Source organism: Eumetopias jubatus, unplaced genomic scaffold (assembly GCF_037043125.1).
Source record: "Eumetopias jubatus isolate StellerSeaLion01/CBP00866 unplaced genomic scaffold, mEumJub1_p1.0 scaffold_3, whole genome shotgun sequence".
In the NCBI taxonomy this organism is placed as follows: Eukaryota; Metazoa; Chordata; class Mammalia; order Carnivora; family Otariidae; genus Eumetopias; species Eumetopias jubatus.
In genome coordinates, this window is record NW_028274809.1 from 44,264,513 (window position 1) to 44,380,762 (window position 116,250).

The 116,250-nt window shown below is 39.9% G+C and overlaps 2 protein-coding genes and 1 non-coding gene across 7 annotated transcripts; 1 reads left to right on the top strand and 2 right to left on the bottom strand.

Moving 5' to 3' along the window:
- Positions 1-15,756: 15,756 nt before the first annotated feature.
- On the top strand, positions 15,757-63,183 carry NEMP2 (nuclear envelope integral membrane protein 2). 4 transcript variants are annotated; one of them, XM_028122588.1, is made up of 9 exons: positions 15,757-16,157; positions 25,280-25,395; positions 29,931-30,162; positions 30,289-30,361; positions 31,471-31,564; positions 32,379-32,493; positions 34,326-34,551; positions 37,739-37,915; positions 38,586-40,817. In XM_028122588.1, the coding sequence occupies exons 1-9, from the start codon at positions 16,046-16,048 to the stop codon at positions 38,707-38,709; spliced, it is 1,269 nt and encodes a 422-aa protein (XP_027978389.1). In that variant the 5' UTR covers positions 15,757-16,045; the 3' UTR covers positions 38,710-40,817. The 4 variants fall into 4 exon arrangements, with proteins under 4 accessions (XP_027978389.1, XP_027978407.1, XP_027978404.1 ...); XM_028122603.2 differs by lacking the exon at positions 15,757-16,157 and adding an exon at positions 16,411-16,575; XM_028122597.2 differs by lacking the exon at positions 15,757-16,157 and adding an exon at positions 16,986-17,153.
- LOC114226199 (small Cajal body-specific RNA 20) lies at positions 23,544-23,674 on the bottom strand. The gene has a single exon (XR_003612697.1).
- On the bottom strand, positions 45,794-115,471 carry MFSD6 (major facilitator superfamily domain containing 6). Of its 2 annotated transcripts, none has more exons than XM_028122575.2 (7): positions 115,148-115,471; positions 90,218-91,817; positions 64,499-64,596; positions 52,350-52,511; positions 51,348-51,446; positions 49,767-50,047; positions 45,794-47,850 (listed from the first exon to the last, which is right to left on the bottom strand). In XM_028122575.2, the coding sequence occupies exons 2-7, from the start codon at positions 91,762-91,764 to the stop codon at positions 47,647-47,649; spliced, it is 2,391 nt and encodes a 796-aa protein (XP_027978376.1). In that variant the 5' UTR covers positions 91,765-91,817; positions 115,148-115,471; the 3' UTR covers positions 45,794-47,646. The 2 variants fall into 2 exon arrangements, with proteins under 2 accessions (XP_027978376.1, XP_087877743.1); XM_088021617.1 differs by lacking the exon at positions 115,148-115,471 and adding an exon at positions 114,553-114,651.
- Positions 115,472-116,250: the final 779 nt, after the last annotated feature.

The following is a 116,250-nucleotide window of genomic DNA, read 5'->3' on the forward strand; positions in this document are numbered from 1 at the left end:
GCTCAGGTGACCCTCTACTCTCCCGTCTGCTTCGCAGTTTCTGTTGCAGGCTCTTTTTCTGCCCTCCATTTGCTTGTTTGTTTGTTTGTTTAGAGAGCCAGAGAGAGTGTGTGTGTGGGAGCAGGGTGGGAGGGGCAGAGGGAGAGGGAGGGAGAATCTTAAGCAGGCTCCACGCCCAGCACAGAGTCCCACACGGAGCCCAATGTGGGGCTCGATTTCATGACCCTGAGATCATGGACCGGAGCCAAGATCAATCGACTGAGCCTCCCAGGTGCCCCACTGCCCTCCTTTTAAATGAAGGTGCTCTCTTCAGAGTTCTGTCGTTGGCCCTCTTCTCATTTGACTCTTTCCACTCATCCTGGCAATCTTGTCTCCATTCCCCTGCCTTCAGTTAAGACCTCTATGCTCAAGAGTCTCAGATCTTTCTCTCCTGCTCACATCTCCTTCCTGAGTTCCAACTCTCCTACCCAACTACCTACTAGTCTTGCATGTACTTCAGAATCACTTCCAAATGGAATTTATTCTTTTTCTTTCTAAACTTGTATTTTTTGTTTTCCTAGTCTCAGTAAGTAGGATGGATAGTCACTCAAACCAGAAACCCCAAATCACTTTCATGGGCAATTAGTAACCAATTTCTCTGGATTCTAGCTCTATCCCCACAGCCACTGCCTTGCTTTATATCCTGATTATCTTGACCTATTTGCACTTTGAGTGGTTTTGCTGTCTCCCTTCCTCCATATTGCCACCAAATTTTTTTTTTAAATTGTGAGGTGCAATCTACGAGAGGTTGTGCAGCCAATTTAGTGAATTGTTTCATATATATATATATATATATATACCTTCACATAAATATACACATATGTATATGTATTATATATTACACATGTATATACTGTGCATATGAATCACCATGTAAAACGTATTTCTTACTATAGATGATAATCATAAAAGGTCAAAGCCATTCCTCTAAAACACAAAATTGACCAGGTCAGTTTCTTTCTTGCTTCACTGGCTTCTCAGTGTCTAGAGAATAAAGTTCAAATATTTAGCAAAATCTTCAAACTCCCATGATAGAGCTGCAGCCTACTTCTTCCACTTCCTATCAAGCTTTTGAACTGGGGAACTTTAGGAGGACGTGGTTATATGCCAGGAGGTACTAAGAGAGCCAATGGAGAAATAGTCTATGTCCTCCCACATAGCAATACTTTTACTTGCTGGCAAATAGTATGGAAAATACTCTCTTTGTATTCAAATAGCACAGATGTATTGCCAAGTAAAATTTAAAAGTTGCATGAATTTTAAGGTAAAATATTAGGATGTAATGAAGACTCCCCAAAGGTTTGGAACAGGGTTCTCCTGTAAATATCGGAGAAGCATCGCCGCAAGCACGAGAAATGCTCTGGCATTGTCCTTTCACGTCTACCACGAACCCAAGTTACTCCTGTCCAACAACACGCAGGTATATACGTGAGGTATATACGTGAGGCCACATGGAGGTACTCAGTGTGCCACAGGTCACACAAAGCACACTGCTGAAACTGATGTTAGCTAGCAGGAAAAAAAGCAAACCAAGGGGTCTAGAGTCCTAGGTTCAGGGGCCACTCTGTCACTTACATGGCTCTTAACCAGATTGTGAGAGAGAACCAGACCGTGAGAGAGAGATCCAGCTGCAGCATCTGTCACTGCATTGGTCCTCAAGAAATATGTGATTGGTATGGGGCTCTTGGGTGGCTCAGTTGGTTAAGCATCGGACTCTTGGTTTTGGCTTAGGTCATGATCTCATGGGTCAAGAGATCGAGCTCTGCACCGGTCTCCCCACTCAGCACGGAGTCTGTTTAAGGATTCTCTCCCTCTACCCCTCCCCCCACTTTCTCTCTCTCTCAAATAAATATATATATATATATATATATTTTATATATATATTTAGGCAGGTTCCATAGCCTGCAGCAAGCTACTCAGGGATCTCTTCAAAGCTGAGCCCCTGGGGGAAGAGTAAACCTTTTACCTAGAGAATCCTGCCTGCTAAAATCTTAAATCAAGTCATGTAAGTCTTCTAAGCTCAATTTCTTCTGAAGAGTAGGACTCATAATAACAATACCTCCCTAAGGTTATTTTGAGGATGAAATGAGATAAAAATGTGAAAACACTGTGTAAACACACCTCCTCTTACACAGCAATAAGAATTTTACTTTTATTATTTTCAGCTTATAACCTGCTTTGCACCAAAGTTTTATATTAAGTTGGTTTTTCCATTAATACCTGGAACACTTAATATTTTAAACTGGTTTGAGGACACAGAAATTTTCTCTCTTTAATTGTGCCGAAAGTATACTGAAAAATACATACCTCTAAAGCTCTCAGAGGATTTTATAACGTTGAGAAAACAATCCCTAAACTTTGCTGAAATTATAATAAAATTATCACAGCTTAGGAAGTTATTAGCAATTTACCATTTCTAATTCTTGTGAAAATGTGGATTCTACTTAAAGAAGAGAGTATTTTATTTTATTTTAAAATATTTATTTATTTATGTGACAGAGAGAGAGATAGAGCAGGAACACAAGCAGGGAAAGTGGGAGAGGGAGAAGCAGGCTTCCCGCTGAGCGGGTAGCCCGATGTGGGACTCGATCCCAGGACCCTGAGATCATGACCTGAGCTGCAGACAGATGCCTAACAACTGAGCCACCCAGGCATCCCAAGAAGAGAGTATTTTAAATCTATCTGGTGGGTTCTAGGAAGATGACTACAGCGGCAATGTAATTTTGAATCCAAATCTCAACATAAAAACATACAGAACTACTCAATAAAATAAAAAAACATGGACAACATTTACACTGACACTAGGTAATGAGGCATCCACAAAGACTTCAAAATGCATGTGAGTAAGGACAAATCACGAACAGCCACAGACCTGAATCATATCAGCATCTGAGCAGGAAATGCAGAGAGAAGCAGTTGAAGCTTAACAGACTTTGACAGACTGGAGAAGGGGAGAAGCCCAAAATAGCAACAACTATTTCCTGGAAAATGTAGGTAGGTTTTGCCCAATCCAGTAGATGGTGAATGCACCAAGTCTATTACAAAGCTTGAAGGTGTTTAAGCAGTGTCGGCCCTATGAACTCTAGACACTGACCTGCCATAGCTCTCTTCAAACAACCGAGTGTCCCACGGAAGAGAAATGCTGAGAGTGGAATCAAAATTGAGCTGGATAGAGACAACAGAATAAAGATAGCAGACCCAAATAAAAGTGTGTTGGGGAGAGGCAACAGGACCAGGAAATCTCATAAAGCAAGCTGACCCTTCTTAACTACATGAAAATAGCAGAAGACGGAATTTATGAAGTTAGAGAAGGTTACTTAAAACCACATCTCCTACTAAAAGTTCTAGAGGACCATCTTCATATAAAAATGAGAAACAAGTACTGAGGCCAAATCCTTTGCAAAGTTATTTCTTTTTTTTTTTTTAAGATTTTATTTATCCGACAGTGAGAGACACAGCGAGAGCGGGAACACAAGCAGGGGGAGTGGGAGAGGGAGAAGCAGGCCTCCCGCGGAGCAGGGAGCCCGATGCAGGGCTCGATCCCAGGACCCCGGGATCATGACCCGAGCTGAAGGCAGACGCCCAACGGCTGAGCCACCCAGGCGCCCCTGCAAAGTTATTTCTAAGAAAAATATTGAGTAGGATAATATCCCTATGCCAGAAAGAGATACACAGAACAAATCAAAAGTATAACTTTCTATCTCAAGAGAAGCTAAAATACATTAAGAAAATGATACAAGACATGAAATGAAAACATTAATCAAAACTGTTAAAACTTGGAAAATTTAAAAACACTGCAACTGAGGTGATAGAACTCAGGAGACAATTAGAAGTTAAAAAAAAAATTCAGAAACGCTAAATTAGAAGGAACACAAGAGCAAATATAATTAAACAGATTATGCCTTAAGAGAAATAAAATATAAAAAGGACCAAAGGTTTAAAAAATAAGTTAAAAAACATTTGAGAGAAAGTGACAAGTAGTGAAGATGGACGAAAAAGATTCAAACACAAGTAACCAGAATCTTTGAAGAAGAGATACAAAACAGGGGAAAAACAAATAATTAAAGAGAACTTTCCTTAAATAAGAAACAATGTGAAATTACGTATTGAAAAAGCACACTATGTAGCTGGGAATATTGACCCAGAACAATCAATACCAAGACTTATTTCTAGTAAAATGAATGAACTTTAAAAAAAGAAAATATTCCATTGAGTATGCAGTCAAAACCACCAAGTAACTTACAGGGTAAAAAATTAGATTATCATCAGTTTTTATCTTGACAGCTATACTTTATGCCAGAAGGAAATGAATAACATATTTAAGAGACACAAGAAATAAAATGTGAGCTGAGGATTTTATATCCTGCAAAACTGACTTTCAACTGTAAAAGGCATGGAACAACAGTTACCAATATGCAAGAACTTGGAGAATATTGTCTTCATTAGTCCTTCCTGAAGAATCTAGTAGAGGATGAGTTTTAGACAAAATGATTAGAGGTATATAGTAAAACACAGTTATCTGAAAAAATAATATTAAATGATAATTAAAAGAGAATAAATATGTAAAAGCTATATTCTTGCATAATGTAGAAATAGTGCAACTATAAAAAACTGAGCGAGAGTGGGGAGAACATATAAAAAATATTTTAAGCTGTTCTTTGTAATTATATTGTGGTAGTAATATGTGTGTTGTTATTCTGAGCCTGTCATATGTACAATGTGGATGAGTAATTATGAGATATTCTAATTCCGTCATCTACTGTATCCTTGGGAACCAGAAATCTTGTTACAGAGGAGAAGAGATACAGATGTAGTAAAAGCATAAAAAAGGCAAATTATTAAAAAAATGTTTTTTTCTTTAAGATTTTATTTATTTATTTGACAGAGAGAGAGAGACAGCGAGAGAGGGAACACAAGCAGGGAGAGGGAGAAGCAGGCCTCCCCCGGAGCAGGGAGCCCGATGCGGGGCTCGATCCCGAGCCGAAGGCAGATGCTTAACCGTCTGAGCCACCCAGGTGCCCCAAGGAAAATTCTATTTCTTAATTTGGGGGTTGGCTACAAGAATGTTTGCCTTATGATAAATAACTCATTAGGGTATACATTCATTTTGTATTGCTTTCTATACTTTGATTTTACAATAGATGTAAGGATTAAAACAATAAAAACCTATTTAACATAAAGGATACCTATCATAACAAAGGGAGAATTTCAACAAGATTCTCTCTGGTATTATTCAAGATTGATAAAGTGTTAAAAAAGAACGTATAATATTTCTGGTGATTATACTATCTGGCAAAGAGTAGAAAGGGGGAAAACTAGGAAAAGGCAATGAAGAACCAGGTGAAATGGGAAAATGGAAAGCAGGAAGTATAACCTCTCAATCCTAAAACAAATCCAAGAAATATTAGTGGGTTTAGCTTTAATTATTGTTGAAACAAGTTAAGAGCCTTAAATATTTAGATGAATGATTTTAAGCATCATTGTTAGGCAAAATATCTTTAAGTGAAAAGAAGAAAGAAAAAGGAATGCCACCCTATATGAACATGCATTTCCAGGGACACACCTGCAATGTGGTTAAGACAGACAAATTCTAACTTGCAGAATGCATGCCTGAAAAAGGAGTTAACTCCCTCCTCCTTTCCTTCTATTTCCTCCAGAGTCTTAAAGGCTTACCCTGCCCATCATTTCAAGTGGCAAGTGACCTAGTTAACTGAACTCTCTCACGTTATACCATCCAGAACAGTCACTGCTCAGTCTACTTTACCTTTCCTTTTTTTCCTTACCTTTTTCTTTTTCTACCATTCCTATTACTCTCTCCTTACTTTCCCTATTATAACCCATTTGTCTAATTTTATTCTCTGTCATTATTAGAAAGGAAATATTTGCTATTTAGGAAATCCAGTGCTTTAGAATAAAGATGTTATGTAAATCTCCTAAACAAGAGCAATAGTAGGAAAAATACTTACTTGATATAGAAGCAACTCCCATTTTGAGTCAATGAATAAATTTCTAAAGGAAAATACATTTATCAAAGTTTAGGATAAGGAATAAAACTCATTTATTAAGTCAGCATAAATTTCAACTCCCATTTTCAGAAGCCTCCAAAGGCTTTTGGGAACTGTCAGAAATATCACCAGAGTGATTTTTTCCCCTGTCTATTGCTATTCCAGTCTTTGTCTTCTATGATACCCTTCCCACCATGGAGGCTGCAAATGCCAGACATTCACTCCACCCCATTTAGCAAGGGCATGGGCTAGTCACTTCTTCTCCTTTTTTCTTTTTTTTTTTAAAGAGTTTATTTATTTGAGAGAGATTGAGCAAGCACAAGTAGGGGACAGAGGGAGAGGGAGAGGCAGGCTCCCCGCTGAGCAGGGAGCTGGATGCAGGACCCTGGGATCATGACCTGAGCTGAAGGCAGACGCTTAACTAACTGAGCCACCCAGGCGCCCTGGGCTAGTCACTTCTCATAGGACCAGCAAGGGAGTCTGTCGAGAGGGTGGAGGGAAGGGCTTCTAAGAATGGCTTCACTTCCCTATTCAAGAGATGAAAGGGGAGTTGGTGCCCCCTGCCTTGGGTCACAGTTGTGTGAGGACCCAGGATCGGAGACAGTGGCAAGCCCTTTTCAGTTATGAGGAGAAAAGTTACAGACAAAGTCCAACAAGCTAAGAGTGGTGAAGTAGAAAGCTGGAAACAGTCTGAGACCTTGATAGCATGCTCAAGCTACTGAATTAACCTGCCTTGGGACTTTCTTCCATGCGACATAATAAATGTCTTCATTGTTTAAGACATAGATGGAGTTTTTGACCCTGTCAGTAAGGACAGGGCCTATAAATCACAGCAAAGAAATAAAAATGAGTGTGGGGGAAGGTTACTGAAATGTACTAAATAATAATTTTTTTCATCTAGCTTTATAGACTTTGATTAATGTAAGCAAAATATATCTAATGTTAGGTAGATAGACTTTACAGGTAAAATAGGATTAATAACATTAGCAAAAATTAGAAGTATATTAATTGAATTATTTCCACTTTCCATAATCTCTATGACACATGACTACTCTAGAAATTATGATTGTGTTATAGAAACCATTCAGAACAGGTAGACTCTCATGTCAATTTTTTAAGATAAATAAAATATTATTTATATTTCATAAATAAAATTTTTTATTATAAATAAAACATTATAAATTTCTTCCCAACAGTTGCTTACACTTTCTTTCCACTCCCATGATCAACAATAACATCCTGGAAAAATAAGGAAAGTCAAAAATCTTTATAACAACTCTATAATATACTTGGATCTAGCCAGATGTATATATTCTAGATATAGAATGCAAAGAGACAGCAATATTGGAAATATAGATAGGCTATTTAGATCTGATTTGGAGAGGGAGAGAGAGACAGAGAGACAACATACAAGCAGAAGAACAAAATCTGAGACTGTTATATTTATCTTCATCTCTCAGCCCCTACATGTCCTTTTTAAAAAATATTTGAGTTCTTTCCAAAAACACATGAAATAGACTGAAGAATTTTCCGTATAGACTGTGACCACCAGGGACGTTCTGAAGTAAGTGCGTGATCAAGAACTGAAAGCAAGAAGAGAAAATCCCTGTTTTAACTGAATTGAAGGGCTCCTGAATCTTTTTCATTGTCAATAAATGATCGATGAAGACAATTAAGGAATTTAAACTAAAAGGATATCTGCAGTTTACAGCTTTCCATGAAAGAAAAATAGATTTTGAAATACAATTATTTCACTATAATCGTTTTAATAGAAATTATTCCAGTGGCGGTGGGGGAAGACCTAGATTAATTGTAGAGAACGGCATGATTAAAATGCTTCCCAAGGAGGGCGCCTGGGTGGCTCAGATGGTTAAGCGTCTGCCTTTGGCTCAGGTCATGGTCCCAGGGTCCTGGGATCGAGCCCCGCATCGGGCTCCCTGCTCCGTGGGAGCCTGCTTCTCCCTCTCCCACTCCCCCTGCTTGTGTTCCCTCTCTCACTATATCTTTCTCTGTCAAATAAATAAATAAAATCTTAAAAAAAAAAATGCTTCCCAAGGGTGTGTTGGCAGCAAAGAAAACTTTGATAGGATTTGTTTAGGAATCAGGTGATGTGGAATGGTAGGACTGGCCGGTGTCCAGGTGAAAGATTGCTCTTGTCTTTGAAAACATAATAACTGGTTACTAGTTTCCTGTATCCTAGTTCTTTAAATTAACTCTTAGAAAGCTGTAACTCTTCAATCTTCTTTTTTTCAGATTAACCAAATATGTCAATTTTTTCACTTTAGATACTATTTTCTAGCCATCATCAACTAACGATCAATCACTTTTGAATATTTTGTCTACCACTAATACAGTATAGTCAAAACTATTTGCCTCAGAATTGCCAGTGTAGATTCCCAGGTCATACGCTGGACCTACTGAATAAGAATGTTTGGACATGGGACTCTTACCCACACCAAAATTTGACAACCACTACTTTAAAGAATTCTGCATCTCTCTATTTGAATTGAAAGATTTGAATTGAATTTGACCAATTATTTTTTACAACAAGCTTTACTAATTTAGTATAGAGGACATACTATCTTTCTTACAAATTATATTTATTCTAATCCTTCCCAACATCATTTATTCATACTGAAAAGCTATCTCTCTTCTAGTTTTGACATGACTTATTACTAAAATTATCGAACTAGTATATGGCAAGTCAATTTCAAAATATTTCCTAAATGAAATATGCTAAGAAAAACATGATCCAATGAGTCAATTTTTATTATTTTTACTTTTTTCCTTTATGGAGAGGTCTTGAACAGCCTGCTGTTGTTTGTTGTTTTTTTCCCCCCCTCTCTTTATGTGAAATTCAAAAATGGGAATTTTTAAAAAGAAGACATTATGACATATAGCCTCTGTAATCTTTATGGCATTGGCGGGTATCATTGCAGTAACAGACTAATTCTTTCTTTATGAAAGAACACAAAGTAGTAGAACTTTATTTTATTCTAATTCATTTAATTAAATGTTCTACCTACCTAGAAACCAAGTGAAAGTTCCTAAATAATTTCTGACATGAGCTAAATTTTACATCTGATTCATAATGACTGATTATAACCCTATGACAGCTATAGAAAATTAATTAGTTATGAAGAACAAGAACTCTAGAAATAAAAATGCAGAGGCTGAAAATTGAATTATAATCTTTTTCACACCATGTGAAAATAGTTGAATGTGGAAATAGTTGAATGGAATTCAACTATTTGTTGGAATAGTTGAATGGAATTAAAAAACTCAGGTCACGAAAATAATATTAAGGAAGCTCTTTATTATACATTTTTTTCAAAAATATATCATATTCTAGCAATATGAATTATGTAAGGTACATACACACAATATTTTAGCTGTGGTTACAAACTTGCTGAAAAAGCTACTTCCTGTCAAGCATGAAACTTGTAAAACTCAAAATTTATTTCTAATGATTTTTGAATCACTTGGGGTACATATTAAGAAGGTGAATTTTGGGCTTTCCCCGGAAGAACTGGAACAATCTCCAGAGGGTTTGTCTTGGGAATCTGCATTCACAATGCTAAACATTTACTTATTACCCACACCAATAGCATTCTGGCAAAAGTGCCAACTTCTTCATTATCTAGGAGATCCAGATCCCACAAGCTACAGTACTTCATTCCTTCTTAGAGGTGGACATGGGCTGTTTACCAGATGTCCACAGCTAAGATCTGTGGCACAATTGGGCAACTGCTTCAAGAGGCAATGAATTTTGTCCTTTTTCAATCACCCATTTTGGTGTAGAAATTTATGTGCTGGTGTTATAATCTAGTGACAATTGTTTTTGCATCCTCTTGGCAAGTTTAATGGCGATTCCAACTACAACTCTCTCACTTCATCGACTCACTGATGGACAAACTTTTTCTCTATTTTCTAATGGAAAGATAGAAAGCAAGCCTGCATAATATCCCAGGAAGCTTTGAACAGAAGATTCTGCTGGTGTCCTGTTTATAGGGGGTTTTGTTTTGGATTGGTTTGGTTTGGTTTGATTAATGAGTATATTTCATCTCCTAGAAGGATGCACACAAATGCTGGTATAACTTAAAAATAATACACTGCAATAATCACAGTTTGTTAAATCCATCTGCTTCTCATGAGAAGGAAGCAATGTTCCATGCTGATGTCAAAGAACCTATGAGTCTGACCACACTCTCAATTCTGTTTTTCTCCTTTTCCTTCTCCTTGGTGTTTTGTTTTGTTTTGTTTTTGTTTTGTTTTTGTTTTTTGTGGTTTTTTGGTTCGTTCCATTATTGCCAGAAAGCTTAGGTGTGGTGCTCACCTCTAAAGCTCTTTACACAGCTAAAGCTTGACTTTGAAATTAGACTTTACAAAAGATTACGTGTAGTGTTTTCTAAACTGTGTATGCATGGGATATTAATGGATTTTATTTGAGAAAAATAATTATCAGGCTTAAATTTTGGTGTAGTATATGTGTAAACCAAATGTTTCACCCAGAATTCCTCAATCCAAAAGAGATCATGATGGAAACAACACAGTATTAGTAGGATAAAAACTTACCTAGCATAATTTACTATATCATAGTTTTTGAGGGTCAGGAATATAGGAACAGCTTAACTAGGTGGTTCTGGTTCAGGGTCTCTCAAGAGCTACAATCAAAGCATTGGCCAGCACTACAAACATCTCAAAGTTCTGTTGGGGGAGATCTGCTCATTCACATCGGTCTCTCTACAGTGTTGCCTCACAACATGGTAACTGACTTCCCTAGTGAGAGTGATCCCAGAGAAAGTGAGAGAGAACACTCAAGATAGAAACTGTAGTCTTTTTATAACCTAATCTTGGAAATGACATACCATGTCTGCCCTATACTCTTCATTAGAAACAATCAGTATTTCTAGCCCACACTTAGGAACAGGAGGTTATACAGGGCATGAATACCAAGAAATAAAGGGGATCATTGGAGGCCATCCTAAAGGCTGTCTACTGCAAATTTCTTTACTACAGGAATTTTTAAGTCTTTTTTTAAAAATTTTTTTATTTATTTTTTTGAAAGATTTTATTCATTTATTTGACACAGAGAGAGTACAAGTAGGCAGAGTGGCAGGCAGAGGGAAAAGGAGAAGCAGGCTCCTCGCTGAGCAGAGAGCCCGATGCAGGGCTCAATCTCAGGACCCTGAGATCATGATCTGAGCCAAAGGCAGATGCTTAACCGACTGAGCCACCCAAGCACCCCAGGAATTTTTAACTCTTTAATATGCTATTTGTCATTGTGAATGTCTATGAGGGATAACACAGTAAGCTGTATTTTCCAAACTATTTGAACTTGGATTCCTTCCATCTGCCCTCATTCTGTCAATTTTCTATGAGCCTAGTGTTCTAAGAACTTGCTGTTTAAGATGTCCTCAGACCACTAGTGAGTTTGTTAGAAATGCAAAATCTCAGGCCCTACCCTAGACCTACTGAATTACTGGTAGTATTACTTATTCTTGAGTCTACTTCATCTGATATTAATATAGCGACTCAACTTTCTTTTGATTGGTGTTTTTTTTTAAGATTTTATTTATTTATTTGACAGAGAGAGAGAGAGATAGCAAGAGCAGGAACACAAGCAGGGGGAGTGGGAGAGGGAGAAACAGGCTTCCAGTGGAGCAGGGAGCCCAATGCGTGGCTCGATCCCAGGACCTTGGGATCATGACCTGAGCTGAAGGCAGATGCTTAACGACTGAGCCACCCAGGTGCCCCTTGATTGGTGTTTTTTTTATGGCATATCATTTCCCATCCTTTTCTTTTTAACCTATTTAAGTATATCTCTAAACTTAAGGTATATTTCTAGTAAATAGCATGTAAATAAGCTTTTGCTTATTTATCCAATCTGACATCTGCCTTTTAATTAGATGTTGAGCCATTTATATTTAATGTTATTATTGATATGGTTGGATTTAGACCTACCATTTTTTAAGTTGTTTTATATTTGTCAATTTGTTCTTTATCCCTTTTCCCCCTATATACTTACCTTCTTTTGGAACACTTTATTGTTCTATTTTATTTCCACTGTTGGATTATTAGCTATACCTCTTTTTAAAAGATTTTAGTGGTTGATCTAAGGTTTACAACACACATCTTTAGTTTATCACAGTCTAATTTCAAGAATTACTATATCACCTTAGGTATACTGAAAGAACTTTATGTAGCATACTTCCATTTCTTTCCTCTCATCCTCTGTTGTACTGTCATTCATTTTAATTCTACATATAAGTCCCACAGTGCATTGGAACTATTTTTGCTTTAGACACATCTTTTAAAGTGATTACAATAATAAAAAGTTTTATATTTACTTTCACTTTTATCATTTCTAGAGCTATTTATTTCTTTGTGTAGATCCAAATTTCCATCTGCTATAATACTCTTCCTGCCTGAAGAACTTCTTTTAACATTTCTTATAGTGAAAGCCTACTGGAAATGAAAAAAAGCTTCATTTGCTTTCAATTTTTTGAAAGATATTATAACTGGGTATAGAATTCTGGATTGATGGGATTCTTTCTTCTACTACTTCAAAAATGTCACTTATGCAGTTTCTAACAAGAAGTCTGCTGTAAGTTTTAGCCCTCTGCAGTGTATCATTTTTCTCTGGCTGTCTTTAAGATTTTCTTATCTTCTGTTTTCATTAATTTTGGAAAATTCTCAGCTTTATATCATAAAATATTTCCCCTGTCTCATTCTTCCTCTCCCCTCCTTTTGGGATTCCAACCTGTGTTTATCAAACCACTTGATATTATTTCACAGATCTTGGATGTTCTGTTCTTTCTTTCTTTTTTTAAAATTCTTTCCTTGTATTTCAGTATGGATAATTTCTATTTACCTATATTCAAGTTCAGTGTTTTATTCTCAGCTATGTCCAGTGTTCTGCTAAGCCCACTGAAGGAATTATTCATCTCTAATAATGTGCTTTTAATTTCGAGCATTTCCATTTCACATTTTTAATAATTTCCATATCTCTGCTGAAATTTTCCATATATTCACACATGTTATCTACCTTTTCCACTAGATCCTTTAACATATTAATCATAGCCCAACATGTGGATCATTTTTGAATCTAGCTTTGTTGATTGCTTTAAGCTCTTTAATAATGGATTTTTTTTCTTTGCTGTTTTGGGTGTATTGTAATTTTTAATTGAATGATATCTTGTAGAGGAACTGAGGTAAAAAATATTTATACCCAGAAACAAGTATGCCTCTTCTGTCAGATTAGAAATGTAGGTGATTAAATCAATCTAGTCAGGAGGTGAGCTGAGTTTGGATTTTATTGTTATTATAACAATAAATCCTTTGGTGTACCACAGGATTTTTTAAAAAAAGATTTTATTTATTTATTTGACAGAGAGAGAGTGTGTGTATGCACAAGCAGTGGGGAGGGGCAGAGGAAGAGGGAGAAGCAGACTCCCAGCTAAGCAGGGAGCTGGGGCTCAATCCCAGGACCCTGGGATCATGACCTGAGCTGAAGGCAAATGCTTAATCAACTGAGCCACCCAGCCGCCCTGTACCATAGGATTTTAATTTTTGTGCTATTACCTTGTTCTTAGTGTGGAAACTGGAGTGCTGAGAGTTTTTCTTAGTGTCCCTTAGCTTTCAGCAGTTCTTGCATGTCTGTGTTGAAGAGGGATCTCTCCCCACATTCTTTTTCCTCCTCAGTACAGTGTAGGGTTGCTTGTTCCTAGTGCTTGGCTTGTGGTGGGGCAAGATGGGTTCTCCTTTCTCCTGTTCAGCTTTGATCTTAGGCAGGTCCTGTGTACCTGAGCCTTAGAGGTGGGGCTTTCTCAGTATTTCTTCCCCCTTTACCCATCGCTGACAAATCCTGCCTTGTTTCTGTGGTATGTCTTCAATAAAAGAGGGTTTCCCAGAAGTTGCCAACCTCTACTCTTGTCATTTCAGTTCAGGACCCTGAACCCCAGTGTTTCCTGCTGCTCCCCCAGGGGCAGAGAGTTTGCACTTCTATCTCTCCGCCAGAAATAAGAGTCTTTGCCATGGCCCTGTGGTAGTAGTATTTTATGCTCCTTCCCCAACAGCTTAAGGTTTTCATATCAGAGAAAGTTTTTGGGAAGTTAGGTGAGGTCTCATGTTTGTCCCCCAGTGACAACTACCACCTTCCAAGATTCTTATTATCTCCGGAAAAATACTGCTATCCTGTAGAGAGGAATGTGGTATTTTGACTTAGCTTCTTTACAGATATTTACTAAAGATATGCTACATGAATAGCAATTTAAATATTAATTTATTATATTGCTCCCTGCTCTTTACCAGACACTGCTGCAGGAAAACACATTTATCTTTCAAGAAGCTACCTGTTTCTTTTAGCTACTTTTCATCATGCCATTCAAAATTAAGCTAAATCAAAATGAATGTGGTTAGGAAAAAAAACTGTTGTGCAAGAGGCAAGTGCACACCCCACACTTGGATCAAGAGCTCTGCTGTTTCTCTGGAGACAGTCTTCAGGGCAGACAAGGTGGAAGTTTAATAGTTTATTTGTAAAACTCATCTCCTTGAAGAGTTCCTTATAAGGAAATTTCTGAACTTCCAAAACCATCTATGGGTGTCCACATGGTGCCAGGGATTTGAGGACAATTGGTTAAACCTTACTTTGAAGCCAAGAAAAATCTAGTTAGTGAGTCCTACTCATACCTTTGGGGAAAATGAAGCTGAGTTATTTTTAGAGGATCATTTCTGTCACAATTGGCTTCTCTGAGGTACCTAAGCAGAAGACCAGAATCAGAAAAGAGGAAATGAACTTTTGTTCTAGTAAATGTTTAGTATGAAATATTGAATCACATTAATGGGTTTTCAGGGCCTGAGGAAGTTCTGTTCTTTAAAAATAAAAAAAAAAAAGCAATATAATTTACTTAAGTCTTCAAGTTCTATACTAATTATCAATATAAAGGCCACCAAGATATTTTTTCCAGTTTTATTGAGATAATAACTGACATATAACATTGTGTTCGTTTTAGATGTACATGATATATGTATATATTGCAAAATAATCCTTACAATAAATTAAGATCCATCACCTCACATAATTACAAAATTTGCATATGAGAACTTTTATGATCTACTCTTAGCAACTTTTCAAATATACATTACAGTATTGTTAACTTTAGTCATCATACTGTACATTACATCACCAGAACTTATTTATAATAGTAAGTTTGTACTTTTTGACCCCCTTTGCCCATTTTGCCCACCTTCCCCCACTCCCTCCCTCTGGCAACCACCAGTTTCCTGTAGTTTTCTTTTCTTTAATGCAAGCTAATTTTAAGACATGTTATATTGGTGATGTAACGCTTTACAGCCTCCTTATACTGAAATGTGTGTTTAGGGGCTTAGATATACAAGTCAGTGTTACTTAAGCAACTAAATTGCTTCGTTTGTTTTTGTTTTTGTTACAACAAAAAGGAAAATGATAAAAAGGAAAAATAAACTTTTATTTGTAAAAAAGGGGGTTCCTGAAAGGTCTTCCCCTTCATAGAACATCACTCAAGAAACCTCCGAGAACTGAGCCCTAAAACCCCGCAGGTCACACACGGGTCAAGGAAGTTTTAGGCAAATTCACGTTAGAGTGGCCCCCACCTCCCACAATTTCCACCCTGGCGCAGAGACTGCCGGGACTGGGCGGCCCAACCGCCTCAGGGAAAGACGAGACCCGGAAGCCCTGAAGCCGGGAGGGGCCGGGAGAGGCCGGGAGAGGCCGCGAGAGGGCTACCGGGAGCCCCGCGGGCCTGGGCCAGCCGTGCCCCACAGCCGACGGCCAACGCAGAAGCTTCGTGCCGACTCTTCCTCTGCGCCGGGAAGGCGGGGCCTCCGCCTTTCCCGCGTACGGGTCTCGCCGCCCCCTCATCCTCCTCGTAGGCCCCGCGCCATTTCTGCTACAAACGGCCGAACCGGCCCCCAGGGGCTCGCGCCGCGGCTGAGCGGCGCGGAGCTGGTCCCGGGGCGGGATGCGGCCGCCCCTTGGGCGGTGGTGGCTGCTGCTGTGGCTGCCGCCATTGTCCACACTGCCCGCAGGCGCTGTGCGCGGAGAGGAGGAGGAGGAGGCGGCGGCGTTATCAGGTAACCGTGGGCTCTGGCGGCGGGCGCGCGCCCGCGCGCACCGGCTCCCGACTCCCGGCTCCCTGCGCTCTCCCGCTTCCCCGGCGCCCCGCCGACGCTCTCCCTGCGCCTCGGCGGCGGCGGGAAGCACAGAACCGGCTGGGCGCTGCCTCTTTCCCTCAGGCTTACCCCGCGGGCGCGGCCGGCACCCGCGGCAGGCCCAGCCTCCCTTTCCGCCTACTTGGGCTTCCTGGTCTCTTTGGTGGCACTTGGACATTTTTGTGATTTTAGTAGAAGCAACCGCCAAGTTCAGAGTCTAGCCCAGTTCCCTCGTTTACAGAAGCAGCAACCAAAGCCCAGACGTGGTTTGATTTGTCTGCGGTCACACAGCTAGTCACTGACCCTAGTCTCCCGACTTTCAACACAGGACTTTTGTATGGTACATCAATTTATGTTGAAAACCTCACTATTTCTCTCTATAGCTATTACTTTGGACTCAGGACAGGAGAGGGTAAGAGCTTTGGCTTTAGAGTTAGACCGAAATTCCCGGGCCCCTGACTAGCTCTGTGTCCTTGAGCAAGTCACGCTACTGGTCACATGTAAAACATAATATCTGCCAGGATTGTTGCAATGTTTAACGTGTGCAGTGTTGAACAGGAAACAAGAAATGGTAGCTGCTCATAGTGTTGTTATGGGCTATACGTGGAGTACTCTCAAGATCCTGGCACAGAAGGAGGAGTCGGGAGCTCTAACTCAGAACTGCTACTAATATGCTAAGAGCTTAACATTTCTGCTACCCGTCCCGCCCCCCCACCATGAAATCCTTTAAAAGATTTCCTGGAATTTTTGTCCACCAACTTCTCTTCATCTCATTGGCCACCTCTGTTTGCAAGGGAGGCAACCAAGTGTGGTCTTTTATGCTGGGCATAGCACCTCCTCCAGTGAAATCAGGGTTCTTTGTCTAAGGATGAAGACAACCAGATTCGGCCAGAGCTGCCAACTCATGGGAATCTTGCAGTGAGTTACACTTTGGAGAACTGTTCTATACCAGTTTTCATTGAACGGAGGTTTGTTGAGTGTTTACTATGTGCTAGGCAGTGTTAAAAGTGCTTTAAATTATTTATTTAATACCTATAATAGCCCTCTGAGGGTAAGTACCATTAACATACCCATTTTATAGACGAGGAAAGGCAAGCTTAGTAGGGAGAAATGTAACCAGTCTATACTGATGAGAAAATAAATCACAGATGGGTCTAAGAAGGAGGGTTTCTGAGCATGGCAGCAGCCAGAAAATTGTAAGTAGCCCTGGACCAACACCCAGAACCTTGACTTCTAGACATTCATTACATGCCCCCACCCACTTGTAGAATTACCTTGGTCTGGGTACATAATCTTTATGGACCATGGTTTTCTGGTCAGTAAAATAAAGTTGTTCTATTGCAGAGTGGTTTCCAGTATTTTCCTCACCTTTTTACTTCCTTCTGTTAACCCAATATTTCTCATGTTTGTGTTACGACATTTGGTGTTAACTGTGACTTCTATTTTGTTAGCCAGAGAGCTACATAAATGCTTATCAGAACTACTGTTCTGCCCAAGACATGCAGGATGTACACTGAGTTGATAAAATTCTAGCCCAGAGCCAAGAAAAATGGCAACTTACGTAGCCTTATAGCAACTCTTGCCATTCCAGATATGCTTTATGGGAAAGGCTGTGGAGATCCTGTGGTGTGCCAGTGACACCACATTGGAACCTCTGGACTAGACTAGGTCTAAGGAACATTGCTGCTCTAAAAGTAGTGTTATGAACAGATCAAACAGCTGGTACTTCCTTTCATAATAGGGCCCATTTATAACATGAGAAGCTTGGATTAGATGATACTTAACTGTTGTAAAATTCTGTCTTGAATGCACACACCCTTCCATAAAATAGAGAACATCCAGAGCCAGGCCAGCTTTCTGTCATCCTATTTGGAGGAAAGTCAGAGGCAAGTGACACAGGAGAGGCAGGTAGTTGGCTGGCTAAAAAGAAGAGTTATTATTCATAGTTTGCAGCCAGGGGAGAGGAGCTTAGAAACCATGTGTTGTCTTAGGATGTAGTTGAGGCCACTGCGTTGAATTCCCAGGCTTGAACTATGTAGCGATAGGCCATTTGAAAACCACAGCTTTCAAATTCATCTATGGAGAAGAAAAATCAGTCCTTGTAGTTAAAATCAGTCCGAATGTGCATCAGCATGTGCTAATTTCAGATTCATTCTCTATGCACATTCTTGGAGAAACAAAAATCAAGATTTATATTCAAGTCTGGCTAAAAAAACTAGTGTTAATAGAATAGTTACCTTCTAACTTTGGTGCTCCATGCTAACTCCTTTGAAAATGTGAATTTACAAATAATACCCAGACAAATCCTTCCTTTGAACTTTCAGGAGCTAAGTTTTGTCAGTTTTTGCTTTTTGTTTTTGTTTTTTTCCCTTTCCTTGTCCCAAAAGAAAAGCAGTAATAGGCCAAATGGAGAAAATGGCAGTCTAATTAAATAAGTGATTTTATTATTCTATTATAGTTTCATCTGAAGATATTTTCTTCTCATATGAGGGCCATGTAAAGGTTAAATTTTTAGAAGGAACATTGCTGAAATATTTTTGTTAGAGGTTGTTTAAGATCTGCTAAGATTTGAGGAGTGTTTGTGCTTTTTATTTTTGGCATATTCTATAAGTAGGTTTAAGTATTACCTGCCCTTTTCTGAAGTTTTGACTGAATATTTTTACCTTATGTATGACTAAATTCTTTAACTTAAATATATCCTTTCCATTTAGGAAAACTAATAAATGACAAAAGCGGTACAAAGGAGTAAAAATGTAATTTATTAGTTAAAGCAGGTGATAACCCATGTGTCCCTTTTTTATATAAGCTATGTAGTCTTAAAATTCGATTTATTGAATTTATAAATTGAGTGCTATTTAAAATGAACTAAGGAATCTCATCGGGTAAGGTAACCCTGACTCAAATCCTTTGGTAATGTAAATAATTGTGCTATGTCTTAGCAGTTTGGGCACAATTGTCCAGAAAGTCAGAAGTCAGGTTTATTGCAGAATCAAGAGAACCTTCTGAGTACTGCAGGGAGTTACAGAAGGTGATGATCCTTTCATGGCTTAGAGATGTAGCCTTGTCAGGACTGGTCCTGCAGATACACCTAGGTGCTTAGGAGATGAGGCAGAGCTGGGATAGCCTACACTTCAGATCTTTCTGGGATCAGGTTTGAGGAAGTGAATACCTAGGTTATGGGGCACCTGCTAGGGTAGAAACATATCCGATGTCAAGTGGAACTAGTAGCTGTCCCTAGGCAGGTATTGTTTTCTTCTGATCAAATGAATGATTATTAGTACATTTTTCTGAATCCCTAGAAATTCCCTTCTGTTTTCTAGATTGCGCTGTAAGGGGATTTTGCTGATATCATGGTGATATCTTTGGGTTTGCCTTCATGTACCTCCAGGAAGTTCCATCTTAGCAGAATGAACCAGCAGAAGACTGAGGTCATGTGAGAAAATGACACCTGCAGACATGCAGGCAGCTTCCCAGACTTCAGGGCTTGAACAGCTGATAGAATTCAGATAAGCAGTCCAGCTGGCTACATCTTCTATTCCCCACCCTTAGGCTGAGGTGGAGGGAGTAGAAACTGAATGAGAAAATGTCTCTAGAAGAAGCCTAGATAACAATCTTGATTGTCACAGTCACTGTCTTGTGCTTAGCCCAACTAGCTCATGGCTTAAGGTTTATATGAACTCACATGAAGCTAGATCTGTAGTTTCTTGTGGCTGTGAATTTCTAGTTCCCTTGGATATTTAGAAGTTCTTGTGTGGATTGAATGAAATTCATCTCTGAAGAAAGTTAATAACAATGAGGGTAGCCAGACACCATGAAATGCTAACACCTTGTCTGTTATGTCTCATGTATTGTGTAAATCTGACAACAACTTCACCTCAAAAGCCAGAGGCCACTCTGGGGAATTCCAGGGGGAACACTTTACAACATGCCTTTAGTAGTGTTTCCACAGGTATCAATATCAGAGGAACCTACCTCCATCTGTACTTTACTTAATCCTGTAGAGGACCGAGGAGAAATTCAGAGCAAGTTCCTTTCTTCTAACTGGGAGGTCCCTTATGCAGAATATACTGATGTACCATATATGAGTAAAACGAAAACAAGCTTCTTGTCTCCTCTTTCTCTCTGCCCTTCTCTATCCGGGGAGGATAAAGAAGAAGGTCCCTAACCCAAGGGATCTTCAGGATTACAGCTTTCAACCCTGTAGTTAAGGTATATTGATGATGGAGTAGGGTGAGGGGGAGATGTAGCCTATGGGTTCTGTAGGTGGGATGTGACACAGGCTGGATAGGGTATCTGATTACATCAGGTTGCTTCAAAGGGGGGGGCCAGAGTGCACCTCCTTTTATGATGCTGACTGGTACTGGGCAGCCTTTTACAAAGATTCGCTAGGCTTTCATTGTCTTGGCTGTGCATGCCCAAATAACCCACCAACCCTCTCAAATTATAACACACATACAAAAGACAGATATTTAAAGGCTGGGGATACGTTAATGAACATGCTCTCCCTAATTTTATGGAGAGACAGAGTATAAACTAATAATATGAGGAAAAAATAAAGCAGAGTGAGAAGAAAGTGGGTGAAAGGGGTTGGAGTGTGCCATTTTAGACAGTGGGGTCAGAGAAGGCCTTCCTGAGAAGGTGACGTTTGGGCAAACCCAAACTGTCAGAAGGAGCAAACTCTGCCAAAATCTGGGGATAGCAGATTGCAGGTCAAGGAATCAGCAAGTAGGAAAACTTGAGGCAGGAGTGTCTCAGCATCTTGAGGATGGGAGGGCTGGTGTGGCCTGAGGAGCTGAGAGAAGGAAGAGTAGAGGAGAGAATGTCAGAGGTACTAGGTCCTTGGAAGGGAGGAAGGATTTTATTATGGGTGCAGGGTGAAGTCATCCGTTTTGAGCAGGTAAATTGTGTGCTCTGATGTTTTTAAAAGATCTATATGCTGATTGGAGAATGGGTTGCAGGGGAACATTATAGGGGCAATTCTGGAAGCAGGGAAACCAGCTAAAAGACTATTACAGTAATCCAAGTGCAAGGAGACTGGCTTGGATCACAGAGAAGCATTTACTTCTAAATTAAAATTATTGCACTCTACTTAAATTACACCATCTTGCTCTTAAGAGTTACAGATATTAAGTGACTTAGGAGATAGCCTTAGGACCAAGTGGAAAAAAAACTCATTGGAAGGCAGCATTTGTTTGCAAAGTTCAGGTCCCAGAAAGAGGATATTCCCTCACACCACTAACAAGAGGAGTAGTTCACTGTTCTTATGGGGACTGATTTCTCGAAGTAGAGGAGCCCACTAGGAGAGGCAATGCCGGGAGTAGCCCTGTGGCCACCCTTAAAAAAAGTGCCCGGCATTGAGCACCAGTGTGGTATTAGGAGTAAACCTGAAGAGAGAACTGGCTGGAAGTTAATGTTCTTACAGTGGCCTGAGGCTGCTGGGGTCTGTGGACGTGAGGCCTCCCCCCTTTACCTGTCCTGTTGGAATGAATTCCCTTTCCAACAATAGGTAGGAATTCTTCTCTTTTATTGAGGACCCCCAGTGTAAAGTTGTCAACTCTCGCCACCTGGTGTAGCCCTGTTCCTGCTCGGAGACACCACAGGAGACTCTGCAGAGGCAGAGCATGGGATACCAGAAGGCCGGTCCACAGCCCTCCTTCCAATCCTACCTCTGCTCTCACTAGCTGAAGGCTTTTAATGTGCTTTAGTTGCTCAGATGCTCCCAGGTTCTACACTGCCTTTGACATTGTCTTTATCTACAACTAGCTGCCAGCCCTTAGATGTCCAGGAGTGCCCTCTCCCCTGTGTAGCCTGTGGCCAGGAGTCATTTGTATCTCAGATATACCCAAGAATTCGCCTCAGCGTTGGTTGCTTTGTGTGGGTCACACTGGTTCTGCATTCTCCTTTTGGTATTGTATGTAAACAGGCCATGCAGGGGATGCATTTTTAATTTTTAGTATCCTGTATCTAGCAGAGCGCCTCTAGACCTTCCTTCACATGCCTTTTTGAGACCTGTCTCTTAGAATCTTGTATTTGCATCTCAGACTCTCAGACTCAGCAAACTTGTTGGTATATTAAAAAATATATGCATTTCCTCACAATTTAAGAGTAAAGATTAAGTGATCTGACAGTGTCACAATGGAAATTACTGGATTCTCCTGTGACTTTCCTGCTTTGTGTAGCTTTGTGACTTTATTGCAGTTACATCAGTGGGTATTCTCTGCGTCTTCTCCCCAAGTCTGTCTTCACTTTCTCCAGTTGAATGCTTAGGATGCTTCTAGCTAGGACACGGACCTATGTGGGCTTATTCAGTATTATTCCCTAAATGGATGTAATTGTTGACTAGTTACTAGTTACTCAGTCTTTCCCCAACTTTGGTGTACCAGGTTGTTCTAGCTTCATTGTGGGTTTTTCTGGAGCAGCTGACCACACTTTCCTCGGAGGAGATGCGGGATGGGCATAAGGCCCATTTCTCTGTGTGCCTGTAGCATTCTCTGTGCCTGTTTCCTATGGACAGATGTAGTGGTGACACCGGATCCTGGATCCAGAAGAATTTATGACTTTCATCTCAGTTCACTTTATTTTTTTTCCTCACAGAAAGTGATTTATTGCTTTTAGAACAAAATAAGATGCTTTCAGAACTTTTGTTAGTGAAGAAAAACAGAACTTGAAAACTTTTCTAGAACATTATTCTGTGAGCTGATGGAAGTAAGCACTTCAACGTAGAACACTTCCCCCTTGCAACTGTGTGGAGCCGGAGCTGTCGGGTTCGATAAAGCTAACCCCTCAGGAGCGGGGCTTGTGCTTGTGGCGGCTGTACCGAGTGTCAGGTCTGACCTCCTTGCCCTGACGCCTGTGGAGCTCTGCCTCCTCCAGCACCCACCCACGGCTCTTCCTCACCACCCTGCACCTCACAGTCCTGTAGGGGATCCTATGTGGGAGACATGGCTCTGAGTAGATGGATGGAGCAGCCTGGCTGGTACCCGCACGAATCCAGGCAGGGAGAAATGAGTTAGGTGGCCTCGGATGCCCCTTCCGCCACAGAAATCCCCACTTTTGGACACCCTCTCCTCCCCCAATGATATGCCCAGGGGCCAAAGCCATTGTTTAGTAGGAGGGCAGGAGGTGAGAGGCCACACTCCCTCACAGGCCTCTTTGTGGTAAATGACTACGTGTTTAGGTGTGTTTGTTAGGCATTGCCTGTGGGGCAGGCTGGGGGCCAAGCTACTTGTGGGGCAACGCAGGCCAGGATCAGCTCCTGAGAGCTTGGCACTATCCAAGGAGAGCTAGAGGCAGGAAACTTGCAACTACAGATGTCTGAGGCAGGAAAACAAGCCTGCCAGCATGTGGCAGCCCTGACAGCGATCCTCAAGGGCGGATCTTGGTCTCCAGCCCTGACTGAGGAGAAAAGGGCATCTCACTTCATTTAAAATTCAGATACAGAGGCAGCCACAGAATAAAATCAATCCCATTACTTTACAATTTTCTTACGCTATTTACCCTCTAATGAAGCACCTGTCTCTCCTCCTCTGTATATTATATGTATGTATATGTATATTATACATATATATAATATATATGTGTCATGTGTTATCTATTACTTTTATGTTACATATAGCACACAAATGCACATATATTTATACACACAGACACACATGTATCTACTTCTGTCTCCAAATTTCACCTGTGCTGCAGACCTATCCATCTTCACTTAGTCCCACAACCAAAACTCAGTTATGTCCCAGATTGAGCTCATCCCCCTTTCCCTGCATAAGCTTGCATCTTCTCCAGTGTTCCTTATCTGGGTGAAGGGCCTCACCATCTCTCCACTTAACCAGAACTTTCATGTCATCTTCTTGCTCTCCCTCATCTAATGATTCTCCAAAGTCTGTTGATCCCGTCGTAAGTGGTCTTTAATCCCTCCTACCTCGTTCATTTCTTGCTAAGATTGCTTCAGTAGCCTCCTTAGAGGTTCTTCTACTTTCAGTCTTCTTCACCTCTAAAATTGCACGTTGCTTATAGAATGCTTTTTCTAAAACACAACTGTGTACCTGTTGTTTCCCTGTTAAACTGCTTATTCTCTGTTTGTCCCCACAGATCCATTCTCTGTCCTTCCTTCCCCTGCTTGGTGCCTGGAAGCTGGCATCTGTGGACTCTATCACCTGGGCTTGTTTGCCCTTTGGTTCCCATTGGGTTTGGCCAGTGAGAGGCCCTGATGGGAGGGCAGGAGAGAGAGGTTGAAGTAGTCATACCTTCATCCCACCATCCCACATTTTGGCAAGGATTGCATCCCATTAGACTGTCCGCCAGCCTTCAGTAGCTCCAATAAGATCGAGTCCTGCCTTTACCATTTCAGACCTAGGGATGTTAAAGGCTTCCAGCTGTTGTTGATGTCTAGGAAGTTCACGGTGCCTTAGTTCACAGTGTTAATGCCTTAACTCTGTCCACATCTTCACTGAACTCTTCAGTGAAACCCTTTGGAGTGTCAGCAGTTTCCCACTGAGACTTTGATACTTACCTAAAATGCTTCAGTGCTCTGCTTTCAGCATGAAGTCCATACTCCTTAAAGTGGTGACCACTGCTTACCTCTCTACTGCAGATGTTGAAAGGCCCTCATGTATCCCCCACACTCCAGCCTCAGTGAATGACTGAGCCCCTTCGGTGATTTCCCTCAGCTCTGTGGTTTTGTATGTACTTGCCGCCCTCTAACTCGTCTTCTCTGCCTCATTGCCTCCGACTTATCCTTCAATACTCCACTCACATTTCCTCTTTTCCAGGAAGCTGCCCCCAATTCTTGCCCTCTACTTTAAGACTGTTCTCTGTGTGCTTACAGTGCCTTCCATATATCATAAGAGTATTGACACTAGACTGTAATTTTTTGTCTGTCTCCTGTGGGTTGGAAAGACTGAAGGACTGTAGTTACCATGTAGAAGAATTCATTCGTTAGAGAATGTAAAAATAGCATTATTTTTGTGAATAAAAAAAAAAGATAAGATTCTGGGAACTTAACTATTTTTAGGAAATATATTCTCTTTTCCATCTCTCAGTTCCAAGGTGTAAAGCTCTGAAGGAAATGGATTTTATTGAAACTTCTGACTCAGACTGTTATTGCTACAATCAAAATTCCCAAGTGGAGTGGAAATACATGTGGTCGACTGTGCAGGTAAGAGCCTACATTTAAATCATGTCTTAGGAACTGAGAATTAAAATGTACTATTTCAAGAATAAAAAATAGCTTTTATATGACACAGAGCAGTGTATCAGTATGAAAGCTGATTCGGGAATCACATAGAGTGGCCCAAGGGAAAGGGACATGTGGAAGGGAACATTGACTCTTCATACTTTCTGTCAGCCCTTCTCCAAGCCACTCCAAATAAATATGGTATCTAAGTGAGCACAGTGTGCTTGCTGTTCAGACACAACTCAAGACAACACCCTCTCTCCTACTTTCTAAAATAATTGCTGTCCCAACTGCTCTCCGATCCGGTATGGCCAAGATAATAGTTAATCTCAGTAGCCTAGTACTTTCCTTCATTCAGCACTTAATGTATTTATTAAGCACTTGCTAAGTGCCAGGAACTACTATCATAGGCTCTTAGGATACATCCGTATCTTAGGATCCTAAAACAGATCCCAGCTCCTGTGGTGTTTATACTCCTAGGGGTAGGGGATAGGCCATAAATGTAATAGAGAAGAAAATTATAAAACAATAAGTGCTATGAAAAAAGAAACTGTAAAATAGGTGGAATGAGGGAGGTGGGGAGCAAGTTCTTGTTGAGAAGGTGATAGTTGAGAAAGATTTTAATGAAGTTAGTGAGTTACCAGGATAATATACCAAGAGAGTGTATTCTAGGCTGAAAGAGATAGGACAGCATATCAGAAGGCACATGATGTTGGTATGTACTATTACTGGTAATATACACCGCTTTGATACCCGCTGCAGGTATCTGGCAATGTACAATTTTACCACTGTAAAGTGACCATTTTGCCCTTTGTAATAAGTATTTTGAGGAGGTAGATATCCTTTTCCTCATCAAACTTCCACTTCCTAGTTTTATCATACATTGATGATGCTTGCATGAATCAATTATCATCATGATGTTTATCAAATGGTCATTTTCTAATTCCATTATTCTTTCTACATTCATCAGCATTCTTCAATAAGGAAGAGTTTTTCCTCCTCCAGTTTATTTATATCCACATAGTATTACAGATTGCAAATTGATTCAGTGGGTTATAATCCATTACTTCATTATTTATTTTGACATTCAGATTGTCCTAGATTTGGCCAGTAGGAGCACCTTCAGAGTAGCTCATGTGTCCTTTTAATTTGTACCTATCATTTGAGCATCTTCTGGCAAACAAGATGTTCCAGGCTTATCTTATAATTTCTTAAACCCAGCTCTGGAATCATACATTTTTTCAAGGAGCATTCAGAGTTAGGTGTGTTTATTAGTGCTGGGATACCATTGTCATATGTGTAGACACAGAAACATATACACCCATACACCTGTGCACATATCTATTTCTGTCTCTCCATCTGTTGAGAAACAGGAGTTCTGATATCTTCCATACTATTGGGTTCATTCTAATCTCTCTCCTTGCCATATTTGTAACTTTTTTCTCTGATGGGGGAAACTGGTTTTCAATATTCTCAATATATTGATTTATTTGCCTAATGCTAGAATAATAATTTATTATTTATTTGTCAATATTTGTTTAGAGTGTGTTTTACCTCTAGTTTAAGAGTATATAGTCTAAGTACTGTGCTCCAGAATTACTTAGGTTAATTTATTCCCATACACCCTCCTTTAATATGGTTGTATTATTCATTTGAAATATATTGGGTTTTATTTGTTTTCAGGGTTTTTCCCTATCTTAGTTGATCTTATTATCATTTATTAGTAGGTACGGTATTAATATGGTTTTAAATCACAACTTTGTGCAGAAGTATTCTCAGAGAAGTGTCACTCCCCCTCATTCCTCTACCCATTCCTACCAAGCCCTTGTGGGTAGTCAGTCTTACTAGATTCTATGTCTTTCCTGTGTTTCTTTCTGCAAAATGAAGCAGCGATGCATGTTTATAGACAGTGCTAAGGAGTGAGTTTAGATGGAGGACCAATAGCTGAGCCTTGGGTCAGTCATATATATAGGGAGGAGGAAGGAGCCAGCAGAGGAGAGAGAGAAGGAGCACAAGTGAAGATGTCCATGAAGCTGCAGGAAGAATGTGTTACAAGGAGAAGGGAATGATCAGCAGTGCTAAATGCTGTTGATGGATCAAATATGATGACTGAGAATGAATTGGCCATTTGATTTAGCAACATGGAGGCCACTGGTGACCTTGTCAGGGACAGCCTGTTGGGAATGAAACACTCCATGATTGAAGCGGGTTAAAGAGAGAATGGGAGGAAAAGAACTGAAGATTGCAGGTATGGGCAACTTTTTAAAAGAATTTGTTTGCAATGGGAAGCGAGGGGAAAGTGGAGTCAAAAGAAGGCTCCCCCTCCCCCATGGGAAAAGTATCAACATGTTTGTATGCTGATAGTGATGTAGGAAAGATGTTAAGGTTTGAAGTTAACAGCCAAGAAAGAATTCTTGAGACATCTTTGGTGCAAAAGGTGAGTTCATTAAAGTACCGGGACAGGACCATGGGCAGAAAGAGCTGCACTGAGATCATGAGCAGTGGCTCATTATATACTCTCAAGTTGGGAGGGGGTTAGGGATAGCATAAGTCTCTTAAGGAATTTTGGAAGCAAGGTGTCCAGGACCTTGAGAGGGCTAGCTATTGTTGGGAAAAGGTCATTTATTACTGACTAATAAAACCTGAGTCATGAGACCCTTCAGATGTATATTGGTGGGTCATATGCTTGGGGGATGATTGCAGACATGTATCTTGGGTGGTGGAGATAAAGGAAGTTTCCAAAGGAATTTTTATATGTTAAAACAGACTTACGGGATCCTGGGGGTTGGGCTAAGATTGCCTTTTGCCCTTAGCAAAGTATTAACATTGAGGCAGCTGAGTTTCTAGAGGAATGTCACTCTCCCTGTTTCAAGGACTTATCAGTGGGCTGTAGGTAGTAAGGAAATTTAATTTTTCTTTTGCCTTTGTTTCCCACATCAGTAGGATGGTCCAATAGAGAGGGAAGAAGTATTGTTAGGATGTCCTTGAGTAGACAAAGGTGGATCTGATTCAGTGCCTGTAGAATCTCCTTTAAATCTCCTGTGTGGCAGAAAATTCCTCCCCACAGGCAGGAAGCAGAGCACGTGCCTGCAGGTGCCCACCGGTGGTTGGGTAATGGGATAGGAGCCTGTTGACATTGTCTTCTTCCCTTTTCAGCCAAGAGTGAGGATGAGGAGGAGGTGTTGGTATTAAGGAAGGAAAAGCTGTGAAATCTTTGTTGAAGAAAGTGGAGAGTAGATAGGAATGTGTGGTATGATCGCCTGTAGCTTCAGGTCCCATTTCACACTCAGGGGCTTGAAGTCAGACAGCTGTGTGTCTGGCACCATTTGGTGGTGAAAATGCAAGAGCGGAATGGGTGGAGAGTTGGATTTTGCAGGTGGGTGTGACAAAGCAAGAATGGCGCAAAGGAGTCAGGGGTACATGCAAGGGAATGATTTATAATCATTGATCATGGAATTTAGCTGGATAAGAAGGGGCTAAGGACATCAAAAGGGTGAGGAGCAGGGGAAAAATGCTTGATCCATGGTGGGGTCAAAGGCTTCCTGGGTTCGGAGTCCTATAAAGGGCATGCTGGAAAGGTAGGAGTTGGTGGTCAGCCAGTGGGATGCATGAAACAATCTGTAGAGGGCCTGTAGTTTGGTAATGACAAGGTCCAGAGTGTGGCCATGGGAGTGATTAGCTGAGGTCAGGCAGGGGACAAGACTACAAGAGGAGAGGAGTTCAAGATGCTGAGAGTCAGAGTATAGGAAGGAGTTTGGTGTATATATTGTGCATATTGAATCCCTGAGAAGTATGACAGGAAATAGAGCAATAGTGAGCCAGGAGCTAACGTCCAAGAGAAATGAGGATAGGTAGTGGGTTATATCACCTGATGCCCGAGATTCAGAGCTGGTGATCTCACTCCCCTTTTCTGGCTCACCTTACTCTTGAACAAAGAAGAGTATGAATAGAGAGGGACAGACAAAGGCAGCAGCACAATTGTCATTTAATGATCACTGACTGGATTGTCACTGTCTGCTTGGTACTGTAGCCAGTACTTTGTTAGTGAGACTTGAATAGGACCTGTGGTTAGATTCTTCTTCAGGGGGCATGGGGAGAGAAGCCTGAATGAATTACATATGCACAGCTGATCCAGAGGAAGTGCTTTTTCTCAAACACAGTAGACAATGGTAGAGATAATAAACCCCATTATAAACCAAGTAGTTTGCCACCTATTACTTTCTGCCATCCTTTTTCCCATGTCCCTTGGCCACAACAACTTGCTAGAAGAGGGAGTTAAATCACCTACAACTCAGGGGAAGAAACATTCACTTTGCAAAGTCTCTGTGCTGCTCCAGTATGTTCAAACTAAACACAGATCTGTAGGTCCATCTCTGGGATCCCTGGAATTGTGTACATCTGACTGTCCGTTCTTTACTCCATTATCTTGGGCTTTCTTCACTCCTCTGCTCATGATTTTAAGGAGCTTATGAGAAGGAGTTTACGTGTTTATAGATTTGTTTGTTCTTATTTTATAGGTGAAAATTACCAGTTCAGGCCTGCTCAATATTGTATATATCACAGAAAGACATAATTGTCAGTATCCAGAAACCATTCTATCTTTTATCAAATGTGTGATTCATAATTTTTGGGCACCAAAGGAGTCTAATGAAATAACCATAATCATCAATCCATATGGAGAGACCATGTGCTTTTCTGTGAAGCCTGTCAGGAAGATATTTGTCTACACAATTAGTGTGAATCGAAACAGTAAGTCTTTTTCTGATTTTCTCGATTTAGTTTTTCTGGAGTGACATGTCAATAAATTGACTTTTCTCTTTTTTCACTAACTACATTGACGCGAAATCTTTGTTGTGTGTGTCTTTTTTACTCCAGTTGTAGATTTCAAACTCTTCCTTGTGTTTGTGGCAGGCATTTTCCTCTTCTTTTATGCAAAGACGTTGAGTCAGTAAGTATCCATTTTTACTTTCTTGATTTTGTGAATTATCATTTATCCTTTTAAAAAGAGGACAGGACAGTTTTGACCCTATGCTAAATAATTCCACACTAGCTTGTAGTTCTTGCTTTAGGTTTTACAAACAATAGGTCTGAAGATAGTGCTTGAAAGGCCTTTAAAAACTAGTAACAGTACACATGATATGTATGTATATATTACAGAGTGCTTTTACATGCATTATTTTGTGTTATGTATTAATATGCATTTTTAAAATCTGATCCTCTTAACAATTATGTAAGCTCTGTATTATTGTTCTCATTTTATAGATGAGAAAACCAACATTCATGATCACATGACTAGTTCTTGCTAGGACTGAGATTTATACTCAGGTTTTCTGATGCCAGATGCCTTGCTCTCTCTATTAGATTCAAGCTGCCTCCAAGATTCGTGGCTCTGATACAGAAGGTTGAATTTAACAAGTATCTGACTCTTGGATAAACATATTATCCTGATATTTTGTGTATTACAACTTCTCTCATGAAAAAGGAGTCTTTTTCCAGTAATATTTTACTTCTTAGCTTGCTATTCTTAATATTGTTCATCTTTCTCATAGTATAATTAAGTGTGTTTAATGTAGTCCATGTCCTTTAGAAACCCAATGTTAGTTACATAGCCTAAAGAGTAAAGCTTGGACTCAGAGGAACTAGGCTACATGCCTGAATCCTCCAGTTGGCAGATACTCACTTGGGGATGGTCTTTAACTTCTTGGTGCCTTTGTTTTCTCCTCTGTGAAACTTAGACATGGATAGCCGATTCACAGGGCTGTTGTGAATGCATGCAGACCAGCATTTGCTACATGTTAGGTGCTCAGTAATTCCTCTTGCATCAGATTCTAAACATAGAAGGTAACTCAGACATTTTGTTTTGAGTTAGTGGCAAGCTATTTACCATAAATTTCAAGTACAGGCTTCATTTTTTAAGAGTATAGGATGTAATTAAAGCTACCTTCTGAGTTTTTCTCCTTAGTATTCTTTATGGCTACTGTCATCAGGTCAAACATGGTTTTAATACTGAAAGTGCTGCTTAGCATTTAAATGGCTTTTATCTGCTTGTCTTGACAGAAGTCCTATTTTCTATTACTCTTCTGGGACCGTGCTAGGTGTTCTAATGACCTTAGTCTTTGTCCTGCTGCTGGTGAAAAGGTTTATTCCTAAGGTAGGCATACTGTGTATAAATGAATAAAAGAGGGAAACCATGATCTCATAGACATGAAAAATTGATCAAAGTTAATTCACATTGATTGTGACAGTTCCTAATTCAAACTGTATTTCTGCATTGTATAAACTGACTTTAAAATGTATCTTTTTCTAGGGATTCCATTTTTGTTTATTATTATATATACCCTAAAGTAAGTATTAAGTTTTGATGATAATTTTTTTGAGACCCTTTTACTTTTGGGTATTACATTTTTCTTATGAGTGGCAGGGGACTGACCTGTGCTGAGTAGAAATTTGTCTTGTCTTAGCAGAGCTGAGGAATGTTGTGATGCTGAACCATCAAGGCCTTGAATACCTGCATTGCTACATCTGGGGATTTCTTCATTATTATTAGTTCCCGAAACACCTTTAATGAAAGAGAGCTCTGCACTTAGTTGAGGATAAATATTAGTTCATGATGATAATGTTGCAGATACTCTGATTAAAGCTTGCAGCACTGGCATTATTTTGAGATAAATTTCTTCTTTGAAACGGTGCTTTTCCAACTTTAATGTACTGAGGATCCTATTGAAATGCAGATTCTGACTCAGAGTCTGCCATGGGGCCTGAGAGTCTGCATTCCAGCAAGCTCCCAGGTGATGCTGATGCTGCTGGTTCATGGACCATAACTTTAACAAGACTCTAGAGAGTATCTTGAATTGACTTCAGTGCAATTTGATGTAGAAGTTTCTAATACAAAGGGTTTATTTGCTTACTCCTATTTTTGTGAGTGAATGAACCAAAAACTGTCATTTATTTTCTTCCACACACAGTATAGCACCTTTTGGGCTCTAATGGTTGGTTGTTGGTTTGCTTCAGTTTATGTTGTGTGCCGATTGGTGGAAGATCTAAAGTGGCAATGGCATGAAAACAGAATATATATATTAGGTAGGTAATTTTTTAAAAATTTGTCCTATTATTGGTAAAACTGAAAAGTACAACTGGAGGCCTTCTTTGGAAATGTTTCTCTCTGGCGTCTAAATTTTCCTTTTGAACTAAGGAGAAGTGCTGTTAACAATATTTTATTTTATTCCCACAGTTGATGATTTCAGTTCATTAGATCTCATTTTAGACTCTTTTCCCTATGACATCTTTCTTTTTCTGTACTAATGATCAAAAGAGCACAAAAGTATTTGTCTCTTTTGACTGCTTTTATGCTATTGAATTGTGGTTAAGCTCTAACCAGATCTAACTCGTAATGAAAAAATTCCTCTGAAATGTGGCTCTTTCTTTTTCTTAATGTACTCAGCATGAAAGGTGAGAAGTTCTAAATATAAATGACTAATGAAAACTTGAATTTTCAGAAACAGGCTATTAAGAAACCACTTGTTCTTATTTCATGTAACCAAAAACAAACAACTTTTTTAAATTATTTGTTTTAATTGGGAAATAATGGAGAATGGGAGGATCAGTTTTCTCCTAACCCCTTAGCACCAAATTTTTCACATAAGTCCACCCACCCAAAACAAAAGCAATCAATTTTTTGTTTTCCTTGAAGATTTTGTCTTTAGCTCACTCTTTTTTTTTTTTGATAAAAGTTTTTTTTTAAAGATTTATTTATTTATTTGAGAGAGAGAAAGAGTTGCGTGCACAGGCAGGGGGAGGGGCAGAGGCAGGAGATAAATCCTTAAGCAGACTCTCTTTGAGCACGCAGCTGGACAGGGGACTCAGCTGCGGAGTTCCATCCCAGGACCTCGAGATCATGACCTGAGCTGAAATCAAGAGTTGCCCGCTTAACCAACTGAGCCACCCAGGCGCCCCTATGATAAAGTATTTTTAAAGTAAATTATAGATATCATGGTATGTTCCCTTAACTACTTCAGTAAGCATCTCTAAAAAACAAGAGCATTTTCCTCTATAGTTAAATATCTGTTAAATCTAAAAAAATAATAATTACATAAATTACTCAGGTCATGTTTAGATTTCCTAGGTGTCCTTGATGGTTGGTCTGTATAAGGGGAGATAGAGTCCAGAACCATATTTTGTATCTACTATGTCTTGTAAGTCTTTTATAATCCATAACAATTCCTTTTTTCATCATAGTGATATGCTGAAAAGACCAATCTAGTTGTCTTATAGAGTGTCCCACTTTCTTGATTTCTCTGATTACTCCTTTGCAGTATAATTTAATCTGCTCCTCTCTCCCCTGTATTTTCTGACCTGGAAATTAGATCTTGAGGCTTGCTTATATATGAATGAAACACTTTTGGTGGAATACATAAGAGGAGATGTGCGTTTCGCATTGGATCCCAGCAGGAGGTGCAGAATCTCTCATTATCTCACCGCTGTTAGTGCAGAAACTGAGCACTGTGCTAGTGGGTGCAGCCTGATCCCTCCACCATAAAATTGTATTTTCCTTTTTTAACTAGAAAGTAAAAATAAAAAATAGAGTTTGTAGCCAACTGACATATGCTGAGGCTTAAATCCTGACCAAAGCAACCATGATAACATTCGTCCATCTAGGACTCTGGGCTAAAAAACAGATATATATCATAATAATTTATTATTAAATATCCTCAATTATTACAGAAGGCAGTGTAGTATCTCACATGGAAGGAATAACTATCCCTCTATGTGTTTTTCAGTCTTAACTTCTTCGGAAAAAGAAGTCCTAAATATGAAGGCTTTCTGATACATTCTTAGCTTAAGTCAAGGCTGTGCCAGGATTTTTCATACAACTTTTCAAGTTCAAATTTTCAAGTTCTTTTGCTTTTTTACAGGCTATGTCCTAATGGTGGGATTTCTCAGCTTTGCTGTTTGTTACAAACACGGGCCCCTTGTTGACAAAAGGAATGTAAATCTTCTGACGTGGACACTACAGCTCCTCGCCCTGCTCCTCATCTATTGTGGGGTCACTGTGCCCCAGTACTCATATGCACTTATGATCCTCACCCTGTCCTCCAGGAGTCTGCGCTACCCATTGAAAGCGTTCAGTTATATGAGGTGGTGCGTATCTTTTTTGCCTTGTAAATTGGACATTTTGAGCTCTGATTTTATTTACTGTTTTGGTAAGTTTCTTGCACGTGTCATATTTTGTCTCATAATTAACTACGTTTCATCTGGAGATTTGAGAGAGGAGGAGGAAGGAGAACGTCAGCATTGAATCCCATCTCCATTTCTAGTCTTCGTGAATCTTTCAGAAGACTTCCCCCAATTACTAGGTAATTACAGCTCACCCAGAATTCACTGAAATCAGTGGCACACTCTGGGTTGCCTAAAATTTCTACTTTCATTCTACATTTCCTTTCATTAGGGCCCAAGATTGGTTTAAAGGTATTTGTTGTGCTTGTGAAATAGAGCTAGAAAAATAATTGAAAGGTATTATTTATGTTTAGGACTTTTTTTTAGGTTTTAAGTTAAGGCTTAAGCCCTTTAAAAATACAGAAAGAGAGATGAGGTAACTTCTATTGCCACAGCTTTATTATGTCTCTCCTTAGTCATTGAGTTGAACACCTGTTTTTGTGTCAGGTGCACAAACGAAGGGGCTAGTTTCTTCCCTTGGTGTGTACTTGTTGAGACAGCAGCATACATTTCTGTATCTTTGACGTGTTAAGATGTACCTGTTCAGGGACTATGGCACACAGAGTTCAGGAGAGTTCCTGAAGAAGAAATTACTAGGCTGAATCTTCGTGAATTAAAACAGCCAGGTGAATAAATGTGGAAAGGACTTTCCTGACAGGGAGAAGGCCCAGTCTGATAGCACCATGAGGCCGGTGAGCAGGGTGGGCGTCGGCAAGATTGTGGAGGCATTACAGGCTGTGTTAAGGAATCTAGTCTGATCCTGTACATGGTGGAGGCCAGAAGCCATTATGCATTCCAGTCAGCATTCTCTGCCTGCTGCTTAGACTGGAGTTATAAATCCGGTTGCTTGGGGCTGGTACTGAATGGGTGATGCTGAGCAGGGGTAAGGCAGTGGGGCCGTCGTGAGGACTGTGGGAAATTCTATAGCGCAGCCTCATCAGAAAGGGGGCAGTTACTACTCAGCTTGAGCTGATTGTTGCCATGTAGGAATATGGACCCTGCCTTTGCCAGATCTTCTGTTTTTGTTTTGTTTTGTTTTGTTTTGTTTTGTTTTTTAGAAAAGCTGGGAATATGGGTTTGAATGTGAATTGTTATTATTTTTAAATATTGGTAACTAATCTGAAAATAAAAATACATTCAACAGTCAAGATCAAAGCAGAGACCATGAACCTGTCTGGGTGGCAGGATGTGGCCCAACTGCCTTCTGGCACAGAGGGTGTATATAACCGGGAGGCCCCGAGGCACTGACATCACAGTGGTGCAGGCATGAGGTGATGATGGCCTAGAGTCAGGCAGTGAGACAGTGAGGCAGTGAGGGAGTTAATAAATATTTATGAGGTAAACCTAGCTGTGAGGAAGAAGACTCTGGTAAGTGGTAGTTTATGGATCTGGGACTGCATATGTAACCATGTCACAGTGTTAAAAAAGTACCAGTGACAGGACAGGGTTCTTGTGCAGAGAATGTTGGCAAGGCTGAAAGGCAGCAGGGCTGGGTCAGAGGGGCTGCTGTTAGCAAAGAGCTCTCTGCCCTGAGAGACCAACAGTGACTGGGATTACCAGAGGTCCCTCTGCTGGGAGGAGGCTGGACAGTCCACATCTCCCAGGCCTCTGGCCCTTCGCCACACTTGTGGCTTGAGGAACCCAAGATAGAATTTGGGCCTCTTTGCCTTTAGACATCCAGCTGCCCTGCCAAATGTAAAGTGTGTTCTGTTATCTGCATGATGGTCCTTCTGTGCACTTGCTGTGCATTCCGTTAACATGAATTTAATACAATGTTTTGTAACTTCCTTAGCTTTTCATTTTGCTAGTGAATAATTATGCGAAGAACAACAGGAAAAAACAGGAACATATATGTTAAATAGCAAACCAGAGAAATAAGACTGTGATTTGTATAGTATTTTAGTTTTACAAAGAGCTGTTTGAATATATCCTAGTATATGGTAGCTACTCTCTTAATTGTCCTTGTTGAACTCTCACTATAGGACACTCACTGTGCTAAGCACTTTACATGAAATATCTCATTTAATCCCTGCAATGACCTCATGAGGTAGATGTTATTGCTTTCACTTTGTTCATATGAGCAAAGTGAGGCTCAGAACCATTAAGGAAATGCCTCAGTTGACAACTCAGTGGATAAACCTCAAAGCCAGGACTGTGTCCCAGTCTTCTGTGTAGAGACCAGAGGTTTTCCTCTAGGGAGACCAGGCTAGGTATTCAGAAAAGGAGAAGGAAATAATGTCAGTGGTGCCCCAATCTGACTCCTCACCACCACACAATCTTTAAAAGTTTAAAGGTTTTTCAGGTCCCAACCCTCAAGAGAATATATGTTTAAACCACCTCCTGGTAATTCTTATACTCATGTAGATTTGGGAATCTCTGGTTAAATTAAATTTTAAACCACCCAAGAATATTTTTAAAAACTCATTGATAAATGTAACATATGTGTTAATACCTTATCGTCATTGCCATTTTTATGAGATTCTTCCCTTTAGGACTTTTCCTGATTGGAAAAAAAAAATTCCAGTATGAGCCCCTTAGCATGTAACAAAGGAGGAGTTATTATAAGTTATTGTACATAAACCATCCTTGTACAATAATTACTCCTCCTCTGTAGGATTAGTCAGAATCTCCACCACTAGGTGGAGGCGATATCCCACAAATCCTCCCTTCCTTTTTTTTTTTTTTTTTTTGGGCTAGCGACTAAGTGGTAATTGATTCTGCCAGGTCTCCGCATCTCAAAGAATTGCTTCCATTAGTGCCCAAGATAATGAGCAGACCAAGCATAAAAGAGCCAGACTTTTAATGGTCTGATTGTGCAATTAAAAATCACTGAGAAGAGAAATACAATTAATATGTCTATCAGAAATTGAGCCTCAAATTCCTAGGAACATAATTTAGGATGGTCCAGGAAGAAAGGAAATGTACTGTTCGGCCCAGACTGTGCATGTTCTATATACCTCAGTCGCTCTAAGAACCATGAGAGTACAGTGTGATATCAAGGAAGTTAAGTATTACTGTTCCTTTCTAAGAAATGATTTTCTATAAATCTTAAGGTTTGAATTGAGCAGTCAAATATGACCAGGAATCTAGCAACCCATGCCACATGTTTTAGGAAAATGAAGAAATGGTTTACATCAGAAAAGCTGGTGGTTAAGTATCTTACTGAAGACGAGTACAGGGAACAGGCGGATACGGAAACGAACGGTGCCCTGGAGGGGCTGCGCCACGCCTGCCGCAGGCCTGACTTCCCCGCGTGGTTGGTCGTCTCCAGACTCCAGGCTCCCAACAAGTAAGCCCTGCTCAGCTGCTTGGACCAAACGTGGGTTAGAATGAGTGTGAAAATACTGGGGTAGTTTGTTACCGTACTTCAGACTAGGAACAATGTGGAGGCTGTTGGAGGGTCTGCTTTTTCTTCAGTGCTCTGACTTGCAGAGAACTGCTAATGTCAGGACAGATACTTACCTGACGTGTTTGATAGGGAAGGTCAGAAAGATCACTTACATGTGGGAAGTTACTGCTATGGAAGATCTTTTCAGAGTTTATCAAGAAAGACATCTTTGCCCCAACATCTTTTTCCTTACTGCTTTGCCTTTGTCATAGCTTTATCCAAATAACAGTGCCCTCAAATTAAACATTGAAGGGGGAAAGTATTGACGTACTGAAATGACAAATGAAAAATGAATCAAATAAAAAAGAGAGAAGGAATTAGAAAACAGGAGTGGGTATGTTCGGCAGCACTTGGTGCTTTAAGTCTGCCTGCTTCTCTGTTCTTTCCCTGAATGTCTCTAGAAGGATCACATAAGCCATTGCATTTTTACATCCAGTGTATAAATGCTGTTCTCTATTGCCATAAGTCAAATTTAATTAAAGAGGATAAATAGCAAGAGAACATGTTATCTTCCAAATAAACCTTTCTGTGATAACATTAACTTTATTTAAAACAAAAAAATACTTATTAGATTTGCAGACTTTGTTCTTGGAGGAAGCCACTTGTCACCTGAAGAAATTAGTCTCCATGAAGAACAATATGGCTTTGGGGGTGCCTTCCTGGAAGAGCAGCTGTTTAACCTGAGGACTGCCTGATGACCGCCTGTGCATTGACTTCATTCTGGACAAGGAAATGGGTTAAGGGCAAGGGTCCTATTAACTTTGGCCAGAACTGTTCTAGGGAACAGTGGCAAAAGCATTTACTATGGGAAGGAGTCATACTAGAAAGGAAAACTGAACTATATTGAAGATAACTTTTCATTCTTCGTGAGTTCTGCTACTTATTGTACTATAGGTAGCCATCAAGATTCTGTGAGAGTCATTACCACTTTCCTTGAATGAAGATTTTCATTAGGAACAGGGGAATCATGTTGATCTTCAAGGAGCCAGTTAACACAAACATCTGCCTTGTCAACACCAGGACGTTAAATCTTCTCTTAACCTTCAGAACTTGTGTCAAAAGACTATACTGCTCTTCCTACATGTTATCAGTATAAGTGCTGGAAGAGATCTGAGATATGCTGGATCAGTGTATCCAAATTATAATCCACAGGATGCTAATGAGTGCTAGTCAGTAAAGGGATTCTGAGGTCATCTAAGATTGAGACAAAGTTAAACAAATGTAAGACTTCTCAGAGCCATTAACAATACTAATGCACATTGTGAATCTCCTAAAGAGAAATTGTGTGCAGCAGTTTCTGACTTAATTTGACCACAGAACCCTTTTTCATGAGATTAATACTCCTTAGAACAATTTGGAAAATGCTAATGATGGCAGGATTGAGGTTTGGGGAGGTTAAATAACTTGTCCATACCTGCAAAGCTATTGGAGGTAGCGCTGGGACTAGAACTCCAATCCTAGCGTTTCCTACAACTCAGGGTTGTAGGAAACAACCTTCAGAGGTGAGCCTGGAGACCATCTCCCTACAGCCTTGGGTTTCACCATATTGGTGACTTTTTTATTTTTTAATAACAGACAATTAGCTTTTTGATAACTATGATAGAGAAGCATTTCCTAAGGTTATATTTTAAAGCTTGGTAAGATTTTTATAGACATGTATAAAAATTAGAAATGAGAATTCTGTAGTTTCTGTATGTTGAAATTGAAGACATTTAACTTTTTGTGACATTTTGAGTTGACTAGTCCATTTTTTAAAATTGAGTTATATATATTTGTAACAGTTTCCTACAAAACAGATTTGTGATCTTTCTTCAGAGAACAAATCCTTTTTTTCTTGATTCTCCAGAGTGATATGAGGGACTGACTATGAACTTTGACCCTGGGGAAAGAAGGCCAAAACAAGCGCTGAGAAAAGATGTGAACACAGCAAAACAATCCAAGGGTTAAGATGTGCTAAATTGATTCACTTTAAGAAACATAAACATAAAAAAAATAGTCTTTTTTTGCTGTGGTGGGTTTTTTATGCCTCTATTCTTTAAGAATGAGGACTCTCCTTTTACTAGAAGAAGGGATACGGAGGAAGGACACACAGAATTTAGGAGCTGCTTTCCTGAGCCAAGTTCAGTAGAGTGTTTCTGAATTGTTGAATAAGAGCATGGTTACCATTTGGAACTTTCTATGTTGATTTTCACATGATATTTCCTCTTTGAAACAGTGTGTCAATGTTTTACAAGTTTCTCTTTTGGCCAGGTACCTTTTAATATTAGGAGCTTTGCAATTTTTTGTGAAAGGCACGAAATTCAATCTGGGCTTTCACATAGACTGATTTCAGATACCAAAGAATCTTCCATTCAAATTTATGATGATTGTGATGATGATGTTTTATAAGTATAAAATGGTTCTAATGTCATTTTTTTATAGTTTAATCGGATTTTTTTATAATTTATTGCTGATATAAATGTATCAGATGTATTCATGCTTGTGATCACCACATTCACCTCCCAGGAGGCCGTTTTTGACAGAATGTGTGTGTGAATAACATGTGAACAGTCAGCTGGAGTTCCCAGGGTCTGTCCCAGCCAGACCCCCTAGGGCTTACCTATGCCGGGTTGAAGAGGTGCTGACTACAGAAGGAAGCAGCACCTCATGGGTCAAGCTAACCATCACAATGGAAGGAAAAGAACAAGATTGTTCTGGGATACTGTTTTTCATGTTTATTTTTAGAGGAAATCATGGATTTGTCAGTTTCTGTTATGTGAGAACTGTGAGAAGCTGAACAATTACAAGCATTACTTATAATACATTTGGTGTGTTTCTGTTGTGTTCATTTGATTTGGGGTTTATTATAGTGCTTTATCACAGTTCTAATCCCATGACTCCCATAGGAGACCTTTTTTCTCTTCTTCCCCCCTTCATCTCTCCTTTTCTCCCCCCCCCCACCCCTGTTATTTATTTAAAGGCCTTTAAACTGTGTAAATGATCACTCACTAAAATGGCTCTGCCCTTCACAGGTGGTTGAAAGTTGGCCTCGTGCTTCCTATCGCCATAGGTGTGCAATTACGGAGCATAGCTGAACGCTTTGTGTTATTGCCTATGCAAGATGCTTCATAAAAGCTCACTGTTGTTAGCAACTTGGGACTATTTGACACCAAAATGTGTGGGTGAGATTTAGCGTAGGTGGCTGTGCTTAAACAATTGTATCATTCAAATGTTATTTTTAAAGGTTTTAAAACACATTTTGCATATCACAAAAAATGCTTTGTGAATTGGTTGTACAATTTGCCAGTAATACTAAGGGCTGAATTAGAGGGGAGTGTCCATCTGATGTTTAGGATAATATTTGAATTTATGACCTTTTTTTAATCTAGAAATTTAAGAAATTTCAGATTTTAAGAGGCTTGGAATAGATGATGATCAATATATCTAAACATGTGGGTGAATTAAGACCCCTGCAGTTGTGTCAAGAAAAGAAAAAGGATTATTTTGTATGTGATTATTTCCCAGTTAGAGAAGTAGAACTTTTTAAATCAGCTTTTTTTGTCCAGCTGTTATGCATAGCTAATGGATGTAGAATTTTAAAGAAGCATGCCGTAAGACAGAGGTGTTTGTAGGTGACCCCAGGAGTAAGCTGCCTTTGAGAGACCCCCAGTAGGTGATAGGACATTGATGACTTAACCACGTGGGTGTGAATCTTGACCTTATTGATTCAGAACCCTGATTTTTGTCATTGCAATTAGCCAATTCATATAGTCTATTTAGTGATTCACAGCCAAAAATAAAACCAGCATAAGGATTAAAAACACTTGAATTGCTAAAACCAGCATATTCTCTCCCAAAAGACCCCTATGAGGGGTCAAATGGTGGTCAGAAGGTTGCTTGAGCAGAAAGAGAACAAAGGAAGTTTGTTATATAATTCACATGTTTAATGTCACCAGACCAAAGTCTAATGCAACCCCCTCAGTGGGGCTACCGTTGCTAATGTGATGAGATACTAAATCTGTTGGCAAAGACCACCCTTCCTTTATGCAGGCCCTACCAGCTTTTCCTTTCTGTGATTGTTGTTTTTGTGATTTTTTTATCATTGACCAACCATTCAGATATGTTGTTTAAATCTGCAGTCTTTCTCAGGCCTACGAGTCTAGTTACCTTTTTCAGGTAACTATGCTTATTTTTGCTATGACCCCTGAATGTGATACCTTAATAGGTCACTGGAGATTTGGGTTGAGTGTATATCTACTAGGATAAATCTTGGAAGACACATTCAGTCGGGTAGCTGCTCTTTGTTTCTTGCTTAAGTTGTTTGGGGGAATCTGTTTACTTTTTAGATTTGGTCCATTTTCCAGCAAGGCAGTAATCAAAAGGAGAAAGGGGAGGAGTACCAGGATTTATTAGCCATCTATCAAGTGCTATACTAGGCCCTTTCTGTGCCTCTTCATTTGGACTTCTAATCACTGTTTAGCATTGTTTCCATTTTTCAACTGAGGACAGACAGAGAAGGTTGCTAAAGGACACAGTAGCTAAAGTGGTAGAATCAGAATGTGAGCCTTAGTGTGTCAGGGCCTGGGCCTTTGTGTTGCCTTTACTGCCATCTTTAAAAAACAGAGTTAGTCGGGTAAGTGACTCCATGGCTAATCAGCTGAAGAGATGACTACATCTGATGTTAGGCGCGTGCCAACTCTGGGGCAATGGACCAATTCTCCTGCCTTCCATCAACCACAAACCAGTATTTTGTACACTAAAAATAAATGAGAATCAAGTTGATTAGCACTGGTCTACATGTTATTTTTCAAGACCCCCATTGATCTTTTCAGGGAACAAAAAGTTCCTGACCTTTTCAAAATAAAAGTTTGCAGTTGAAGAGAATAATATCCTCAGCTGACTGTTTTGCAAAGAATAGGGTATGTAACTTGTTAAATGCTTATAAAATTCTTGCTTACATTTTTTGACACCCCTTAGAAGAAAAAGAAATACTGAAACTGTGGAACAAATGTCTTATAACCCCTCCTATCTATGGCTCTTGCACGCTATAGAATTGCCTTGGTTACTTGTTATTTTTCCCAGCTCTTCAATTTATATTTTGCTTAATTTTTCCTCTTAACTAAGATCTGCAAGCAACTTAATGATTATAATCCATGTTGGAACTGAATGCTTGCTGGGTGTAGGCAAACATTTGAACATAGCACTGTAGTTTGGGAGAATGTAGTATTACAGATTTAAATGTTAACAAACTACTAAGAGAGCTAGGGCCTAGTTGGGGAAATGAGACCGCATTCCTCTTGCCATGGGCTGTGTGTCACACAATGATGGCAGTATTTATAGTGTGCGCTGTGTGTCAAGTACCTTATTTAAACGTCAAAACTACCTGTAAGGTAGATATTGTAATCACTGTAATTTTACAGAGGAGGGCTCTGAGGCGCAGAGAAGTTATGTATATAAGTTCTCAATGGCAAAGTGGAGACTCAAATCCAGACTTGGGACTCCAGAACCTGGACTTCACTCCCAGCACTGTAAGGTTCCTGGGTTGCCATCTAACATCTTCCTGGAGCCGCAGTGGGGCAGGTGGTCCTGCATCAGCAACTGGAAGGAGATGCGAGCTGAGTGAGAGTTACGCACCCCCTGGACTGGCTCATTTCTCCCCCAGTCTAGACACCAACGTTTCCAGTTACTCTTGTAAGCCATAGTTTGTCCTGGCGTAAGGCCAATTACTTCCTGATTTGAGAGACCACTCTCCCTTTCTCTCACCCCTTTATTCTGTCCCTGTCTCTCCTCATCTGCTTGGTGGTTTGGAATGCTTGAGCCAGGTATTCTTAGAGCTTTGCTGAAATGGCACAGGAGTGTTCTGGGGCTTCAGAAATAGCTTCATCTTGTCCTCATGTACCAGAGGACAGAAGAGCTTCTGAAAGGAAACTCACCTTTTACTTCCCTACAGTCAGCTCTCTTACAACATACCTCTTCACAGAATAGGACAATGTTAGGGTCCAGTCTCACACCGAGATGAGAAAACTGAGGCCCAGAGATCTCCCCAAACTGATCTCTTCCTTTAACTATACTGTCCAGTCCACGAGCCTCATGTGGCTGTTTAAATTTCAGTATGATGAGAAAACTAATTTCTTCAGATGCACTGGCTACATTACAAGTGCTTAACAGCTGCCTCTGGCTAACGGCTACCATACCCGACAGTGGTCCTGAGTACTGAATAGATCTGTCTGCTTGTCTTTCCTGACTCCTGTGACACTGGCCTTTAGAGACCCTGCCAACCTCCCAAGTTTTCTCAACAAGGGTGCCAAACCATGCAGATCATCTCCAGAGTGTAAGGGGTCTGACACTCAAACTAACAGAACACCAGGAGTTTGAAGGTACTGGATTTCTAGGCATCTGGGAGTATCTAGAAATCCTAATGGAAATACAACCACACACATGTATCAGGTATACCTTCAGGCCAGGGCTGCTTTCACACTTGTTCTACCACAACAGAAACATGGAATGGCCTCCCCACCTCCTGGGGTGGGGGAAGGTGCTGGTGGACCTGAGCTTTGGCATCGGGTAGGTTTGAATTTGTGTCATTTGTATCCTGGCTTTGTGATGTTGGTCCCATGAGGTAAGCTCTGTTAGCTGCAGACTCCACCTATTCTAGGAGCTACTCCTATATTGTAAAATGGGGAAAGTGGGGGCACCTGGGTGGCTCAGTCATTAAGCATCTACCTTCAGCTTAGGTCATGGTCCCAGGGTCCTGGCATAGAGCCCCATATCGGGCTCCCTCCTCGGCGGGAAGCCTGCTTCTCCCTCTCCCACTCCCCCTGCTTGTGTTCCTGCTCTCGCTATCTCTCCATGAAATAATAAATAAATCTTAAAAACAATAAATAAAATGGGGAAAGTGCTCTGTATATACCGCACTGGGTTTATTGTTAAGGACAAAAAGAATCTCCTCAGCACACAACCACCACTCAGTAACTGTGGATGTGGTTCTCCTTTTCCAAGATTGACTGCTTAACTCCAAATTGGCTTAGAGGAATACTGCTTAAGTAATGGTCCCCATGGCACCAGCAGCCCCCCGCCCTGCAGTACTGGATAAATGCAAATCAGGGAGGTGCTTAGCCAACCACTTCTGTAGCCCATGGCAAGATTAATAAGCCAGTAAAGCAGCATGTTCTTTCCTATGAATAACTTAGGCTTTTCGTGAGGTTTACCAGCTAGTGGATCTATGTGTACTCTAATCATCTAATATTCTACTTAAGGTTTTGAGTAATAGTTTAATAATTAGCAACTAACCTCTTTGGATCCATACAAGCTCAGCACTCAGCTAATTCACTTTTTCTACAGTCAGAATATGAAATAAGACATGAAGACAGTGATTACATCAGCCCAGGCTTTGTGACAACTTGGGATTTCCAGGGAGTCTTCAAGTGGGGTTATGAAATTCTCAAAATTTAATTTGAATCCACTTTAATATTTTTTAAAGGGCACCTGGCTGGCTCAGTCAGTAGAGCATGTGACTCGATCTCAGGCTCATGAGTTAAAGCCCCATGTTGGGCGTGGAGCCTTCTTAAAAAGTAAATAATAGAAAATTAAAAAAATAAAATGCCAAATGGTGCTTTGGCAACAGTAAGAAAAAGGAAGTCCACAAACCCATGAAGGTGTCTGCCCTAAAAGTCTAGAAATTACTGCATTACTGAATCAGCTTTCATGGTAAATGTTCCATAACAAAGGCCTGTTGAATTTGGTCACAGTTTTACAGAGTAAAGGGCTTTTATTTGTTTGGTCACATCTTTATCATTTAAGAAATTTTTAAAAATGATATTTATTTTTATTTCAACATGTCAACTGTGCATTTCCAAAACAGCAGGCTTTTCAAAGGAATAAATCAGAACTGTAAACACAAGACACAGTATAAGTTTTTGACTTCCTAGAGTCAGTTCCACAAATCCACATACTGTACATTCATAGGTGAGGTTCAGCCTGTCATCCATTTCTTTATTTCTATAATTACATAAGCATAATAAATACATCTGATTTTAAAGGTCACTTAAAATGAGTCATGATAATTTTTACAGTACAGTACGTTTTCAGTTCAAGTGCAAAAATAACTATTTGCTTAATTCTATTTCTTTCTGTTATTTTATTTTTAAGCTGTGTTTTGTGGCAAAGCTAGACATCCAAGTATAGAATTTCTTCTCCCAGATGCAGTATTGGGCAGAAGTATGGTGTCATGGAGAAGCCCTCAGTTTACAACTCATCCTGTCTAATCAGGGTCAGGAGGTAAGGTGAGTTGTTCATTTTTAACTCTGTTCTCTCCTTTCCTCTCTCTTGTGCTCACTCACAGTTATTACACATACCGTAACTGACCTTCATTCAGCTAAAGCAGCATTCCCTTTTCCACAGCCCTCTCCCAAGGCTTCCTCATATCCTCAGCTTTTCATTTTTAGCAGCAGGCTTTATGCGTGAATCACTCAGCCACGGTTCTGACTGTAGCTATGATATTTACAGTAGCATACCCCATCTGATCTGTCCAGTGTCTGACAGTATCTTCATGGAAAAGAATATACTGAGATTTGTTTTTTTAGTCATTGGAAAATATAGTTCTCATCCTTTCCATTCCTGGCTTCCTATTCACCACCTTTTCCCCTCACCAAAAACAAAACAAAAACTTACCCATTGTGTAATTTTTAAAAATTGTATCCCTCTCCCAGGCACTTAAATCTTACACTGTTATTTGTAAATAGTACTGCTTAATTAAAGAAACCCTTAGGAATTCAGTGATTTTTTTTTTTAAATTCCATCAACTACTTAGAGCCCAAATCACTATAAAATTGTTAAATAGTGATCGAGGCTATTTACAGTATTAATATTTAGTAAACCCTTGTCTGTCAAGCCATAGGATACTGAATTGGTTGGTTTATTTGAAATATTCCCTCCTCTGGTCTTAAAGCCCATTTAAAACAAAAGGCGTTTTAAAGCTCAGGTTAGTTTGCGGTAGTCAATACGGCTTTTGCTGCTCAAAGAATTGACTATTTTCATTATATACCATATACATATAAAAATATATTTGCTAGAGATATGCCAAGTTTCTGAAGAAACTTTTTCCTTTTTTTTTTTTTAACAAAAGCATATAAGCTAGTAACTTTTATCTGGCTACTTTTTTAAATATGTAATTTTTTAAATAGTTCTCTTCAAGAGAAACAAAATTATATATTTAATTTCTTCCCAGTTTGTGTTAAGAACCAAGTAATTAGAATAAATAATCAGAAGAGGGAAATTGTATCAGAATTCACCTTGAAACACTTTCTTTCCCTCCACTTACTTAGTGTAACTGCTGCTTTCAACCCTTACTGCACTGGCAAAGAAGTCCTATAGTCCTTAACCTAACCAACCGAAGAACTGGAAGTCTTCATCAAACTCCCATTCCCCTTCTGTGATTCCAGTGGGATTATGGAAAGTTTATCTGTTTCTGTCAATATGTACTGTAGCTCCTGTGTATGTGTGTGTGTGTTTCCATGTTGATGAGTTCAGGTATTTAGAAGCGTATATAGTGCTATGCTTCTCAAGGTGAGGCATGTCTTAGGTTCGGGGAGCCTCTCCCTCTGTCCTGGCAGAGGAGCCCGGTTCCATGCAGGGTGTGAGATGAGTGGGAGCCCTCAGTGTCCCCCAGTGGCAGGCTGAGCCTGTTGGTCCTTGCTCTCCTCCACACGCTGGTCCACACTAGGGTGAGTGGGGCTGCTCTGCGTCTGAGATGCTTCTGCTTGAGGGGATGGCTGGTTTCTAGATGGGTCAGAGTGAGTCTCACATGGGACAGGCCGGACTCCACCAGCTAGAGAACTTTCCCGATTCTCACTGGTCCCCTGCAAGGAAAAAAAGAGAAGATGTTCTGTAGTCAGGGCTGTTTGCAAATCAACATTTTTTTATATGCCTTCAAGTAAAGATATAAGAAACATGGGGAGATCATCCTGAAGTAACTTCAGGGGACAAATAATAGAGGAATAAAGATAGAATGTCTTACCTTTCATCTCCTTTCCTATATGCAACTGCCAAAGCCGCATGAAAAACACAAACACTTTAAGCAGACGTATCTTGTGGATAAAGGAACATCACTACCAAAATGCCTGGTACTACTAAGAAAACAATTTACATCAGCAAATATTTACTGAGCCTCCACCATTGTGACAAGTCACTGAGCAAGCAGCATGGAATTGAACAGAATTCAAGAGCTGGAAGCACCTGTCTGACAGAAAGTAAGGAAGGCATTCTCAGCCTCAGAGACAAGGCCAACAAAATAATGTCCTGAAATTAAGGGTCCTGATGAATACTTGGGATTTAAAGTATACACTACAAGTTAAGACAGAACATCTGTGTAAAAAAGGGAAACAAGCACTTAGGTCACCAATAGTAAGTAACTGTGAGTCCACACATACCCCAGCATATCACCCCTGCCCCCAGCATGTCTGTAAACTGCTACATCGCCACAGTGCTGATTGATACATATCAGGAAACATGTTTTTTTAAAAACAGATTTTCCTCTGAATTAGTATACATCACTTCAAATAGCTGACCACCAAAGAAAAAGTTTTATTTCTGTGATCAATTCTAAAATGTAAAGAAATCTTAATATGATGCCTTATTTGTAAGAATAAGCCATACCAGCCAGTTTTTATTAATCCTGACATGCCAGGAAAAAAAAAATGCAATGATAATATGTAGGCCTAATAGGCTTCCGTGAAAATGAGGATGAGTACCCAAAGTAATGAAAACACTGCTATTCAAGCAGAAGATCTTATCCTTTCTTCTGCTTCACCTCGCTGCTTCGCATCCTTTATATGCTCCTTCTACCCCAAGACTCTCCTTTTCTGACTGAGCAGGACATTCATGTGAGTTTATAATCCTGATAAATGAGTAAGATCATGCATAGACCAGGATGCATTATGAGTATGAGAAGACTCAGATTTGGTTTAAATTATAGAAATGTTACATGTTAGTTTACAAAGTCATGATAAATTTAATTAAGGTAGTTCAAATTTTCTAAAAAGGAAATTATCCGAATTACTCTTTATTTTTGTCTTACGTGTTCTCTGAAGCTACTCTAGATATAGAGCTGACATGACTCATCAAGTGAAAGGATATGATTAATATAAACAGGGAAGTAGATTCATTACTTTAGCTGAACTATTCATAGAAGTCACACTTGATCGTTTCCAAAGGCAGTAGATAGCTTTAGTTAACCATTACCCATACTGTTTTATCAATATGATCTGACTTTACTCAGGAGAGACTATATCTCTAGGGATGAGAAAAAAACACAATTTTTCATGTGAGGCCACCAGCAAAACAACACTCCCACTAATCTGAGTATTCCATTAGACTCATACAGTGGCTCAGGGTATTAATTCATCAGATATTTATTGAAGTCCTATTATAATGTCCTCACTAGAATTTCAGAATTACAGAGATTAATAAATAATGATCTTCCGGGGCAAGAACCATATATTCTCACTGGAACTGGTATCTGTCAACACTGAAATTTTAAAGAAAAGTACAATTCTTGGATTTGTTTTTTCTTTCAAGAAATACCTTCTCTGTGAAGCCTTATTGAGCTCCATAAGGCAGAATTTTCTCTCTGCAGAACCTTGTATATACCTCTATAATGCACTTGTCACAGAATACTGAAATTATTTGTCTGCATGGTTTTGCCCAGCAGACCTTCCATAAATCTTGTTGAGTGAATAATTAACACAGCTGAGCCCACTTCAGGGAGTACCTTTACCTGCAAAGGCTGTATCTCAGGAGCACGGTTGTCTCTTGTTAGCTGCATCATCTCTTTAATTTGGTAGAGTGCATAGACAAAAGTCACCCAGGGAGAGGAGCTGACCCCCCAAGCTGGCTTGTTCACATCCTCCTGTTCTTCCTGGTGCTTGGTTTTTTTGGGCGGAAGTCTGGGCTCAATGCGTGGCATGACATCCTCTGTCTGTTGCTGTACCAAGTCAATGGTTGCTATGGGAACAGGACTAGAGGGAACAGGAATCCTTTCTGCCAGCATTGTCTTGTCTGGAGAGAAAATCATGTTTAAATCATTTTTCAGAGTTTTCTACATATTTAAACAAATAAAAATAAATAAGCAGACAATCCCGTAAGCCCATTCTAGTGTACGTGGCCACATTAGTAAATTACTGTGTATCGAGGGCCTCTTGGTGCAAGTACTGAACAACAGATGTGATGTTTATCTTCCAGGATCTCTTTCTAGGTATTAATAGATATTAACTTATATTTATTTATGAAATGTACTCTTCATTACACTTAGATATAATTTAATCTGTGGGCATGGGTTATCGTGAATGTTGTCTTAGGCCCACTTATAGGACTGAGTTTTGAAAGATAAGCATCAAAACAGTAATAGCTGTTTTTATGGGCCTTTTACTGAAGGCATGGAAAAGAAGTGAGAAAAGTCAGCATTGGTCTTTCTGTATAACTTGTTAGCATTAAATCTGCCCCTGGGGTTTTCTGTAACAAGCTAGTTTTTCCCTTAACAGAAAAAGGTGCTTGAGGCAAATGCTCCTTAAAGACTAGGACACCAGGGGCACCTGGGTGGCTCAGTCGATTAAGGTTGTGTCTGCCTTCGGTTCAGGTCATGATCCCAGGGTTCCCGCATCAGGCTCCCTGCTCAGCGGGGAGTTTGCTTCTCCCTCGTCTACCCCTTCCCCCCGCTCATGTGTGCTCTCTCTGTCTCTCTCAAATAAATAAAATCTTTAAAAAGAAAAGAAAAATAGGACACCAAAGAAGATGAACCTTGTTCTGGGACCCAAAGCTAAGCAAGACTGGTTGGTTTTCTTCATTAAAAAGAAAAAAGTTGATTCAACTTGTATACTTGTATATTATATTTGATATAACCTCCTTTCTATATGACAATTTTAATGAGGGTCATGCCTGGTTAAGGGAAAACTTCAAATTTAAGTTTTTAGATACTTTTTTCCAAATGAATGTAAAAGTGTAACAATTAATACCACTCCCTATCCCTAGGAGTAAAATTACTGTATAGGTTAAATGTATGTGATTTAAATTTGAAATCCCTTTAGAGTACCAGAGAAATTTAAAACCAGTTCTTCCCATACTACCTTGTACTACAAGACAAAACAAAAACATGAAAACCCCAAGCTACTTAAAATGACCAGCATTCGTTTCAACACAGGAGACAGCTTCTCTCTAGCAGTGGTACACATAAATTCATTGATACACACCACAGAAAATCTAGCCAGGCAGGTCTGTTACCACCTCTGGGTTTCTGAGGGGTACGTATAGAATTCTTCATGGCTTCAACCTTAGGAACCAGTAAGAGAATGGACAGGTTTACCTTCTTCCTCATCTGGCACTGCCAGCCACTGGATCAGGGCAAAAAGCAGGAGGATCACCAGGCAGGCCATGCCGATTCCTCGAAAGGTCGCAGCAGCCCCTGTGGAAACAAACAGAGCACTATACAGAGTAATTCCAGGAAATGCAGATAGCCTTCATCCCAAACTGTCAATGTGCCGAAGTTCAGGGCAAAGGCAACAGGGCTTGGGATGAACCAGGGAACGATGACTAGTCAGTGGCTTCATACACTAGACAACAGGCCTGGTAAGTGCCAGGAGCCCCCAGTGCTGGTATTGAATTGGTCATGCATCAGATTTTAAAACTACATTTACAAAGGATTATCTCTCAGTGCCTCTTACCATAAAACTCAGTGGTGCTCTCTTCTTCCTAAAGACCATTTACCTGTTAAACAGCCCTATTAATCAGTAGTTGGAACAGCAGAACTCAGTTAGTGCTATAAATTCAGATACCCTGGGCCCACCTTCCATAGACGACTGAGCAGTCCAGATTCCTTGAGCAGGATAATCTCATCTCCACCCCACCCCTGTATTTCCTACAAGGGAGATCGGACCAGGCAGACAGATTGTGTCATCAGAGCTGCAGTGACATTACCAGAGGCAGCAAATAGCTAGATTTTTCTGAAATAATGATGAATTTTCTTTCCTCTAGCATTATCATCAGCAGGTTTAGGGTACCTTGCTTCAGACCAAAAGCACAGGTGCTTATTAATTTGTTTGGCTCCTTTGAGGTTATCTGTGTAGCATCCCATTAGGCTGTTTGTCATAGAAGTGTGCACAGTTACAGGCTGGCTCTAATCATCGTAATGACTTAAGCACACTGCTTTACAATTACGACTACCATGAAAGTGAGAAAGATAATACGAATACTGGAGTTTAGCTTCTGGCAATCTTCAGTAATAATTTGAGTGTTTAGTGAGGTGCTGCTGAAAAATTGTATAAGTTCTCAACACAGAAGAAAGGGAAAAGGAGAAAGCCATTCTTACCAAAATAATTGACTAATACGCCTCCGATCATGGCACCACAACCTCTCCCCAGACCCAGGTGAAGGCCCTGCAGGATGCCCTGAGCAGAGGTCCTCAGCTCAGGGGGAACAGCTGCACTGAGGTAAGAAATGCATGCTGCCCAGATGGCTGCGTGCGTCACTCCTGGAGAGGAATAAGAGTGGGAGTGTCTGATGAGCGTTCCTTAGTTTACTCTTTTTTGGAATGCGAAATATTTACTTAATTACACACACATACATGCTAAAGACATACTTGATTTCTAGTAAAATATGCATAACATAAAATTTACCATCTTAACCATTTTTAAGTGCATGGTTCAGTAGCATTAGGTACATTCAAAGTGGTATGCAACCATCCATCTCCAGAATTTTTTTTTTATTGTCCCAAACTGAAACTCTGTACCCATTAAACAATAACTCTGCTTAGGCCCTGGAAGCCGCCATCCCACTTTCTGTCTCTGAATCTGACTACTCTGGGTACCTCCTATAAGTGGAACCATTTATCAGTGGAATTGGTACTTGTCCTTTTGTGTTGGCTTATTCTAATGTCCTCAGAGTTCATCCAAGTGGTAGCATGGGTCAGAATTTCCCTTTTTAATATTCTCTTGCATGGAGATAACACATTTTATTCACTCATCTGTTGATGGACATTCCAGTTGTTTCCTCCTTTTGGCTATTGTGAATCCTGCTGCTACGTATATGGGTGTTCAAGGATCTGCTTGAGTCCCTGCTGTCAGTTGTTTGGTGTGTACACCTAGAAGTGGAATTACTAGGTCATAGGGTGATACTATGTTCCACACTTTGAGGAGCTGCCTGCTTCCCACAGTCACTGTACTGCTTTACATTCCCCTGAGAAATGCACAAGAGGCAGTTCCAATTTCTCCACACCCTTCTCAGCACTTGTCATTTTTCATGTTTTTTTTACAATAGCATTCCTAACGGGTATGAAGTGGTATCTCATTGTGGTTTTGATTTGTGTTCCCTAATGGCTAGTGATGCTGAAAATCTTTTTATATGTTTACTGGCTATTTGTGTAACTTCTTTGGAGAAATGTCTGTTCAAATCCTTTGCCCACTTTTGAACTGGGTTGTTTGGGGGTTTTTGCTGTTGAGTTGTAGGAGTTCTTTATATATTTTGGGTTTTTAACCCCTTACTGGACACCTATTATGACTTAAGATTATTTCCAATTTTTTCCATTATAATTAGCACCATGATTAACATTTCTAGAGATACAGCTTTTTACATATCTGAGATTATTTATTTGGCTATAATTCTACAAATAAAGTTACTGATTCAAAGGATATAATTTTTATGCCTTTTAATATATGGTTCCAATTTGTTTTCCAAAAGAGTGTAGAGACCATTTACAGTGCCTCAATACCCATTTTGTTATATTTTCACCATTTGTTGGGAGGGAGAGAAGGATAAAGGTAACAGATGAAAAATAATTTTGGTATAGTAACTGTGCACTGTCTGAATTTAAATCTTTGTTAGAGTACTGCTTTAAATGTAATAAAAAGATACTGCCACAACAGGTTTTATAGCTAGAAGGGGTTAAGAAATCATCTGGTTCTGCCTAGATTAAGTCATGAGCTTGCTCCCTGAAAAATAATCTCATTTGGAGATAATAGCATCTCATTACCTATGTTTTGAAAAATTAAACTAGAAGATTAATATTCATTTAAGATTTAATCTGACATTAGTTTGCTTCTGACTGAAATGGAATAATGGACTGGATTTGCCCTCCTTCTGAAACAATCAAAAACTGGGCACAATATATGAAACAGTAGTTCCCAAGACACTGGACATCAAAACAAGGACAGTGATCTCTGATTGATGGGGAACAAATGAGGAGCCCTAGCTTACTGCCTGGTTAGAATTTAAAAGCTGCAAGGCATAGCGGGGGAGTCACTGAGTTGAGGAGCAGAAGCCGACAGTCTGGAGAGACCACAGCTGCTAGAGTTCCAGAGAGGGCAGAGTACCAGGGAGGAGAGAGCTTTACAGAGAGATACCATGGGCGTCTGCAGGTGGTCTCCCTCAAGTGCTCAGCAGAGTGCTGCAGCAAAAGCATGGGTACAGACTGTCCACAACCAGGGAAAGAACCATCCAAAAGCATTATAGAAAACAGTACTCAGAACCCACACAGGGCCAGAAAAAGTACCTGTTTCCACCAAACTGGAAAACTCATGATTCTTGGGATTGGGAGAGTACTCAAAAGGGCCTTGTTTTAGTATTATGAAAGAATGAGAATTAGTCTGAACACTGCTTTGGTCCCACCTAAGTAATCTTCACAAGCAAAACCCTAAAGGATCATACTATTTCCAAGTAATTTATCTGTATCCTAGTACAAAGCTCAAGAATATTTATAGAAATACAAAAATATACAGCACCCAACAAAGTAAAATTCACAATGTCTAGCATACAATTAAATTACCAGGAATGATCTTAAGTGAACCCAATAATGGAATAAACACTATTTTTCCTGGATACCTTAGGTTATATGCCCTATAGTTAAATAATAAAAATAATTTTTATGAGGTTTATATGTTTCAGTAATCATTTCAACTAGGTTATTTTTGAACTCGAAAAATGGACTAGATGATTAGAAATAGTATGCATATTTAATTTCCACAGAAGTCAAATAAAGAATTTGCTTTATCTGACTAAACAATTGCAATACCTTAGATAATACCAGCTTTCTCAGAACTGAGAAAGCTGGGTAGTTTTTTTTTTTTTAAAGATTTATTTATTTTAGAGAGAGCAAGCAGGGAGAAAGGGAGAGGGAGAGAGAGAATCTCAAGCAGATTCCCCCTTGAGCGTGGAGCCTGACGCGGGGCTTGATCCCAGGACCCTGAGATCATGACCTGAGCAGAAATCAAGAGTTGGAAGCTCAACCAACTGAGCCACCCAGGCGCCCCCTAGAGTCTTAATTATAAATGTTGACACAGTAGTACATAATGGAAATATTCTTCAGTATTTCCTTTATATTATTAAAGATGCGGCTAATTCCATTTCTTTTCAGATACGCATATTTCTTCATTAACAACACTAAGGAAAAAACTTAAATGTTCTAAGAAATGAGATGAATGTATTCAAAATTAGATTAGTAAAATCCAACATAGATGTGGAAATCATTTCTTAAAGATGAATCATCAAAGATCTGAAACTACATTAAATGATTATAAATTAACTTTAATAGTGAAGCCAAATAGATCCTTCTATCTGTGTGTGAGCAGTCAATTGCTGGATTTACAAGTAGACAAAGATGGGCCTATGTATTCATGTGACCAAAACAATAACATATTTTTGTTGTAATTCCAGGTCAAATATAATTCCAACAGTAAATAGAGTTTCTTTTTCTTCAAAATTCTAAGGATTTTCTAAAACATTGAGTCTTCTAAGATAATTAAAGCATCTTCCAACAGGATGACTTAAGTCAGGATTCTTATTAAAGATTCTAAACTATTAGAATTTTGGGGCTAGTATTATGTGGCAGTTGTAAAAGCTTCTCTGTAGTCAGATTTCTAGAGTTTCCTTACTGCTTTTTGGGACTAATTAGATATTTGGGAACTATATTCCTTAAGGCAATTCAGAGCATTAGCTGAAGGAAAATATAGTAAAGCATACAGTAAAAAATTTTCTTTGGTACCAAAAGCAAAAGAATGGAAGCCACTCTGCCTGTATGCTCCAACATTCTCCAGGGCAGATGAAGAATTAAAAATTGGTTTCTCTGAGATCCCTTATTTCAAAATATGTAAATACAAGAATCCATACTACTTCCTAGAAAAGAAACTAGCAAAACTGAAAAATCCACAAGATGGGATTGGGTTGGTAATACCACCTTTGTATATAAAACACAATTGTGGAGTTGTGGTTCTTATTCTTAAATTAAATATGGAAACTTCTAGTAATACTGGTTACCTGAAACTCTTGCCAGTGTTTTTACTACAGTTCTGGCCCTCTAATTTTAAAACAATAAAAAACCAATCTCCAAACCTAAAAACTCTCCACCATTTTTCATATTTGTAAGGCAAGAAAGAAAGTCTTAACAGTTGTGCTACCTGAAACAACTTTCCTGTAAGATTTCGGAGGTAAAAGGTATAAGCTGAGAAAAGAAAATGCTTCTGTCTACTTTATTTTTTATTAAGAACTGTGAAAAAGTAGATGATTACTCTCTATATGATGAAATACATAAGCAAATTATTCAGTGGCATGGGTAAAAGTGTTTTCACACTAGAGCTACAACTTTTTAAAACCTTTTAGTATGAGATAACTAGGTTGGGTGGAGCAGTCTAAGAATAAAAAGATGCTACCCCTGACTGATAATAGTAACAAAGGTACTTGAACTGACTCTCCTTGCAATATGTGTTAACCCTTCCTTGGCTACTTGTCAGAAAACTATTGATATTTGTGAATGGCAATTCAAACACCAACTCACATAATAGGTGTTTAATGTGTATGTTTGAGTGGCAATTCAAAACCATATGTTAACTGATGATGAATGACTCTCAAAGACCACATAGGTCATAGAAACTTAGCTTCTCAGTCTTTCCTTACCTTTACTGGGGCCCCTCAGGATTACCGAGAAGGCCTAACAGAAACACAGAGATAGCTTCACAGCACCTACAGCCAAGACCTTAACTATTTTATTCTTTTTTTTTTTTCTTAACATATATTGCATTATTTGTTTCAGAGGTACAGATCTGTGATTCAGCAGTCTTGCACAATTCACAGCGCTCACCATAGCACATACCCTCCCCAATGTCTATCACCCAACCACCCCATCCCTCCCACCTACCAAGACCTTAACTATTTGGGAATACACTCCATATGAATAACCAAGAACCACTGAGAAATAATTATGACTAACATTAAATTTTTTTCATTGATATTGTAGCAGTATACTGGGAATTGTGCTAAGTGTTTTATATAGCTTATCTTGTTTATTCCTCCCAGCAGTATTTTTTCTTCCTTTTCCAAAAAAGGAAACTAGGCACAGAGAGATTAAAGTGCCTTGTCCAAAGTCACACAGACAACAGGGTAGTAGAACAGGATTTGAACCTAAGGTATGTAAGTTCAGCATTTCAGTGCTTAAGTACTATACTATACACCCTCATAACAACTATTAATTAAAAGTATTACATAGTAAATATAACAATCTACTTTGAGAGGTTTTTTGATAATATCAAACATGTCCAACAATCTGTCAATTTAAAAGAACGTATATTCAGGGTGCCTGGGTGGCTCAGTCGGTTATGCGTCCAATCTTGACTTCAGCTCAGGTCATGATCTCAGGGTCATGAGGTCAAGCCCTACACTGGGATCTGCACTGAGCATGGAGCCTGCTTGGGATGCCTTCTTTCCTTCCTCTGCCCCTCCCAGCTCCCACTATCTCTACAAAAAAAAAGTATATTCTTACTACCTACTTCTTCTTTAAAGAGCTCACATCATACATATTACCAAATTTTTTATATGCCCCAAATAACTCTTTACCTTAAAATATTCAACACTGGTACTGATCCTGTAACATGAACTTCAAGATTGTTCTGTCTTGGCCCAGAAGAATGCAGGGATGAGCAAGAAAAAATATCCTTTCCTCCCAAACAGACAGCTGCTCTTTGTAAAATGCTGCTTGGCTTGAGGAAATCACATCATAATGGCTGGGAGGGGTAAGAACTGACAAAGTACTGGAGAACGAGGATTTTTTGTTTTGTTTTTCTTGCTCTGCCACTGACTTACGCTCACTAAACAAAACATAAGTGTCTACATAGCACCGGCACACTGAATTAGTTGTGACAAACCTTAGGCATTGACGGACCAAAGCATACATTTCAGTTACTTCTGGGTACCTCTCAAATGCTAGGATAAAAAAAGCTTCTGAAAGATCAACCTAGTGAAGAGACTAGGACTGTTCTTTCTTAAAAAAAAAAAAAAAAACTCCATTGGGCTCACAATAAGCAGAGTCTGTATTGGTTAAGGTAATGATAGCTGTTTTAACAGATCAACCTTGGAATCTCAGTGGTTTCATACATCATATGAAGTCCAGTGGGCATGGGTCATCATTCAGGGATCCAGGCTGCAGAGACTCTGCCATCTTCAGCACCTGGTTACCCTGGGTACCAATATCCAGCTGGCAGAGTGGGGAGGAGAGGATGGCACATGGAAAATTTTACAGTCTGCGTTTAGAAGTGACACACATCATTTCTGCTCACATTCCACTAAAAAGAATTAGCCAAATGGTCATACCTAACTGCAAGGGAGACTGGGAAATAGAGTGCAACTATGTATCCATGAAGAAAAGGAAACCTCAGATAAAACAGCAAGCCCAGTGTCTCTGCCAGAGTCAGGGCCACCAACAGCAATGGACCTTCCAAAATAGCAGAGAACCCCACAGAAAGAACAGTGGACCTAGCAGCCACCTGCATGAAGCATCTGTGTGTTGCATGAAAGAAACTTTATATAAGGCATGCAACAATTATTGTTAAAAACCAAAGCTCTCATATCCACCAACATAGAGCACTGCAAGAATCACCATGCGTTCATTCAGTGGGACTTAATGAGCACCTAAACTGTGCCAGAGCCCCTGCTCTGCTTTGAGGATATGATAATGTACAAAACACATCTTAAACCACCATGGAGTTTACAGTCTAGTGGGTGAAAGGGGCCAGGATTTATCTGAAAGAGAGAGACTGAGCTCCTGGAGAACAAACATATTCAGGGTCCTGACACACATTGGCAGCTGAGCAAAAGAATGTTGAAACAAAGCAGGCAGTGGTCTACATGTTGGGGTATGAGGAAGAAGGCATTTGGAGATAAAAGGTGCTCTGGGAAAGGTTGGAGAAAAGTTCCAAATCCCATGTATGAGGAAAAATTAACAGAGGAAATGAAGCTTCTGTAAGTTTCTAAACTTCACTTTACAAGTTAAAAAAAAAAAAGTGTGTAACTGATACAACAGTGTTTTACAGGCCCTTGTGAATTTTACATGCTGGCATCATGCCCCCAGCATACCTTAAGAGAAGTTTTAGGAGACTACCACTCAAGCTGACTGTTTAATGTCAAGACTTGCTAACAATGTATGCTACGTGCTCAGTGTTTCCCCATATCAAGCCTCATATGAGAACTGCTGTCAAAGCAGACAGTAAAAATTTCACTTCCCAAAGATAACTTTAAGAACAGTGTGCACTGACTAGTCATTTATGGCCAGGTTTTAATGCATAACTGCAATTTAATCTTGTAGAGTCGAATCTTTTAAATTACATTTCCCTTGGTCCTTTTATCATTTTAAATTTTACTTTCATTGTTATATTATCTAACATTTATTGAAGGCTAACTATGTGCCAGCTAATATTCTAAATACTTTGCATGGATTATTTAATACTCATATTAGTCTATTCTGTAGCATAAGAATCTAAGGCTTAGAGCGACTAAATATCTTGCCCCAAAACACCCAGCTTATAGGTGGGGAAGCCGGAACACAGGACAGTATAAATCAAGCCTAAGCACTTAATAGTTTGTAGATTACTGTATATTTTGGTAAGTTGTCTTAAATAATTTATAGAATGAGGTGGGAACATAAGTAAATGATTAAAAACACACTGATGTTTTATAGATGTGCAGTGGAGAAAGGATGATATCCTAGGAAGAAAGTTAATATTGAAGGTTCAGCTTTTAAATTTAGTTTTCAATTTTTCTTTACATATTTATAAATTTTTGAGATAGAACTTTGTTATTCAAGAGCTTTAAAAATTAGAAAATATAATTACAGTACATTTTGCAGGAGACTATAAAATCAAATAAGCAATTACAGTATCTCTTCCTATATGCATATTTCTTTGGAGAATTCAAAAAGCATAAGCATGGTCTTTGCATTTAAGAGTTAAAACTAAGTCGGGAAGTAAAACTAGTATTTGTAAAATATTTGGGTAGCAATTAAGTGCTAAAGTGTGTAACAGTCCATAAATCTGAGAACAGTTCAGAAAAGGAAGAGCTAAGTGTGAGATGCCACTGCCAGAACAGGATTCTTGAAGCAGAGACATTTAAAGTGAATTTTAAATGGACAAAATAATGCCTATTTTGAAGAAAAGTTTATATAAGAATCTTTAGTAACTAACTGTAAAGAAACCAAGGGAGTGACAAAGATTAAAACTGCTCTATTACAATTTGTAACACTATTCTGATTAAAACATGATCTTAACAGTAGCACCAGTAACATTTATACGCCAGTTTATCAACTGAAATGCTAAACCTAGAGCATTTGTCTATCCTCCATATTCATGTGGCAAGCTACTTGTGTTTCAAGGGTTAAGCCAGACGGAAAATTTCCAATATGGATGCTAACAGATTGGAATCATGTCTAAGATTTCCACTGTCAGATGAGGACTGCATAGTAACCCTTTCATGATGTTTTTATGATCTTCCAGAACACAAGGAGAAGGAAAACATGGTTCTTACTTGCTGACTAGGCATACTAAATAAAAAGCAAAGCTTCATAAATACCAGTTCAAGCCCTCCTACTGGTGACACTTAAAAAACCATCTTTCATCAAAATCTTAACCCAGCTCCCACTGATCGAGCTTTCTGCAGAGAAGGACCTGACACAGACCTCATCTTCACCCTTCAGTGCTCGGACCATTCAGCCAAGTACCTTAAAGGACCTCTTTAGTTACAGCAGCCCTGGGCTGGGCCTAATTTCCTTAAATGCATTTTTTTTAATTCTTTTATTGTTATGTTAATCACCATATATTACATTCCTTAAATGCATTTTAATAACAAGAATAATTTTGATCACATTCATCTCAAAGTTTCAAGTATTCACAACCAATACCTGCATAGGAAGGAGCATAACAAATCTGGGTTTGATTTGTTATATATACAGTAAAGTATATATACCTCATCACAATCATGAATGTTTAAATGCTTCTTGTACAAAACCAATAGAGAAAATTCCTATGGGTTTTTAAAAACAGATCTTGAGAAATAAATATAAACTCACACCCCCTCTACTTCACCTAGCAATGCTTTGGGGACTTAGACTCACTGTCTCTTTTTAAAATAAATTGCAGGCTCCTTATGGGCAGGAAATATGTCTTCTGCTTCTGTACATGGTATTGCCAGTTGCCTACAGAACAACGTGTTTGCTGCAGATGGTAGCCAAGACTGCTAAAAGGATAAGCTTGCAAGAATGCCACGAAATATGAGAAAGATCATGGGAAAGAAACATCCTCACAATTCCCAACAGTATCCAGCAGTCTTACCTCGATCCCCAAGTGGATACCTGCAGAGCCTCCTTACTAGGGGCCTAGAGAGGAGGAAATTTACTTCATCCCCATCTCATTTGCTAATTATTACCAACATGACCCAAGGAGACAAATGCTGAGATGATGATCAAAAGCTCCAAGGAATGACGGATAACAAGGAATCCTCCTTTGTTAGTTACATATAACCCAAAAGAGGAAGAGACGGGCAGTGGAAGATAGGGAATAAAGAGCATCCCTTGTCTCCTCCCCTTCAGTTGCCCACCAGGTAGATACTAGTTCTCGTGGTGTTCCGGGGAAGAGCCAAGGGGTAACAGAATGAAGAGACAGACTCACCTCTATTTTTTTAAGAAGACTGGTGTGGCACTGTTTGGGAATCAAAGAATGGAAGTACTGACTATTCAAGTGTCAAGATCATCAATGAAGAGAGCCAAAATCCCACTTCCTAGCCACCACCCCATTGAGACTAGTCTTTTTAATCATCAGTAACAATTCCAGTCAAGGAATTAAGGAGCATCTATATCATGACAATGGGATCGTCCCATAATTAAATCAGTGTTTTGTCATCATTGTTCCTTGTCTTTACCATATCCTAAGTAGAGCTGCCTCAAGCACAAAGACTTTAAAGTCATTTGGACAATATCTGTAAAGGTAGAAAAATCCAGACTGGCAAAACAAACCTCTTCAGTCAGAAGTGTATTTCTGTGATGCAGGATTTATTCGACGTGCGTGATCCACTACTTTCTGTGGGGTGGGTATGGATCTAACAAAGGCAAGGGATTTTGTTTTGTTGTACAACCAAAACATAACAAAACACACTTCTGCCAGGGAATGAGACTGTCTCCTCCAGTCTAGACACAAAGAGCTCTTAGAAGTGTTCACAGAGTCCTCTATGAGACAAGGAGACTCTATGTATTTACAGATACCCTTTCTTACTTGCTTCAGATCAGTAACTAGATTTCTACTGGCACAGGGGAAAATAAAATGAACCACAGAGGTATAAATTGTAGCCTGCCACGGGGAGCAGAACGCCTGTTTGGATTTCAAACATGGCCAGCTCCCTAAATGCTGGGATAATCGCCCTGAGGTATCCATAAATATTTAACTATGGCCACGGCATACACTTTGTTTCCCTGAAGTTGCCACTCTGCTTTCTACTTCTTAGCCTGGGCACATGGCTTTCTGGCATTTTCTGTATGCCATACTGTATTCCTATGCACCCTTCAAAATCCAGCTTATATGTGATTTCCTGGGGGGAATCTTTCAATAATATCTTTATCATTCCATCCCCTGCTCCTTCCAAGGAGCTTCTTCTGTGTTACCTGGCACATTTTTCTGATTCCATCTAACACACTGTGGTAATTATGTGTTTACACATCCAGCTTCCACAACAGATGGTGGGGCCTTCTAAATTAATATATTATTTTTTATTACATTTTATTGCATTTATGACATTCCCAGCATGCTGCCTGACTCTTGTAGCTGTTTATCTTGGATAAATTAACAGGAAAAAAGTTTTTTGATTCATAACAGCATTTATTTTTTCTCCTCTTATAAAATTCCTTTGTTGTTCCTTTAACCATTTCATGTAAAAAGCTTCTCTCTTGCTGTCTTGAGTCATTTATGTCCTTTTCCATCTAATTCATATTAAATTAAAAGGAGAAAAAGATACATATGCATGTATTACAATGTCCTTTCTAATTATTATAAACAACCATTTATTATAAGACCAAATTTCCATTTTCTATTTTAAACAAAATCTCCTTTCACCAATTATACCATTGCATCAGGCCTGAGAAAAGCACCTTTAGAGTATGTATATATTTTAATTTTATAATGTGAATAAAAATTATCTCCTTTCAAGAGGGATGGGTTTTCTTTTTCATTGCCACAATGGGAATTGATGAATGAGCTTGCATTTTGTACATTTTGTTTAGATGTACAATAATGAGTCTTTCATCTTAGATATCATGATGAGAAATTATATTCATTGTGTTGTACTTGTATCCTCAGGTTTAGGGAAAATGATAATGGCAGGCTATAAAGCTAATGAAATTGTATATAATCACAGACTATTCAGTACAATTACTGATTTAGGAGCCTGGGCCATCCCAGAAGACCTCAACTCTGATAATCTTGTCCTAAACCTTTATTTTAATCATCATGCCAACCACCAAATGGTTCAGCCAAGCAGTTAACAAGGGTCTTCAGTATATAGTCTAGATTATATGAGCTAATATGGCAATGAGCTTTGTATAGAAATACAAGTTTGTATTGCTCCTAAGCCACATGGCAAGAGCTTCCTAGAAATTTTTTTTCAAAGTTATCTGTTGTGAAGGGAAACAGTCCAGTGAAGCAAAGAGAACTCTGGTCAGGATATTTGAGCAAAGATTTAAAACGTTCATGGGAAAATAATAGCTTGACTATAAAGCTTTAGTTGTAAATCACTAGATGTGATAAAAGAAACCGAAGAAACAAAATAATTATGACAACCTTTTTTTTCAATATGTACAGTTAACCTACAAACACCAAAACACCAAAGTCTTTAAAAGATAAATCCTTTTATACTTAAAACTACCTTTGGATGTATACACTTAACAACTGTACATAGAGTTTATTCCAGAGTTCCTTTTTTGTTAAATCACAAGGGTGTTAAGACAAATTCAGCTTTGTCTGGCTCAACAAACACAGAAGACTCAGAGTAACTGATGACGAACCAACCCCCCTGATGTCACCTCTTCCCTAACAACCACTTCAAAATCCTATAAAACAGTAGGTCTGGCCTTCCTTTCAGAGTCAGATGCTCGAGGCCACTAAACTTTTACATAGTCATAGCTTAGTCAGGTAGAACAACAATTCATTCCAGCTGTTAACTTACCTTGAAGAACTTCCATGGGGAGAACAGTCCAGGCGTTTTCCAGGTAGGAAATATAAATGTAACGAGCTGTGTTGCAGGCCAGACCGATGTAAAGAACCCTTCAACAAACGAATGAACGAACAAAGGGAAGTAAGTTGAGGCCCTGCAAATATTAAGTACATTTTCCCCTGTCCAAACCATCCATTATCCAGCAGTGTTCAAAATTAGGAGTCGGGAAGCTGAAGGACAACTAAATTTAACCATGAATTCTTAGGAATAAGAAAACTGCTTCTAACATATCTGTCCTCAGTCTTTTCAAAACACTTGTTAATATAAAAGTGAACATCACCCTTCCTGAAACTTAATTAGCACAGCCAATGCTTTTTTAAGACAGTCTGGGCACACTGCCATCTGTAATGACATTATAGGCTTCTTTCCAGGTGGCTGTAGGGCAAATATGCCCGGGATGAGAGCTACTTCACTATGACGGGGGAAGGACAGGGTAGAGATGAGAACATGAGTACGGACGCGCTCTTGCATGCAATTCCCAAGACACCAAGGAGTTTTATAAGGAGGCTCTCAAGGTCATCAAAAACTATCATCCAATGATGAACAATAAACTATTTGGAAATCAAATACTTTTTCATATCAGTTCAACTGATACATCTTCATTATTTAAAAATAAATCCATGATATCATATGCTGACCAAACTAATAAATATATATCAACATCGCTTTCCCCCTCACAAACACCACCACCAAAATTATGACAAAAAAATAAATAAAGACCTTAAGTGGTGCATCCAAGCATAGGGTTACATTCTCTCATTCTGACCTGGATGAGCTGGTTTGGAAGCAAATGGTGGCTGCTTCTTTATACAAAACAACATGATGGTAGCGATTTCTCTTTCTAGTTTGTTTTCCATTTTCTGTTAATCTTCCTAAGTTTAATGCTTTTCTTTTTTTTTTTTTTCTCAATTCAAGTGGATGAAAACTCAAAGGTAAAAGAAATAAGCCAATAGGACAGTCAGTGGTATTTTCCTAATCTTGCTCAACTACATTTTTATATTAAAATCATTCCAGTAAACACTGTTCTCTTTTCCCAACCTTGAATCAAGGAAAGGAAAGCTTTGAGGCATCCAGCTGGTATTAACTGCAAATATGGAAGAGAAGGATGGGAGAAAGACAAAAAAGGCCTGAGGGGCAGAGATGGGATAGGAAATGGGTATTAAAAGGGATTTAGGAGATCTTCAGTATTGAAAAGGTCTGGGTTATCATATTCTGTGGACATTATGTTCTTTGTACTGCTATGACTTGAGGAAAAAAGTATATGTTCCAATCCTGTTTGATTAAAAATTTCCTGAACAAAGTAGCTACAGATCCATCAACCCGGGTCCCTCTGCTAGAAAACAACAGCAACAAAAAAAGCCTATAGGAAATTAAAGTGCAAAATATACTACACAAACATACAAGTTACACAAATCTGTGCTTTCTTTTTAAGTTCTAATCTAGCTCTGTTAATGATCTTGACATAGCCTAACTCAGGGGTCAGTAAACATTTCCTATAAAGGGCCATACCATAAATAGTTTAGGCTTTGTATGTCTCTTGCACCTCCTCAACCTTGCCACTGTAGTGTGAAAGCAACCACAGACAATATGTATATGAATGAGCATGGATGGCTGTGTTCCAATAAAATCTGAATTATGAACAGTGAAATTTAAATTTCATAGATAGTTGACCTCTGAACAATGCAGGGGTTAGGGGTGCTGGCCCCCTGCACAGTAGAAAATCCACATGTAACTTTTGACTCCCCGCAGAACTTAACTACAGGTAGTCTACTACTGACTGGAAGCCTTACCAATAACATAAACAGTCAATTAACACATATTTTATATATGTATTATATACTGTATTATTAAAATAAGATAGAGAAAAAAATGTTATTAAGAAAAACATAAAGGGGGTGCCTGGGTGGCTCAGTTGAGTGGCGGCCTTCGGCTCAGGTCATGATCCCAGGGATCGAGCTGAGCCCCCGCATTGGGGGCTCAGTGGGGAGCCTGTTTCTCCCTCTCCCTCTGCCTGCTGCTCTGCCTACTTGTGCTCTCAAATAAATACATGAAATCTTTAAAAAAAGAAAAAGAAAAACATAAGGAAAATACATTTGCAGTACTGTACTGTATTTACTGAAAAAAAATTTATTAGTGGACCCTCATAGTTCAAACCCATGTTGATCAAGGGTCAACTGTAATTTTTATGCATCACAAAATATTATTATTCTTTGATTTTTTTTCAACCCCCTAAAAGTATAGACACCATTCTTAGTTCTGGGTCATATAAAAACAGGTAGCAGGCCAGATTTGGCCCATGGGCCGTAGGCTGCTAACCCCTGATCTAGCTCCTTAGTTCTTGTTAACTTTGGCTATATGTCAGATTTACTCAGGTAACTATTAAAAACAACAGATGTCCAGACCCATGCTAGTCTTGATAAAGATCTCTATGGTTAGAACCCAGGCATTGTGCTTTAGAAAGTTTCCCAGTTTATTCAGACACTAAGCCAGGGTGAAGAACCACTGGTCTAGCTCACTCTAAGCAGCTCCCACTAATACTTTCCCATAATTCCATTACAAAAAATTTTGGTAATACCTCTTCCTTGTGTTCATATTGCATATCCTGAACCTTTCTTTTGAGACCACCTCTGAAGCAGTTATCCTGACAGCTGTTGTTCAATGCAGACCATAATCCACAGGTCCTAGCCTAAAAGTAACGCAAAGACAATCAGCCCAGTTTAATAGGTCGATTGTGCTGTGCCTTCAAACCTCTACCATGTGGAATTCAGTCATTGGAGTCTATAACTTCTGGGACCCTTAGGTCTCAGATTGCCACCAAGAAGCCAGTGGCTATCAGCTTGATATCTTTCGCTTCTGTCCCACATTTCTCATCTCACAATTGATACGACCAAACAGATGCCTTACAGGAGAAAAGCGAAAAAAGAGGTATCCAGGGCAAGTTACTTCATCTCTCTGAACCTCAGTTTCTTCCTGTATCAAGTGAAGATAATAACGTGTATGGTGCAGGCTTGTTTTGATAAATGCAATACAGCGAATCACCCAAATAGCACTCAGAAAATCGCATCATCATCATCTTAAAGAAAAATATCCGAGTACACTTTTGTTTTCTGACAAAAGAGAAAGGAGCACTAGCATTTCTTCCTCACCAACCATTCTGGGGCAGCCAGTGGCTTCAAGAAGTCAGCAAAGGTAAAATTGTGAGCAGAAAGGAAGGCAACATTTTGATCTATGAAAAGGGAAAGAAGTAGGTACGTATTTATTAAATAGTCACTTAAAAGTATTTCAGCAACCTAAGAATCTCTTTAATACCTGAATGCGATATTTAAACTGAGATATTATTCACCATTATGGGCTGAATTGTGTCCCTGTGAAACTCCTATGTTGAAGTCCTAAGTCCTAACCCCTAGTACCCTGGAGTGTGACTATGTATAGAGATAGGGCCTGTAAAGAGGTAATTAAGGTAAAATGATGTCAGATGGGCGGGTCCTAATCCAGTATGACTGGTGTCCTGGCAAGAAGAAAGGGAACAGGTCAGAGACACACAGAAGACCAGGTAAAGACACTGGAAGAACACAAGCCAAGGAGGAGAGTCCCTCAGAAGAAATACAACCTGCTGACACCTTGATCTTGCACTTTTGGCTTCTAGAACTGTAAGGAAATAAGTTTCTGGTTTTTTAAGCCATCCAGTCTGTGGTGCTTTGTTATTGCAGCCCTAGCAAATGAATTTATGCACACTCATGAAATTAGGGATTTGCTAATAAAAAGAAATTTAAAACGTTTTCCTAATCATCTTCTAGACAATCGAATTGTTTATACTGAATATAGAGCACATGTTCAGAGGCCTAGAGTATTCTTTAGCACTGAGAGGTCTGGAAATACAGAAGAATAGGGTGAAAAATGCTTCTCACTGAGATACAGATACCTAAAACGAACGCCTAAAAATGAAGTTCGGAGACAACATCATCGCTTTCCCATATCACAACAGGAAGTCAGTAAGTATAAAATTAGGCAAGAAATAAAGGCAATTTTAGAATAGGTTGTTGGTGTAAGTGAACTTACCTATAAAGAGAAGGAACACAATTGGTAAGAAACAAATGATTTATCAGAAAACAACTACACCATGGAAAACCCAAATCCCCTGTCAAATACCTTGATTCTGTATTTGAGCAAAATATAAAAGGAGAAGAAAAAGTGCTTACGACATCCTAATTTCTTATGTAACCACAATTCTCAGTATTGGCAGGACAAATTGGTGGTTATCTTATAATAAAACTGGAACTTTTTTTTCAGACACAGTATTCAAGATATAGTTATAACTGTGATCCATTCTGCAGTTCCTTACGAAGTGTAGATTAGTTATGATGCCCTACTTTCCAGTTTCAACCCATCTATAATGTGGCTGAATACCCCCTGAAAGTCTCTCTAAACCACAATGAACATGAATTTTGCTCAGTAAACGTTATTAAGATACCATGTATGTTAACCATAAACCTCAAGTGTTTGTAGACAGGGTGTCTGAAAGATATAAGGAGAATCAAAGTCTAAGGATTTATGAAGAGATGAGTGAACTTCTCCAATCCAGATCCAATCTGGAAATTAGTCTTTATTCCAGAGACAACACAGGCTATGAGCCTCAAAGAAACGACCCACCGCAGGATTATGACAATGCTCAGATCTCAGAGACAAAAGAGCAATACCACACAACGGGATCCCATTCTCAGCCAAATGAATTGGCAGCAAGCATTTACAAAGCCTCTACTGGAGAGACCTAAAACCTCTTCAAAAAGGAAAAACCACTAAATAAAAACAAAATACCCTGGATGAGGATTGCTTTTAGCACTCAGAAGTGGAGTATTTGCAGATAGACTGAAAATTCTATGCTACCTGTGTTACAAGCCCGCACACAAAGATGCACGCCTTCCAGTGCACAGAAAGTGTTGCTCAAGGGCCCAGGGGGAGATGAAGATAGACTAGCAACAAATTTAAGATTCAGAAAACATTTTGAACAGGTTACAAACCACTTGGACAATTTCCTCAGCTACATCTTGTGGGAGTTTTTAGCCGTTCCTAATGAGATAGAATTGGTCATTTATACCAGATACTTGGAGCAGAGTCTATAGTCTGCCTCATGTATGATAAACAGTATATTTTCTGTAGGTAAACAGTATATGGTCTCATCCCTAAGTTGGGTTCCATTATTCCTAGATCATCCTTTTATAGTCTATATAAACTTGTCAGTAAAAAAGACTCCTTCAGATATTGTTACAGATGTCTTTCTAGACCAGGCAGACATCAGCTGCTAGTAAGTCAAGATTTTGGAGCTTAATGTAAGCATTCGAATGTAAGCAGTGCCCTCCTCCCCAAGAATGAAGCTTATTTCAGGCATAACCACCAATTTATACTGATGACCTTAAGAGGATGAGGTTTCCTATAGTCATTAATTTGTAAAAAGGTAGGGTGTTATGCTGAGTGAAATAAGTCAATCAGAGAAAGACATGTATCACATGACCTCACTGATATGAGGAATTCTTAATCTCAGGAAAGAAACTTAGTGTTACTGGAGTGGTTGGGGGTGGGAGGGATGGGGTGGCTGGGTGATAGACATTGGGGAGGGTATGTGCTACGGTGAGCGCTGTGAATTGTGCAAGACTGTTGAATCACAGATCTGTACTTCTGAAACAAATAACGCAACATATTTTAAGAAAAAAGAAAAAGAAGAAGATAACAGGAGAGGAAGAAAAGGGGAGTATGTCGGAGGGGGAGACGAACCATGAGAGATGATGGACTCTGAAAAACAAACTGAGGGTTCTAGAGGGGAGGGGGGTAGGGGGATGGGTTAGCCTGGTGATGGGTATTGAGGAGGGCACGTTCTGCATGGAGCACTGGGTGTTATGAACAAACAATGAATCATGGAACACTGCACCAAAACCTAATGATGTAATATATGGTGATTAACATAACAATAAAAAAAAGACATTATGACAAAATAAAAAAAAAAAAAAAGGTAGGAAAAAATATATCCAAACTCTCTAGAAAATAATTAAAATATAAGGTTTAAGCCTTCAAAGAGTTAAATGTCAGTCTAGAAAATGAATGTTTTCTCATATCCATCTCCCTCTTCCCAACCAACCTCCATTAGCGTTACTGTGGATGTCTTGCCAGGATTTCTCTGCCCCTGTCTAGCAGAGTAGGTTTTTATCATCACTATCTGTAGTCTCCTGTCCTCTCTCCCTCTTCTTGTTCTCTCCCTGTCCTTTCCTGCCATTCTGTGTTCCATTCCCATGGCTCACTGGTTTGAAAGGATCATCACTGGCATTCCTTAGAATTCCCACTCTAAGGAAGTGATCCAAGCCACCATCATGGTATATTCTTCTCATGCCCCAGGGGTAGCAAAAGCAACCAGAGAGAGGGAAGGAGATATGGCCACAGTCAGTGGCCTGAACAACATGTGGCAGGAGCTCCCACACCTCATGCTCAGACCAAGTGCTTACCTAGAAGTGCCAGAGCTGATAACATACCTGTCCTTGACACAACTTTGGGCACTGGCCTCTCTAAGAGTCCATTCTTGAAAGGGATCATCCCTTTCAAGAAATGTCTCCAGATGTCTCCAGGAACAATTGATCCTATCCCCTCCTGTTCTTCTGTTATACTATTAGACTATTTGTTTCCATTAGACTATTTGTCACAGTCTACACCTTACACACAGATGACTGTGAGTTCCTGGGAAACTAGGAAGATGTCTTTATCTCTGTACTCAAAAGGAGCCGGCCTTGCTCAAGTGCTCAATGAATCTATAGTAACACAATTTAATGTAATCTTATGTAAATAAAATAGGACGGCAAAAAGAAGCACGGTTTCTCTTACTGGATTGTAGGGTAGTTCTTTTTTTAACTTTTTGAGGAACCTCCGTACTGTTTTCCACAGTGGCTGCACCAGTTTGCATTCCCACCAACAGCACGCGAGGGTTCCTTTTTCTCCACATCCTTACCAACATTTGTTGTTTCTGGAGCTTTTGATTTTAGCCATTCTGACAAATGTGAGGTGATATCTCACTGTGGTTTTGATTTGCATTACTCTGATGATGAGTGATGTTGAGCATCTTTTCATGTGTCTGTGGCCATCTGTATGTCTTCTTTGGACAAGTGTCTGATCATGTCTTCTGCCCATTTCTTGATTGGATTATGTGATTTTTTTGGTGTTGGGTTGTATAAGTTCTTTATATATTTTGGATACTAACCCTTTATTGGATATGTCATTTACAAATGTCTTCTCCCATTCAGTATGTTGTCTTTTAGTTTTGTTGGTTGCTTCCTTTGCTGAGCAGTTATGTATTTTTTGATAGTCATATGACAATAGAGATATAAAAGGCAAAAAAACTGTCAAATTAGACATAGGAATGACAACCATAAAAAATCCGGGTTAAAACAATGAAAAATTAAAAGAATTCAGCTATGAGGTTGTTTTGAAAGTATCTTTTAGTTCGTGTTCCACATTAAGGAAACGAAAACTAATAGAAATCATAGATTATGTACATTTGGTTTAACACCAATCAGCAAAATTGTTTTTAAAGAAAAAAGTCTGACCCTATATCAGAAGTTTATCAAATGCTTTTATATTTTTGTTTTAAAATATTTAAATTTTGAATATGTTATGTTTTATCATCAATCTACCAACCACTAACTCCTGGATGCTGCCATCTAAAGCAAGCTAAAAATCACTACAGAATAGTGAGTATAGCATACTAATATTTATGTCCGAGAAGGAGAGTTGCTCATATGTGTATGCACTTACATGTGAGCAGAATATCTCTGGAAAGATACACTAAAACCTCATGACACTGACTGTCTCTAGGGAGGACACTGGGAAACTGTGTTTCAGGGGTGGGAGAGAGACTTTACTGGATATCTTTTATGAATTGAATTTTTGAATTTTTTGAATTTTTGAATTTTTTGAGTTTTTGAATTTTTTTCCCATGCATATATCTACTTTCTTAAAGAATGACTAGAGATCAGTCACTATGTTTCATGTAGCTATAAATAAGCACAGCAAATGATGTATGATGTTTGACCAATAGGTCTCCAACCTGAAGGGATCATTATCTGGTTCTCTATTTTGGCTTAAAAATAATATGACATCCTAGCTAGTATTCAATATTACTTCTGTCTTTTGAACTTATTTTGAGAGATCAGATGCGAGTAAACCATACAGACATACAAATAGTTAAGAAAAGCACATGAAATAATCAGCACTGCCATTACTGTATTCTTTCTAAACAAAGGAAATGGCAGTCTGTAGAGACAGTCTTAAGAGAAGTGCTTATTTGCTTCAAGGACCACTTGGTTCATCAGAAAGTATATGTCACACAATGGGAACCTTTGAATCAAAGCTTCTAATAGAAACAAGATTCCATTATAAAACATCTTTCTTGTAGCCTATTTGGCACAGTGCTCTGCCCAGCTCTCTGTCCTCCGTGCAGGGTAAGGTCAATTTCATGTAATATTGGCTGGATTTGATCCCCAGTGCTTGGCACACAGCAGGCACTCAATAAATATTCATCAACTAGAGGGAAAATATGAATACTTTAAAGATTTTATTTATTTATTTGACGGAGAGAGACAGCAAGAGAGGGAACACAAGCAGGGGGAGTGGGAGGGAGAAGCAGGCTTCCCGAGGACCAGGGAGCCCGATGCGGGGCTCGATCCCAGGACCCTGGGACCATGACCTAAGCCGAAGGCAGACGCTTAACGACTGAGCCACCCAGGCGCCCAATATGAATACTTTAAATAGAACATCACTCAATAAATATTTATTGAATACACTTGTGCTAAGTGCCAGGGATATGGTGGTGAACAAGATATGAACTATGCACGTATTATGCTTATAATTTTGTGTGTGTGTATACGTATACACACACTTGGTTCATCAGAATATATATATATATATATGATAGGTACGTGAAAGAATGAATTGGCCTACAGAAAAGACCTAGAACTAGGATGATTAAGAAAATGGATGCCCATACTTGGCACCATTTGTGATTAATGTTAATAGGCTATGGTTGAAGATACATATTTAGTCATTTATATGAACAGCTGTCTGTGTTTTGTTTATTTGCGGCATCCTGAGGCATCAGGCAGTGGATCTCCAACACACGTGCACAAGCAGTAACAGGGTTCTTGGGTGCCCACAGGCCCATCTCACTGGAAGGGTAAGAGGTGGCATCAGTGCCACAAAGCTCAGAGAGTCAGCGGCACCCCCATATCAACCACAGCACAGCCAAGGGGATCACCAATAGAGACACCAGGCTGCTAAGCTTCTACCATTAAAGCAAGTGTAGCTGGTTTACGCTCTGTCCTTGTCCAACAGAGCATAAGAACCGTACTGTATGTCAGAAGAGTGAATGGAGGAAAAAAGACTATTCACGTACCTGTTTGTTTGTTTTTTTTATGTTAGAAAAAGAAAAGGTGAAAGTGAAGTCTGAGCCTCTGCTGGTCTTCAGTCATTCTTTATTTGGTTGCCTTCAAATATTTCCTCTCCCAATGATTATCAAGCTAAGAGTCTAATTATGAAAACCATCAGTCGGGTCACTGTGCTGGTTCCTGGCCATATTTACATCTCTCTATTGTTCCTTTAGTTATTCTGTCTACTTTTTCTTAGGTTGTGTATATCTCCAGGTAGAAAAATAAGGATGTTCAAAACAAAATAGAACCTTCATTAATGGAACCCAGCTACTTGGAAAGCACAATATGCTGTTTTATTATAGTTTCCATTTGAGTAACAGTCAAATGACCAAACAGACACACATGCACACACCCCACATAAATTTCTGTTTAAAAATTTTCCATGAGATGACCTGACGTATATATAAAATACAAATTCTGTCATTTCCAGACAACAGCCACTGACATGTGGTATAGCCATTAATTTGAAAAAGGCCTCAAGAGTTTTAGTTGACCCTAAGCTAAATTTGAGGGAATTAAACAAGTTCATCAAAATTCAGGCTGAAGGAGTATCATGACCAAACCAAAAGGAGATAATAGTCTCACTGATCTTGGCTTTGGCCAGACCACAGCAGGAAGTGGTAACAATTAAGAGATCACTGACAAAAAAGAAAGGAGCCAGAATCAGGAGGGGAAAGAACAACAGGGAGTCTGGGATAAGATGCTCTGTGGAAAATCCATGAGAGAACTGCAGAGGCAAAGCTATAGGAGGGGACATTCAAATGTAGAAAGGCCTTTTCTGTTGAAGAGGGAATGGGCTGTGTTAACCACTTGCAAGCAGTCAGTACGACAAAAATTGTTTTAGCTGCTAAGCAGAAACTAATAGAATGCAGCATTCTCTCCTTTCAGCTGGACTTGATCCTGGACCTGCCTGGGACTTCCAGCTCAGGCCTAGGAAGCCTACCCTACAGGAGACAGAGCTGGGAGATGAAGAAACTCAGGTTCTGATTGCATCACTGGAGCCCTGGTTAAAGCTACACGTACAGCCATTTGCTAGACTTCTCAGTTAGACAATACATTCCCTCTTTAGCTTAAGCCACTCTGAGTTTTCTGCCTCCTCAAGTGAAAGAGTCCTAAGTGACACAAGATCTTGGCTACCCTGGGAGGTAGCAAGTTCCACATCACTAGAAGCGGCCAAAGGCTAAGTAACCATCTGCTAAGATTAGGGGGAAAGAAACCTAAACTGGGATCAAGCTAGGCCTATGTGACAGTATTAGTTTGCTAGTTCTACCATAACAAATACCTCAGACTGGGAAACTTAAATAGCAGGATTGATTTTCTCATAATTCTGGAGTCTAGAAGTCTGAGATCAAAGTATCAGCAGGATTTGTTTCTCCTGAGGCCTCTCTCCTTGTCTTGTAGACGGCCATCTTTTCCCTGTGTCCTCCTCATCTGGTCTTTCCTGTGTGTGTGTCTGTGGCCCAGTCTCCTTGTCTTGTAAGGACCCCAGGCTACCCTAACGACTTCAGCCTAACTTAGCTACTTCTTTAAAGATCCCATCTCCAAATGCAGTCACATTTTGAGGTGCTGGGGGTTAGGACTTCAACATATGCATTCTGGGGGGACACAATTCAGGCCACAATAATGACCTCCAAGGATACCGACAATTCCAACAAAATTCAGTAAAGAATGCCAGTGTTTTACTCAAGAACTCTCTAGTCAGATCAGAATATCTGGATCAGAAATAAAATGTGTGACAGCACTGACAGTTTCCCTGGGCTTCTAAAGTCAGAGTGAGGCTGCACCCTTAGAAAAGAATTGTACGCAGTTTGTGTAACCCAATCTGACTACATTTATTCATTTATGTTATCTAGGGGATTGCTATTTACTTTTCCAGTGGTTGAGGTAAAGTGAAGGGCTTGGCCATACAGTGCTAATTAGCGCGTTTGTACAGCGGGCAGCACGGTGGGGCATAGGCTGCACCCCAGCTGAGGTGGTGGAGTCCGTGGCACAGACATCCTGGAGGCAAACTTTTCTCAGGATGCTCAGAACTGTCCTGCTTATACTATAGGGGTTTTGAAAAGATCAAATAAACATGTATGCACAATACTGTGCAGATGTGTCAACTACCATTGAATAAAATGCGAATATTTCAGCAAGGGCAGCCAAGTATTTTACGGATTCTTTCTGAGCGAGTCCATGAAGAAATGTCCAAGGTTTAGGATTCTAACTTCCATTCAAGTCAACTGGCTTTCCAGAAAGAAAATCCTCTCTACAGTTCCCAGCAAATGCTATCATAAATCATATCGCCTACCTCTGACCAGACGGTCTGTCGGTCTGTCCTCAGGACAAGGCCTGGATGAATTTGCATGAATGGCTTTGTGCACATTTCTGACTTATCAGCAAAAGCCATTCGGATTCGGAGTCTGCAGGGGTGGGGGGTGGGGAGGGAGCACTGAGGTTTGCTCTGTGGTTTTTCACATACTAAAACCAACCACAGTAGAAAGTTAGATCATAGAGTCTGATCTCAAAGAAGCCACGGCATCAAGTCTAACCCTCTTATAGAGACAAGGAAACAGAGGTCCAGAGAGGCAGAACAGGGCCACAAAATCGGTTGGCCAGTGCAAGGCCAAAGTCCCTGCCCCCTTGCCTGATGTCTCTTTTGGTAGATAATAACAATGTGCTGTGCTCCTGCATGAAGTCAGGCCTGGACAAGGGCCTGAGAAGTGCCTCTGGACTGGACGGGCAGCAACAGGGCCTGGTGGTGTCAGCGTGGTTCTGCTTCTGGTAACAGCTGTACACTTGGATCAGGGAAGTTGGATGTATGTTTGAGTTGGCTTTAGAAGACGGTTAACATTTTAAACTTTGATGAATCATTGGGAGGAATGGCATAAGAGGAAAGCAGTAAAGCAAATGCCAGTCAACAGCTGTCCTGTAATATCCTGGATCACAAAAGAAAAGTTTACTGAGAAGCAAAATTTTGTTCTGAGATAAAATGGCCCATTTCTGCCAAGGTAGCCTGAGAAAACTCAAGTGTCAGTGTTGAGGGAGGACACAGGTTGAGCCAGGATTTCTGCCCCCCAAGCAGGCAGACTTTGAAGTCAAATAATCAGAAACCGGCTATCTGGCTTGGGCTGGGTAAGGAACAGAAACTAGGGAGGGGCACCCCCCCAACAAACACACACACCCCTAACAGGTTTGTGAGAGGAGAGCAAAGACAGGGGCTGTCTTAAGAGTCTCCATCTTGGGTCGGTCTGACCACAGACACAAGCTGCGTTCATCAACACTGTGGGTCTCTAGAGGGGCCTGGGAAATCTCTGAGATGGGCTCAGCCCACCAGGGGGTTGAAAGGAGCCCTGATCTTTTCCATTCCTGATCCCTGAAGTAGCTCCACAGAAGCCACTGCGAGGAGTCAACTACCCTAGCAACACTGGTTTTGAGTCATTACCCTCTCTTTCTCTCTTTCTTGAACTTTCACTGGCTTTCAGACTTAATTCAATATAATCCCAACTCACAATGCTAAACTTAACCTTCCCTGAAGGGAAAATTAGGTTATGGGTTTTTTAAGAAAGGAAAAAATGTTGCAAAAACAATTACAGTATACTCCTACCCCAAACTTATTAATACATTTTTATGACTAGAAATTTTGTTCTTTTTTAAAATAGGGAACTCTAACTGAATATTAGATTTTGTTCAAACCCACTCTTTTCCGTGACATTAGGGAAAAATGAGCATCAACCTCAGTGGCCTTGAGACCTCTGCTTGCTGCAGGCCCCTCACCATGCCTAAGCCCTCATACTGATATTTCTATAATGTTGTCCAATTCTTTAGCACTTTCCCCACTTAGTGTCTCATTTATTCCTGCCAATAATCTTCTGAAATAGAAAGGGCAAGAGTTATCATGAGTCCTACTTTAAAGCTGAAGAAATCAAGGCCCTGAAAGGTTAGCCAAGTTGCCAGGATCACAAAGTTAAACAAATCACAGAACCAAGACTCAAACTCGAGGTCTTCTGTCAAATCCCACCCCTTCCCATAGTCAGTAGAGCTCCTCCACCCTGATCATAAGGCTTTGAGGCAAAGTGAGGGAAATTTGAAAGGTGTTCTTTTTCACACACACACAAAAATTAATGACCATTCCACCTGAAAAATCTTGTTTCACAAAAATTTGCTGTGATATTCCCGTATTGGAAACATATTAGATTTCTAACAAAATCTCACTGATAGAACTAAGAATAACTTAATATTAATAACTTAGTAGTAATGAAAGAGTATTAGTAATAGTAACTTAAGAGTAATGAAGTAATAATGAAACCAGTCTTCACCTACTTTGATGGATGCTAACATTATTATCTGATACACTGAAAAGTGTATGGGATCTTTAAGCCAGAGACCCTGGCTATGTCTTACTCTGCCACTCAGCAGGGTAAACCTTGGGCAAATCATAGCAAATCTTTCCCTTCCTAGGCATGCATAGTGGTTCTGCCCACCCAACCAACGTATATGCTACCAGGAATGAGTACCCATGCAAAACTTAAGTTGGTCACTGCCTGACTCACTCCCACAATCATCCCAATGTTAAGCCACAGGGCCCTCCTCCTACTCTAGTCTCCTCTGACTCTTAGACTCTTTGGGAATCCCAGCCCTCTATACTCACCTAAGGCTCTCCTTGCTCTGTTAGGATACATGTCTTAGTCACCATAGGCTACCAAAACAAAATACTGCAAAATGGGTGGCTTAAACAACAGAAATGTATTTTCTAACAGTCCTGGAAGCTGGAAATCTGAGAACAGGGTGCCAGCACTGTCAGATTCTGGTGAGGACTCTTCCTGGCTTGTAGAAGGCCACCTTCTCACTGTGTCTTGCCATGGCTGAGAGAAAAAGCCTGAGCAAGCAAGCTGGTGTCTCTTTTTATAAGGGCACTCACCCTCATGATTTCATATAAGCTTAGTCACTTCCTAAAGGCCCCATCTCCAAATACCATCACACTGGGGGTTAGGGCTCCAACACATGGATTTCAGGGAGACATAATTCAGTCCACAGCAACAGGCTTCTTGTTCTTAATACCCATGCTCTCTGACACAATTAGAAACCTACCCTGGGGCTCCATGAACCCCGGCTGCAGGTTTTCAGGTGTTCCACCCCAGACCCCCAGGGTGTCAACATCGTCTTTCCACCAATGGAGGATATCTGGCTCTCATCAAGCCACTGTAAAATGAATATAACAAAACTTAACTGTTTTGTAAGGTGGATGTGACAATAAAAATATTTATGAAAACTCTTAAGTTGTGAAGCCTATAATATTATTTCCCTTTATTTTTATTGGTGATCTAGAAAATAGAAATGGAAAGAGTGATTTTCTGATTTAACCTAATTAGGAAATAGAATAAACTGGTTCCCTTTAAAAGATACAAGAATCTTCTCTGTGGAATAACATAATATATATTATGTTCCAGCTATCAGCATTCTTGAGGGAAGGCAATAAAAAAAATAATCCTACACTCAGACATGTATATTAAAAAATAATAATTGATTTGTTTGCCAGTGTTGGTTTGCTTCCTTAGTTTACACTGCACTTATCAATCAACTTATCAATTTTCTATGCAACTTATCAATTGCACAGAAAATCACACCGGAGCCATTAGGCTATTTTGGGCATCAAATTCCCTCCAGTAGTGTGTTTCTCCAGTCCCACAGAAATGCAGGGGCCACCATGCCGAAGGGTGAATGGAGGTTTACCCTAGGATGAAGGTCTTGAGTTATAAGTGATTAATATCAAGAGAACATTAGGGATATATTTATCAAGACTTCGTGTTCTGACTTTAGGATATAATTTTCATCCCCATCTTAGAAGCGCTGAACTTGTCTCTTTTCAACAGTCCTGTTCTGTGTCACTGCTTCCAGAGGTAACAACGAGAGTAACATGTTCCATGTTTGGGGTGGATGATTTTCCAAAATGGATTTACTAGCTGGAGGGAAGGGAGGGAAGTAGAGGAGGAAGATGGTTACAGAAAACTTCAAATCATGGGATGGAGCTAGCTTTCCTACATACATGTCAGTGTTTCCCAAAAGACATCTCCAGCCTCATCCTCTCTTCCAAGATCTAGACTTATAAATACAACTTCCCAATGGGCATCTCCACTGTCTCATAAGATTTCTGTAAGTTCCATACTCCAGAATCCTCTTCCCCCTCCCTGAAATCCTTCCCTTGGTAAGTGGCACCACCACCTACCTGGTATCCAGTTCATAAAAGAACTTTTCCCTTGCTGCATCTATACAAAAAAGAACTCTCATTTTTATTTGCTTTACTCTTTTCCCATTTCCAATGTCTTAGGTGCCTAAGTTAACATTTCTGTATCACCCAATATTTTTGTTTGTTTGTTTGTTTTATGGTCTTCCATGCTATGTGAACCCCATGAGAGAGGTGCCTTGTTTATCTTGCTCAACGCTGTATCTTAGAAGAGAACCTGGTCTTTAATAAAGACTTCCTTTAAGAAAACACTGAGTGAACATAATATTTAATTGTGAATTAACTCCATATGATACACAGTCATCATTAGAAACATTAGTTTTTGCCACTTATATTCAGTGTGAGTTTTATATTACTCTCATCCTCACACTACTTGAAGGCAGCTAATCTGGAGAAGTAAGAATTTTATTGGGGGGGATGAAAGGAATAATTTGAGAGAATGGGGCATTTTAGAGGAATGGAGATCTTACCAGGAAGATATAGGAGATTCCTTGAGACAGGCGAAAAAGCTGTACTGGACACTGGTCATTCAGAATAGAAAAAGGGAAGACTAAGAGGTGAGACTGGGTTGCATCAAGGGACAGAATACTTGCCGCCCTACACCTGTGCCCATGAATCTATAAAGTAGCTAAGATCAAAAATAATTAAATAAATAAAGTAGCTGAGATCATGAGCTTTGGAGTCTGAGTGGCTTGGGTTTGTTTTGGAAGCAATCTCTACATCCAATGTGGGGCTCAAACTCACAACCTCGGGATTACGAGATTACGAGTCACACGCTCACTCACCGACTGAGCCTTGAGTGGCTTGGGTTTGAATCTTACCTCTGCTATTTTACTAGCTGTGTACCATGGGCAATTTATGTAACCACTCTGAACCCCTCCTCTCTAAGACAGACATACCAATCGCCTAACTCAGAAGGCTGTTAAAAGGGTTAAATGAGGGCTTGGAGGTAAAGCATTTAGTTCAAGCCTTTATAAGCACTTTCCTGGAGTAAGCCCTCAAATGACAGCATACCAGCTATTATTTTTTTATATCATCCTGTAATTATATTTTTTGTTAAGGTTGGAGATTTTTAAATTTTAAATTTTTATTTTTTGTTTATCCTCTAGACTGTATGGCTATTCTGAAATTTTGAAGTTGCTAAAAGACAAAACAAAACAAAACAAAACAAAACCCGAACCCTCCATCTGGATTGGTGGAAAGCACTAAATCAACAAAGGTAGTGTATAATTAATTACCAGCTTATGACTCAGGAAGAAAATGACTCAATTTCTCTGTAATTCAGAGAATGAAGTAAAAAATGGGACCCTTCTAAACTAGAGCAAGGTAAATAATGATGATAAATTCACCATCCATGTGGGCATTAAAAAAACAAAACAAAACATAAAAGCAGAAATCTGTTCACGTCACCCCTTGCTCAGGCTCTCCAATGGCTCCTACTTCTCTTAGACGGGTAACCTGCTATCTCTTAATGTGGCCCTCAAGGCCCTGCAGTAGCCCTGCCCACCTGGCTGACTTCCTGTTATTCCTCTCGCCCCATGCCCTTCGTACTTGTGGTCTCCTCTGTGCCCCACGTCTTCACTGGGTGGCTTCTATTCAGGACAGTCCCTGCTCAAATGTCCCTTCTTCCGAGAAAGCCTCCCAGCCTACCCAAGCTAAAACAGTCACCTCTCCTCACTCTGTGAATCATCCTGCATTATTTTTGCCATATGTCACTCATCATTATTGGAAATAAAATAATCTGTTTACTGCTTATTGTCTACCCCAACAGTTTATTAGTCCCACGGAGAGCCTCTATTATATCCCCAGGGTCTAGAAAAAGTGCCTGTCACCTAGCGTGTGCTTAATAAACACTTATTGAAGGAGTCAATTAAAATTCTATAAAAATTCTTCAATATGAGGATAATTATATTGAATTCACTATAAGTAGACAAGCTTTCAGCTATTTTCCAATAGAAAATTAAAAAAAAATCTGCAATACATATATCTAGCACCAAGAATGGAAAATTATGAAAATTTTCCGGATTGCCTTAAAAAAATAAAATATTACAGATAAAGTGCAGGTGCTCCTTGTCCTCTTTGTCGCCCTCCCAGTCCTGTCTTTTCTACATCCTGTCCAGAAAATAAGGGCTAATATGGATTTGGAATGTATTTTTTCCTCTCCAAATTTAAACGTCTTTCTATACAGATAGGTGTACCCATAAAAATGTGTTATGACTTTTAATATGTATTGTTAAAACGTGCATAAATGTACCAAGCTATGTCTCATTCTGAAACTTGCTTTTTTGTCCATTCAGCATATTTTTAAGAGCTTTCCATGTTGACATATTGATCTAGTCCATTCCTTTTAACTTCTGCATAATCTTCCATCTCAGGACTATACTATATGGAACATGCTCATTCTCCAACTGATGGGTATTTAGACTGTTTCTCTTTTCCGCTGTTAGAAAGCTGCACAGGCAAGTAAACATCCATGTACATGCCTTTCTGCGTATGTGTAAGTTTTTCCAGATAGGCATATACCTTACAATGCAATTTTGAGGCCACAGGAAGTGTCTAACTTGAGCATATCCTGCACTGCAGCACTGTCCCAGCGTCGGCCAGGTAATGAATTTGTAGGAGCTGTCTTCCCTCCTGCTGGCGCACGCCCTGACAAACATCGCGTCAGCCTGAAGGTGAAGGGGACTGGCTGCAAGCACAAGTTACAGCTTATACGGAGTGAGTTCTGCTCTCCTTCACTCAGTGCCTCAGTCAACCAAAGGTAAAAGAGAAAACAAACCAAATATGATACCAATAAATAAAAGCCCTGGATTCACTGATACTACCTTGCAATAATGGTCTTTTGTTCTGAACTATGAATGGCTCAATTAACAGTAATGCTGTTATTAACAAGTCAGCTTGGTAGCTATAATATGGTCACGTATTTCTTTCCAGTTAGATTCTCAAAAGTGGAAGAATCTATGATCAAGAGTTGAAAGGGAGTAATTTGGTTTTTATAGTCCCTTGAAAAGAACAACTTTGTAAAGAATTACTCCAGATTACTCCCTTTCAACTCTTGATCATAGATTCTTTCACTTTTGAGAATCTACAGCTTACAGTTTTTTTAATAATGAGAATCTATACTTGCTGGAAATAGCTCTAAAAGGCTTTTCCTATAAAAATGGATATTAATGTCTTTGAAGGTAAAGTGGGAAAGGAATAGAAAAAACAGAACTCTATCACATATAAATATGACAGCAGCAATTATAACCATTCTGTATGCCAGCTATTTCCAGCTCTAAAAAATGGCACTCAGGAGTCTATAAATAATCTACAGTCATCATAAAGCAGGGGGCGAAAAACTCAGTTTGACCAAGATGCTTTTGAGAAGAATGTTAGTCTTTGAAAATCACAAACATTTACACTTTGCAACCTTAAGGATACGTACATTTATGATACTGTGTTAAGCTCCTCTGTTTTTATCATCTTCAGTGGCCCCTGTAGCAACATAATATATCCGAAGATTTACAAAGTAGTAATAATTTTTAAAAATCAACTGAACTCCTGCCATACACCATTCACTGTGCTAAGCAGTTGCCATGTTTTAGCTCATTTGTGTTCATTTAAAACCCCCAAAACTAAGAGGTAGGTACTAATAGTATTGCTATTTGCAGATGACAAAACAGAGATACAAAAACTTATATAACTTGTCCAAGGCCACACAGTCCCAAATGGCAAAGCCAGGCTCTGAACCAGGCAATGTGACTCCAAGCCCGTGCTTGTAACCGCTGTGGAGCACTGCCTTTCATGAATAAGGGCAGGAAGAAACCTTCCCCTTGAGAAAGCAGCGTTTCCTTTCTCTACTTTTCTTTCTTTCCCTTTCTGCTCCTTACATTCCTTCTCCCTTTATTTTTCTCTTTCCCCTGTTTATGCCTTAGGTCCACTTTATAAACCCTCATAGAGGGCGTCTGGCTCAGGTGATGGCATTGGAGGGGAGGAGCTCGGGAAGTCATTTCCTCCTGAAGTAAAATGTGGAAAAAGGTTACAGTAAATACCATACCATACACTTCCCCCAACACAAAACATTCTTAAGCATGAGAATACCTACTTTAAGCAATAAAGCATAGACCAACATTTCAATAAGATCACAAATTTGGAATACAATCTTGGAGACAACCATAATTGATTTTCCTCAGCCCATTTCTCTTCTTTGACCACAAAATTTCCTTGTTGATCTTATCCGTGTTCACAGTTTGAACTGTCCCAAATTGGTATCCCTTGGGAATACAGTTTAAGCTTCAAGCCTGTAGTAGCCAACTATCTGTTACACATTCACATCTAGATATTCCAATTTCAAACTAAATAAACCCAATACTGAATTCAGATCACATTCCCCCAAATCTGTATCTCCTTCCTGAATTTCCTGTTGGTTTTAGTGGAACCACCACATCCAAACTGGAAACATGGGGATCTCTACCTTATTTCCCACATCCAAACCATTCTGTCAATTTTACCTCCCAAATCCATCCCTTCCCTCCATTTCTGTTGGTGCTGCTATGGCTCAGACCTATATCACTTCTGCCTGTATTACCTCTTCCTGTATCACCTCTCCCTTGGACTATTTTCAGAACCTTCTCAGTGGGTTCCCTACTTCAAAGTTACCCACTGCCTTGCAAGTAAGTGCAGATCTATGGTCCTCCCCTGCTCTGAACCTTGCAAAGGTTCCCTAATGCCTCCAGGATGAAATTCACATTCCTGGTCCCAGCACCCACCTGGCATTCAACCTGCCAGTCCTCTTAGCACTGGTCCCTGCATCCCATGAACCTGGCATTCTCGAAGCCTAAATCATTGTTCAGCTCAACTGAACAAACATGCAGGGATTTGATCTTTATTGACTGATTTTTAGAGAGAGAGAGCACTAGCGCATGGGGGTAGGGGACGAGCAGAGGGAGAGGGACAGATTGATCTTTAAATAAGAGTAACATTTGCTTCTTTAGAGAATGTATTACCTAATTTCAAATGTACTGTGAAAATTAAGTCTTTAAAAATTTTATTATGGTAAAAGTCATTTTTTAAAAAAAGAAATAAGACCACTTGCAGCGCCTGGGTGGCTCAGTCAGTTAAGCATCTCACCCTTGATTTCGGGTTCGGCTCAGGTCATGATCTCGGGGTTGTATGATCGAGCCCCACGTCGGGCTCTGCGCTGGGTGTGAAGCCTGTTTAGGATTCTCTCTCTCCCTCTGCCCCTCCCGCCTCCCCTGGAAAAAAAAAAAAAGAAAGAAAAAAGAAAGACTACTTTAAGAGTAAAGAGTAAACGAGAAGAGAAAAAACCTGCTTCAGGTCCACGTTCTTTTTGCATTTTCATCACGAGCTACGCAGATGAGCTGAGGAGTCCAGTCTGGTGAGAGAACTGAGGCAGCCTCTGCAGGTCCCGGTTGGGAGGCTGTCAGGAACGGGCCTGTCAGCAGGGCTCAGGGCCACCACAGCGGTGGGCCACAGGGAGGTAGGGCAGCTCTCAGGGATGCTGCCTGACAGGTGTAGAGGTCTCCAGAGCCAAGGAGACAGACTGAGAGGCTGGGGAGCCAGGTGGAGACTGGAGAGGAGAGGGCTGCACAGAGAGAGCCACAGTGGCTGAGCACAGATCTGCCTCTAAGGAAAGTGCCCGTGGCCGGGAAAGATTAAAGGGAAGCCAAAACTCACAGAAGACTGCCTGAGCTAAAAAAAAAAAAAAAAAAAAAAAGAGAGAGAGAGAGAGAGAAATGCCCTGAATTTTTTCCCTTCCTCCCTCCCTCAAGTCCTCCCCTGTGCCTCTCACCAGCTTGGTGGTTATCAACCTTGGTCGCACAGCAGAATCAGCTGGGGAACTTTCAAAAAGGTGAATGCCTCGGTTCACCCCTGGAGAATCTTCACTGATAGGTCTGAGCTCAGCCTGAGCACTAGAAGTCCTAACAGCGGTGCTGCTGAGTCCGCCGGCTGAGAACTACTGCAGGGGCCAGACCCAGGCAGCAGCCCGGAGGAGACCAGGTCTTGGGGAAAGCAGCCTGCAGAAATCAGCACCCTGCCATGCCTGGTGGGTACAGGATCTGAGAGCCAGCAGATCTAAGATCAGCTGATGGCACAAAGCCATGGTAAGAACAAGGGAGAGGAGAAGAAGCAAAACGTTAAGTAAATGAACAAGATTTCTCCAAATCCTTCCTTCAGTGGCAGGCTCAAATTCCCCCTTCTCTGTGAAGCCTTCCCTGAACACCCCAACAGCAGAGTTTCTTCCTTCTTATAATGCTGATTGCTGTTCCTCCAGTGGCAAAATGTCACGGCCCACTTCCCATGTGTCCTCAGCGGGTAGCCCAGTGTCTTGTTCTCGGTTCTTGGTCTTCCCACACCAGGAAAACCTGTTTTCCTCCTCTTGCTATTTGCGTCACATATTTCCTTCTTTCCCAAGCTGACTAGCTAGCTTACTGGGATATTTCCCTACTATTAAGTAGTAATTAATGGCTAAAAATGGTTAATCTATTACCCCTTCCAGATAACATTTGCATGGCAAAACTGACCTTGAGTTCAAGATGGTGATGGGTATTAAAGAGGGCACGTACTGAATGGAGCACTGGGTGTTATACGCAAACAACGAATCATGGAACACTACATCAAAAACTAATGATGTAATGTATGGTGATTAACATAATAAAATTAAAAAAAAGAATTTTAGGGCAAAGTCAAGCTGATTGAGTAGATTTTTGTGTCCCTTAAAATCCCTGTTTAGGATTCTCTCTCTCCCTCTGCCCCTCCCACCTTAAAATATAAATAAATTTCAATCAAATAACATAGGTGATGGCCTAATATTGGACAGTAATGATTTACAAATTTACAAATGATTAACTGTAATGCATTTTGATCACAACCCTACTCATAGCTGTGAAAACATTCAGCAGGATAAATATACCCTTAAGATACATTTACATTTCTAGTTAAAGAGTCTAGTTATCATCTCTACATAAATTAGCCTAGAGATATATTTGCTATAAATTCCAAAGTCTTGTGATTTCACATCAAAAGAAATTTACCTTTTTGAGTGGAAATATTAAGAATTATCCTACTTGCCTGAGAAAGCTACTTTCCAGAGAAGGACAAAATCCAAGATCAAAACCAGAAATCATTTACTCTGTGTGTGTGTGTGTGTGTGTGTGTGTGTGTGTTTAGACTGATAGATTATTTCCCTGAAAAACTGGGCCCCAACTGTCTAACTATTAAAATACTAAGTACTTCAAAATTGGACATGCTATTTTAAAAAACTGTTTTCTGCTATGAATTTTTCTTCATTATGAATCCATATAGAAGTTGTGGCAAACCCACTTCTGACCACATTAGGATATTCACAATTTTTATGGCAGTACTAACTCCTGAAAACAAACTCCCAATAAGACAGTCACAGAATACTGAAAAAACCCCATGCATATGTAAGAGCCACAGACAGATCCCTCCTTATGATCCTATAAGGAAAACATAAAAGACTATCAATCATGGAAAGAAAATTTCTCTTTGTCAGCTATTTAATGTATGATAGTCTTCTAGTGAGAGGTTTAGAGCTGTCATCAGCATGCTCTCAAACCCCCAAATCTCAACCACCACCACCTGACTGGGCTCCCAAATTCTTACCAAAAGAAACATCTGTTTTGCTTGAATAGTGGGCATAATCACAATCCAGCTAATAGAATTTTTTAAAAGTAGTTAAGATAATACATTTAATGGACAGAATTAAAATCAAGAGATAAATGACCACAAATTGATGGAATCCCAGCAGACTCTTGGGACAGCAGTGTGACCACAAGTGCCTTTTTCTTCCATCACATCATTAAATAAGAAAAGGAAGATGTTTTCTGTACATAAAACCAGAAAAAGTAGAGTGAGCTGTAGGGTTTTTTTTTTTTCAGATTTTATTTATTTGAGAGAGAGATCACGAGCAAGGGGAAGAGGTACAGGGAGAGGAAGAAGCAGACTCCCTTGCTGAGCTGGCAGCCCAAAGAGGGACCTTGATCCCAGGACACTGAGCCTCACCAACTGAGCCACCCCGGTACCCCTGAGCTATAGGTTTTTAAGTAATGAGTAACTAATAATGCTCTGGGAAAAAAAGAAACAAAACAACACATATAAGCTTCATGTACTTAACAAAGTTAGTGGTAAAAAGTTATATATTTTCATATATATTTTTTCATATATATATATTTTCATATATATATATGAAAATATGCACCTCAGACAAAAGGCAAAGACAGAAAAGAAACTTCTTGGCACGTGAGAAGAGTCTAACAATTTCTTTGAAAATAGAACGCATACTCATACTCTGTACAGAGTCAATATTCAATTAATGCTAGTGACCGATTAAACTATGACATCTAGGAACTCTGCTCACTTATAAGACCTAACTGAGTACCTTTCTGGGAATAAATGACTGTAATTTTAAGGATGTTTATTTAAGGGGCACCTGGGTAGCTCAGTCGGTTAAGCATCTGCCTTCAGTTCAGGTCATGATCCCATGGTCCTGGGACCAAGTCCCGTTCTCCCTCTGCCTGCCACTCCCCCTGCCTGTGCGCTTTCTCTCTCTCTCTCTCTCTCTCTCTCTGACGAATAAATAAAATATTTTAAAAAAAGATGCTTAGTTGAGGAGAGAAGCCCCTCATACACTCAAGCTTAAGAGAAGTGTCTAAATGCATCATGGTCAATCCACAAAGCTCAGAGAATGTAAACATGACCTGGACAAAGTTAAAGGACATTCCAAGTCCTTAATATTACAAGACTCTTTTCAACCTGGTCCCACTGAATGTGCCTTGGGGACCCCGTGGGTCTGGAAACCATCTACACAATGCTTGACTTTGTTTAGTGACAACAAAGGGGTCAAAGATTTGAGAAACAAAAGCAGCAGGACACAGCCTCCCAAAGCAAAACCAACCAAACAAGAAAAAAATATTCACAATTGTTTGGAGAAAAGAATGATTCTAGGCTGAAGCTTTAAATTAAATCAAATTATTTAAGTAGTTAATTAATTAAAATCTTCAGTTAAGAGGAAAGGAAGAAAGATCACTGTTTCTTAAATTTTATCAGTATCTATTTCTCCTTTTTAATTTCTCAGAGACAGACTTAACAATTACCACACACAAACACGACATGGTTGCTTTCTTTCAGTTACAGCAATTTCAAATTTTAGGGAGAAATATGCCATGCTTTTCTCTGAGGTAAGAATGCTTAAGTATAGCTAGCTCTACATTTTAGAGCCAACAACAGAGCAGGAAGACTTATAAAAAGCAAGGTACTGTTCAGTCAACTTCAGACAAACATTAATGGTGAGAAACATTATATAAGAAACACTAGGCATTTATAGATACTTTTTGACTAAAAAGATTTCATGGGAAATTTAGGTAAAAGGAAGATTTTTAAATGTCTCATGTCTTCATGGCAGACAAAGATGCAGAGATGGATGTAATAATCAGGAAAAAATCATATAAGAATCTCCTTCATGTAATATCATGGATCAGTGATTATGGTGGGTCACAGCCTCACTAAATATAATGGACATCTCCACCAACCATATATTCAAGCTCTATCTGTGTCAACCGAGTTCCTGAGAATAACTGAAGGCTGCAAGAACCTAATCCACTTTATCCACTTAAACCCTCCCTCACAAATGCCTGGGACCAGTGGACCCTTCAAAATCCACAGAATAATCTAGTCACTAAATTTGTGCTCCGGGTACCTGAAAACGTTTACTGCAAGAGCCTCTTAGCATACAGACAGGAAGCAGCATTTTTTGTTTGTTTTAGATAATCCAAGTAGGTTCATTACTTCCTTCCTTTTGTTCCTATTTTAAGGAGGAAGAGCAACAGAAAGCCCCATTCCCATTCCAACCCCATCCCCAATACAAATTACAATTTCCTTATATGTGCTAAAAGGAGCTGTAAATTATAAGAAGATGAGACTCACTTGCTGAGGGGGCAGCAAGAGTAAGCATGTTCTTACCTGATGTGGCCAATCAATTCAATAAGCTTGTGACTAAAAAAATAAGCTGTCAGCTCAGACACATGACTCAGGACTGAACAGACCCCAAAGAGGGTTGTAGTTCCATTCAGGTCTTCCAAATGCCAGTAGAGAAAGGTGAACACAAAGCCATATCCAAAACCCATAAACCATGCCACGAACAACACGGAGCCATACTGCACGCTGCAGAGCAGTCTGATTAAGTCCCAAAAGTTGAAAGCCTGTGAGTGGCTCGTGGTGGTTGGTGTCTCCTCAGAGGACTCTGTGGAGCTGTTCCTCTCCACTTGAGGGATCTCTACCTCTTTTCCTTTATTTTCATTGTTTTTGAAATGGTTGTAGCGGAACCGGAACTGAGTGGCGACAATCAAAGCCATGGTCATGAGAACTCCGAAGACTATGAAGACGATCTGGTAGTTCCGATACTCAGGGGCTTTACACCCCTTTCCATCGATGAGCACTTCTATGTGAGTGTAGTCAATTCCGATGCCCACAGACAGCATCGCCAGGCCCCAGCCCAGGGAGCCCCACATGCGCTGCAATCCATAGCGATCTCTGTGTTTTCCCAGATACTGGAGTGTTACTGTGTCCACAATGGTGACAGAAGAGGCACTGAAAAATTCTCCTATTATGACGACTACCAAGATCACCAAGAATATAGCCTCCACTTCTTGTTGATCGTAAACAAGAGTGACTTGATCAGAAGGTAAAGATTTGGTGGTAGTGACAATAGCGGTGGTTGTCTCTCTGGTTACGTTTCCCGGGAAGGCAGGGGTTGCTGCGCTTGGACTCAAGGTAAAGTCCATAATATGGTCAGTAATTTCGTCTGTCTGCGGTTGCAGAGTGGGCGTACTGGTCTTGTTTGGAGCTGTCGAAAAGATGACAGTTTCTGTGACATTGGGCCCCGTTTCTACAATCACCGGCCAGGTGGAAAGGAGCAGGCTCCTTTTCTCACGCATTCTTGGTGATGTGGTAATGGAAGAGTTGGTTGGCAGGACAGTTAACAGGTGACTTGAATTAGTGGGACGAGATGTTGGGGGAATCTTTGGTACACATCTCAAGGTAGCAGGTTTGACAAATCCGATGCCCAGGTTGAATAAAACCCAACACAAAAGAGAAAAGAGGAGGACGATTTTGCCTTTTTTAAAGCGGTCCGCAACTACACCCCAAAAGGGGGCACTGCAGAATTCAATGAAGTATCGGATACCTACTAGCAATCCACTCTGGCTGGGTGACATTCCCAGCTGTTTATAATACACAGGCAAAAGTGGGTAAAGAGAGCCATACGCAGAGTAGAAGAAAAAATAGAAGACCTTGGATATCAGAAGATCATTGTTTATTTTGACACAATGTTTCTCTATCCAGTCTATTTCCTCCTCAGGAATGGCTGCTGTTTCTGTGGAGGTGGGCGTTTCATTGGAAGGTGGTTCTGGTTCCCTGGAAATACCATTAAAGGGATCAGCAAGCACATACTTTCTCTTCTGTTCCTCTTCATCATCAGTTAAGATGGCGACTTTATCATCTGACGCCATGGCTTACCACCACCATCAGAAAGTTTATGACCTTCAGAATCTTGATTGTTGATCTGTAAAGTAAAATTTAAAAGGTGGCTTAGTATGAAAGTAACATTTAAACCTAGAGTTTCACCTTGCAAAGAAGCTGAGGAGTTTCAAACTATAGCTAAAAATAGTAATGAGAGAATGAGAGAGAATTCTCCCATTTATCACTTGCAGCCATACAATACTAAAAAAGAAAAACAGCTTTCAAAGAATCAAATACTCTTTATGGCCACTGTCTGACTAATTACATGTTCTAATGGCAGGTTTATAGCTCAGGTTCATTCTCAAATCTTTTCATTGATTCCTGGTGAAAATTTACAAATGATAGGGATTATGTCTAAACCAAATATAGAGAATTGAAAATAGTATTTACGCTTTCTTGTTTTTTTTTTTTAAAGATTTTATTTATTTATTTGAGAGAGAATGAGATAGAGAGAGCATGAGAGGGGCGAGGGTCAGAGGGAAAAGCAGACTCCCCGCCGAGCAGGGAGCCTGATGCAGGACTCGATCCCGGGACTCCAGGACCATGACCTGAGCCGAAGGCAGCTGCCCAACCAACTGAGCCACCCAGGCGCCCATACGCTTTCTGGTTTTACTTTTCAAACAAATCCACTGCATGTTTGAAGTGTAGAATTTTTAGAAAATAAAGGTAGCTAAAACTGTTCAGTTTCTATAGAAAAGTAGAAATAAGCTTTTAACCACAACCATGGATGTGATGAGAAGGAGTCAACTGCACATTTGCAACTGGAGTTGGTCACTACAGCCACGGCAAAGATATCCTGGTAAGGAAATAGTCTTTATGTTGTATATATTCCATACATTTCTCTAGGCGTGCTTTTATGGATTAAAGTTTAAGAAAACGTCAGAAAAAAAAAAACAAAAACAGATACCATTTATCGAGTGCTTACTCTGTGCCAGGCAAACAAAGATCTTTAAATGTGTTAATTCATATTTATCACAATATCCCTATTATCTTTTCTGTGTTACAGAAAAGAAAAATGAGGCATGGTGAGCTTCAATAACTCAGAAGTGGCAGAGTAAGGGTCCAAACCCTAATATCATAGCTTTAAGCTGCACACTCTAACTGCCAAATGCTACATTCTGGATAATAAAATGCGATTAAACCTTTTTATAAGACAGGATGTTTCATATGAAAGATAAGTAATATGTCAGTGGCGTAAATTTATAGGAACTGTACCACATTCCATCAGAATTTCCCTTTCTTCCATTATACAGATAATTAAAGAGTCCAAAGGTCTTGCTTGCATCAAGATTTGTCAAGCTGCAATCAATATATTCTGATGTAGGAGGTAGATACATTAAATACACAGTAATTCTTTTCACCTTCTATACCAGAGAGAAATAACTTCACTTGCTATTCCTTGGAATAGATCTTGCTCTCCCATTTTCCCAAAATGAAGACTAAGTTGCTGAAAACCTTCCAGAATCAGGCTTGCAAACATTTAAAAAAGAGCTGCTAGGCAGACAGCGGAAGCACAATGTAATGAGACCCATGTAATAAGTCAGTTGATCTTCTACCCCCAACCCCAAGCCAGGTGTCAATGTAGCTGTAACTTTTAAAAATGTTCATGTATTTCTTATTTTTAGGTTTAAGCAATTTTTTTATTTGAGGTAAAATTCACACAACATAAAATTAACCATTTTAAGTAAACAATTTAGTGCATTCACAATGTTGTGCAACCCCCAACTCTATCTAGTTCCCAAGTCATATTTTCCTTAGCTTGAAAGAAAAATCTGTTTTCCCCATAAAACTTCAAGGAAAAGCAAAATCCTATCTTTTGCTCTCCAGCTGATTTTTCTCAATGTTCCATACTTTTGTTTCTTTCATCATTAGTGCCTTCACCTATCCAAATCAGCAGCTCCAATTCCATCTCATCACCTAAAGAGAACAATAATTCTCCTTTGGACTTATTTTCTAAATTAATTTTATTTCTGAGCTCAAATTTAAAAGAAATATTTGTTGTTTTTAAAGTGTATAAAAGTTGTATGACACTTCTGGGTGAAGATGGCAGATTGAGCACATCTGACTTCCATCCCTGTGCTCTACTAAAATGACCACACGCGCGTGCATGCGCACACACACACACACATTTTTAAAGTCATAATCCAAGCTAGGAGAATTAAGGAGCCCATAAGTGGAACAACAAAATAAGATTCTGGAAGCCAGAATATAATTAGACAATTGGTAAATAACTTAGTAGATCTTAGAAAACTGAAACCTTGGTTGACAGTGGGGAAAGCCAGTAATAGAATTTGTTACTCAGAATCCTTCAAAGAAGTCTCACGGGTTGGCCATGTTAGGTTGAAGTACAAATTGTGTGTGTGTGTGTGTGTGTGTGTGTGTGTGTGTGTGTGTGTGTGTGTGTAGAGATGGGGAGGAGAGGCTGCTACTAAGGGAGTTGACTGAAAGTCTGAACTCCAACGAAGAACACTCAATCCCCTTCTCTACTCCACATAGCTAACCAGACAACTAGAGGTTTTTCCCCTCTGGAGGGAATAAAACAGAGGTTCTGCTGTCGTACAGAAACAGCTGGAGCTGAGAGTAGGGGTACCAGACTGAAAACAGGGCATTAGGTGAACATATACAGACTGATTCCAAGCCTTAGCCCTAACCCCGAACCCCCATCCAACTTCCCTCACAAGGTTTCCAGAGGCTGGCAGGGTTATCATCCTCCAGGCAGGAAACTGGAAGGTTCTTCCCTGAGGATCCTGACACTGAAGCCTCCCCCACTAAACAACCTACCAAATCACTCCACATGGAAGTTCGGAGTCATCAAGCCCTGCCACTAAATACGAGCAGTCATCCAGAATTGTAAGACATTTGAAGAAAGTACTTTACATGAAAGAACCAAAACAAACAGAAAAAAAAAATCAACATGGAGAAAATAGAAGCTATGTGAGGATGAAAATATTTCTTAAATATATTAATTTCAGAAATAGGAAAAGAAATGCAACTATGAAACAAAAATAATACATATTTTTCAGGAAAAAGGAAGATGAAGGGGAATAAAAGGAATGCTTGAATGAAAAAGTTATGGAAATTTTTTGTGGAAAAAAGAGCATAGATGATAAAGGGATGATGTAAAAGAAAAATTTAAGGCAACTACTTAGAAAAAAGAACAACAATAAACAGATCCTCTACTTCACATGATACACAAAAATCAATTCCAGATGGATTGTAAACACAGAAAAAGACCTTGAAGATCTTAGGATAGAAAAAGACTATTAAACAGAATATAAAAGTGCTAAGCATTAAGGAAGAAAAAATAAATTGGACTACATTAAAATTAAGAACTTCTTTTCATAAAAAGGCAACATTAAAGATGGAAATGTCAAGCCAAAGAGTAAAATAAGGTATTCTGGTGAGGATGAATATTATATATATCTCACAAAAGAATGTATCCAGATATATAGAGAATTCTTAAAAATCTATAGAAAGATGTCAGGTAATCTAATAGGAAAAATGAGTAAAAGACTTGAACAGTCACTTCACAAAAGAGCTGAGGCAAGTGGCAAATAAATATATAAAAAGATGCTCAACTTGATTCAAGTGAGCAGTAAAAGCAAATTAAGACAGAATGCAATAATACAACATATTCCCCAAATGGCTAAAATAAATAGGACAGATAATACCAAGTGTTGGTGAGGATGTAGAGCAACTGGACCTCTCACAGGTTGCTGATAGGAACGTAAATTGATACACTACTTTCGTAACTGTTTGGGAATAGCTATCAAACCTGAAGGTTTACCTGATGACAACTCCTCGATATGTATTAAATAGTAATGTTTTCACCAAATGACATCTACAAAAATGTTCACAGCAGAACAATTTTAATAGCTCAAAACTGGGAACAACCTATCTATAGCAGAATACATAAACTATGTTATATTCATGTCATGAAATACTGTACAGCAGTAAAAATGAACAATTAAAATTTCATGCAATGACACGGATGAATCTCACAAACATAATATGGAATGAGAAAAGCAAGAAGCAGAAGAGCACATACCATATGATTCCATTTATATAGAATTACAAAAGCAAGCAAAATTAATTTATGGTATTAAAAGTCATGGTAGATTTTGCTTCCAAAGAGATTAAGTAGGGCGCCTGGGTGGCTCAGATGGTTAAGCGTCTGCCTTCGGCTCAGGTCATGATCCCAGGGTCCTGGGATCGAGTCCCACTTCGGGCTCCCTGCTCCTTGGGGGCCTGCTTCTCCCTCTGCCTCTCTCTCTCTCTCTCTCTCTCTCTCTGTCTCTCATGAATAAATAAATAAAATATTTTAAAAAAGAGAGATTAAGTAGACACAATTTTTCCTACTGCTCCTGCTAAGTACAACTAAAAATCTTGGAGATTATATATAAAGCAAATACAGAAGACTCTGAAAGGTAGACAGAAGAAGGCAGACCAGCTAGGGACCTTGGTACCCAAAGAACAACATAGGGATGAATGGGGCTAAAGAACTTGGAAATACCAATGAGTGCAAACCAAAAAACAAACAAACAACAACAAAAAAAAGCAAAACAAAAAACCCACAAAGCCCTCTCTGGCTAAAGGATGAGGAAAAACGCAGCCTAGAAAAACAGAAAACTTTAGATAATAACAGCTGTACTCCAGTCAGATACCACACAGTGGGATTAGGGGTTGGGGGGTAATGTGTCTTGACTCCCACCCCCACCAGCAAAGGCTACAGGGGAAGCCTAGACTTCCACACTCACCAGGCTATAACAGGGCACCCCACCCCTAAGCTGAGGTGGTATCAGAGAACGCCAAGTAGGGAGCTGGGACTTGCATCACTGCTAGGGGGTAATGAGGCCATGTCACCAAGACATCATTAGTGGGGAACACTGGGGCATCCTGGACTTACATCTCCACCTATTAGTAACAAGACATCCCTACCTTTCCACCCCAGGGTGGTGTCAGAAATAGAGACTCATGACTTTTGCCACCACCCAGCAGTAACAAGATTCCTCTCCTCACCCCTACTGTGGTATCAGTGGAAACCACATAGGGAGCAGTAAATGAGGCACTCCTATTTCTTCCAGCCAGGGAAGTATCAGTGGATAGCTAATGGTGAGCCAGAATACCCATCTCTACTTCGCAGTAACAAGGAGCTCCTTCACCCTCAGGTGTCAAGAGGGGCTGAGTGGGGAACCTGGACTTCAACCTCCATCTAGCTGTAATGAGGCAATATCTCCAATTCCCCTGCTAGAGCATGTCAGAAAAATCCAGCTAGAACAGAAGGCTTAAATACAATCCAGAGTTTCATAACATAATACCCCAAATGTCCAAGTTTCAATAAAAATAATGCATACCAAGAACCAGTGAGACTTCAAAAAATGCTTCAAAAAGCAAAATGAAAAAAAAAAAAGAAAGATGAAAGTTGAAGCACAGAAATAGAATGTCCCAGCAAGAAATATAATATATAAAGAGAAACAAAATGGAAAGTTTAGAACTGGAAAATAGCCAAAATATAAAAAACTCAATGGATGGACTCTACAGCAGAATGGAGGAGAGAGGGAAAAATGAGCAAACAGAAAGACAGAATATGGAAATTACACAATGTGAACAACAGAGAAAATAGACTGGAAAAAAAAATTAACAGAGCCTCAGGGACCTATGGGACTATAACTAAAGATTGAACATTCATGTCATCAGAGTCCTGGAAGGAGGGCAAGCCTGAAGTACTCAAAGAAATAAAAGCTGAAAACTTCTCAAATTGGGAAAAGACCTACAGATTCAAGAAGCTGAATGCACTCCAAACAAGAGAAACTCACACCAAGACACATCATAGTCAAACTTGGAAACCAAAGACAAAAGAAAAAAATCTTGAAAGCAGTGAGACAGGACTCACAACTTACCAATACAGGAAAAACAATTCAAATGATAGCAGATATCTCATCAGAAACCACGTACACCAGAAGAAAGTGGCATAATATAAGAATTGTCAAACCAGGGGTGCCTGGGTGGCTCAGTTGGTTAAGCATCAGCCTTCAGCTTAAGTCATGATCTCAGGGTCCTGGGATCGAGGCTCGTGTTGGGCTCCCTGCTCAGTGCGGAGCCTGCTTGTCTGGCTCTCTCTGCCCCTCCCCCTGCTCATGTTCTCTCTCTAATAAAGAATTGTCAAACCAGAATCTTATATTCATAAGAAAGACAGTCCAAACACCAGAAAGCTACAGAACAATATCCCTTATACACATAGACACAAAAATCCTTAACAAAATAGTAGAAAAGAAAATTTAGTAATATATAAGAATGGTACACTTTAACCAAGTGAGATCTATTCCAAGGACACAAGGCTGGTACAATATTTGAAAACCAGTCAGTGTAAATCCACCGTATTACAAGCTAACGCAAAAAAGTGTCATAATCCTATTAATGCAGAAAAAGATTCTGACAAAATTAAACACTCATTCATGAAAAGTCTCAGAAAAATAGGAATAGAGAGAAACTTCCTCAATTAGATAAAGATCATCTACAAAAACCTACAGGTAACATTACACTTAGTGGTGGAAGACTGAATGCTTTCTCTCTAAGATAGGGAACAAAGCAAGACCATCGGTCTTACCACTCTTATGCAACGTAGTGTTGGAAGCTCTAGCCATTTCAGTAAGGACAAAAAAGAAAACAAAAGGTGTACAGATCAAAAAGAAAGAAAGAAACGGTGTCTATTTGCAGACGACATGATTGTGTAGGAAATCCCAAGAAATCTACAAAATCTCCTGGAAAGAAGAAATATTTAAATATAAACTAATGCAAAGGACTATATGCTGAAAACTACAACATGCTGATGAAAGAAATAAAAATCTAAATAAATGGAGAGGGGCACCTGGTTGGCTCAGTCGGTTAAGCATCCGACTCTTCATCTCAGCTCAGGTCTTGATCTCAGGGTCATGAGTTCAAGCCCTGCACTGGACCCAGCATAGAGCCCACTTAAAAGAAAAAAAAAAGGAGAGACATACTATATTCATGAATTGGAACATTCAACATAGCAAAGATTTCAATTCTCCTCAAATTTATACACAGGTTTAACAAATCCCTACTGAAATCTGAGCAAGTTTTTTTTTTGTAGATATAGAGAACATTATTCCCTATGAATAATCTATGAAAGAAAAGGGAACAGGAATTGCTAAAGCAATTTTGAAAAAGAAGATTTATTTCGGCTACAGGATAATCATGACTATGTGGCACTGGCAGAAGGAAAGACACACTGATCAATGGAACAGAGCACAGAGCCCAGGAATAAAGCTATACAAATATGCCAAACTGATATTTCACAAAGATGCAAAAACAATTTAATGGAGGCAAGATAACATTTTCAACAAATGGTGCTGGAGCAATTAGATATCAATAGGCAAAAAATGAACATCAACCTAAGTTTCACACCTTATATGAATATTAACTCAAAATGTGCGTGGATTTAAATGTAAAATGTAAAACTACATAACTTTTAGGAAAAAAAAAACCTAGGAGAAAATCCTCAGACTCTAGTGCTAGGTAAAGAGTGCTTCGACTTAACACCAAATGCATGATTCATAAAAGGAAAAATTGATAAATCAGACTTCATCAAAATTAAAAAATCTTATTCTGCAAAAGTCTCTACTAAGAGAATGAAAAGACAAATTATAATAGGAGAAAATATTTGCAAGACACATTCAACAAATGACTAGTATCTAGAATATATAAAGAATTCTCAAAACTCAACAGTAAAAAAAAAAAAAAGTCCAAACAATCCAATTAGAAAATGGACCCAAGACATGAAAAGACATTTTATCAAAGAGGAGATACAGGATATATAGATGCAAATAAACATAGGAAAAGATGTTCCTTGTCATTAACCATTAGAGAAACATAAATTTAATTAAAAACATACCCCTACACGTGTGTAACAATGGCTAAAGTAAAAATAGTGACAACACCAAATTCTGATAAGGATAAGAAGAAACTAGATCACTCATACATTGCTGGTGGGGATATAAAATGGTACAGCCACTCTGGAAAGCAGTTTGGCAGTTCCTTAACAATCGAAACACACGACTACCATATAACCCAGCAATCGCACTTCTGGGCATTTATCTCAGAGAAATGAAAAAAATTTCACACAAAAACCGACACAAATATTTATAGCAGCTTTATTTGTAGTACCCCCAAACTGGAAAGAACCAGATGTCCTTCAGGGGACAAATGGTCCTACAAATTGTGGCACATCCATGCCATGGAATATTACACAGCAATAAAAGGGGACAAACTATTGGTACATACAGGAACCTGAATAGATCTCCAGAGAACTGTAAAGAGTGAAAAAGAGGCCAATCTTAAAAGATTATACACATATGATTCCATTCATGTATCATTCTTGGAATGACAAAATTACTGAAATGGAGAACACACAAGGGGGATTGCGAGGGGTTCCATACAGAGCAGAGGCTGGAGGAAAGTGGTGGTAGCCACAGAAGGGAGATGTGAGAAATTCGGGTGGTGATAAAATGTTCTGTATCTTGACCATAGCTGTTTCAGTATCCTGGCTGCGCTGTTGTACTCAAGTTTTGCAAGATGTTACCACTGGGGAAAAGTGCACACAGGATACACGGGCTATCTGTATTATTTCTTGCAACTGTATGTGAATCTACAGTTATCTCAAAACAGAAAGCTTAATTTTTAAAAGCAGTTCCCCTTGGGGAAGGTAGTGACTAGATGGGGTTCTGGGGTGCTGAGAATTTTAGGATTTTTTTGATCCGGGTCTTTATCATATGGATGCATTCAATGTGTAAAAACGTCACAGATTTATTTTTTTTCCAACAAAAATGAACTTAAGAACTTAAAATACAAAGAAGAAAAAAAGAAAAGAGGTGAAAGTAGGAAAGAAAGGACAAGGCAAATACAGGATCATCCAGAAAGTCAAGTATCTAAAAAATTGGAACTCCAAGAAGAGAAAATAAAGAAAATTAAGAAAAGGAAAGTTTTTAATCCAAAAGAATTTCTTAGAACGGAAAGCTATGAATTATCTGACTGAAATGACCCATTGAGTGCCCAACACAGAGAATAAAACAGACCCAAACCAAAGCACATCATGAAGATTTCAGAACACTTGGACACACAGAGGACGCCACAAATTTTCAGAGAAGACGTGTCACATCAGGAACCAGAGATGACTTCAGATTTCTCAGTGGGACCTATGGCCAGCCAAATCATTATTCAAGTTTATAGGTGAAATACAGACATTTTACCTGTGTCATTTCTCAAAAAACATACCTCTTGTGTACCCTTTCTCAGGCTGTGTGCCACCAAAACAAGGGACACTAAATCAAGAGAGACTAAGACAGAGGATACAGGACATAAAAGACCTGACGTGGGAGAGAGGCAAAGGGACACAGGCACACTGGTGACTGGAGGTCCCGGTGTGACAGCTACGTGCCAGACACACAGGGCAGCAGCTCTAGCAAGGGGCAGGTCTGAAGGCCCCCAGACAGCCTCTGACAGCAAAATGACACTGACAGAGTAACTGTACATCTGAATGTCCCAAGAGGAAATTTAGATAATCGGTGAAGAGTTTAGGGATGAATTAGTGGTCAGTACAAAGAAAGTTAAGTAAGCAAAACATTGCAAGAAAACGAAAAGTTGCACAGGGAAAGAAAAATAATCATAGTTTAATCCATGTCTCAGCTGTAATTACACAGTCATACTAATGCAAATAAATAGTGACTACTGAACTCCAAAATTGCCACATCACCACACTGAGAAGCTATGGAATGAGAAGGCTGAATAGGTATAGAAAGCTGGGGCAGGAAAGAAGAGTTAACTCCGTATCTTCCATAGAGAGAAGACAGCAGATAATGCCTACACTTAAAAATCAAGACTTAAGAATACGAGCATTTTATTTAAAAATACATAGGTGAATATCAAAATGGTAGCCTAAAACGCAGAGGAAGGAGTTGCCTCTGATGGGAAATGAGCGATGGGGTAGAATCTGGTTGTTGTTTTACTTTTTAAATAAGCTCTATAAAATTGTTCATCTTTAAAAAGAAACTTTGTACACGCCTATCTCTGCTTTAAAACATAAAAATCAAACTGAAAAAGAAATATGCAGTCATGTGAGCTTTACCTCTATAAAAGTAATTAAAACAGCTACCAGTACCCTTCTATCCCAGACTAAAAATAGTTTTCAGGATTGTACAGAATGAATTCTGACTATGAATTCCAATCAGGTGGACTTTAATTAATTATCCTCCATAAATCAACCACTGAGTCTTTAACAAGTAGGTCACAGAAGGACACCAAGTCCTTTTAAAAAGGCATAAGTCTCTGATTTGTCCAAGTGATGTTGAGAACGGATGCCCAAATGCTAATTCAAAGCTGCAAAATACCTTACATTCGAATGTTGATTTAAACCTTGTTGAGTGACTTTCTCCCAAACCATTCTTTCCTCACCATCTTATTCAAATGATTTTTGATTATCATAAGGTCATGCAAGGTTTCTCTTGCTCCATGAGTCCAGATGTTAAGTAGTTCTCTAAGTATCAACAAATGCAAAGTAGTTACTGGAATGTTCTTCTCCTATAACATTCAGTACCTTTGTATGAATGTCATATCCATAAGAACATGAATTCCTAAGAATTTCAGTTCTAAAAATATAAACAAAAACTTTTAGTTTCAATTCAGGACACTAATGTTTACACTTAATATTTTCAGGTTATATTTAGATTTTGAGGAAAAGGAACCAAAACAATCACATTTAAAACACAGTGACAAAGTACAGTTTAACTACAGTCATCTGTGCAATCACAGGATCAGGGACAAAAAGAAGTAAATGAACCAAAACAAACTCTTATTTTAATAAAATTAAAATATGCCCCAAAGTACGGCATGCTTTGGCTGACTTAGATTACATTTAATTTGCCATAAGGATTGACAGAGCAAGTATAAAGAGCAGTAAAAATATTTATATGCTGGATGAAGTACTTAGTCTGTTTACAAACCAAGGAGAGGTATTGTTTATTAAGTAGTCGAACAACATGAACCCATTAAGCTAACATTTTGTTTAAACCTCTGAATCTTTTTATTTTTTTAAAGATTTTTTTAAAAGAAACTTTTAAAAAGGAGAGAAGACATTACAAATCATACACAGAATTAAATTTATGAAATTCTCTGGGAAATCTCTGCTATAGGTTTGGAGTTATTCCTACTTGGATAAGAAGGGCTTTTATTTATTAGAAAAGCAGAAAACTTTTCTCACCTAGCACTCTCTAATGATAGTCATCAACACCATTACCGTGAAAATATAACACAGCCTTTTAAAACCTGGAAAAACATTCTACCAGTACTTACACTGAGTCAATCAACTAGCAGGTATTTCTGAATTATTGATGACAGGTGATGAAATAATTCTTGTTAAAATTGAAAGCTATCTTCATTATGCATTTAAATGGAAACTGCTCAAACATATATTGAGGCATCCACAAATATATGAGCATGGAAATGGATTCAGCTTTTCAGGGGGGAAAAACCCCTTAAAACTTAATATATCGTTTGGGATAATAATTGCCAAAGGTCAGATTTACAAACGTAAAGTAGCAGCAACATAACTCTCAGTGATGGAGAGGGAACAGTGCCTGGATAACACAGAAAGGACAGTCCCCTCTTGGCACCATTTCCATCATAATAACTCGATATTGCCCAGAGACCAGTACTGAGGCTGCAAAATGGGAAAATCCACATTTTGAACCCTCAGAGCTAGCTCTACATTGTCAACTGTTACTGACCATTCTCCGTGTCTTTAAGCAATGTGAGTCTCAGGGCAGGTCTCTAACTACTGCTGCAATTTATTATCAGCACAGACATAGAGAAACCACTCAAAACAAGACTTAGAGTCCTCGTATTCAGCCACCACATTTTTTTTAAAGATTTTATTTATTTATTTGAGAGAGCGAATGAGAGAGAGAGAGCATGAGAGGGGAGAGGGTCAGAGGGAGAAGCAGGCTCCCCGCCAAGCAGGGAGCCGGATGTGGGACTCGATCCCCGGACTCCAGGATCGTGACCTGAGCCAAAGGCAGTCGCTTAACCAACTGAGCCACCCAGGCGCCCTTCAGCCAGTACATTCTTGAACATTGAGTTCAACCCCCAGAATTTTCCAGAAAGAGCTTTCCTCAGAGGCTTAGCATTCAATGTCAATTCCAACAGATCTTTTTCCCATAAGGATTGCTTTAGCATCTGCTAGACCTTTAGCCAATGTCATGAAAAAGAAACATAAGGTTGGTTTTATAACAGTTACACAAGCTACAAGGGCACTAAGGTCTATAGGGGTGAATGACTATTTTGGAGTCTTCCTCTTCCTTTTGGAACATTTTGACATGGCTCCTCTATGGCTAAACCAAATTGTAAAAGAGTCAAAACTGGTTCTAGTCCTGTCAGTGCAGCTCGATCCTCCAAGGTCCAGCTTGAGCCCTCTAGACGCTCACTGCTTCCCAGTTGCTACCAACATCATTCCACTTGGACGGAAACTCCTCCCACAACCTGCCATCCCTGTTATTCTTGGTGGACCTTTCCCAGGCTCATAGCAAAACCTGTCTGCTGGGTGACAAACTGATTCATACAGTGGTGAATACATACCTCGTGGTTGGCCATCTTGACAACATATTTGTATTTTCGTAAGGGTTCAGTGGGGCTATATTGTTATCACAGTTATTACCAACTACAACACAACAACACTTGAGTAATATCTGCTACAGGTTTAAAATGTATTAACTCACTTAATCATCACAATAGTTCTCTGGGGTAAGATTACTTTCCCAACTTTACAATGAGGAAAATGAGCCACAGAAAAGGTAAATGATTAGCCCAAGGTCCGTAAGGGAGCAAGAGGCTGAGCGGGCGTTCAAGTCCAGACAGTCTGTGCAGAGCCTATGTCTCAAGGCATTGTGTAGCTACTAGACAGGGATGTCCAAAACGTGGTCTTGGGCCTCAAAGACTTGCTTTATAGTTGACATGATGAACCCAAAACACAAGGAAGATTTCAATGACAAGTGACAAGAATAGTGGGAAGCTACAAAGCCCCGCATAATTAACAGGAAACGTTACAGACAATGGGGTGTGGTCTGGAGCTCAGAGCAGAGAGCCCAAATTTCAGACAGATGTTGTTAAGAGAATGAGGGACTTAACTTGAGCCCCGAAAGATGTACAGGATTTGCCTTGGGCAAAGATGAATGGGAAAACTATTCCAGGAGAGGGGAAAAGAAGAGATAACAGGAGATCCTTAAAGTGTTCACCTGGGGGCTGAGGGGCATCTGAGACTAGCACACAGCAACAGATCGCAGAGGGCCCTACAAATCAAACCGAGGGGTGACAGGAGAGAGCACAGAATACCACATTAGAGACTTCTATTGAAAATTAAAGACGTTCTTTAATCCGACAAATATAAATTTAGCACCAACCACTGGATGGGATGCGTGTTTGCTGATCCGTAATTCCAAAGGTGAAGACCCAGTCCTTGCTATCAAGTCCAGTGGTGAGAGAGAGAGAGAGGTAAACACAGTCACAATGCACTGTGCTATATGTTAAGTAGGAGCAAGCATAGTGGACACAGGAGTCTTTGGGGTGGGGCCTTAAGGAAGTCTTCAAGGATGAGACAGTAACCCACAAGAGGAGGAACAGGGGAGGGCCTGATCAAGAAGGGCCTTCCACACGCTAAGGGTCGCTGAGTAGGGGATGTGAGACTGGCAGAGATTAGAATCCTGGCTCTGTCACTGACTAGTTCTGTGGCCTTGAGGAAGCTACTTCTCTTAGTCTCCACATCTACAAAATGAAGAATATAATAATACTTTTCCGTTAGGGTAGCAGGGGGGATGTAAAAGCATAATGCATGTCGAACTCTTAGCACAGCACCTGATATATAGTAAGAACTTGTTGGTATTATTCATTTTGAGCACATTAGAAAGCCACTGAAGAGAATTAAACAGGAGACTACAATGGCCACATCTGTATTTTACGAAGATTATAGCTTCAGTGTGGAAAACAGAATGGCAACATTTTGCTACTGCAACCCCTAAGGATTTCCTTTGATCTTTTATTTTAGTGTACTTGTCTCAACACTGATTATAAATACTAATATCCCGTGATAGAATTACTTTTTTTTTTCAAGATTTTATTATTTATTTGAGAGAAAGAGAAAGAGAAAGAAAGCACAAGTGGGGAGAGGGGCAAAAGGAGAGGGAGAGGCAGACTCTCTGCTGAGCAGGGAGCCTGAGAGGAGGGACTCGATCCCAGGACCCTGAGATCATGACCTGAGCCAAAGTCAGATGCTTAACTGACTGAGCCCAGGATCCAGGTGACACTAGAATTACTTTAGATAGTACTCTATGAATTGCATTTAATGCAATCTTTTATAACATCTGGAAATAGAATAAATTTACAATATTTTCCTGACTCCTTCCATTACTCTCATACCTGAGCTGTGGTAAGACTTGTGGATAATTTTATTGCTTTTTTTTAATAGGCATTTCCTGTCTTCCCAACTAGATTATAAACTCCTTGAATAGGGAATCTACTACTACTTAGCATATTGCCCTCTACTCTTGTAAACTCACAATAAAGATTATTTTTGACAAGCACCTGATGGCAACATATATACACATACACACACACACACACACACACACACATAGTATTTTGCTAAGTTTAATGTAACAGAGATTAATTTTAAAAAGTGCAGAGAGAAGTTCCAGGTGTTCTCCTGGCTTTGACAAATCAGTGCCTCTTTGAGCCTCCCTTTATTCACTGTGAAATGGGGATCAAAACACGAACCCAAGTCAACTAACCCACAGAGGGATTCTAAGGCTTAAATGAAATAATGTATGAAAAAGCATTTTTCTTTTTTTTCTTATTGATTTATTTACTTTAGAGAGAGTGAGAGCAAGAGTGAATTTATGTTCACATCCATTTCCACGTCCTCAGCCTAATTTTTCTGGGGGGGGGCATGCAGGGGTATGGGGCGGGGAGAAGAAGCACACCAGCTCACTAGAGAACATTGTTCATTAGGGACTGGAATGATAATTAGGTATCTCCAGTCCAGATATACCTATTCATTTAAAATAGAGCCACCTGTAGGAACATTTTAATTATATTTGTAACATAATAAGTGTGAAAGATAGGAGCTGAAATCCTACTGTATTTCCCTTCATACTGCTAAGAGAGTGAAAGGAACAAGTTATTCTCATCTCTTAAGGGTGTGGTTGTGGGGGAGGAAATAGTCTTTAATCCTAAATGTAGCTTTAGCAATAAGCCAAGTGGATTTTCACTTTCACTTTGTGGAAGACACAACGAAATATAATTCAAAAATTGGTCGTTTAGATCCTTAGACTTTATCAATCATCATGGAAGCAAATTCCTATTTATTTGTTTTAGGTTTCTGATTAAGTGTTGTGCCAGGAGCTTACAGCATAAATGTGAAGCAGGCCCCAGAACTTCGTTTCCTTCTATGCCTTTATTTAACTTCCTGCCCTAAAACAAGCCCAGTGTGAGGAGTAAGTAACAATTCAAATTACAACATGAACAGAATTTTTTTTTTAAAGATATTTCAATCATGTGAGCTTCTCCAACAACAATGAAATCCAGTGGATGTTTGAGATGGGGTGAGAGTCACTGGACAAGCTGCTGCTCACACTCTGCGTTTATTTGTCAGGAAGGAGACTGGAGGGCTTGAAGGGGCTGGCCGGGCCACAGGACCTTTGTACATACAGACCCGAAGTGCAGTCAACGAGTAATAGCCAGAAAGGGCAAGGAAATTGTCCATTGAGGATAACCGAACTGAGGAATAGGCTGTGTTTCCAATATTCATTGTACTTCAACTGCTGAAGCTTAGAATCCAGTTCCCTCTGAACTAATACCATAAGCGGTGGAAATGCCCAGATTACTGAAGCAGAGTGCTGGAAGAACCAAAAGTTAGAGTGCCTAACTATTTATTCATTCATTCATTCATTCATTCATTCATTTATTTAAAGATTTTATTTTTAAGTAATCTCTACACCCAACGCAGGGCTTGAACTCACAACCCAGAGATCAAGAGTCGTGCACTCCACCGACTGAACCAGCCAGGCACCCCCAGAGTGCATAACTTTTAAATGAGAGGAAATTCTGTTTTTCAGTCTGGAATGTCAGCAACATGTCTCCCAAGACAGGCCCATCCAGAGCATTCCTACTCACTCCCCTCTAGGCACAGCAGTGGGCATGGGAGCCCAGCATCCTTCCGAGCAACAGTTCCAACCTGTGGGAGCCACGAAGTCTTTGCCAGAAGTCTTTGAAAGCACTAAATACATGTGTCGCACATAAAAGGTCCGCTCATTTTCCAAATGTTAATGTAATTCTTTGAGCTTTCTATCCTGCGTTTTCTCGGATAAGGGACCCTATGAGCACAACTCTTTTCATGTGAAAGCCTGGAAAATCTATTCACGTGTCTTCAGACCCCTTCCAGGTCATAGAAGAAGTACAGGGTTAGAGGAGAGAGAAAGAGGGCAGGGTGCAACCCCGTCAGCACCAGCCCAGGCCACAGGGAACCTGGCTACCGTAGCAAGTCAACACTTACCTTTTGAAAACTCTATGGGCAAGTGATTTACTATTTTAATGAATATAAATGCAATCTTTGTTTCTTTGGCAAGAAGGCAACATGGAAAATCTTAGACTTATCTTTTCAAAGCATGAAACAAAAGGTTTTTAAGAGGTTGATACTGAAAGAAGCGACTTGTTTAAGGTTTTAGAGAAAGATTTTCCTCAATAAATTTTTGCTTGCTCTATTTGAGCAGCAATTTATAGAGAAGATACATTAGTAAAAACAAAAAAAGGCTAATTACAATTCTATTATAAATGCTTTTTGGTTTATTTTTAAACCTTGTTATGTGAATCTGTTTTATACATAGACACATTTTTTTCCCAAATCTTTTCAGAAAAGGGCTGACTCAGGTAAATATATTAGTATAGGACTATGGGTTCAAGATCTAAAAATACTAGGAACACAGGAAAAGCAGACTATGGAAAAATAAGAATTATAAGGAGAAATAAAAACACAATTCCAGGTATTAGGAATAAAAGATTACGTTAGAGCACTTACATGCATATGGGCATACATTTGTAAAATAATGTGATATTTATAATGTGTTGTTGATGAAAGCTTATTCAGTGAAAGACTGGTGTTATTACCTGGATGTTCTGACCTCTTTTAAGACACTGAGGAAGTTAAGAGGGTTAAAGAAAGTACAATCTACCTGTAAGACAAGGCATTTTCAACAGAAATTTATAGGTGCTCAGACACATCTTTTGTGAATTTGTAATATAGATCAAAATATAGACCTCAAGATTTAAAGTACATTTTTCTACAGACATGCAGCCACCATCTGATTTTTATTTATATCCCCTAAATGCTATCATCTAAAAAAATAGTTTAAATCCTAAGCACATTCCAGTATATGTAATCTAAAATTGTTTCTTATACTGTTAGAACTCTGATAAATTGAGAGTTAACATGAGCTATCAACTTCTTTCAGAAAAAGACTGATTACCTAACCCTTTAAAGTAAAAATACATACATGCCATACCAATACTTTTGAAAATGAAAATATTCAGAGCTGGTAAGGATGAAGACTGATAGGGACTCTCATTAACTGAGAAAAGTATAACCTTTCTAGAATGCAATGACTTAAGTGTAAGGATGTTTATTTCAGTACTTTTCATAATAATCAAAACTGAAACATAGGAAGCAATCAGTGATCGGGGCAGTTATATAAATTGTGGTATATCCAATGAGAGCAAAATAGAACTTAATAGAGTAGAATTAACAGAATATGGAGAAATGCTCATGATCTATGTATGCATCACATTAAGTGAAAAAAAAGCAGGACACAAACCCTTATGTATTGTAAAAGTTTATACTTATAAGTTTATGTACTTCATATGAAATATGTTTTAGAAAAAAAACTCGAAGAAAATAATAACAAAATGTTAGTAGGGCTATCTCTGAGAAGTTAGGAGTTACTTTAATTTTTTTTCCTTACACTTTGCTGGATTTTCCTTCAATGAGCATTTATCACTTTTTAAAATACAAAAGAGGCATTATTTTAAGAACAAGGAATTTGATGGGGTGCCTGGGTTGCTCAGTCGGTTAAGTGGTCAAGCGGCTGCCTTCGGCTCAGGTCATGATCCCAGGGTCCTGGGATCTAGACCCAGGGTTGTGTCAGGCTCCCTGCTCAGTGGGGAGCCTGCTTCTCCTTCTCCCTCTGCCGATCCCCCTGCTCATGCTCACTCTCTCTTTCAAATAAATAAATAAAATCTTAAAAAAATTAAAAAACAAGGCATTTGAGTTACAATCAGGACACGCTTGATCCTGGAGTTCCTAAAAAGTCACAGGGAGTTGCTAAATTGAAGTCTGCTTCTACTTGGGCTGATCCCGCTTACTGATAGAGACAACTGAAAAGGTCTGCTACAAGGGCTTTGAGATACCCTTAAGAGATTTTGTATCTTCAGGATAGCAAGAATGTGGAAAAAAGGGAACCCCTGTGCACTGTTGATGGAATGAAAATTGGTGCAGACACTATGAAAAACACTATGGAGATTCCTCAAAAAATTAAAAATGGGATTACCACAGGATCCAGTAATTCCATTGCTGGGTGTTTACCCAAAGAAAATGAAAACACAAATTCGAAAAGATATATGCATTCTGTGTTTACTGCAGCATTACAATAGCCAAGTTATAGAGGCAACCCACGTGTCCACTGACAGATGAATGGGTAAGGAAGAGGTGGTGTATATACATGCAACGGAATACTACTCAGCCATAAAAAAGAATGATATTTTGCCAATCGCAACAACACGGGTGGACCCAGAGGGTATCATGTTAAGTGAAGTAAGTCAGACAAGAAGACTAATACCATCTGATTTCACTTACATGTGGAATCTTGAAAACAAAATGAACGAACAAAGAAAAAGGTACAATCAGACTCATAAATACAGAGAACTGGTGGTTGCCATGGTAATGTTGAGGGGATGGACAAAATAGGTAAAGGGGATTAAGAGGTACAAACTTCCAGTTAAATCATGGAGATGAAAAGTACAGCATAGGGAACAGTCAGTAATATTGCAACAACTTTGTAGGGTAACACATGGTAACTAATACTGCGGTAACTATTGCATAATTTATAGACTTGCTGAATCACTATGTTATATACCTGAAACTAATGTAACATTGTATGTCAACTATACTTTAATAAAAATAATTTTAAAAAAGATGTCATACCTTCAAAATATAGGGAACCTGATTATACAGCGAATCAAATTAAAATGTGTGTCATTTTTACCCTGAGAGTATAACAATAAAATCTTTTATTCAAACTCCCTCATAAAGGTGAATTTGGGTTTCATTTGTTTATTAAACACAGTTCCGCAGAACTTATTTTGAAAGAGAATTAAGAAGGTACTCCATATTAGGCGCAAAAGTTTGACCATGCTAGACCAGATCAGTGTATTTCATTAAATCATAGATGGTGTGCCTGTCACTTTGTATGGTTCTGCTTTATGTTTAGTGTAGGGGCTTCAGACTTCGCTCTGTTAAGAGAGGCCTCGTTCACCTTGGGCCCAAGTGTGTTCTCTCTTAATCTTGTCCCTAAAAGTACCCAGCGCAGTTGTGAGACAATTTGCCACATGGCTCATAGGAACCCGCTCCTCCACTGTTCCGGGGTTCCAGAGTTCCTCTGCTGCTCGGCACCCCACGGGCAGCAGGGCCCACGCTGAGGCAGCTTGTGGAAGGCAGAGGGCACCTGTTTATGCAGTGGAGGTCTCTCTACATAGCCACTCAGGCAGCTCACTACCACACCAGGCTCCTTACTCACTTTCCCTTGGCACAATTAACCTACAAATCAGGCTTGTTGAGACAACATCAGTTCCTCTTTCCAGTTCTCCTTTTATCCTCAACAAAGCCACACCACAGCTCCCTCTGGCCACTACTGACTCATGAGAGCCAGACTCCCACTCTCCCCCGGTTCCACTCTTGGTCTCAGATCAAAACGTTTCCTCAGAATTTTTCAAAATTGGACTTTCCTGTTTTCTATTTGCAACATGTTCCCTAGATTTGTCTTCCCTTCTCAAACACATGTGAGAGCAAATGTCAAAAAAAGGTGTCTCAGCCCTCCTTTACTCAATCTTCTTTCATTCCCCTGGAATATGGGTTTTTCTCAGAGCCTAGATTTCATTCCATCTGCTCCACCCCTCCCCCCCCAGCCTAAATTGCAGCAGGACCGCCAGGGCATAAGGTAATACAGTGTTCTCATTCACATCTCCAAGCCTCAAAAATCCCTTCAACACAATCTGCACATCCCCTGCTCAGCCGCATTTACATTACATTGGACCAAGGCAGATGGAGGCTACTTTTAATACAGCACTCTGGGTAGTTTTTGTTGGTGCTGAGGTGGGGGTGTGGGTGTGCTTAGGAGCTACTCAGACCCACAAACCAGCAGGATGAGTTGCAGTATCTATAGCAAATACATACTGATATATAGGCTCAAGGTTTAGGTGTTTCACATTTAGGTTATTTTGTTTTGGCTTGGTTTTCTCTTTGGGGCTCTGCCCCAGTAAATCATTGTTTTAACAAATGACTCTGACAGTTTCCAAAAGCTTCTGGCCAACTAAATTAAGATAGTGCCATTTTACAAAACAGTAAATAAGTGTCTTCTAAATAGGGAGAAGGAAAACCAGCTAGGAAACAAATGTTACTGAAACCAACAACAGGGCTAAGTACTACAAAATGTGTCATTTGGGATTTAGGGAAACAAATCAGGTTGACACAGACCTTTAAAAAACAAGTCCAAACATAACTTCATAAGGAAAAAAGTAAAAGCACCCTCTTATCACCCCACCCCATCCTGCTTCCTTCACATAGCCAATGTCAACTGTTTGGGGACAATGAGGTATATGTGTGCCTGCACACATGTTTAAGTATATGCATCTAAATCTCTTTTTCAATTTCCTCTTTTCACTTACTATATCTTGACTTTTCCCAAGACAAGGTACCAAAGTGGCTAACAGACATATTTACATTTATTGCATATCTCCCTTTCCCTACAATGTGATTGCTAAATCAACATTTCCTGAACATCGAAAAAAGGAAAGCCAAAAAAACCTGTCGGCCTAATACTAAATATATCTTTGGTTATTTTCAATTTTCTTACACTTGCCTTCAACCTAAAAATGGTGAGAACAAATGGGTATACGTGCATTAATATGCACGCAATATAAATGTACAGATTATCTTACATAGATAAATGTTATCATATGTAATGTATGTACACTGAAATGTAGTTAATTTTCAAAGTCAAAAAGCAAGGGAGGGCACCTGCATAGTGGTATGGCCCAATGTATCCCCAATAAGGAGGAACATCATGTGGAAATTTCCTGGGCTTTGCAGCCAGAGACATGGGGTCAAATCTAACTCCCCTTCTGATTATGTGGTTTGTGTAAATTCCTTAACTCTTCTCAGCTTCCTTTTCATCATCCACAATGCTGGGGAAAAGACTTCTCTCATAGAGACTTAGAAATTAAGTGTGTAAGATGGTGTTTTGAACATAGTTAAGTGCTCAAAAAGTGCCTTGTTACCGTCAACAATCCAAACGGACTTGGTGATCCAATACCTCATACCACCAAACATGCAAACCTTGCTGTTTTATCTTTATGTTTTAGTTTGCCCCATCTGTACACAAACAGAAAGGGCCTTAGAAATAAATTACTGTAAACATGCTTAGTAGCTTTAACGCATTATTGAAATGTGATCCTCTCTCCTACTCACCCCGGGTCTTACGTGGGGCTCAAAGCAACGTCCCAGCCTCCTCCCAAGCAATCCTAAATTTTACTTGCAACTTGCAATAAACACAAGCCATCTGGCTACCTAAATAACTGAAAATATCCTGCATGTCTGCTAATGGCCAGCTGCTTAAAGTGTCAAAAGCCAATCTTACCATTGACTAGGGTTCCTATCCTCTCCCTTTACTTAGCAAGGCCATCAATGATGCACCTTTAGCTGGCTAGTTCCCCATGTCTTGGGGAAGGGATGCTCTGCAGACACCAGGAATCTACTAAATACACATCTGTTGTTGGTCAACTGTTTGTCCACCCACCCCCTTATATTTCCCTATATTGAAGAGGTTAGAATTTCACAAAATCCTGAACTTCTAGAACAAATAAGGGGAAACTTGGCTACCATACTATCCAACCATCTCCTTTTGCGTGTGAGAAGACTGAGGCTGAGGAAGGTGTGACATGCCCAAGGACACACAACTATTTGGACACCAATTGTTATTAGAACATCAACTCTTTAAGGTTCTTTCCTACAAGTATTAGGCAAGGTTTTATCTGTTCCAGGAGCTCTGTAAGATGTTTATTGAATATTTTTGGATGAAAAGGAAATGCCTGTGGTTGTGAATGTGTGTGGGAGAGGTAAAATGCACGGTGTGCCTGCCTTACAGGTAATTAATCCACCTGTCTGCGAGGGGAAGAGAGAAATGAGGGGATAAGTTGCATTTGAAATTTTTCACCTTCCTACTTAAAATTACAGGGGGTTGGGGAATAAATAGGACCCAGAAAGGCTAGAAATCCCCATTAGTATCTCAAAAAAGCTCTAGGGACATGTTAAACCACGTTAGGCTTCAGTTAAGTAAAGAAGTACAAGGTGGTGGCAGGCATGGGGGTAAAGGTAATTTTTCGCATTTATTCACCTCGGGAATCAGACGCTGTCAATTTCCTTCTCTTGGCACACAAGTGGTCACGTTCTTGTCACTGGGGCCGTCTGCAGGTTCTCGCTTCCCCCTTTCCCCGCAAGGATGTTTATGGCAAGGGCGCCAGGCAAGCTGGGCGGAGAAGGGCCTGGACTTGGGGGCCCAGCCCTCTCCCGGCACCCCCACCCCCACCCCCACCCCCTGCAGCTGCCAGAGCCCGGCGAGGGCTCCCTCGGGCAGCGCCTTTGTTTTCCCTACTCCAATTACGTTTGCGGAAGTGCTGCCAGCGTCGGGCGCGCCGGGGGTGCCGGCTGCAGCCTCCCCAGCGCCCCATAAAGATGACAACCGACACAGAAGCCGAGAGGAGGGAGGGAGCGGCCGGTGAGCCGGGCTGGGAGCAAAGACACCCACACCTGCTCGCCCCGGGAGCCGCGCCTCTGAGACCCCCCCCCCCCGTCCCCCGACAGCAGGTGTGCGCGCCGGAGGAGAGCTCCCAGCCCTCTGGGCCGGCCACCCCCGCAGGGGGAGCTCGGGCTGGGCTGCCGCGCCGCCCCCCGCCGAGCGCCCCTTCCCCGCGCGCCAGGCCCAGACTCACCTGCTGCGGGCGGCGCTGGCGCTCAGCTGCGCGGGGCGCGGGGAGCCTTCTCCCCCCGGCGCGGGGCGGCGGCTCGAGGCGCCGGGGCGGCGGCTGTCGGGGCGGCGCGCACCATCTCCGGCGGGTCGCTGGCTCCTCTGGGGCTGCGGCGGGCGGGGCGCGGCCGAGGGATGCGTGCCGATTGGGGCGACCCGCAGCGGCGAACCGAGAGCACCCGCCGGCGCGACCTTCTCTCCTCTTTCCCCGCGGCCCGGGGGCCTCCGCCGCTCGCTACCGGCTGGACCCGTTTCAGGGCTGAGCGCCGAGGACCCGCCGCCAGGTGCAGCGCTCCGCCTCCTGCGGCGGCGGCGGATGCGTCGGCGGCCGCTCCTCCCGGCCTCCCGCCCGCGCCGGCGGCCCCGGGGGACCCCGGGAACCGGCCCTGCGGGCGAAGCGCGCCGAGGAGGGGAAAGCGGACCGTGGTTCTGTCCCCGCACCCGAGCCGACCCCACCCCACCCCGGCTCCCTCCCCAGGCTAGTGATGCAGGCCTAGCTCCCGGGGGAGGGTGCGGGGTGTAGATGGCCGCCTACTTGGGAATCATCACCATTGTCATTTATTGAGCGCTTATTAAGTGCAAACACAATGCTGACGCTCTTAATGAGTTATCTCAGCGCCTCTAGCCCTGACCTTGGCCTACTGTCCTCAGCTGACCAGGGAGAGAGGAAGGGGCCAGTGGACTGGAGGCAAACAGTGGGGTTTCAGGACTCACCGGGGAAGGATACACCGAAGCTAAATCAGCCTTTCAAATTGGGAAGGTGCTACTGAGTATCTGGCGCGTCGCTGAAGTAACCGTGTGTGTCGCACTAAGAACGTAATGAAAGTTGTATTTCTGGTTAGACGCGATGAGAAGGTGGGGAGAGTGCAGTTGGTTGTAAAAGGTAGCATTCCCTCAGTAATTGTGCGCCTGTGATGGGCTCTGGGGGTGCAGGATACTGTTCTCAGGGAGCTTGTGGTCCTGTTCAGGCAATAACAACAACAATTTTAATGACAGTTAACATTTAGGAACATTTCTTATATATGAAACACTGTTTAAGGGCCATTTAACGTTACCATAATCCTAAAG

What these genes read in the sequence shown, in the direction of transcription:
- NEMP2 (XM_028122588.1), top strand. Translation starts at nt 16,046, where the DNA reads ATGCGGCCGCCCCTTGGGCGGTGGTGGCTGCTGCTGTGGCTGCCGCCA. An exon ending in TATGCAAAGACGTTGAGTCA is followed by an intron (nt 30,362 to 31,470) that starts GTAAGTATCCAT and finishes TTGTCTTGACAG; the next exon opens with AAGTCCTATTTTCTATTACT. An exon ending in AAACAGAATATATATATTAG is followed by an intron (nt 32,494 to 34,325) that starts GTAGGTAATTTT and finishes GCTTTTTTACAG; the next exon opens with GCTATGTCCTAATGGTGGGA.
- MFSD6 (XM_028122575.2), bottom strand. Translation starts at nt 91,764, where the DNA reads ATGGCGTCAGATGATAAAGTCGCCATCTTAACTGATGATGAAGAGGAA. An exon ending in CCCCATGGAAGTTCTTCAAG is followed by an intron (nt 52,512 to 64,498) that starts GTAAGTTAACAG and finishes ATTCCTCTCCAG; the next exon opens with GAGTGACGCACGCAGCCATC. An exon ending in CTGAGATACAGCCTTTGCAG is followed by an intron (nt 47,851 to 49,766) that starts GTAAAGGTACTC and finishes TTTTCCTTGCAG; the next exon opens with GGGACCAGTGAGAATCGGGA.